The 121209-nt window shown below is 48.4% G+C and overlaps 1 protein-coding gene across 2 annotated transcripts; it reads right to left on the reverse strand.

Moving 5' to 3' along the window:
* Positions 1–2589: 2589 nt before the first annotated feature.
* On the reverse strand, positions 2590–112427 carry PRICKLE2 (prickle planar cell polarity protein 2). Of its 2 annotated transcripts, XM_074836206.1 has the most exons (9): positions 112386–112427; positions 111941–112026; positions 35588–35771; positions 23759–23872; positions 21872–22009; positions 21344–21547; positions 19409–19595; positions 16242–17105; positions 2590–5383 (listed from the first exon to the last, which is right to left on the reverse strand). In XM_074836206.1, exons 1-9 carry the CDS (start codon positions 112425–112427, stop codon positions 4515–4517), a joined length of 2688 nt encoding a protein of 895 aa, XP_074692307.1. In that variant the 3' UTR covers positions 2590–4514. The 2 variants fall into 2 exon arrangements, with proteins under 2 accessions (XP_074692307.1, XP_074692308.1); XM_074836207.1 differs by lacking the exons at positions 111941–112026; positions 112386–112427 and adding an exon at positions 45567–45729.
* Between the last annotated feature and the right edge of the window lie 8782 nt (positions 112428–121209).

Consider the following 121209-nt stretch of genomic DNA (forward strand, 5'->3'; position numbering starts at 1 on the left):
TCCAGGAGAATGAGGACAGCCTAGATTTCAAGAATAGCATAATTGTATGTAAATTCAAGGAACAGGGATTTTTTTTTTTTTTTTTTTTTTTCCTGAAAGAGCAAAGTTCATCAGATAACATGGCAGCTCCCAGCCCAGGAGCCCAGATCAGCTTACAGGGGAGTGGGGGCAGCAGTGGCAGAGCAGTGCCAGGTTTGGTGCTGCCAGCTCCATGCTGCATGGGCAGGTCTTTGTTGGGGTATTAAATTGTGACACTAAATGCATGCCCATTTATCAGCAGCCCTCAGCCTTCATCTAACTGCTCTCATTAATTAAACTGCCACCTGCTGCTGCTGTCTTTAAGCTGCACGTTGGTACCTCTTCATGAGCAACTGGGTTTTCAAAGCCACCAGGCTCTCTGGGCTTGTGCACATGCCGGCAGCGCAGCTCCTGCGAGCTTGGTGGTGGTTGTGTAACCAGAGCCACTTGGGCCACTGGCAAATATGGGATTATCTTTATATAACAATTTCCAGATCAGGGTGCTTCTGATTATTTCTAACCTCGTACTTCCTATCTCTGTGTCTTTCCACAGAGGCTCCGCTCATCTGAATATAATTTATCTGCACGGGTTCAAGGCCGAGTGGCTTTTTGCTATCTGAAAAACAAGCCTCAATGTGCTGGAAGCTTCCCTGCATAGCTCCAGTGGCTTTTGGCCCAACACGTTGTCCATGCTGGAGCATTTTGGGTGTTGCAGGGACCTTAGTGAGCCCCCCAGCCTGCTGGGGAGAGTGGACATAAAGGATGCTGCGCTCCCACTGCTGCCCGGACTGTGGCCAAGTGTGCATGCGGCCGTTGGCTTTGCAGTGGAGGTAACAGCTGCTGAAGGGTTGTGTGTCTGCGTGCTCAGGACCAGCTTGCAGGAAGTGATGTATGCTCTGAGCCTGATTGCTAAAGGCAGCCTAATCCCCTGCGCCTTGCAAAGCCATAGTCAGGGTACCGCTGAAGCCGGCCTATCCCCTGGGGCCACACTGGGTGGGCCTTGCCAAGGACTTTTTTGGTAAAAAAGGGAAAAAAAAAAGATTTTTTATGGAAGAAAATTGTGGCAGTAGTAGACCTGATCAGATTTTATTATCTTTTAAGCAACATTGACAACGTGCCAGGCTGACTCTGGCAACACAGCTGTCTGAGGCCCCAGCAAACAGCCTCCCACTCCCTTGGCCAACCAGCGACCCCAGCACTGCGCCAGGTACCCCCACCCCTGGGAAACTGCACCCACTGACACTTGTCCTGAGCTTCAAGTGGTGTCATCTTTACTCAGTTCTTGGAGACATGAAAGAAAATGGCCTGTACGTGTCCCCCACTCCCACGAGGCACTGGCACCCGCACGCAGTGTGCACAGAGAGGCAAACCAGCGGGGACAGATGGCGACGGAGCAAAATTTTACAGGCTTCTAGCTCCATTCCTCAAGCTCACTGGGTTTGTCAGAAATGGTTAATCATATTCCAAATGGGCTAAGAAAAGGAAAAAAAAAGCATTCTTTTTCTTTTTTTTTAACCATGTGTCTCAAAGTGTATAGGACTTCTGGAGCCCGTATGAAAAAATAAAAAAGGTTTGGAAGCTGTGCTTGCACTTTTGTTGCTGAAATTTGTACCAACCCAGTATTTGCCAGCACTGTCTTTCTTACAAAATGTGATCTGAGGCCTTTCTGTTGTGCTGGTGAAGGGCCCAGTGGAGGGGAGCATCACCCAAGATACTCTTATTGCTCCGATTTGTTGCCCATCTGTTCTGATTCCAGCGTTGCATTCAAGCTGGGTTGCACATCAGTGGTCTGCAGGGATGCAAAGATGCTCTCTGGCGAGAACTGGATTTTGAAGAGCTGCTTCCAGCAGTGAGATCATGCCGTGCATGGGGGCAGCGGGCCCTGGATTTTGGTAAAAATTGCATGGGAAAAGGTGCTGCAATGAGTCTTTAAAGCTTGTTATGTTACCCCTGGGGAGAGGCAGCAAGCAGTTAAAGGGGAAAGGCTGGGGATTATTCTTTTACCATTTGCTGAGCAATTCAGGCTCCCCCTGTACAAAGAGCAGCTCAGCTGTACGGGAGCTGACAGACAACATTCATTGTGCTTTTAATCACTGACAATGAATTAATTTGTACATATTAAATGTCAATTATGTAATAACCTGTAGTTATAGTGTCATACTTGTTGCTCAAAGCAATACCCCTACCCAACTTACCAGCTCTGTTTTGGAAAACATGGAAATATCTGTGATCCTTCTAAGAAAAAGGCTGTTATTTATAAATTACAGCTTGAAGTCTCCCCCAGCGTAAGCTGGAGACCCACCAGAGATTTTGGCTGAGCTGTGCTGACTTACACCAGGTGAAGACTTGGCTTTTTTAACACCAAAAAATGGGTTCGAGTCACCAAACCTGAGGAAGGCACATGGTGTGCAGGAGATGCTCCTCTGTCAGCTTTCCCTGCCCACTGAAACCATGTCAGGGATGGGGCTGAGCTGGCTCTTGTACAAGACCAACTGAATGAAAATCAAGTTTTCTACTCACAACTAACCAACGCTCCTTAAGAGCAAAAAAGATACACATGAGACTCTTCCCTTTGGATGAATACTTCCATTTATTCCAACTGGAAAAAACATTTTTTTTAAATATACTTAAGTGTCATTTCTTTTTTTGTTTGCTTTTCTTTTTAAAGGAATAATAATTATCACATTGTCCTTTACAAACAACAAAAAAATTCCTAGCAATAGTTTGTGGTATGGAGACATCCATCTTCAAGAATTTTCTGCATCTGCTGCTTTGAGTAGGCAATGGGGCATCCCCACACATGCCCAGGGGTGCCAGCACCGGCCCTGCAGCGGGACCCTCCTCCCCGGAGTGCAGGGCAGGGGCTGGCTCGGTGGAGATGCAGGGGCACCCCGAGATGCCTGCAGCGCGTGGGGCGAGGGCGATGCAGCCGGTTAAGCCTCCCAGCCCTCCTGTGGCTCAAAGCCCAGCTTTATCTTAACACCCTCAGGCACTAACCCGCATCTTTGGGTGCCAAGAGCCCCTTTTGTAAACCTGCTCCTTCTCGGGAAGCACCGGGACAACCAGCACTGGCTTGCAATCCTTCGGCGCATCCACCAGGACGTGCCGTGATGGCAATACCTCAATGGTTTAAAGCATACAGAGAACAAACTCACATCCACCATAATACAATACAGCTGAGCCCTATTTATAGAACACTCTGCCATGGTGAGGCTGCTGTGGGGCTGTCCTAGCTCCGCAGGTGGGGGCTGAGCCCACCCAGGACATGAACCCCCCGGCCACAAGTGGCCTTGGAGGGGCGAGGGCTTCTTGCCAGGGCAGGGTCAGGCCCGTGGGGAGCAGTTTGCAGTCGTTCTCTTATGTGTTAGGCAGTAGGCAATATTGAGACTTCCACTTGGTAATGAACAGCAGTTAACATAACCCAGGAGACTAGAGCACCATAAGACAAGTCTATATTCAAAACAACGTCATGCTGACATCACACAATTGCACCATTTACACTTTTATTTACTCCAAATAATAGTTCAACGTTGAGTAACTTCAGCGTTCTCTACAGAGGTGTAAAATTCCTTCTCTGGCTTTGGTCATTTACAACGTTGCAGACATTTGGTAGTTCTGTTCTTTCCTATTTAATAATAATAATAATAAAAAAAAAAAGTCCCTTTTGCAGCTGTCAGGATTCCTGTATCTGACTGATGGAGCGTACCTGCACATCACAGGCGTGAGCCGACTTCAAAATGCCACCGAGGCCTCTTCAAGATTTAATGAATCACAAAATGTTCTCTTTACTTAGCAGGATCAAAACAAAAGAACAGAAAAAAGGTTTAAAAAAAAACCAACCCTCAAAACAAATGACAACTCAAACTCTCACTGATATACTTAAGAAATCTGATGATGAAATGGAAAGGGGGGTCCAAAGTACTGTTGGGTTAGCTCTGGCTGAAAACAATTCTGAATGTGCATGCATTTTCCCAGTGACTCCTAAGATATAGAAATTCCTCTGATATTACAAAATACAAAAATATTTTCTCCAAACTCTCATTTACATTGCATTTACAACAATCATGGAAATAACTTAGGCTCCCACACTGTCCGAGAGACAAATTACCTACCAACATGGCTAATGGGAAACAAAAACGTGATAGAAAGCAAAAGCTACCGGCAAACTGATGCTGAGAGTCAACAGTGGTAACCAAAACGTATGGACAAACAGAACTCAAAAGGGTGGCAATATTTGGGAGAAAGAGGAAAAACTACTGGGTAAATATTACAGGCTAAAGTGAACTTTTTCTTTTTTTTTGCCTCCAAAGTAAGATGTGCAAAATATATTCATGGTGCCCAGGATTATGACTATTTATAGAAGCCAGTCTACAACCTCCTTACAAATCCCTACTCTTCGGGTCTTTTTTGTTACAATAAAAGCGCTTACATGATCTAAAACAGTGCAAGTTTGTGAGTTAATTTACATTCTGCCAAGGTGCCTGGCAAGGATGCCATTAGGATATGATACAGTTTTTGCTCTTCTGTCTTTTCCGGCTGTGCAACTGTCCCCTGCCACCCAGCGTGGAAGACTTGGGCATGCTGTATGAGCCATACTTGTGCAGGAGCTCCTCACTGGTTACGTACCGGAGGCGGGCGGGTTGGGGAATTGGCTCCCCGAGGAAATAGCCCTCGTTGTCAGACTCAGAAGAGGAGGAGCAGGTCGAGCACCAGTCGTATTCGGCGAAGTAGGGCCCCCATCTCTCGCCCAAGTGGTTCTGCAAGGCGAGATCCGACACCGTCCGGGGACAGTGACCGTAGACGTCCCTGCGGGGACCCTGCTCCACCGTCTCTCTGCAGCTCCTCTGGTGCATGAACTGGTCGTAGTCTTCCCTGGCTCGGAGCGAGGGTCTCTCCTTCAGCCGGCAGCACTGCTCGCTGGCCAGGTGCAGGGCATTATCTGACCGGGAACGTCGAGACCGCCGGGGCCGGTGTGGGCGGTAATGCCGATCATCATCCCGGAGGTTAGTTCGCCGGCGCGTGCGCTCGCTCATGGGGGCATGCCTTGAGCCCTCCTGTGCCCCCAACTTACCCCCGGACACCCCGCTACCATAATCGAAGCTCTGGTGCATCCGCCCATGCGACGGCCGCTCTCGGTACCCGAGGGGGCTGGCGAGGCTGTGCAGGTTCGGCTCCATGTCCTGGTACTGCTGCACCGACAGCAGGCTGCGGACGGACTCGGCGCTTCGAAACTGCATGGAGGAGTTCAGGGTCCCCATGTTGCTCATCTTCTCCGAGACATTCATGCCTGAGTCTTTGCTCAGGTCAGGCATCGAGAACCTGGAGAGATGCTCCTGGCGCTTGGCTCCACCATCTGCAGAGAGGCCTTTGCAGGGAAAGGGGAAAGGAAGAAAAAAAAAAAAAAGAGTTAAGAAGGAAAATTTTCTATCAGCAGAGATGCGGGGAGAATTCTGGGTTTGGCCCAAGACTTTTGCTTTAAAAAATAACTCAGTGGTTTAGATGCTGTCCTGAAGAGCCCTTCAAGAGGATGATTTTTAAAATTTTTTTTTTTTTTAAGAGCAGGCAGTTCCTCCTTTGGGGAAATCACACCAATTATAGGTGTTTTGAGTTGAACTCCAAGTTGCTTTTCACGACTTACTTCCCCATATGTCTATGCTGTCTGCAACTTGATAGGAATAACTAGTGATGCCAGTGAGAAATCATGCGTCAGAGGTAACCTGAGGCCTCCTGCACGCTGAGATAACTAGGGTGCCATGATCCGGCACCCACACCTTGTGCAATGATGACATGTTTTGAAGGACTGAACAACGTCTGGGGCAGCTGAAAACGGGGCCACTGACTTATTCAGGCTTGTCACCATGCTGCACCGCACAGATCCCCTGAATGACACCCGTGGGAAGACCGAAGGTGCAGCCTTGGCCATGTGCATGCAGTTGGGTTTCCCAGGAGGTGAGGAAACACCTGAGCCCGAGGGGGTCTGCTGGAGCTCCCTGTAAGCAGCAGGAGGGTCAGACTATCCCTGCAGATATCCAGAGAGCTGCATATGGGCACAAAGCCAGGAACAGCAGCTCCACCTTGACGGGCTGCCCTGCTCAGAAAGGTGACCCACTGGGTCTCTCCCATGTGCCAGCCAGCTCTGAGCTCCTGCAAGGCGCTTTCCTCCAGCCCACAGCTCCTGCAAGGTGCTTTCTTCCAGCCCAGAAAGCCTTCACCCGGCAGCAGAGAAGTGTGGTGTCTGCTCAGCGTGTGCCCATCAATGAGAAACTCAACACACCCCACGTCACCCTAGTCCTTGGCCTGTTTTCTGGGTGTTTTCTATCTATTTTCTGACTATCTCCATGTTGGCTTGACAACTGGCAGCACTCAGTGCTTGCATTGCAAGCTCAGGACAACACGTTTCGCAAGCTATTTGAAAGGAAATCCATTTCATCCCAAATCAAATGCAGAGTGTTTGCTTTGGCGCTTTTCTCGCCATCCCTCTCCGACAACCTCCCCATGCAGACCAAACGCGGAGAGCCGTGCACCATCAGCAGGATTTTCAACATGACGCACAGCCCTTATGCAATCACCGAGAATTTACGACTTTGCAAATTAATTAAAAAAAACAACAACCCAGCCCTCAATTCAAGAATAAACTTCTTTTTCCCTTAACAAAAGCTGCTTACATTTCATCGAGAGCTCAGCTCCTTCAGCATTAGCTGCTGCCTGCCAAACCTGAACAAGAACAAGGGCTGCTGTCACTAACCCCGCTCATGAGCTGCTTCAGGGTTTCTTTGGACTCAGCCTTAAAAAGATCAACAGATCCTGCAAAGATGGGCAAGGTTTTCCAAATCCTCCCCTCGATGGCACCAGGGAGAGCTTTAGCACTCGAGCACAAGCCGCCACTGGGTCTCACATGATTTGGCTTTGCTCCCTGAGTCCCAGCCGCCACAGCCATTTCTCTCTGCTCCTTTGCTTTTCTGCTGTTAATGGGGATGTTTCTGGAGTTTATGATTACAGAGGAAGGTAAAGCGAAGGCGATTCCTGAACACCACAGAAAAAGGGAGAGGCTGAGTTAAAAAAAAAGTTAAAGCCATGTTTTGTTTCTAAAAGGACACTCTTTTCAAGCCAGCTTCATGCTTTTTTCCCTAAGCTGCACTGATCTCAAGTGAGCTGACCCAACCCTGCTGACCACCCTTTGGAAACAGTCCTGGCTGGGCTCCCCGTCCCCTCTGAGGACCTGTCCGCCTGCGCTCCCCGCTCCCATCACGGGAGCGAGTGATTCCCAGCACACACCACCTCCCTGCTGGAGCCATGATCTTCTGCCTTTGATCCCAGTGATGCTGTTTGTCACATCAGGCACTGCTCCCCATGGGCCTCCTATGCCACCACAGAGGAGTCCAGCAGCCCCCCCGGAGAGAAAAGCAACTCTGGAACACGCGCAAAGACCTCCCAAAAAGCCAGAATAACAGTGGGGTTGCCGACGGATCTGATCCGAACGTGAATCATGGCCGCTGACAGCTGAATGTGGCCTTAATCAGATCTGTCAGACAATAGCTGACGCCAAAGAAAATGAGCCCTTGGTGACATTTATGCAACCCTTCGTTAAGAGAACTGGCGCAGCTCCGCAATAAGAACGCGTAACGGCAGCGCTGTGCAGGAATACAGATCCAAACACTGCAGGATGCTTCTGCAGCGTCAGCAAATTGATTTTGGCAGCATCTTTTGAAAGGGGCCAACCTCATCCCGCCTCGCAGGGGCACGGGGCGAGCCGGTGCTTCGCAGCCAGCCACATCAGATGGTACCCACGGGTCACCTCTCTCCTCTGGTCCTGCATCCAGCGACAATAAAAACAAGCATCTGGGGAGAGGCTCCGGAAACATGGGAAGAATGAGACAGTATTTTCAAATTAAGCAAGACATATCTGTGTCCTTCATATCACCAGCAGGAGCATTGCACGTAACCATGGAGGCCAAGCGAGACGACCTGCAGTGAAACCTGTATTTCTTTTTGCCAGGAGCAAAGCAAGCCACGATAAGTGGGGGGCTCTGGCTCCGGGAAAGACAGAGCCAGTGCTTCACAGGTTTAGTTTATGCAGGATGGGGGTCTCAAGCCCCCTGCACACCCCTCTAGCAGACACCATGAATGCTTTTGTCTTTTCCCCTTCACAGTGCTGGTCAGCACTGGGGGCAGCAATTTCAGACAAGGAGCCTGTGATACACGTACAGCTCATGCTTGGAGTGCAAGGTTTAATCAGTGATTATTAGGTCCAGGGGATGTTTCTGGCTGTTCATCCAGACAGCCTGATTATAATTAAGCACATATATTTTAAGATCTTGAATCACTGGGAAAATGTCGATTATAAGAGGAATCCAGTACAGAGCACGTACACCACCGTTGCCAGCACACGAAGCTCAGGGCACGATGGAGCCCGTGCTCGGGAGGCTGCAGCAAAGCCACCCTGAGAACAGCTTCATTCCTCCATACGACAGAGTGGGAAATACTCCTTGCTGGGGGCCAAATGCATCTTCCCAGGCAGATCTGGCAGGCTGCATGTGCACAAGCCTTTTTTTCCAGAGCCACACTAGCAAGTGACCCAGCAAGCAGCACGGCCAGGAGCCATGGAAATTTTGTTTTATCTGCTCACAGTAGCAGCAAAGGAGTTCTTCCACTCACTCAGGAGCAAAGCTGTGCTTTTACAGCATCACTGAAGGCACCCAGAGCTCTGCATGGCTCTTACAGTGCCCAGAGCAGGTCGAGGTCAAGTACCAGGTCGAGGATGAAACTTCTAACCCATGCAAAACACAAAGGTGCCTCCAGGCTTAATTTTACATTTACACCAATGCAAGGTGTAAATGAGTGGGGGTTAGGCCCAGCTTAGTCTTTCAAAGCTCCCTAAATGATCCTGCCCCTCTCCAAGGAGCTGCAAAACCTCATCAAGGCATAGCAGGAGCAAGCCAGGAGCGCTCCAGTTTGACTGCAGTGAGTTCAGAGAACAGCAATAACCATTTATCTGAAAAATTTCATCTAGAAAATATAACCTAGGAATAAAGTTTGAAAGAGCAGGGGTTGTTTAGTCTAGAGAATAGAAGGCTGAAGGGGATATTAATAGCATCCTTCAAATGTGAAAAAAAATGCTTGCAAAGAGGAGAGAAATACATTTTTCTCCAGGCCTGGAGAAACTGCAACTCCTTCAAGGAAAATTTAAGCTTAGAAAGAAGAAAACTCCTTCTGTGCAACCACAGCAGAAGATGGCCAGGGCAGGCTCCGGCACTAGGGTTTCCCAGGCACTTGAAGGCGGCGGGTGCCCGGGCACAGGAAGAGCAGCTTTGGATCTCCGGTCCTGCACTGCCCTGGGCAGGCAAAGGTGGCATCGACCCTCCTCTCCTGCGGTCATTTGCCATTTCAGAGCTACACCAGTGCATTGAGGCCCAATCTTCTTGAATTACCAGTATTTATTTACAGCTGCTGCAGCTCCCTCTTAATGAAGTGTTTCATCTGGGAACACAGCTAATAACCTGAGCGAGCCCTAACCTGGAAGAAAGAGCACACGAGGGGAGACCCCACCACGAAGCAGTGATTTTTTTCTAACAAGGAAACCTGAGAATCTGTTTCCCGAGGCCATCCAGGGGAGCAGGAGCCCTGCTCTGGTCCACGGCGCAGGATGGTTGTTACCACATCACCAAGCCCTTTCCAGGGGTGCAAACCCAGGGGTGATGTGCTGACCCTGCCAGACTTTCCTTCTGCAAAATGATGCTCTGAGACACCGAACACATCCTTCGGCGCCTACCCTGGAGGCTCTTCCACTGGAAGAGGAAATGTGGCATCTGCTGTCACCAGCGTGGTGCGTTGGCTGGTGGCTGTCCTGCGGGCAGATTGGAGCCAGCACTGCGGCGCACGTGGACACAGCAGGTTATTTTGCTGCCGTTCTCCGCTGCATGGGGCTGCCACGCTCAATATTTCACCCCGGAGCCATGGAAACACACGCCTTTCGGATGAGCACAAGTGAAAGCTGTAGCTCGTCTGCGGGTGTTTGATATAAAACTCGAGCTGGCTATGGTGCCGGGAACACAAAGCAGGCTTCTGGTTAACATTAAGGTTTGCTAAGAACATGCTGTACAATCCCCTCTGAAATCCTTCCCCACCCCTATTAAGAACCATGTTTATCCCATAAAACACTGCCAAGGGAAATAACAACTGAATAAGCAAAGCGACGGCACAAAGATATTCCTCATGAGCATCACCTCTACAACCTTGCCACAACAAAGCACTCGGAGGCGCTTAAATCTCACTGTCTGCTTTGCTAAACCGGGGCTGCAAGTTGCATTAATTATGAATTATTAAACCACTTGGCAAATGCCAGCAGAGGGGCCGCAGAGAGCACGTACGCTGGGTGTGAGGCTGGGAATGAAGCCCCCCCATGAGGGGAATCAGGTCCCAGGCCCCATTAAATTAAACTCCCCGTGAAGCTGGGCTGACACAGGGTGAGGCCCTGCCGCAGCCAGCATCCCACTGCAGAGATAGCATCATCTGCTTCACCCTGGTGGGGGAATGCAAAACATCCTGACTTAGGATATTGCAAACAAACAGGGCTATGCTGATGCTTGCTTCTTGCCTTTACGTTTATCATAGCGTATTTGTACACCTGTGCATCGCAGCCCTCACCACCTGATACCCATATAGGTGCCTGCCTGCACCAAAACCCTGCGCCCAGGCCAGCCAGGCAGAGTTTAAGTGCAGCTATAGAGGCACAGGAAGGGACGGTATGGCATCTCTCATGTCCAGCCCCCCTTGTCAGAGCCTTCTCCCTTCCACAGCACCAGGCAGATGCATCCTCACCACCCCTGAAGCAGGGTTTATTTCAAGTTCAACCCCAAGGACTAAAAAGGAACTTAAGGAGAAACAGCCTGCCCAGGGCTTTGTTTATAGCTCAGCCTCGTCTCACTTCTGAGCGACCTCGGGGCGTGCAGAAATAAAGCAGAACCCTTATGTAAGTGGAAATTGTGGAAAGTAAACAATTTGGGGGAAAACAGAGTGCTCGGCCAAGCAGGTCACGGTCCCGCCAGCCTCCCACAGTGTGCCCCTGCGTGCCACCCCAAGGGTGTGAGGGTGTATCTCCCACTCGATCAGTCCCTCTGTCCGGCTCACTGAAAGAAGTCCCTGCATGGGTGCTGCCTGGGAAAGGGGTTGGATTTTAACCTAGAAGCACCCCTGAAACCCCCTTCATCACCACCACCAGCTCCTACGCTCTCCCCAGACAAGGCAGGATAGCCAGCAGGCCAGGATGGGGATGATGTGCTATTGCTTCCCCTGACAACATCTTCCACAAGTTCCTTTCAGCTCTCCCTCTGGTTTGGTTGTTACCCCATGTGCTTCGGCACGTCCGTGTGTGACACTGAAAGGGTGAAGGCGTGCACGTGGCTGGCCCCCACGGTAAGCACGCCAAACCTCCCACTGCTGAGAGGCAAAAGGCGGGCGAGGGGGAGAAGAAATGTTCGCAGAATCACAGAATCATCTCGGTTGGAAAAGACCTTGAAGATCACCTAGTCCAACCATTAACCTAACACTGACAGTTCCCAACTACACCATATCCCTGGCAGTTTCAGCATTGGCCCTTTGGGATGGAAAACCTCTGTCTTCACATGTTGGGTTTCAAAATGACTCAGCTTGGTTTGGGGAATGTTATACTTGGGTCTCAAAATTCCAAGAAATCCCCCCAAGGATCCTATGTTCTGACTCAGAAGCAGTTTTACGCTGCCCGTGTCTAGGGGAAAGAGGGTGGTAGGAGCGTGCTGGAGAGCTGGGAGCCTCCTTTTTCTTAGAAAAAGTCAGGAACAGCCAATGTGTCATTTTCTGGCTCGCATAACTCAGCTGAAGTGCCCAGGGCAGCCGCCCTCTCCAGCCAGGGGAGGAGAGAAGCACCCATGGGATGCAGTGCCACAGAAGACATGGGGATGGGGACCAGCCCCCAGACCCCGAGCCCCTCACTGCCATCCCTGAGGGTGTTCAGGAGCTGCTCCCAAGCCCCCCGTGCAGGAGAGGCTGGGCCATTGAACCCTTCTCTGGAAAATAAACCCCTGAGAAACAGGGATTTTTTTCTTTCCCCCCCTGCCCCCCCAGCTCCTCCTCAGGCAGAGGAAGAAGAGGGGACTGGAGACAGATGATGCCGTCAGGTCACTCTGCAACTCAAATCTGCAGGGATCAGTGCCAACCCATGTGCGTATTCATACTTTTTTTTCTCTCTGCTTTTTGGGTATATCACAGTTGTTGTTTAGTCCTGGAAAAACAAGCTATTTGGGGCCTCTGGGCATCTCACAACACAGATGACAGAAGAAATGTGTGCCATACATGTGAAATCACATTCCACCCTGTCACGGCACCAGTGTAACATCTTTTTTCCCTGGATTTATGCCTGAGACAGATGAAGCTATTACCTTCACCCAAACTCATTTTCTCAAGGAATACTTAAAATCCATTTCTCCTTCTGCATAGAACAGTGTCACTGTTCAACACAACTTCTACCTCCAAAGCACTCCTGCTCTCTGCAAGCTGCACACAGAGACTCTTCCCAGAGACATTTAGCCCGCAGGTACTTTCTTAAGTGGGCTATTTGACCAGCTGGCATTTTGTGGAAATGACTCCTTGGAATCAGCAGAGATCAGCTCTTGATTTCTAATTCAGCTGCTAGGCACATACAGCGCCTGCAAAACATTTTTAGAGGGCAAATCAAGCACAAGCAGAGCAAGGCAGAGTGCAAGCACTGGGAGCAGGGCTGTGATGGACCAAGTATCTTCTGGGAAGTGATTAACCTCTGGTCAGATCAGGCTCTTCCTCATGAGAAAAGGTTCCTGGACAACTCCATCTTAGCATCGTCCTGATTGCTTAATAAAGGGAGTTATAGGGTAAACATTGCTACAGCATCCACTGTTTTGTATTGTTGCTAATGCCATTACGAAAAAGAAAAAAAGCAAAAGCAGCCAAAGGAAATAAAACATAACAGATAATACAAAATCAGCAAAAATGGGCTGTTTCTTGGAAAATGTACTGGGAAATATTTTTGCTCTCTGTCTCTTCATCTAATGTCCATGTTGGGCAGGAGGAGGACCCAGTCTCCAAGAAGCTGTAGCGGGTTGGAGTCTGTCGTAGCCTTCAGTTGATGGCAGAAAAGGGATTTTCAAACAGAAAAGTGGGAGGAAAGGAGAGATGCCCTCCACCAGCAGGAAACTCTGCCCTTTGCCAGTGGATGTGTTTAAATCACATCAGCATTTGTGGCAATTACACAAGCGCAAAACAGGACAGCAGAGACACTCCCATCTAATTCAAACCCTGAAACAGAGCACAAGGAGGGTCACAGCTACCTCTGCAGCTCGGGTGTCTGCTGGTGCACTACTGCCCACCGTGAGACAGCAGAGCACGACTGAGCACTTGAAGGGCAAGTGCCCAGGATTAACATGGTGTCACACCTCTTTACAAACCCATGAGGAGCTGGCTTTAAAGAGATTAAGTAGAGCCTGGTTGGTAAGGTGAAAACTTGGGGTCCCACAGGAAACTTGGGGTCACGCAGATCCTGAACGACCCACCCCATGGGTGACCCCCGGTCTGGCACTGAACGCTATTGCAAATATTATAGGGACAGCATCTGTTCACAGGAGGCAGCCTTCTGGCCAGCGGACAGGAACTACCGCTGCACACCCCGAGAGTTATCTGCTTTTACTTATGTCTGCTTTTACGGATGTCTCCGGCTAATTAGTAGTTAAGTTGGAATAGAAACATCACAGCAAAATCTGCTGCTAGGGAGGGACCAGCTTTTAACGTGTGCTCTGCAGGTCAGGGACTGTTTGCCCTTCAGCTCCCTATAAAAAAAAAAAAGTGTTTTCAGCAATGCCATAAAAAGTTAGATGGATGCGGTGTTAATTATTTCACTTTATAAGGTGGAGCAACTGTGCAGCATCAGTAGCTTGAAGGGACCTTGTATGTGGATGTCTGGGAGTTTCCTGCAAAGCAGAGCTGGGACATGCAGGGTGGAGGGCATGGGGCAAGCCAGACCCTTGGGCTGTGTTGGGGGGAGTTTTGTGGGGGTGCTCGGTGGGCAGCTTGCTTGGCCGTGGCAGGGAGTGTGGGATGGGAAAAGCCAGGCAGCGGGGTGCTGTGCCCTGACACCCCCCTGCCCAAAAACCTACTCTCCTGCAGACCTTGGCCAGGTCACTGAATCTCCCTGTCCTCAGAACACTGCCAATTAAATGGGATGATAATTGTGTCCTCCATAACTGCACAGATGACCCTGGGGGAGCTGCCTGTTACTGCTGCAGTGTCCCCCAGCTCGCGCTGAGCCAGGTCCCAGAGCAAGGAAAATTATTAGAATCTTACACATTAATAAAAATGTTATCACCTCACTCACAGAGGAACTGCTTAAATTTGTTGCAAGCCTCATCATGCTGAGCATCTGCTCCAGAAAGCAGGAAAGAACTGAGTCGTTAAGGCAGGCACTGCCCGTAAGGAAATTCATACTTTGGCTACACATGGAGGATGATGCCTTTGGAAGGTGTCCCTCCCAGCATTTAAAAAAGAGGTTTCTAAAATGAAGGACAGCATGATTTTCACTCTAATATGAAGGTCTTGCTATGTTTCCTGTCTCTTGACCTGTATCCCCAATAACCTGTTACACTTCAGCTCCAAAGCATGCAACCACCCCTTCAATACTCAGGGATTGCTCATCTGAACTTGGTGTTGCTCAAGACTCTTTGTACTGATGGGGTTTACACAACACGAGTTTTCAGGAACGCAAGTAGCTTTGGAAACGTGGAGCTCTGCTTAGGGAAACCCTGTTTTGGCGAGCAATTCCCAACTCCCTTGCCATTTCACATCTATTTTGCCTCCGTGTATATCCAAGGCTGTTTGAGCAAAACCCTCTCCCACTCATTAGCTTCTCCTCTCCCCCCTGCTTTATCACTTGACAGTTAGGGAGATCCTGGCTGAACACAGAGATCATTTCACATCTTGGCACAGGGCTGGCAACTTCCCTAAACAAACACACCAAAACCCAGGAGCGAGGCGAGGAGGCACGGGCGTAGCAGAGCAAACCTGTCCGTCCAGGCGGGGCAGAGCCCAGAGCTCGGGTTCAGCGGTGCTCAGCTCTCGGGGGGCCGGGCGACGCTCGCTGGCACATCCCCACCACCCAGTGCCAGCGTCCCACAGGGGGACCCTTGGGACCGGGTCCCAAAAACCCTGCAGTGTGCTCACTGCCCACGACAGCAAGACGGACAGGCTCTATTTTGCAGGGAGCAGGTGCAGGGCCTGCCCGAATACAAGCAACGCATGGCTGGAACAGAGGAAAGCCGGGAGAGCAGCAAAGAAAAAGCAAGGCAGTATATCTTTGGCGAGCAAACTAGGCTCGGTATTTTCTTTTCTGCGAAGTTTTCTGCTGAGGGACTCGGAAGCAAGCAATAGCTGTGCCAGACAAGTGCAGCCATCTGATAATACAAACTACAGCAGGCTGCAGGACGGCGCACGCAGGGGGCTGAGCCGCCCCAGCGCCGAGCTGCGGACCAGAGCCCCAACACAGACACGTCCGTGCACGTACACCCATCCCCGCAGCCGCAACATGAAACCCAAACACGTTTGGGGTCAAAGGACTGAGAAAAATTACCCTGGGATGCGCTCATGAGAAAGGGGCGCAGCCTGACAGGACAAGCATCGCGCCTGGCTTTTCCATGCAGTTTCTACCAGGGGATTGGGGAAGAGGAGAAGAAGAGCTGTGCATAGAGGGGAAGGAATTTTTTAACTAGTCACGTGCTCAAGGACTGTGTAAACATGCAAAAGGGGTTAACTGGGCCTATTTCAAAGCATTTAAAAATATTTTTAGCCCACAAGGGCAGCTGACAGCAGTCCTTCAAGCGCTGAAGGCTGGAATCTGCCTCTGCATTAGCAGCTGGCCTTGATTTTTCCCCCCTCTTCACAAAAGGGAGGATTAAAGAGCTTAAAACATTTGTTTTGAGCTACACAGAAAGGCCAGCCATCTATAAAGCTCTGCATTTGGTAAACAAGCAAGCAAAGCAAGAGGAGGCTGCCAGGCATACCAGGGCTGGGCAGGCAAGCCCATGGCACCAAGCCATGGTCCCCAAGCTGCCGGTCACCCCTGTAACAGGAAGACACCTGCCGTGGCACTGACCTGGAGCACAGGGGACCCCATTGCACAAAGGAGGTCCTGGGGTGGCCGCAGGGTGACAAGAGCAGGGGTGACATACCTGTTGTGTTGGAGAGGGCGAGGGACTCCATGGAGCCGCGGGGAGTCTGCTCGGTGGGCGTCAGGTCCTCTGAGAACTTGAGGGCATTGATGGGGTGCCGGGTGCGGCACTGCGGTGTCGGCATCCCGCCTTCCTCTTCCTCTTCGTACTTGGGGACTTTAAGATTTCCTCTGGTCTCAGGGAAGCTCTGGTTGGACATGTCACTGTAGCTCTCTTGTGAGCGAAGCCTCCCTGAGTAGTAGTCCTCTCTGCAGTCCTGGATGAAGCTGCCGCCGTGGCTCTTCATCGCCAGCGAGGAGCTCCTCTTTGGGTTGCTGAAATGTTTCGCCCATAATTCCGGCTGCGAGCCTGGGACCTGGCTGGGGTTATAGGAGGTCCTTATGTTGCACTGGCTCAGAAGCTGCAAAGGGCTTTGGGACTGACTTTGCTCCATTTTGCTCCCATAGTGATAGAGCTCGTCCCGGCTCCTCCACAAGTGCTCCCTGTTGAGGCTCGGCGTCTGGCTGGCCAGGCTCAGCAAATCCATCTGCAGGGACAGCGGGTCCACGTCGGTGGAGAGGCGGTTGGAGGTGACCTGCAGCTGGTTGCATGGGCTGCGCGCCCCCTCCTCACCTTTCCCCTTGTTCTTGCCGATCTTGGCACTGCGGCGGGACTCCTTGGCTCGCGCGCTCTGGAAAGCCGAGTCGGAGGAGTCGGAGCCGTTGGGGTCGTCGCCAACGCTGCAGGCCCTGGAGCAGAAGATCTGCCCCTGCTTGGGCAGGAAGGGCCGTCCCAGCAGGGACTTCTTGCACTGCGCACAGCAGAAGCAGGTCTCGGTGGCGTGCCAGTGCTGGCCGTCGTACGTCATCTGGCCCTGGTCGATACCTTGAGGGTGAAGATGCACAGCGTCAGTCAGCCTGCGTACATCACTTCACACTGCACTTAACATGTGCATCCCCTACAAGCGACATGCACCCGAGTTCACTCTCCAAAACCCTTCAGCAGGGTTTCTCCGACGCATGAAATTAAGCCCATTTCTAATTCCTTGCAGTCTGCAGGACTTTGCTTGGGAGTTACTCAATGTTGGGAAAGGCAGCAGAACCAAGCCTCCAGCTATTTCATATTAAATGGGGATATTTCCGATCATAAAGCAAAGGAATGCAAGAAGTTCTCCATAAAGTCCTTGAAGTCAAAGCAATAATATGCTCCCTATTTAAAAAAAACAAAAAGCCTCCAACTGAACCATAATGAGGAATTTGTGCTGCCTTGGCTAAGTATGTAACAGAGCAGATGACATCCCTGTCCCTCGCTGCTACTGCGGCCCCATCCTAACTTTATTTTGGCTACCCCTTCTCCAAAAGGGAGCGCAAAGAGCCGGCTCCAAGGATCTGAGCACACACCCTTGCCTTGCACCCAGCCAAATTTCCCAGGTTGCCCCCACCAGCCCCCCTTGGGTTAAGTAAAGGAATTGATGCAGTGAGTCTGTCCCCTACCAGCAAAACCCTGAGGAGCACATGCCTGCTGCACGCGCATCGCTCTTGCTCAGAGCTGTGAGAAAAGCTCCTGGGCTTTCAATTATAACGTTTATTCACTTGTTTAAGCTGCTGTTCATGGCAAAAGCCCCCATTACCTGAGAAACTGCCGCGCACGGCACGGGCTGGGTGGCACGGCGGGGTGCTGCACCGCACGGGTGCAACAGCATGTGCTTGCACACCCGCCACAGCCGTGTCGCTGGGGGCGGGGGGGGCGAATGCTGCTGGGTGTTTTACAAATGAACAGTACATTAATGGTCTGTTTTGTTCCAAGCTAGATTTGGTTTAGTGTAATTGGGTTTTTTTCTTCCCTTATAATGAGCGAAATGCTTTTATATAACTGGAGTGCCACACTTGCGGACAAGACAGTGGGTGGGATTTTATCAGCTCCTTTTCCAATGCCCTGAAGCCATCTCGCAGAGGAAGGAGCACAGCCTCCTCACTCTGTCCTCGGCTACCCAGCCCAAGCCTTACAAGTCTTAAGCACGTGCTTACCTCTGATTTGTGTGGCTCTTAAGCACAACACTCAGTGACTACTATGAGCAACTTGCAGCAAAATGGCTGCAGTCCCTCCTTTGCTAGAAATGTGCAGATATGCACCAAAACAGGCATTTTGCCCCGAAACCTGACAGTCAGCAGGCTCCAGCTGGCTGGACTGAGGGGAGGACAGCAGATGGGGGAAGCACGAGAGAAGGAAGCGTTCGAGAAGCATTAACAGCTGCTTCTTCACCGCTCCACAGCTGAGCTTTCGGGAAGGATGTGCTGCAGGTCACAGCAAATGTGTCCTCCAAGTGCTTCGCTGAAGCCCTGAGTCTTCCTCCCTGTGCCATCTGGCTGCTGCACAAGAGCAAAATGGTTGTTTTTTCTTCTTTCCCAGCAGCCTATGAGTTATTCGAACACGTGAGCTCACCTCCACGGACAAAGAAAGGGCTGCCCGCCCACCCGCGAGCAAATGCTCAGCCAAATGGCAAACAGGATCGGGAGAGCAGAGAGGTGGCTTCCCAGCCCACCCGGCTTACTACCCTCCGAGTGCTGGGGGGACAGCTAACCCCCAGAATAAAGTACATTTTCAATCACTGTTCTAGAAACATAAATTGACTCTGATGAGGTTTTTTTTTCTGTCTGAGAACATCTATCTGTGTGTTGATTAAAAAAAGCAAACAGAAACAATAATGATGAATGAACAAGCATCTTTCCTGTCAGTAGCTCATTAACTCATGCAAGTGAGTTTGGCAAGCTCGGCTGGGAAAAATCTGAGAGTCGAAGAGCCAGGCTGTTTACAGGAAAATGAGATTTAAAGGGGAAAAAAACGTGCATTATATTAGGCTAGAGAAAGTTTTCACTAGTTGTAACAGCTCCTGAGGTTGTTCTCTCTGATAGTCCTCCCCTCTCTGACCATAAAAAGGGATAAACAGCGGTTTAACCAAACAAATTACTGTGCTAACTCCTTGGTGGGATGCGAGAGGGGCACAAACCTCTTCAGATGCCGCAGGGCTGGAGCAAATCCCAGCTGCAGGCAGTTCTGCCTGCAGCCCCAGGTCATTGTCAAAGACTTAACACCACAGCTCTTGTTGCCAGGAACAACCTTCCAAGCAGCAGTTTGCCCCACTCCCTCCCGCCCCGCGCTGGCCCTGGAGCCGAGGCAGCAGCACGTACCGATGTGCTGGGCGCAGGTGTCACAGTACTCGGCGTAGAGGGACTCGAAGCAGCTGCAGCAGTAGGGCCTGCCGTCCTTCATGATGTACCGCTGCCCCCCCAGCACCGTCTCGCATTCAAAGCAGCAGAAGTGCTTCATGTGCCAGTGCCGCCCTTCGGCCTCGGTGCATTCATCGGCAAAAATGATCTGTGGGGGGAAACACAAACGTGGAACAGAGTCGGTCAGAAAGGGGACCTGGGATACGGGTGCCAACCTTCGCGTCTCCTGCCTGTGCAGAGCAGCTGTGCTCCTTTGCTCATACAACCTCCAAATTTTATAGCCAACCCCCCCGTCCTGCATGGGAAACTCCCATGTGGCTTGCAGCAGGGGCACCCATCACTTCTTAAGGAAATCCATTAAAATGCAAATAGCTCAGGACTGCATTAGTGCACGGACTACAAAGCGCAGCTCGCAGTAACATTCTCTAAGCACATCCATCAGCAGAAAGGGTTGATCAGGGTAATAAACACGCTTATATACAACCTATCGATCTGGTGGACTTCTGAAGAACAGAGCAGCTGCTTACTAAAACACATTTACCCATCTCTGAAACAGAGACCCTAGTACAAGGATGAGTGAAAACACAAGGAGAAGTGGCAGCTCTCTGGAGGGGAGAGAAGACAGAGCTACCTGCCTCCTTACCAGTGTCTCTACCCCGCCCGTATATTCATAACAATGATTAGCAGTCATTATACCAGCGGGGAAACGGAGGCACGGAGCACTGTTAAGAGTGGGTTGGTGAAACAGCCATCTGAAATGGTTCCACCAGATGCTTTTTTTGCTGTCTCTATTTCTCATCCCCACCCCATCTCCACTCCCAAAGCTGCAAGGAGCAAGCAGCAGCCCAGCTCTGCTCCCTGGCTCTCTGTCCCAGCACAGGTCACACCGAGAGCTTTTCCCCTGCAGTTCCTCTTACCCCTGAGTTACTCTTTCTCACAATTAGTGCTGGATGTTTCAGGGGAAGAAGTGTGTGTTAAAGAAGGAGCTGAATGAAAGACTGGTATGAGAATTTGCAAGGATAAAAAATACATGAGAAAAAGTTACCCAGCCTAAGCCACAAGGAAATAGGGCCAGTCAAATGGTTAGGAGTTGTTTTTTTACTGTTAACATTACAAATTTAATTGGATACATACGTCAACGTTCTTTATATCTGAAGTGCATATAGCCTTGGATTTTTACTATTACATGCTTGCATAGATGGAACACGGTATTTTACAGTACACATGGTTTTCCACACTATGGTTTTCATAACTTTAAAAGCCAGAACAATTTCCTTCACCAGCCTTTTAAACAGAGATTGACACTTGAGAAATGCTCAAGAGGCGACTTTGTACGGTTTTCTATATTCATTTTGTATTCCATTTGTTCAGCTTCCTATAGCCCGTTAATCGCCTCTCTTAAAGCCTATTTCAGCTCAGCGTGTACTCAAACACTACTGTCTTGTAAGAAACACAGCACTCATCCCACCAGAATCTTCTTCTGGGGAGACGGAGGAGAAGGAAGGACCACGACACTCAGCTGAGCTAAAATCACAAGGCACGGAGGATGTGCTGTTACTGGAAATCCTCATGGAAAGCCTCCCCGGATCCTGCATTTAGATGAGGACCTCTCTCAGAACAACAACAGGCAAACTGCAACTAAAAATCCCCAAGATGCTCACCTGAAACCCCAGGAAAAGCTTGTATGAACCCCTGGAAAAGCCAAACTGTCATATTTCGTGTGCACACCTCCATACAGAGGCTCCCTGTGCTAACGGACCCACCGCTGCCAGGATGGATGGAGGGGAAATACCCTCCAGTTGGCAAGGGGAACCCTCTCATGCCATCCCCATGGGTAGCACCCATAGCAGGATATATCTTTTAAGTGGACAGAAGTCGGGGTGAGCTGGCTCTTACCTCGTCGCACGCCGCACAGCGGGGCTTGAGGCACTCGGCGTGGTGCCTGCCGCAGTAGATCTTCCCATCTTGGTAGAAGTAGATCAGGTCGACCAGCAGCTCGTTGCAGACACTGCAGATGAAGCAGGGAGGGTGCCAGCAAACGCCGTGCCCTGCTCGCGAGGCGAAGACGGCCATATCCCCTCCGTTGATCTGGCCACCGCACTGTCAGAAAAGCTGGGGTTTAATGGGGGGTGGGCGAATGCGATACCGCCCACCGCCAACCAGCTGCTTTCACAACCACGGCAGAAAAAGGTGTTAATTTCCGGTACCTCTTAATCTCTTTTCATCCCCATTTTGTGGCCAGGATATCAACAGCCTGCCCCCTGCACAAAGCCAGGAGCTGAAGCGACTGCTCCACATCAAATCCTGGTGATGGACGCCAGTGCTCGTAGCTCGTGGGGGGCAGGTGCTGCTCCTGCGAGCTTCACTTAACTTTGGTGATTCAAAGGCTGCCCCGCTTGCGCCAGTTCGTCAGCTGCTACCCACCTGCTCGCAGATCGCTCCCGTCATGGTTACAGGGAATGGCCGGACATTGCCTCTCCCTAAATTTTCCCTCTTCCTTTGGTTGCTGAAGAGTTTGAGTTCCCTCTTCTCCTCCTCATCCAATGAATTGCAATAGCGGACCTAAAAAACACAAGTGATGCTCAGTGTTATGGGTGTCCCTGGCTAGCAAGCCACAGTCCCATGGGCTTGCAAACCTCTGCACAGAGGTCACAAACTCTGTCCTGGGCTTAGGGGAGGCTGGAGAAACACTGCAATATGGGCTTCAGTCATCCCAGGGTTCAGCCAAAATTTCAAGAGGTAGAGATGAGAAGAAAGGGGAGAAAGAAGGTTGCTCTTTGGGTGCTAGGTTTTTAGGAATGTCTTAAAAGTCGGATCCTCTGAGTCCCACCCAGACCCAGCAATCAGACTTTTCCTGCTTTCTCCTTATGGCAGAGGTCTTAGAGAAGCTTTAAAATATTTTGTTGGCATTTCAAGAGCACAGCCTGTTTTCCCTGTGTAAATGATGGAGTTCCCGCTATTTGGGAACTCCAACTGTTCTTCCAGCATAGGGTCAAGTTTGCACATATGCAAAACCTCTGCGTTGGAAGGTAATAAGGAAATAAGTAAAATAAAAGGATACAAACAATGAGCGATGCAATTTCCCTGAAGCTTACAAAACTCTGAGGTTTTCCTGGCTATTTTCATCCTGCAGGCTTAGGCTCTTGGCTGATTGCATCTCAACAGAGAATACGACTGAAGAGCCAAGGTAGCCACGTGTAGCATCAAGTGCCCAATCTAGGCTCTGTTACTTTGGAGAGCAGGCTCATGGAGCCGAGCAGGATTATTCACATGAGCAACCAACACACCTTGAATTTTTTGAAGAAGCAAAACTGAGCATGAGGGGAAAGTGGATGCAAAATCTGCCAATTTGCAGAAAATACATGTAGGGTCGTTCCTCCAGCTTGCAGCAGCACGGGCTGCAGCAGCAGCATTCATGTGCATTATTCCTACGTTCTTCAGCTGTCGGAGGCTCTGGGTTTTCAGCGGCTGCCAGGGATGGCAGGCGGGCAGGTTGGGGCCCGAGGGTGTATGGGAAGAAGCCCCTGCCTGGTGCCTGGAGCTCCCCCAGCGCTGGCAGCGCTGTGCTGTGCCCGTGGCACCCAGCCACGCGCAGGCAAACTCGTTAAAATCTGACCTAGATCAAACAAGTTACCTGCATGTATTTTCCAGAGCGGCTTCTTCAGAAAGCAGCAGGAAAATAATTTTTTTTTGTTTACACAGGGAAATTTTGTGGGCTACCAGAAGCCAATGTTCTCACTGGTGAGAACAGGATGTCAAAGACTGGACCCTTTTTGCTGCCTCACATCTTTCTTGTGAGATGTAAGAAGGTTTATTTGCTCTGACTGGTCTTGACTCAACCTCTGGCTTGCCAGGCTCCCCCAGCTCCCAGCTCACGAGGCTCAGCCTGAGTGAAACCCCTCCTCAGCACAGGCACTCCCACTCCCAAGGTGAGTTGGAAGCAGCACTTGGGAAAAGGCTTCTGAAACATCTGACTCCAGCTGATCTTAACAGCACTTCAAGCCACTTTTAACACAGCTTTGGCCTCTGAGACCTGAGAAAATGCTTTTATTTCTGAGAACTGCAGAAAGATGATTTAAAAAGTTTTAACTTTACAAACAATGCCCTCCCAACCTCCAACACAATCCAAGCAGGGAGCAAACACGGCACTTAAATAGCAACATGATGAAACTCCAAATTAACCCCCCTGAAAAGCAGAAAGGGCTGTGAAAGGACCAGCCACACTTCCAACAAGAACAACCCCAGAAGATGCGTCTCCCCTCCCCACCTGCAGCCCTGATAGAAGTCTGAGGACACTTTTTGGTTACTAACCTCATTGTCGTGCGGTGGCAGCTGGTGCAAAAGCTGCTTTATGCGAGATTTTTCTCCCGGGCTGTTGACGTAGGGGACCTTGTCCTCGGGCAGGCAGCTGTAGTACTGGTGCACCTATGGAGCAAGAGAGGGGACTGCAGTGGGGCTCCCCAGCCGAGCCCGTGCACCCATGCCCAGCCACCAGCCACCCCCTGAGCCAACGGGCACTGGGTCTTCCCGATGATTTCGAGTGGGGAAAGGCAGCCACGCGCTGCTTTGGTTTTATTGCCTTTTCTCCACTGAGAAAGAGGGGTGCAGCCCCGGTGAGGCAGCGGAGCTCGTTACCGTTTGCTCTGTCAGCCTCCATAGCGTTAGCATGTTTCGCCGGCTGCGGGGATGTGTCGGCACCTGCCTCGGCAGAGGAGGTTAAAAAGGCTGCGCCCCGGCAGCCTCCGTGTTGCCGGCTATCTCAGCCTCCACCTCCATCAAAACCCTCTGGGCTTTTTTCTGCAGTAATTTGTGGAAATAAACAGCAGATAAAATCTGTTGGAAGGTTTGGGTTTTCTCCTTCGTCTCAGAGCGTATAATTAAAATCAGCTATTAAAAAGGCAGCGTGGTGGGGCACGGCATGCCCCGGCGCTGGAGGAGCCCAGTGGCAGCCCGGAGAGGAAGCACACCCTGAACCCCAGCGTCTCTCCTCCGACTGCCACACCTGGGACGTGTACTCAAGGGCCGGGCCAGGCACCGGGATGGGACTCACTGGCCGAGGATCAGCTCCAAAATGGCCACGGTGACGTTGAATGGCTTAGGAAGAACCAGGAGAAGGCAAAGGTAAGGGAAAGCTCAGCTGGGATCGGGAGTCTCTGCAGCCTCGGATGCCTCCGGATGCTCAGGCAGGAGCCAGGGGCTGGATGGCTTCCTTAAACCTGCACTTGGCTAGACACATGCAAACTGTTCTCCCGGTGCATACAGCTTTCTGCCTTTGCCGTGGTGGGAGTAACCCCGAGATGCTCCCTCGGCTCTCAGACACTGCAGCAATTCATTTCAGAGTGGCTGCACTGCCTGCAGCTTTCGCAGGGCTCTTCCCAATCGATGCTTGCTTTGCAGTGGCTTCTGATCAGCTTTTTCCCCTCACTGTACGTTTTGAGCTTTGGCCTAGAAAGCACCACCTGTGCTGGCTCTTCCCAGAGAAGCCCTCTCTGCCTGCACAACCCCACAGCATCTGTGGGATGTCAAGCTACCGTGGGTCACCGGGAGGGATGGGGACACAGAGGCAGGTCACACAGGGCTGGCTGGCAGGGGAGCTCGCCCACGGGCTTGCAGGCTGCTGGGGGCGGCTCATACAGGGAATTACCTTCAACAGGAAGAAATCACTTATTATTCCAGAATAAATATTCAAACCTGGCATTATTCAGGAATAATTACTCTGCATTCAGCTCACTCCGCTGTCTCATTCAGAGCTACCTGCGAGCAGAGCTGCTCCAGTGCTTGCAATCGCTTTTCTCAATTTATGGTTCCTCCCCAAACCGACCGTAACATCCATCTTTCCCCATCATCAGGTTTTGCAGAAAGGGAGATTTTTAGCAGATTTCCACCCGTAACTCTGCCGTGCTGATGACAAGGGAACTGCTCGGGTCATGAAGCTGAGGAACACACTGAGCATATGCCACTGCAAAACCCTAAATTTGTTTTACACAGCAGAAACAGACCCACCAGCTATGGAAACTGTCAAAGAAAGAAAGGCTGCTAAGTATTTTGTTATGTTAAAAAGAAAACAAACTATGTACATTAGAATACTTACTTTGCATTTATAGAGCATCCTTCATCCAGAGACATCAAAGCACATTAAAAACACTTAAATTCTTATGACATGCTACATGAGGTAGCAAATATACGCACTGGAAAGGACTATTTGCAGCATAATGACGTTAAATGAGCTCCCTGAGTTCATGAAGCTCGTCTGAGGCAGAGCTTGCAGCTGAAAATCTCCCGGCGATGCCCCGGCTGCCAGGCTACCACACTGCCATGCTGCGCCTTCCCGGCTGGTGCAGGCGCCTGATGACTTCTCTCAGCCAAATTCCCCACATGTGGACGGGCTGCTTGCTTTGCCCTGCGCTCAGGTTGGTTAGTTTGTGTTTTTATTTCTTGCAATGAAGTTTTTTTGTCCACTGAGTCCTTGAAGTTGGTGGCGACCAGGAATTACTTTTTTTTTTTTGAAGAGCTGCCAAATTCCATCAGGCTGCTCTGGTCCCTAGAGCAATGAGCTATGTAAGACGCTCACCCTGGGCAAAAAGCAGGGATGTGATCTCGTCCTTCGGCAGCCTGGGTGCTGCCTCCCTGGAGCCCGATGCGGCGGGATGTACGTGCCCAGCTCTGCTCCTGCTTCCACTGGGAAGTTTTCCATTTAGTCTCAGCAGGTCCGCAGGAACTGGCTCCCATCACAGCAGCAACATAGCTCGGCAGGGATGGGCAATTTGGTTTGAAAAGCAAAACAAAATAAATACAACAGGCTCCAACCTGTGTTCTGCTGCCTGAAATAACCTGAAAGGGTTTGCTTTGGATCTGCATCAGCCAAAGGGACCTTGTGCAGGGGTGCTCACGGAGGATATGGAGCGGAGGCAGCTGCCGGTCCTTGTCCAGTACCCGCGGGACATCTCGTGGGGAGAAAACCCTTTCCTTAGGTCTGCCGATGGCTTCCTCTGCTGTTGCCTTTGCACCCACCATCCCTCCTGGGGACAAACCTGAATGAGAGGGATGCACATATCCTTTCACCTGCGGCATCGCTCCTATCCTGAGAAGTCCAGCTAGAGTGCAGATGAAGAGCAGAAGGACATCCCTTGTCTGAGCTGATGTTAACCGAGGCTCGTGCAAATGCACTCTCTCATCCATCACCCATTCCCCATGGGATGCACCCAGCTCCCTGGATGGGAGAGCCAAGCCCAGGAGGGGCACAGGGTCGCAGGCTGCCAACATCCCCTGCCTCTGGGCTCAGCTGGCTGCCGATGGCATTTCCGACCCTGCATGTGAGCGGCTGGCAGGCGGGCTGGCATAGCCCAGTCGTGATGCTCAAGAATAAGGAAAAATAAAGAAGGAAAGGGGAGGGAGTCTCAGGTCAATCTGGCTTTTCAGGGAAAAGGCCTGCAGAAAATGTTAACTTGCTGAAAAACTAAAGCTGCTCAGTCTGCACTTTGCTTTTGTACAAAAGGTCACTGTCTTCCGTTAAAATAACTCCTCCTCTGTCCAGCTCTGTTTTGAAGCACGCACAAGCCTTTGCAGCTCGTAAGCCTTGCAGGGCCACTGCGGCCACAGGGCCTGATCCAGACCCCCCAAGCACTGGTGGACGGCTCCTCGCTGACCTTACAGGCTCTGCAACATGAGCTGAACCCAGATAAGGAAAACAGTGTGGGGCAACGACCCAGGATGGATAACATTTCCCTTTTAAATCATGCAGTATCTTTAACTGTTTTATTATTAAATACCTCTGCCATACAACACAGCAGCTCCACAATCTGCTACTTCCCCTCACAACAGATCTGCTCTGGCCATGATTATCCTAACAAGCATCATTATCACACAGGAGCCATGTGTGGGGTCGGGCTCGGTTTCATTCTCAGCTTCCCCACTTGCCCCTCTTCACTTTGACCTCTGCACACATCTGGATGGGAGAAACCCTGGAGGAAGCTGGAAACCATCAGACTGCGTTAAAGTAAGGCTTCAGACAATGTCACGAGGCCCCGATGCCACGGGGCCGGGCTGGCCAGCACAGTGGAAGTCAGGCTGGCTGCGGGTGCTGGGTGCCGTGGCACGCCGGGCGGGCGGGCAAGCCCCATCCTGCCCCGGGGAGGTCTCCCAGGCGCTCGGACGGGCTCTGTGCTGCGAGAAACCGAGAAACCGGCGCAGCAGATATCCATCTTCCCAGGGTGTTATTCTCACCTTCAAAAGGAAAATGTCCAAATGCCAAGGTTTGCTAACAAAAACTGATACACATTTTGGAAATTAACAGCTGCTTGGAGCTAAAAGGGGAGGGCACAGGGGGGAAGATAGAAATTAAAAAGGAAAGAAACCAGGAGAAAGGAAAGAACGTAATGTAAAACAAGGGTAGGAAAAAGCCTTTAAAGTGGAGCCAACTTTATTCAAAGGCACTGAGGAAAGTAATTACATTAGTTTACAAATGCCTTTGTGTTCTGTAGTCTTCCTAGGTTTGGGCTGTGTTTCCAGTTTAACTTTGACAGTTTACAAACCTACCCCAGCCCTGCTAAATAAAGGCAGGACTGCAGCTTTACTGGCAGTCCCAGGGGTGACCAAAGACAAAACCCACACCAGCACCTTTGTGGGCAAAGTCTTACACCTTGTCCTAGAATGAAAAGTTTGCAAACAACCTGTGAACTTAAGCCATTGATGAAGGATCTCTTTGATCAATGAATTAAAGGAGGCGGAGGGGAAATAGCATGTTTCTTATGCCATGAATTGCTGTTGGGAGGTAGCATTTGGTTGTACTCACCCTGAGTACAACACCCCTACCGAAAGCACCCACCAAACCGGGCTGTTTGGGATGACTGTACCACCGGGATGGACTACAAAGGAGCACGCAGTGTCCTGGCGCGGCTCAGCTGATGGGTGCCGACTTGCTCAGCCATAACAGCACATCCAGCTGGGCAATCCCGCCTGGCTTTCATGAAACCAAACAAACTGCAAAACCAGCTGCAAGGCTTTTGCAAAGAGCTCTGTGAGGGTAGTATGTGCTGGCCTGTGTGCAGCAGAGTGCCTGAACACAGATGTCCCCAAAAAGGGGACCTCGGTGGGTCAGCCACCACTCAGGCACAGCACAGTAAATCATCACTTGCAGTGGAGTTTGTTCAAAATCCAGGCGTGCCGACATTCTCCAACATCCCCTCGTGCCCAGGACAGCACCATTTCCCCTGGGACCATGCCAGGGTCCCACAGCCCCAGCAGCACACCCCACACCACTCAGGGACATACCACACCGGCGTGGGGAGCTGCTGGTGCAGTGTCTGTGGGTGCCTGTGTGCATGCACTCACTCGTGGCCCCTTCCCCTGGCTCGCTGTGCATGAGCTCCCACGAGCTCTGGCTGCAGTGGGAGGAAGGCGGCCGGTGGCTCTGACAAGCCTGTGCCAGCCCGGGCGAGTGGGGCTGCTCCTGCGGCTCGCCTGCTCCTCTCCAGTGCTGGCTTTTAACTGCATGTCAGGCATTAAATGATCTTTTACACCGAGCGCTTAAAACTGACAGAAATGAATCTGGTGTCTTCAGTATTTCTCTTGTCCCTGCTGGCCTCCCTTGGAAAAACAAAGGGGAAAAACAAAACCAAACAAGCCACACGCACATAACCCTCCCAACGTTTCTGCAAAACATTGCAAGTGCTTGTACACGTAGGCTCACACACAAGCTCCACAGATGATAGCACGTGTGAAACTGGAAAACGGGTTCAGTGTGCTTTGGCCCAAGTCTGGCACGTCCTCCTTTTCCCTGGCCATCAGGATACAAAGCACTTACTTATTTCTTGAAGGAAAACAATCCTTGCAGCAAGGCCAGATGCTCCAAAATGGAGAGTAGGAACTGCTGGACGGGTCTGCTGAGCACGGCAATGCAGCCAGGCACACACCTCAGGAGGGAGCTGGGGTCCCCGCTGAGACCCCGCATCCCCATCTGGGAGATTGCTATCACCCCCAGATCCATGAATGTGCCTGTGGCCTGGCACGTGGCGGCAGGAGAAGGATGCAACCCCCGGCGCCGGGCGGTCCGGCGCCCCGCAACGCTGGGTTTGCTCTCGGAAACCCGCTCCCGAGTCACAGGGACAAAGGCAGGGAACAAAGGAAAAATAATTTTCCTAAGTGCTATTTGTTCTGGCATGCTCTGCAGCTCTCTGCGCACTTCTCTCCCACAGCTAACGGCAGCCGAGCCGTTTGAGTGTTGCTGCTCACCAGTTGAGAACGACCTCCATTCCTGCCAAGTCTTTGGAGCAGTTCTTGGTCTGTAAGAGATCCCGCGGAAACATTGTTTCCTGCTGGCATCAAAGAAGAACATTTGAATGAGGGCTGTACATCCACAAGTTTTAGACTTGTGACAGTGCATGCCATGATTTTTCTAAGCAGAAATCTAATTTGGATTAAAAGGAGCCAGAAACAGTCCTTTCAAAAGCATCCGAGAGTGGTCTTTGTGCTGTGAGGTACTGACCGGCAGAGCTGCTCTTTGCACCACTCAGAGACCCCTGGAGCAGCAGCAATTATAATGATCATCTGCTGCATTGATCATAGTTGATAATTCCCCTGGGTGTGCCACTTAAAATAATCTTGTACTTATAAGTCATGGGGTAGCATACTAGAATAACGCCGCAACAAGGAAAAGCTGTAATTGTACACTGGAATAAAGCTCCAGGACAAGTTTATATTGTATAGTCCAGGGTTTTTCTGTTTTCTTTTCCACTCCCTGCTCTTCCTTTGCCCCTTACCTCTGCTGACCACCACACAGCTACTTCAAATTTAAGAACCAAGCAAACCATGTCAGGTGAGTGGTTTTGTTTCTGCAGTCCACCAAAAGAAGCCAATTCCCTCCCTGATAATAAGATTGTTCAAGGATTAAATACTTTTAACAGCTTGCATCATCTTACCACGACCAGGAAAACACCCCAGGATACAGAAACAAAGCAAAAGCCCAGACACATGGTTTTACAATGATGGGGTTTTTTTCAGCATGTGATGCACTCACACCTCCTTCATCCGCTCTGCTCCAAGGCAGAGGGAATAGCTCCAGGATCCCCTAACCTGCCCCAGCTGCCCCCAAGTCACGCAGCTCTGGCATCACACACGGAAAAAGCATTTTGTATGCGGGACTGCTGCTCGGTCCAGCTGGGAAGCATTCGGCACGGTCCGATGCCTGGAGGCTGGATTTAGACAGCTCCAGCCTTGAAATAAGAGCTGCTAACTGCCAGGCTATTTAGATATAGAAAGAGTTCACTGGGGAGGTGATGGACTTACCACTACCTCAAAGTGAAATTGGAGAGCTTTTAAAAATGTGCTGAAATACAGCTTTTGGATAAAATAGTACAGTGTGCACGTCGTGTGCAAGGGGGCAGAGTGAGAGGCGGCTCTGGCTTCTGGCACCAGCGTACATGAGTTACAGCTCCTCTTCAGCATCCTCAGCTTCCCAGACTACCATGCTCTGCTCTCAGGATCAGGATCTACCAAGGAAGATAGAGCTCTTTATGGGGCTTTTGTCTTTCCTTTACCTGGCCATAAATTAGCTTATCCATTCCCCATTACTATGCAGGCTTGGGGCACAGGGTTGCTTTGGCCTGTCTTGTTCCTTCCTTGCTGCATGCAAGACTTCAGTCTCTTGAGGAGTGAAACAGTCTGCTGAACTTACAGGGCTCAAGAAAGGACAAGAGGTAAAATGCACTTGACCGTGACACATAGGCACAAGTGAGGCACACATTCCCCAGAGATGACTGGCCCAGATAACGTACTTTCTACCACACCAAGGTTGTGAAAGTGGGTATCTTTAGGTAAGGTGCAAATGCATGTTCAGTGTAGGTTCATCTCCACTCTCCTTTCCTCAGTCTGTGACCTGAACAGCAACTGATGAAGCTTGGAGGTTTTATAACTCAAGCCCTTGCTATAGGTCTTGCAAAAGACCCAGAATGGGAATCACACGTATGTTAGCTCCTGAATAAATTCCCCATGACAGCTACAAGTTTCACACCACACCGCAAAGATCTCAAGGTCCAAGCTCTAATGGCTCACTTAGAGGAAAATGGTGCCCTGACCCTTCATACTACTAATTTTAGCTCAGATGAGATTTTCATAACTTTTTCAGGGACTCAATCAGAGCAACTGTGCTGACAGCAAGAGGGAATGAAGTTCTTATGGCACATACAAGGGTCTTGAACGTTGGCATGCTGGAGCCATACAGAAAGCCGCACCGCAGCTGAAGTAGAGCCCCATCTTTTGTTTAATTGGAAATCTGTGCCCATAACCAGCTGCTCCTATTATTGAGACACAATAAAGACAGAAATCCTCAAAAATCCCTTGTATTCAGAAACTCAAGCTGGCATGTTATAACTCCTTTGGATTTCTCCAAACCACAGGCTCAAGGAATTCAAGTCTGTTCATTCACATGTATTTACACATGCCTTGCCTAAAAATGTGAAAAACACATCATAAAAGTACTTATTTTTAAGCATCTGCCCTCAAACTTATGTCAGTGCAAGGAGGATCAGCTGTAGGACTGCCAGCCCCAGCAGACAAACTGGCTCCCGAAATTGCCTTCCCCCGTCTTTGCAGCCAGACCTGGTCTGGGATTTTGCTTTGCTGAGGACACGTTTCTATTGGTGTCTGCCCATTTCAAGACTTTCACACTTGTTTCTTTATCCGACCATTGAATGGCAGGCAGGAAAAAGAGTATTTCTCAAAGCCCACATCCCAAGCTTCTGCCTCGCCTCCTGTACAGCCACCTCTCCCATTCCCATCTGCATCCATATCTTCCTGAAGAGAAGTCCCTCTCCTGCCATAAGACAACTTCTCATTGAGGTCCGATCCAAACGGGATTAGAGCCCACAGGAGACTCTTGGCCATCCTGTGTAACCGACTGCTATTACAAGAAACCACATTTTCTAATCATGTTGTAATTTATGGAGCTCAGTCTTGGGTTTTTACCCGTCGCTCTCCCTGTTGGCAGGTTGCCGCTGAGCCTTACACCTCTGATGGTTTGAAACCTCTTCCAATTTCCTGCCTGAATGCATTTGGAGCCAGTTTATATCTATGTTCTTGTGCCAAAGTTGGAGCTTGAGTAACTGCTCTTCCTCTTCTAATGCATAGGGAGTGATCATAACCCTTCGATTTGCTAGGCTGAACAAAACAAGCTCTTCTAGGCTCCTCAATGAAAAAACATTTCCGGTCTCCTTCCAGTTTATACCACTTTTTCTTGAGCAGAGATGTCATAAATTTTAGCCAGTTTTCTAGATTAATTGTAACCATACCTTATGCAGTGGTATTATAACATTTTTTTATATTACTATCTTCATCCCTGTGTTACAAACCTATTTAGAAATATATATTTATGGCTGTTGCATAAAGCACTTTGTAGTCCTGCACACTAATGAGCCGTAATATAAGGGATGACTTTCAGCTCCACTCTTCAGTGCAGCGTCTGGATCATTACCTGTGAACACCAGACCAATACTTTTTTTCTCTTCAGTAGTGGGCATTAAGTAACCAACATGATTATTACATAGTTGACATGTACCACAGACCAGCTAATGCCTGAGTTAGCATCCAGAATCAAGCAAGATCTTGTAGGTTTGAGCTGATTCTCCTTTAGATTATATTTAACAATTTAAGCTATGGATTGAAGGGACTCTCCAAATTCTGAAATGACCTGTAGAAACTGCCAAAAAATGATGTCATGTTTGTTGGCCAAATTCCCCCCCTGAAATCCTGTAAATTGCTGCGTTGAGTGAGACGTGAACACTGTCTCCCAAGAACAGCGAGGTAGGAAGGCTGTTGTCCAAGTATAATAAGAAAATTGCATTAGTCTTTCAGGGGACCACTTACCTCCCCAGCTTGTACGCTGCGTAGAGATTTTAATAAAGTAGAATATTGCAGGAAAAGTTGTTTCATTTCATCTGTTTCATGTCAAAGAAATATGACAGAGAAACAGCGGAAGGCAGAGAAAAATTCACTGCCTGAAAATCTGTATTTTCAGCCCAGCCTGACAGCAGTGTCCTCAGCCAGGGCCACCAGATGCTCCACGGCAGACATCAGCCTTCCAGAGGCTCCATATCACGTATGCACACCTGACTCATCGACCAGAAAGTCTGTCCGCAGGCTTGCACCGCTCCAGCAAGTTGCTGCAGAGGTATCTCCTACCCCCGTGGGAGGCAAACAGCACCCTCCTGCACCCTGGGGCACCTCCCAGGCATGCAGGTAACTTCCAGAGAAATTCAGGGTGTTGCTCTTCACCAGGGGACAATCCCCAGCCCTGCATTATGGCTCTTTCTCAGCCCAGAGAAGTCACACCTTGCTTTTGTCTCCTTAGTGGCTCATCTGATGTGTGAAAAGTCCCAAAAGGGCTGGTGGATGAGCTGTGCTGGAAGGATTTCAGTGCCTGTCTTTGGCTCTGCTTAAGGCTGCTCTTCATCTCCATGGTGATTAGAGACAGGTCTGAAGTGGCAAATCTGCTAAAAGGACCAGCATCGCAGACAGAGGAGAATAATTAGAAAGCGGGTGTTTGTATTGAGGAACACCATGACCTCTGCAAGAAACACATGTTGGAAGAACCTAAAAATACATTAACCTGGGTAATGCATGAGATGTCAGTACCTACTGCTAGAGCTAATGTACTTTTATTTTCTCCTGAGCATCCCAAACTCCCTGATGGCACACTATTTCTTAAAAAGCACCAGAGGGATCAAAGAAAGATCCAGGTCTTCTGGAATACGCCACCACCATGCCGGAAGTGGGTTTCAGTCACTGTCCATGCCATGCTGTACTCATCAGAGACCATGTCTACCCAGTCAAGTGCCACCTGTCACTAAATATCTGTATTTCCACCCAAAGCTACAGGAACATGGGCCAGCTTGGGCTCCAGAAGCCACTGACACGCCTGGACAGAAGGCAGTGCTGAGAGCAGGTGGCACCACTCGGGTACGATCTTCAACGGGACTCCAGAAACCCAACTGGTTCATGTCCCTGCAGCATGAAGGACCAGCAGAGCTACTTCAGGACCATCTGCATCTCTCCATACACCGTGTCTTGTATCTCCTGGGAGGCACAAAGGGAGTCTCTGACATAAGGAAGGTGACAGAGAACAAGGCTGCTGCCTGATTTGCATGGTTGGATGGCACCAAATGAAACATGGTGCTGCGGAGTTTCAAACAAGACCTGAGCAAGGCTTGTAAAGACAAGAAGAAGAAAAAAACCACACCAAACAACTGGATTTTCTCTAATCAGACAGATAATATTTACAGCCTACGGGTGGTACCAAAATATTTCAGGAAATGCCTAAGCCCTTCTGAATAAAAGCTCAGGAAAACACAATATTTAAGGACAGAAACTACAACAGTCAGAATGAAAGCTTTCCACCCTCTCCCAGCCTCCTTACACAGTTTAAAATGATTGCCATAGCAATTATCAACACTAAGCTCATTTTGCAATCTCCTCTGCAAATTAAGTTCTGAGTTGAACACATAAAAGATCAGCATAAAAACCAAACGTAACATGTAAACTGCAAGGAACAGAAATCAATGCGTGCTCCGCACAGACAGCATGTTGAGGTCTAATCCACCCCAATGAATTCCTGTACTGAGAGACCTGAACTTCATTTCAGCAATTCCTCCCAGTAAGGCACAAACATCATGCTTGAAAAACCTAACCTCAAAGACTTTGGCCTGTTTTTCAGTCATCTACCAGCTTTGACTGTCTGCCCTGGACATACGATAGAGCACAGTGGTCCAGGAGGGCAGAACATGAGCACTGACTCCCCAGCGAGCACTGAATCCCACCACTTTTTTTCCCATGAAACAGCAGTAGGTACATCTGTATCTGTCCCCTTGCACAACCACAACAAACCCCATCCTGGAAGTATTTTGTTTCCGCCCTCTCAATTACCAATTACATCTACAGATGCAGAAAACCACAAGTCCCTTAAGGATGGCACCTCTATTTTGTTTCATTTCTGCATTCAGACCAGACCTGACTCTGCAAGTCTCTGTAGTGCACCCAGAAACAGCCACATGCAATGAGTGCTCACACCCCTGGAAGGAAAATCAGGGCAACTATTTCCAAAAAGCATATTAAACCTATTTATTTCTGGTAATTGGGTGGTGTCATCGTTACCTGCTCAGGCTTCAGGCCGGGGGGGACCCACGCGTACTCTTCCAAGGCACAGCCTGAGTCGTCGTCAGAAGTTGAATTCCTCTGGAAGTCAAACATGAGCTTCGTGACAGTCTTCTCCATCTCCAGAGGCATAACTGTTACGATGTGCTCTTCCTGGGAGCACTTACAGTGAAGGCAAATCTTCCTGCAAGATGAAGAGAGAGGAAGAAAAGAGGAGGTGCTCCAGTGAGTTGCACTTCAAATAAGAAAGCAAAGCAATTTCTGCCAGTTGCTGGCCTGCAGATACTAAACTCAACCCTTATTTATGCTCATGCATTTTCTAGTCTCTCTTACAAGGAGGAAATAAAAGTCCGTATTTGCTGTAACAACACTTGGCAATCAAGCTGAGTCAGACTGCCCAATATTTGGGGATATGTAATTGCTTGTCCCTTTACTGCACTGTGAGGCGTATTTCTAGGGGCCAGCACAGGCAAGGGCCATGCGCCCGCCTGGTGCGGATCAACATGCCAGCCAGTAATTGCAGAGCAGTTACCGAATTTAGGACAGCTGAGCACTTGGCTAATACAGAAAATGGTGGATTGACGGGGAAGCTGACAAGTCCCTTTAGCATGCTGATAGCATAAATTTGCTTATTAAAGTAGCATAAAAATTGATTATAGTCTGAACATATAAAGCTAAATTAAATTAAGGGAGGCTACAAAAACCACAGTCACACTACAATGGCATCTTAAGCACCTGGCTCAATGGCACACGCTGTGGCTCAGCAGCACGCTGGCTCGCATGCTGCCCGAGAGCTGGACAGGGGGCAAAGCACAAGAAGAACTGAAAGAACAGCCCACAGGTTGCAATTTAACAGCCATTAGCTTAATTCACTGCGAATATCACTTCTTAGCATTTCTTTTAAAGGTCTGATCCTGCAGCTGGTGGTCTCTGGGAGATTTTCTTCATGGGCTCGAAACTGAGCATTTCTCTGCAGGGCTGCTAGGACATTGCACCCCTTCACCAGGTGCAACAGTGAAGGACTAACCTGGCTGAAAACATCCTCCAACCTCCTAAAAAGAGATTAAAGGGAATGCTGATAAATTGGTTTCTATTTTTGCAAATTCAATGCTCTTCCACAATATGGGTCAATGGCATCTATTTTAAAGTAACCATGCAGAATTCTGAATTAGTTTGCGTTAATGAAACACCAGACTTCTGAGGAATGAGATATGGTTTCACTTGGGTAGCAAAAGGGAGACATTTAAGAAATAGTAAGGTACCACACAAAAAGCAAGGGGAAAGTTACTGTTGCCATTGCAGGTTTCTCTGCTATAAGGTAAAGCAAAGAAATTTAGAGAGCAGCAACAATTAAACACTGGGGGCTGTAATTTTCAAACACCTTCCCCTCTTTTTCACCACTGCGTACAAGCCAGTGAAGCATACCGGTGCACAGATCCAGATCCGAGTCTAAATTTCCATTTGGCCATTACAGCACAAAAAATGCACTCTAGCAAAAGTCAAGAGGCTCCGTTAAGTCAAGCCAGGGAGATTTGCCAGATTTTCCCATTTCCTGCCTTTCATCAGATCTAAACCACACAGCAACCCCCACACACCCCCGGCGTCTGGTTTGCGTCCAGTCAGAGAGTCTCGGCATCGCCTCCGGTTGTTACCTTAAAAAATAATCAAGGCACCATTTCATGTGAATACTTTAATTAATCAGCTACTGTGGAAGGGCCCTCTGCCTCAGCAAAGCCGCTGGTTTCTTTGCCATTTCCATCTCATTTCACGATATGATTAAAAGCAGCTCAATATGCAACAAGATGCTAAGAATAATTAACAGCTGCAGAGCCCCAGGTTCGGCATTGGAGATAGTTATTCTAACGGAGTTTGGGACTTCTTAGCCAAATTTTAATTCTCAGGATATCAATCACAAGCTTCAAAAGGAGACAAACTCAACAGTCCACACTCGCATAGCAGCAACACCGGGAGCACAAGCGCTGCGACAGGGAAAAAGCCAGCCTGAATGTTTCTGCCCTCCTCCCCGCTCTAGACACATCCCCTCCAGGAGATGGAGGATGGCAGGAGAGCATCAGAGGTCTTGGCTTTTAATAACTGAGATAAATCAGGTTACTGTGTGGACTTTAAATAATGGTGTCGAAGAGTTAATAAACGAGATGTATGATCAATTAGACCCCACAGGTCACTCCATACAACCGCCATCCCACAGCTCACACCACATACAGCCAGGAGTGCGAGGATGGGGTCAGGAAGCTGATTTACCCTCACCTTCACTCCTGCCCTGCTCCAGGCAAGTGGGCACTGCCGGCGGGTTGCTTCTCCTGGTCAGAAAACCAAAGGATGAAAAGGACACAGGTAGCCTGTCTACTCATCAGTGATGTCCCCAGGCCAGGACAATGGGCTCCGTAAAAACTTTGCACCATTAAAAACTGAGCATCTCCAGGCATGGGGTTTCCGCCACCTCCCTGGGCAAACTGTACAAACGTCAAGATCTTGCCCCTGAGATACTCCGTTCTCTTCCTTTCTCCTCATTAAAAGCAGAAGATTAACAGCTTTAATTACAATTATTTTCTTTACATTAGGATATGCTGTTTCATGGGAACAATACTCAGTGTCCTAGGAGTGTCTTTCCACTCCTATGATATGGTTTCCATGACTTCTTCACAGAGGTCTCACTTACTCAACTTTATTTTATCGTCTTCCAGCTCGCTATAATTAAAAATAATTCCCCGTAGTAAAAAGTTAATATAAAAATGTACATTTCAAATGTGAGATGAAATTGAAAAAGCAGTATCCCCCCACCACACTCAAAGCAGAGCAGCACGAAGTGAGACGATGCACGTGCCAGTGCTCGACTGTGCACACGATGACCGGAGCGACAATGTTCTGCGGGTGCCCATGCTATGGCCGAGAGCTGGTGGGTGGTGGAGAGGAGAAGGGCCATGGCCGGCAGCCTGCCCGGCTGTTCCTGCCAGCAACAGCTCGTTAGTCATTAACGAAGGAAGAGCAGCAGAGCCTGGAGATGCTCAGCGCATCGGCGTGCTGCATATCTTACCATATAAAGGGTGGCGCAGCCCAGGTGGAGCGGCACGTCCTGCAAAGGGAAACCCATTACCTTGGCTCTGGCCAGACACAAGCCTCACCTAACCACCACCAAAGCTTCATCAACAACTTCTGCTGCCTCCGCAGCCAAGAAGCCCCACACGACTTGAGAAGAGCATAGACAGGTGGTTTCTTTTAAGCAAGAAGAAACTAACACCAATCACTCTGGAAATCCCGTCTTCATTCCTGAGCCTTTCCATCTTGCTCTCATCCCAGAGAAGGGTCTGCAAGCTCGTCTCAGGGCAGTACCTGCCCTGGTGATTAAGAGAGGTCCCTAGCATTGGGGAGGACACAGGGTTGGAGATATTTTGGGGCTGTTGCTAAAAGCTGGGGATATTGTGGAGCACCACTTCACTACAGAAACTGAGGGCTGGCGACGAGAAACCCAGTGATGTTGTGTTTCCCAACAAAGCAAGGAGAGCTGACAGCACGACCAGCTTCAGGCACAGAGGGTAAATAAAGGAGCTGTTAAGCAGCTGTAGCTTATGGACTGGGAGGAAAGAAGAGAGGGAGCCGGCCAGCAGCCATGCTGCTGCGGGAGGCACGGGCTGGGGAGGACCCGACATGGCTGCTCGGCACGGAGCTGCACGGAGCTGCCCTGCCGCGGGGCCAGGGTGGCGGGAAGCAAATGGAGAGAAAAAGAACATTTCCTGGTGTCAGATTTAGCTGGAAAGGAGCCTGCCTTGAATTGACTTCACATGGTACAAAGCAGCAACGGCTCAAAAACAGATTGAAAAATTTGTTCTACTCAAGGCCAGCGCTTCATGTGATGAAGTTACAAGATGGATGTATTTTATTTTGCAACGGCTGCTTTTACGTGGTGCTCTTGGCACAGCGGCCGGTCCTCTCCTCAGAGGAGGCTCTAACCCTCATCCCTGGTTACATCCCCACCCATCCGCTAGAGGAGGGGGAACAGTGCAAACTGGATCCACCACTCCAGGCAGCCCTCAGCAGAGTGAGCCACGCCAGCCCTCTTCTCTCTTCGGATGAAAACAGGCACACAAGGGGAATCAAGCGAACAGGGCCCAACACACCAAGTGGAGAACCTGGCTCCTGAGTCCCTCTTGCTTGGGATGCAAAAGCACGCTTCCAGCCCAGGTCCACCTACGTACATGAGCCCAATTGACCTGTGAGGTCTCTGGGATGAGGCAGTCTCTTGTACTGTTAGCAAAGAACACCCTCTGCCATCGCTGGAGCCTCCCACAGCCCTTTCATCATAGCAACGGCTCCAACAATAAGTTAAACTATGCTGAAAACACTAGTGCCGTGCAAGAGGCTCTGGAGAGAGCTGCGAGCATGCCCTCAGCTTTCTGAAGAGAGATGCAGTCTCACTGCTGTGAAAAATCAGCGACTCCAAATGAGGAAAGCACAAGCAGAGCTAAAAAGACAGACCGGGGGCAGCCTGAAGCCAAGGCAAAGTGGGTCCTTGCAAATGGTCTATAGCTCCAGCAAAGGAGCCGGCCAAGCTGGCCTCTCCCAGCCTGGGTGTGCTGGGGTCTGGGGTGGCACAGGCAGGACTGGACTCTGCTGGGGTGGCGAGGGCCGCACACTTCTGCCTGCAGGAGAAGCTCCTGGCCGCAGGGATCTTCTCTCCCAGCCATGGCTGCCGGCTTGGTTGGGTGGGCACGCAGGACATAGCACAAAACACCACCAAAGCAAAGCCTGCCCAGGTGGGCACGGCAGGTATGTCGAGAAAGGACAGTGCAAGAGCCCAACCCCTCCTGGCAACAGCAAGAATGAAGGCGAGGTTTAAAATCGTGGCAGAAATGTTAAATTCCTCTGGAACAAAGAAGGAACTCGGCAAACAGCCCTTATCACCCCCTCCAGCGCTGCTTATCTCTGCTTCTCACTTGTTTCTTCTGGGATGGAAATAAATGGGCTGTATCAGGGAGCAGCTCCATCTCCAGACAATGTGAGGAGCAGGAATGCCACAGCCTGCGCCAGGCCATGCGATGCCTCTGCTGCGCTCCGTCATAATGGATTTGCATGCATTTGTGCACACATTAACATGCAAGATTTGGAATCCCTCAAAAAGCAATTGTCGGCTCAGCCTGGATGGGGTGTGTAAATGCAAAGGGGCAATTCCCTTCCTGCTTGTCTTAAGATATATATGGCCACCTGATTTTTTCCCAGCATCATGCCATCATTCTGACTGCAGTGAGGCTTTTGGGTCAGTTATCAGTCAGTAAATCACAAGACTTCTCGGAAATGGGAAAGGCTGAGGATTTGGGGCACCTCATATGACCCCTGAGTCTCTTAACAAGGGCGTCTTAATATCCCTGCCTATTATCTCCTTCCCTCATTTGAGAGCTAATGAGGCATCTTCCCACCCTAAGCAAGCTCCAGCTACACAGACCCATTTCTCCAGACCCCACAGACAAGGCAAACATTTATCTAAACTGAAAAATTAACATAGTCCTTTTACTGCCATAGTGAGAGCCCAGCAGCTCTTCTCCAGTACAGGCACTGCTCTCCTATTTCACAGATGGGGAAACCAAGGTGCAGGAGTATCCACAGGCAGCACCCAGCCGTGGCTTCCCCACCGACTACCTGAACTTCATCAGAGGAACCCCAAGCTTTTGTGATCAAAACAGACAGTTGGAGCGGAAGCTCAGCCTTCTTCTCCAACTTCTCTAACACTGAACCAAACACTCCCAGTAGCCCCAGCCAGCCACTGCCCATGGCCCCAGGTCCCATGGACCTCAGTGACAAAGTAGCATCTCTCTGGACAAAACATTTCTGTGACTTCACAGCTCTTCTAGTCACTTCAGCTGGAAAAAAAAAAAAACCCACCACCAAAACTATCAGTGGGAATGAATTGCAAAGACTTTGTGCCACCTGGGTTGAAAAGGAAGCTTTTAATCTGTCCAACTGGGGTGCAGGAGGCTAAAGGAGGTGAATTAGACACGGGCGTTTACAATAGCAGCAGTTCAAAGTCTGAGGACAAGATGCCCTTGGTGGGCTGCAAGGACAGCCAAAGGAGGGCAATGCTCATTTGACCCAAGATGCTGTAGGAACAGTGGGTTTAAAAGACCAACATCAGGTGGCTAGCAACAGAGCAGGTAGGACAGTAATGCCAGGAAACCAAGGAAGAGAGAAATAATCCAGCAACCAAACTACTCCCATAGATGCAACTCCCCCAGATCTCAGTGGCCACAGGGGAACACGTGTAGCCACACATCTCCGGAAAAGTCTGCAGTAGGTGGGGAAACACTGAGAGGATGGAAGAGCTGCAAGTCAGGCTCTTCTCCATCTTCCCCATCCATCTTCTCTTCTATAGCCACTTGACTTGCTTGAGGCGAGTCAGGTTTTCAGTGTTCCTGTATTTTTAATCCCCTCTGACCTCCACAGTGCCAACAACAGCAATTGCGAAGGTATCCAGGGTGGCGTTGAAGCTTTTATTACAAACCCCATTTCCACTCCTGGAAAAGTTCTCCTTTCTGGCTGAAGTTGTCCATGCTCGGTCTCAGGCTGGAGACTAATTTTATTTTTAAGACTCTGTAAAAATCCTTTACCATTGCAAAAGTTATTCTTGCTTAATTAAGAAAAAGGAGGGGAAAAAAGAAGAGAACTATCCCTATTATTGCCAGTGGCAGCCAAATATGAGCAAGAACAGTCTCCGTGGATTTTCCAGTTGGTCTGCCTTCATGGTGAATCAGGACCATCAATTCAAGAAGCGGGTGGAACATCTGCCTGTGGGTCCCCACCGCCCTGTCCCCAAACCACTGCAGCATGGCCTGAGGCAGCCTCCAGGCTGCTTCCAATTTTGCTGTCTGTGGTCTTAGGCACCACGTGGCAGACAACAACCGTCAGTGCACAAGGCTGTGCTCCTCCCATATGACACCAAGAAATTAGGACAAAACACGACACAATGTACAAAACCCCAAATCCCTCATCTGGGCTCTCTTGGTGCCCTCTTAGGCAAACAAGGAACCAGGACCACAGCCCAAAACCGTGGCCAGACCTCTCAGCACCACTGCAGGATGAATTAAAACATGACCAACCTGGGCCTAAAACACAGCAGGGGAGCTGGGATGCATCATGGGTCATTTTGGGGAGCCCAGGTGCATCCCAGAGCTCTGCAGTGAACACAGGTCCCTACTCAGGCTCCAGTTTCTCCTCGTGACCCAAGTAAGAGCCCCAGGGGCACCCTCCTGACCTGAACCACACTGCCGGGCTGCTCCCCTGAGCTGCAACCCCTGACATGAACCATGAAAATTCTGATGCATAAAGATGAGATGTTTAAATTAAGGGATATTAATAACTCTGCAGATCTCAGAAGAACTCTCTGTTTGGAGCTCTCAAGATGTTTTTCAGAAGATGCATTTTTTTTTTTGTAATAGAGGTTAGACAGAGGTGGGCAAAGTATTATACCCATGTGGGCTGCAGATCAAGCAAGGGAGAGAGAGAGAAGAGGAAAAACAAGGTGCTGTGAGCCCCAGCCTGTTGCCCAGCCACGCTACCAGGAGAAAAGGTGTCCAACAGGCTGCTCTGTCACGTCCAAGACGACGGCGGCAGCCTGCCAGCTCACAGGCTTACCGCTCTTCTCAACACACTTATGTTAGGAGTTCTTTTTCCCCCCTTAAAGGTCCAGCTCTTAGCATACAGAAATGATAACGACCACATATTTTTTCTCCGGTCATGGAGAAGAAATGCAAATCCCTAGTTTCCAAGCTGAAGAGAAAAACAGACTCAATAACAACCCCGAAGCTGGTGGGCAAACAATGCTGAAGCCATTCTCATGATTTTGGAAGGCAGAGGGAGCCACAGGACGGGCAGACCCAGGAGCTGTGGACACCTGAGAGGGGTTTGGTGTCCCCTGTGTCACAGAATCACAGAATCATCTAGGTTGGAAAAGACCTTGAAGATCATCTAGTCCAACTATTAAAGGACAACCTCAAGCCCCCAAGAGCCCAGTGGGGTCCCTGGCCAGCAAGGGTGGAGCAGGGGAGGCAGTGGAGGGAGCAGGCAGCAGCAGGACTCTTGCCAAACTCTCCCTCTGCGCTGAGTTCAGCAGCTCTCCCCGCCCAAGAGCCAACGTACGTTTGTGCTGCAGAGCCCCTGGCTGTAGAGCTGTCCTACCCCACGGATTATCATGTCAGATTTTAATTATACCATTCGGTGGCTTTTCCGCCTAACAAGACGCAGAGCTGTATCACAGGGGGTTTCTTTCTGCTGCTTAACTGAAAGAAGAAAATTGCCTCCAAGCCTGGGGTTCTAGCAAGGTTAGGCTTTCCCTCTGGATCTAAAACCAGCTCTCCACAAAGAAGCCTGTCTCTGTTCAGCATGTGGGTCCTCACTGTCTTCTCAAGTTTGCATAACCCTTATCTCTTCACAGGCAGTGTTTATCTTCCTGCCCCTCTCCATCCCCCATCCAGTTCCAGGCTTGCAGTCCATCTCTCCAACACCAGTCTCAGAAAGATGGGCCAAGCTAAGCAGGTCCCTGGTCATCTGCCCCAGGGTTGTAACTGCTATATTAAGGGACTTCACCAGTTTGCATTTACAGCATGACAAGCAGAAACCATGGGAAGCAGTAAATATGCTGCAATTAGAGCATCTCCCAGGCTGTATGTCCTAAAGGAAAAAACCTGGCTCATAGGCCAAACGCTCAGAAGCAGGATGAGCTAGGCTGAAAACTAATTATTTCAAAAGTTAAGGCTTAGACAGTGTCTGCTGAGCCAGGCAATACAGACCTGCTTGTGAAAGCAATCACTGCCAGCCTGATCTGTGTATGTGCTGGCTAAGCCTGAGCAAGTCTGCCAACAGCAAGTGTGCAAGGCTGGGTCATTTTGTTAAACTGAATCTGGCTGGTAGAAAGCACACAACGGGAGAAGATTAGAATACGAAGCAAAATATAATCTTGTTAGCTGCAGATAGTTTTACTTTACAAATCTTTATCACAAGCTCAAGCCGGCACCCTTATAAATACAACGCAGTGATGTGAGACATGTAAGCGCTCCCGCAGTAGGTGAAATAATCACTGAATAAAAATAAGTCAGATAAGTTACACGATAAGAGAGCTAAAACTGAAAGGATGACACTGCATCTGGTGTGAATAATTATTTTGGCATTATTCTGTCCAGCGCTAATCCTCAACAGCTCGAAAAGATTCAATCAGTGTTTAGCACCGCCAAGGAATCATGACTACAAAACAAAGAGTAACTGGATTAAAATCTTTTTACGGTCACAGGTCACGTCTGTGTCACATCTGCTTAAAATGTTCCTTCAAGGAACAAGAAAAAAAGGGAATTTGACCTGAAAAGATTGCACTGAAAAACATAACCCCCAGGTTGCAGTTCTGGGTTGGTTTATAGTTAGGAATTCTGGCATGAAAAAGAAGGACGTAGAAAGATTATTACTTTAAAACTCTCTATCCTCAGGAAGGCAAACCACCACAATAAACATCTGAACAGTAATGTCCTCATTCACAACACCAGCCTGCACGCAGTCTGCTCAGAAAATGCCCAGAGAATCCAGGCTTCCAGAAGCTGCATTTACCAGAGCAATAAAATTAACACTGAGGGATGAGGATTTTTTAATACTTATTCCTGTTTCGAGCCAGCTGAGCCTTCCTGATTATTCTTAAAATGAAAAATCCATTACAGTGGCATCAGCGTTTCTCCCCGACTTCCTGCAGCTGCAGAAACGCAATTTAACAATTAACCTTTTACATCCATAAACGAGAACAGCAAAGGCTGGGAAAAAAGCGCAGCCCCCTCGTAGATCCCCACCAACAGCACATTGAGCAAAGTTAGCACGCAGCTACATGCATCCACAGAACGCTGCTTATTCCTCCTCCTCCTCCTCTCTTCTACTTTCCAGCCCTCCTAAAAATCCGCGACAACTTTGAAGTTGCTGGCAAAAGGCAGTTTCTTACCTGTTCCTGCCGACAGCGACAGCGCGGGAGGAAACAATCCAGCGGGTTGCTCAGCCGTCCTAGTTGGACCAGTTGCCTTTTGGCTGACGGGCTGCTCCCAGGACCAGCCCAAGCACCGCAGTGCCATAAAGCATCCCGCACCCTCCCAGCGCAGCCCACCGCCCCGCCGGGCTGCCGCCACACTGGCTTTTGTCGGAGCCTTCTCAGAGGAGGCACGCACCGACCGCGGCGCATCTCCGAAGGAAACCCGCCGTGGAAAAACGTGCCATTCCTGCCCCGCGTCTTAAGCTTTCGCTTCAATTGCCTCGCTCTGAAATCCAGCTCCGGAGGGTGCCCCCGCTCTCTGCTCTCAATCCAAATGAATCCAGCAGCTCCCCCCTCAACCTGCCTTTCACTAAATGACCCTTGGAAGTGGCAAGAGGATGTCCAATTTGCTCTCCGAGCGCAAGGCATTAACGAGGAGAGATGCAGCCCGTGGAGAATAATTGCCAGCGCGGGAGCAGCGCGGGGCTCTGCTGTTGCATTGCTCTCCTCTCCTGCATGCTAATGAGCAATGATGTCAGCAAGCCAAAGTCACCGCATCCAGACCGCGCGCCGCGGCCCGGCCACCCTCCCATTTATTTACATGAAATCAGCCCGCTCTTAAAAATCAATAAATCCTGCAGGCTGCTTAGGGAAAGGGAGAGAAAAAACCATCCTTCTCCCTGGCTCACGTGTATGCGTTTCAAAGAGTTGGCTCTGCACCAGCAGCCCAAATTGAATGGTGTGAAGACACTAATTATCCTTCCCCAACTATCATCTTATTTGATGCTGACCGAATCTCAACTTGCTGTCAAACTTAAGGCACCGCTTCTTAGGTACGCAGGCTATTAAAGCAATGATCCACTGGCTCTGAGCAACGTATCATTTTTCTCCTGTCTTTCAATGCCCTCTTAATTATTTTCTGCAGTCATTTGCTATGATTCCCCACTGGTTTTTAGATGCAGCATGTTTGTGCACCAGCAGGGCTAAATATTCTGGGGAATACAAGATATTAGCGTGGCATTTTGGTTACCGCATATTTTAATACATTTTCTTTCATATGGCCCCAAGAGACACATGATTCGCACCCTTCATGTGTATCTCAGGTAAGTACTGCGAGTCCCAGGAATATGCCACCCCAACAGCGATGCCGAAGCCTCCTTCCCCCATGTTAACCTCCCCTTGGGAAAGAAAAGTAAACGCAGAGAAGGAGCGATGCTGCCAAATCTCTTCTGTTGCTCTTAAAGCCCATTGCTTGGAAATTGGGTGGTCAGAAATGAATCTCTGCTTCAAGTCAACTGGAGAAGAGCATTCTGTATTTGCAAAAAGTGAGTGAAATTCAACAACCTAGTTTCTGTAGGCTCAGAAAAATACAGAAAGCAAGTAAAAGTTCCCAACATGCAGCGTTTTTAGCGTGCTCCTGACTTTTGTGGCCTGGCTCCAGATTTCAGAGCCCTTGATTTTGGCAATATTAGCTATGTTTACAGAACACAGAAGGATGCAGAAACTACATCTGCGAGTCTTGCTTCAGTCTCAAATGCCTTGAATTATTATTATTAAGGCTCATAAATTAGGTTTCATTATTATGGAATCCCACTCAAAATCTCAAAGGCGAGATCTTCAACCAGCCCAGCTCCCCCTCGGAGCTGCCCCAACTTACCCCAGCCGAGCGGGATGGACTAAGAACGTGCAGAGACCTCATCCGGCTCAGACAACTTCAGACAAAAGAAGGTATTCAGGGCCATTGATGAAATATTTGGGCATTTACAGTTCCTTTTTTTAAAAAAAAAGTGTTTCCTCTCTTTTTTTTTTGTAATTAAATCTGTAGCTGCAAGTCCAAGAGTTGAGCGCTGACCCTGTTACCGCATCCAGCCGGGATGGACCTTCCTTTGGCTGGGGATGGCCACAGTGCTGAGGAGGGTCCCCTCCAACTCCTCCAGCTACACAGAGCAACAGAACTTGTAGGAAAAAACTCCCCTGACCCTTCAGCTTCCTAATCTGGCACATTTTGCCCCTTCCAGTTTACAGTGGCATTGCGGGCAGGCTGTCAGCTCGCCTCTCTATTGTTAACATGCCATGACCCCAAGATGATGTATTTTTCCACTTAAATTTAGAACATGTTAATTACAACAGAAAGGAAGTGAGACAAAACTGAATTGGGCAAAAGCAAATAAAGAAGTCTGCTTATACATGGTAATATTGAGCAGAAATGCTGTAAAGCAGAAATTACCTGTGTTTACTGTAACAATCTTCCCTGGAAATTTATTGCTAAAAGCACGCAGCAGTGACTAGAGGCTACAACTGGCACAAAGAATATGTACTGCTCCATACGGCAGGTCCTGTAGGCGCTAATTTTCACTGAACACATGAGTAAAATGCCTGACTTTATCTGCATTAACTTCCAAGGAGCAAAGGCCCTTTAGCTATAAACACTTGGGAGCAAAGTGTCTATTAGTGCTCCAAGTGCCACTTGAGCTGGACCGCCAGCCAGCCCTGCGCTCGGGGGAAAGGTTGGCAGCGCGTGAACCCAAGTGTCTAACCCCATTTCTTGTAGGATATGCTCTGTGTAACTTCATCTACAGCAGCTTCAACCACCCAGCACCAGCATCCTACAGCAAAGGTGAGTTCTGCCTGGCTGTCTTGGCCAACCAGATTATCCCCAAGAAAGGGATCACACCAGAAATTGTAAACTTTTCAGTGTAAGTTGATCCACAGAGATAAAATGGGAGTGAGAATCATGAGCTGATGCAAAAGATCATTAAGACCAACGCTTATAATATCTCAGCTGCATGGCTAACTATGAGCAGAAGAGCTTTGTGTCTCCAAACAGCACGTATAATAGTCATCGCTCCTGGCAGACTTCTTGTTCCAATACTTGCAAACCTAAACATCCACAAAATCCAATCAACAGGCTCTTCTGAGACAAGAAATCAGATTAGAAGCTGCCACATTTGGACACACAACTGTCTTAGGAAAGTGGAAATGAGCCTTCCTGCTTTGAAAGCTTCCAGTTCGTTGGCAATTACTCCATATTACCATTACCTACTGCAAGGCTTGTGAAAAGGTCATGTGTTGGAATAACTCCAGAAGGCACACAAGATTTCTTGACGGATTCTGCAAATTACACAGGTGAAATGGGTGTTTCATTAAGCAGCAAGGAGAATACTGAGCCAGCAGAGCACATTATTAAAGGTCACGTGAAGGACTTGCACCATTACAAGGATGGATGCTGACAACTGCCAGCAATGAAGCAAACGACCAGAAGCAAAATCTTAGCTACTGAAATAAAGAAAGATCAAGAGCAGGGAGCCCCTGCTTGGGTGCAGAGGTGCGAGATAGACAATTCTGCTTGTAAACGTAGCCACATCTTTCTGCCCTTTGCTGCTAGTTTTAAAAACAAAGACCCAAACCCGTCAACTTTAAACTTTCTGTCCTTTGCACAAACTCATCCCCATGGCTAATGTAACAAATCACTGTAAGAGCCCACGTTTCATAAATGCTGTATTTTATCGCCTTGGTGTATTGATCAGCTGTCAATCAATAGGGCCTCACAGGACACTGCTGACTCTCCCGACTACAACGAGCTGCACGGCACGGCCACACACAGCGACAGCAGACTGGCGTCCTCAAGGTCACAGGGCTGCTAACCTGATGAATGTCAGATCAAGTTGCCTTTCTGAATTATTTAGTGAGCATCCTCCGCTGCAGCGTGCCAGGGCAGTGCACAGCACTGCTACCTTGGGATGTCACAGAGGGTCCAGCCTCCTCTGCCCCAAAATGCTGCCCTTGGGGATGAAGACTGTCCCTTGTGCTGCACACACCACGAGCCTGTCTGGGATCAGAGGGACGGCAGGTCCCCCCCATCACTGAGCCTGTCCTGGCTCACAGCAACAGACACAATAACACATTACTTTCCCACCGCTCTTTCTACCCACAGAAATGCAGAATTGGATACTCACAGTGGGTTTTTTTCCCCTCCATTCCCACGCTCACCCCTGTAATTTGCGGCGAAATCTCCGCTTGCCGAGCCAGCACTCCTGCCCCAGTGCCAGGACAGGCTGTACCCAGCACCATCCCCAGGCTGGGGGACAGCTGGAGCCCGAGCTGGGCAGGGACATCGGCAGGGCCATCCTCTCACGGCCATGGGGCAGCGATAACCAGCAGAGCAAGAGGCTGCAAACACCCACGGGGAAGGCAAGATGATTGTAAAAAGCTGTTAGCAATGAGCAGGGAAGGGAGAAGACCCTACGTGGCAGGGTCCTGCCCCACTCCTCCTGACCAAATGCTTGGCTCTTCAGGAGGCACATAGGGATGTGCCCAAGGTATGGGGAAGGCTCCTTGGAGAATCCAAGTCATGAAATACAAGTCAGGACCTTGAATTAGGTTGAGCCCACTTCCTTCTTCTTTTTTTCCTTTTTTCTTTATTCTTTTTAAGGAAGGCAGCAAACCCTCCCCATACTTCTCAATGCCAGAAGCAAGAATATCTTATCTCAAAGAAAAACTGGGTGGAGAGAGGTACAGAGAGACCACCATCAGAGGCAGACCGTTAATCCCAAAAACTCGGCCTCCTCCGCCTTTCCTCAGGGCTGCCATTTGTACCTTCACGCGGCTGCTGCCTAAGACCGCGTGAGACAGACCCGCTCCTCCCGCTGTCATCGCTGCTGTGTTCCACTCATTTTCGGCAGAGCAATGGGTAAGGATCTGTGCTGCTGGTCTGCAAGGAGGAATTTAGTTTTGGAAACACCATGGAGCGCAGCAGCAGCTGACACAGAAGGGGAGGTACAGCCCATACGCACTGCGGTTGATTTCAGAAACAATTTTCTGTATTTCCTACCAATTCACCCAGCGAGACAGGCCTGACCCTCGCCGGCATCCTCTGGTGCACAGGCAGAGCCAGGCGCCGAGGCAGTGACTACGAGCACAGAATCACAGAATCATCTAGGTTGGAAAAGACCTTGAAGATCATTCAGTCCAACCATTAACCTAACACTGACAGTTCCCAACTCCACCATATCCCTCAGCGCTATGTCAACCCGTATGTCACACCCTGTGCTGTCCATGTCCTCTGGCAGCACCGAACCACGCAAACGCAGGCTGATGCTGTGGGAGGACCCGGCACACCACGCTGGTTCTCCTGAGCGTTGCTGCCCTGCACCCCATCCTCCCCACCACAAGGCACCCCAAAAGGACCCTCACCCACGACTATCCCCACCCCACCACACACCCCCAGCTCACAGAACAGCACTGCGTGCACTGGTGCGACACACGGAGCACGCCACAGACGGCGTTTCGATCAATCACTGTATCTATTTCTCCTCCCCCCCCCTTCTTTTTTTAAATCACCTTAATGCAAGAAGCTTTAGGGAGCTTAACAACAATAAGGGTTTTCATAGCCTCTGGCTTTAACTCAGCACTACTATGTTTTTTACTTTTTTATTTTGAAATCAAATTTGTAAGCAAATGTGAACAACAAACTGGATGCTCACATGGTTTTCTCCCCTTTGCTAGCCTGATAGAATCCTTATCTGAAGACTTTTTAATAGTGTCCTTTAATGATGTCTACAAAAGCCTCATTAAAGCACTGTATTGTAATTTAAGCTAAATAAACTCAACGCAGTTATTTTTTTAATGACATATTTTTTCTTGGGGCCTTTCCACGAACAATAAAGCATTCATTGAAAATATGTTACGAAGGAAACACATAAATCTTCAGCTTATCTGGTGGTATGTTTTCCAAAGATTTAAACCTTTGATCAACAACAAATTAATTTTCCATTTACACAAAACAGAAGATGCATTTCCAGGATAACGACTAACCCTGCAAGTCTGCATTTTAACATGTGCCTTGGCAGCAGCACAGGACTCCCTCGCTGCCGCCCTTCTCACTGCCTGACACTGTCAGGGTTGCTGTCACATTAGATGATTTTTATTTTACTTTTTGGCTTCAAACCTGTCTAATAGGGTGTTTCGGGTCAGTGGTTATGCCCTGAGGATTTCTTGCCTTTGCTCATTGAGCTCCCCTCTGCACTACGTGGTCCCTCCCCAAAAGATGTGCATCCCCCAGGACCAGGGCATGGTGCTCGACCATCTCTGTGCTCAGAGGTGAGTCTCAAGCCAGCCCAGAGGCCTGGCCAAGCGACACAAGTCTGTTTTTTACCTCCTTAAACCACACCATATACACCTTCTCTGGCTGCCAGCAGGATTTGGGTGCTTCCTTTGTCCTGGCCAGGCGCCACATGCAGGTTCTGTGGCCGCACAAAACTCAGACTCCTCAGAAACCACCTATGGTTTAAGATGGCCATGTTTCTGCTCCCACCCAGGAAAGACATGGCTGACTGCTCTTTGCCAGCTAAGAAAAAAGACCTATTCACTGCTTGCTCCCAAACTGTATTAAATTCACAGGGAGATGGTAAATCCAGCGCATTTTGGATCCACCTGATGCTCCCATAACAAGTCTGGGAGGAAATCACGCACATTGAGTCATGAACAGAAATGGGCTTTCATGATGCCTTCAAGTCTTAAATTTCCCAGTGTATTTGCAAATGCAGGGAGATTGGCCGTGGAGAGGAATGCACCTGGCTCCTCACCTCCTACCTGCTCAGTGGGAAGAAAGGTGCCAAAATAGGTTTTTATTTCCTACCTGAGAGCATGAAGTAGACCTGGATGATATAAAACCAGCTAATGAGAGCATATGGACTGGGACGTGCTGTTTTAGTCCACCCCAAACTCCACACATTACAAGAATTCTACAATCCAGCTAACCTTGATTTTAAATAAAAAAACCCAAACCCAACCAAATTATGAAAAGTGGCACTTTGATTTAACTCTGGGTGGTTTCCTGGCCCCAGCCCTCCTAGGACCACGGCCCCATGCCCTGCCTGGAGTGCACCGAGCAGGTCAACGTGCCTTAGGCGATGGCGAGGTTTGCAGCCTGGCTGTCCCACTGCCTGAAGCTGGATGGAGCTCCAGTGTCCCAGAGACAGCCTAGCACTGCACACAAATGACAAGAGATGTTTGCTATTCTTCCCTTTGTTTTAATTAGTAATAACAATTTGTTATCGTGGCTTGACATTTGTTCATATTTAGGAATAAATTGCTTCCTTGGATGATATGCTGAGATTAAAACGGGCTTTCTGTGTTTGTGTTGGTTTTAGTAGCTCATAACAAACCATGAAATTCATTACTCTTGCCACAAGCACCCATGAGATGTGCCAACCAGGGTGTGATTTATACACAGTTCAACTCATGGAAATTAAAAGGTTTTAATGTTGCCTGCAAGAAGTCAAGGGTTTGAAATTTTATACAGCTGAATTAAAAAAGAATAATCCCAGACGCAAGCTACTGCATTGTTTTATCTGCCTAAGGAGCCTGAACATTAAAGTCAGGGTAAAAATAATTCACTAAATATTAATTAATTTAAGTATATAATTTGAACAGCCTTTTTAGTGATAAGCCTTCAGGCCTGCAAATTACTTCATTCGCATCTTTTTTTAACTGCTTGGAAGCCATATAAAGGAAGATATTTAACAGCAAAACTTCCCTGCTACAATATAATTCAGCAAAACATTCCCACTGAAAGAAATCACTGGAAAACAGCCTGTGCCTCACCACCCTTAATGGGAAAGGGCTGTCAGTCATACCCCAGTCCCATTTCTCCATGCCGTGTCAAGCCTTGTACATCAAACCCAATATACAAATCGCCAGCCCCATCAAGATCATTAGAGCCGCTCAGCCCGCCAGGGAAAGGTCAGCGCGTCGCCGGCTGATGGCTGCCTGCTCCAAAGGCAGCATCAATCACAGCCCTCATCAAAGGCGGCCGCGGCGGCGAGAGCATGCAGCTGGAAACCTGCATCCCTTCCTCGTATAACCTGTCATCCTCTAAACCTGCTTCCCTTATTGTAAAACATGGCCACGCTTTTATCTTATCATGATCTGTAGAGAAATGCAACTAAACCGTCTGCCACAGGAACAGAGGGGATCAGGACCCGTGAGGAGGGATTAAGACTGTATCAGGAGAGGGTCAGCCAGAAGCATGGCCCCTGACCCCAGCCCTGGCACCTACCTCCGCAGGGTCCCAGCCCATCCCCACTCTCCTGGATGGGTTCCGTGCAGGCGGTGTCATGGGAGCATCCCTGCTGCAGCCTCGTGTGCCTGGTAAGTCTCTAGCGAAGGGTCAAAGCCACCCTGCGAGGAGATGCTGAGGAGATGCTGGTGGCTGCCGCCACAGCGAGGTGTGGCTCGCAGATGTCCCCAGACTTCAGGGGTGCCCCGCACTCGCGGAGACACCAGCATCACCATGCCAGGCTGCTGCTGGCCCCCAATAGCCTGAGAGTCAGGCATGGTGCTCCCAGCTTGTACGAGCCCACGAGGGCATCCTGCCCACAGCTCGAGCCCCAGGAGGGGTGGAGAAACCCAACTGCTCACAATTAACGGGGGGACACCAGCAATGTCAAACACTATTGCTCCCGTCAGCCATTGCTTGTTAAACACGCTGAAAACCACAGGCCATTTCTTCCTCTTTTTTCCCTTCCATGCTGTGCTGCACGCAGCATTATCTTCAAAGGGTGAAGCAAACATGTTTGCTAAACATGAGCAGACTAAATACATCAGCCTTTTAGAAGCAATTATTGCTGCTAGAGATTTAGTGAGTCCCATTGTTTCGTGGTTCAGAAAGCATTTTGCTGGCTGCTTTGGAGTGGGCTGTTCTTCACAGTGAGTGCCCTATGACAACGAGTAACCCTTTCCCAGAGAAATAAAAACCAGGTGGGCATCTAAAGGAGCGGTGCTTTCTTTTTGCTGAGCATTTAACTTACAGCATCTCCCTGCAACAAAAGAAGAGCAGTTTGGGGGTCAGCTGAGCTGCTGCCAGTGGTGGTACTGAAGGCAGGGTTGGCCAGGCTCCCACAGCTGAGGGGTAAGGACATTTCTGGAAAAGAGTAGCTGTTCTTTGTGTTAGAGCTGGGAACCTTCCTGCAGCATGATGAGACTGGAGGGGATTGCTTTGACCAGTATTTAGCCTGGTTGTACTAGCACAGGGCAAAAACCAAAATATAGAGGAAAAGGACAATGAACAAAGTGCTGGACATCATCCCCTTCCCTCCATCCCACACTGGCTGGGATGCTCCAGACCAGGGTGGCTCCCCTGGCTGATATCCTTGAAAATGTGCAGTTGCAGAGCCAGGGCAACACCTCACCTTTCCGTGGTCTTATTTCAGGGCAAACAGCTCAATCCTAAAAATTCCTTCTCTGTACAAACCATGATTATTTCCTTGTACCAGCATGGGGAATCAGAGGGGGAGCACAGTCGGGATCCCTGTGGTACTAAGCACTTCAAACACGTATCTCAAAAAGATGAGCAACCATGGATGGCCAAACAGACAGATGGGGGAAGGAGAAGGGAAGCTCATGATACCGGCGAGACTATTGTAATTAGTGTAATAAGCAGCAATCACAGCTCAACAGCTGCCTTCCCCTCCCTGAGCGTCTGCTATGCGCACCAGCACAAACCCACGGCCAAGGAGGATTTTGACATTTGCTGTACTCTGAACAGCTCTGCTTTGAGAAAAGTTTTGACTTTGGTAAAGTTTTCATTCCATGTAAGATGCAGAGGAGAGCACCTTCCTGCTCTTCCAGCCTCTCCACCTTCACCTCAGCAAGTGGCACCCTGTGTTTACAGAAGTGTCATGAAACTGGGTTTAGTTCTGATGACAACTGTGATTTTGCATGTGGCTCTGAACAAAACCCTGTCACCTGTAAGTTGAAACAAACCTGCCATACTCAACTTTCTAAAGTTGCTGGAGCCTCAGAGATGAGCCATTCTACAGAAAATGGCAAAACATGACAAAAATAATTTACCATGGCTATATATCCATCCTCCTCTGAAGGGCACATGTCCAGCATCCTTGTCTGAAGCATCTCTAAGATAAATTCCTTTGAAACACACTTGTCCTTGTCCATGCCAGGTTTGTAGACAGTTGGCAGTGCACATATAGCACAGAAAAATTGCTCTACAGCTCACCAAAATCCAAAGCAGCTCTGGCTTACATGAGAGGACTTTTTGATAGGAGAATATTTTAAAGGATTGGAAGGCAGATACAGTGACGTAACTGGAGTGCACTGATTTTTTATACCAACGGTTAATTGCTTTGGAAACACATTTAAAATGGCAGAGCATCACAGAATCATTCAGGTTGGAAAAGACCCCTGGGATCATCGAGTCCAACCCTCAGCCCAACTCTACAAAGTTCTCCCCTACACCATATCCCCCAGCATCTCATCCAAACGACCCTTAAACACACCCAGGGATGGTGACTCCACCCCCTCCCTGGGCAGCCTATTCCACTGTCTGACCACTCTTTCTGTGAAAATTTTTTTCCTAATGTCCAGTCTGAACCTCCCCTGTTGCAGTTTAAAGCCGTTCCCTCTTGTTCTGTCACTAATTACCTGTGAGAAGAGACCAGCACCAACCTCTCTACAATGTCCTTTCAGGTAGTTGTAAAGAGTGATGAGGAGTTACAGGGTAGATGCTCATTCGAGATCAGTTGGGGATTGAGGTGAAAATGCCATTTGCCAACGGCTCACCAGTGAGGCCCATGCCACCTGCCTGGGAGCCTGGTACCAGGCATGTCACCGTGCCGCGGTGCCACCCCGTGTTGCTCCTGGTTGTGGCCACAGCTCAGAACAGCCAACATCAGGTGTGCTTGCTGCTCTGCTTCAGATTTGTGCCATGTGCTACGAAATTCAAGTGAGCCTTCTCCAAATTTTGGGGGGCTGAGGACTAAGCTCTCCAAAAAACCCTCTGGTACCTCGAACAACTGCTTGCTGCTGCTTTTTTCATTTTAGGGAGCCCACTGCAAGGGAAAAGAGTGACCCGTTTTACCCGTGTTGCTCCACTACCCTCACCCCTAACCACCAGTTTTAGGGGTTGAATCATCATCCGCAGCCAGCGCAGGGGTTGTAAAGTTGCTTACGTGACAGGCTCTGAGCCCTAAATTGCAAAATAGATTGTGGCTTAGACTCAGACTAATTCTGAATCATTTCTGGTGCTTGCACTCCAGGAGGGATTGCTCTTCTCGCTTCCTTTCTGCCAGCCCTTGCTCGAACAGAGGTGGTCAAGGGAAGCAGTCAAGATGCTCAGGATATCTGGATATTTTGGCAGTAGTTAGGGATCCAGCTCCCACTGATTTTTAGCGGGTGTTAGACACTGAGAAAGTGTCTAACATGAGACGTTTGGAGGTGTGAGCTCTAAGCTCTTCAAGCAAGAGACCGTTTCCTACAGTGCTTAAGAAAATGAGAGCATGGAAACAACAAATAACAACAAGCTTGGAAAGCAGAAAATGCTTACATCGAGGAAATTTAACCCCTTGGTGAAAGAAGCCCCAGTCAGGCTGGGCAGGAGAGCTCAGGAGTAACTGCAAACAAGGTGGTGACCTACTGGCACCAGGATGTCAACAAACACCGCACCAAAGGGTTAAAAAACATGACACATGACACCAGAACAAAGATTTATTTAATTTCCTACTGCAAAGAAATACATTTGTACTTCCCTGACAAGTGGCACGTCAAAGCAAAAGGAGCAAGAGCCGTTTGCTGTGACTCTGATCCTCCCCAGCTCCCTGGCCAGGACCCAGCTCACCACGTGGACCAGCCGTGGGAGCTCCCACGCAGCCCCCTTCCCCGTCAGCTCACCTTAACGACCAGTTACACAGCCGAAAGGTAAGCAGCAAGTTAATCAAAGCCATCTACGTGGGGTGCTACAAAGAATCACTTTATGCGAAGTGACAAAACATGACACGCCAGAGGCTGAGGCGCAGCGAGACGCGCTCCGTGCTGTGAGCTTGGCACCAGCCACGCGACTCTCCTGACTGTCACCGGGAGCGGCAGGGCTCCTTTCTCATGCAAGGGAGGGAAAAAGCTCTCAGAAAGCAAAGAGCATGGGTACGGTCGAGCCTTTCACCTGCCGCTCTGCTGTAAGGCACCAGTGGAAATTAATGGGGCTTTCAAGTACATAAATGGATTGCAGAGACATCCGCAGTGAGTCTATTAGCTAATTAGTCAAGATTAGCATTTATTTTATCCAACAGGCATTCAGGTGAAGGAGGTAGTTCTCTTATATCCGTATATGTTCCTTTTATACTTGCTAAAAAATAGGACAAAGCGCTCTCCCAGCAACACTAATACCAAGACAAACTTTCTCTCCCGCAAGGGAGGTGCCCGCGGCCTGAGCTGGGCACATCACTTACTGTGGCTAATGGCATGGGACAGGGACAGCATCATGGACACAAACCTTTGGCTCCAAAGCCCCAAACTGGCAGACATGTGCAACCAGTACAGCCTTTGGCATGAGCCCAGAGGCTGTCTTGGGCTCACACTACTGATCTAGAGCAAGGTATCCTAAAATCTGACACATGACCCTGTCTCATCTCAAAGGAATATTTAATCCATCAAGTTTATACTACTTCAGACCTTCCACTTATGCTGTGGGAAGTCTAACGTCCTTTGCCGCGATCCTGTATCTGAGGATGCAGTGGCTGGCAAATAAACATATTTCAACCATTTAAGTAGCTTCACTTAACAAACATAAGACACACTTTAAATTTATAGCACCAGAGTATTTTGATACCTTCTATGCTGTTAACAAAGCAAGCACTGATATTAATACCATCTTATCATCAGTTCTAATCCTCCTGGCATCATTTCACGTCCACGGATAACTCACTCCATAACCTGGTACCTACAGCGCATGTTGGACAAGGCCCCCAGCTGCAGCTGATTTCCAGTGCCCTGAGAACTCAATCTCTGCTAATCCCAGCCCTTTCCAGCAACTCAGGCTTGAGCAATCTAAAAAGGACACACATGAAGTCACTTAGGCTTATCTCTCTAATTGCCTGCCCATGAATCAGGACTTTGGTGTCAGCCACTTGCACTCACATAAGACATGGCAGTCAGAAAAATCAGACCTAAAATATTTACCTTGAGCATTTTCAGAACTGTAAGTGAAACTATTGAAATCCTGCTTACTACTGCAATTCCAAATGCAATGCTAGCTATGAGGAATACATCGGGGTAACAAAGCAAGCGTTCATGCCTTTCCTCCACTGAGGCTCCTTCCAGGTCTACGGCTGTGTAACACAGACTCCAATTCTCTTGACAGCTTTCCTGCACTGCCCAGTGCCAACACAGAGAAAATGTTAATGAATACCATCCCATAAATATTTAATGCACATTTTTTTGCAAGTCCTGCTGTGATTAAATAGCCACCTCATTACCCAGGCCCATCTTTCATTTTTATCTTTGCACAGAATACCAAGAGTTAGAACTATACCCATGCGATCAAACTGCTGGAAATATCACTGCATTAACCAACAGGGCAAAATCCAAACACAAACTTCCAAGGAATGTGAAGAGAAATCTAACCCCGTCAGAGCAAATATTTCATCTCGGCTACCTCCTCCCAGGATCTGCAGAGAAAGAAAAGCAGAGTGGACAAGCCAGCAATACACTTTCTTTTTGAGTGCAGTTACTTGTCTGGTTTTACCAGCTTTTTCATGGTCTTTGGAGATCTCAGCCACAATGGGCTCCACTGCACATACCGTCTGGATACGGGCATCCCTGGGTACCATCTGGGGCTGGCTCTGCTCTGGCACCAACTCCTGAACATCTGCAACAGCAGCTCTACTGCTCTCCCCTGAGACTTGGAGGGTGTCCATGAGTTGTCTGAGGTTACGCAAGCAACCCAGGACAGACGTGGAAGGGAACACGGATCACCCAGAGGCCTCATCATTGCTGTTCTGGCATTGCTACATCTGTGACACTCATCTGTGGTGTCCAAAGCACAGCTGACCACAAGATCCACCACGCTTGCATTTGCAACATCATAATAATGTAGGAATCATGTTATAGAAATACTAGAATATTGTTTTCTGGGCCATTAGAATTGATATATTCAAGTCCTTCCCAGCAACCCTCAGCTCTGAAGCTATTTTGCAATGCCAAACCGAACGCTGCAATCCTCCTGGGATCACCCGAGACCACAAGAGTAACGCCAAGTGCCCAGAGTCAGGCAACGCAGGCAGCAGGGCTGGCAGCACCGGGTACAGGGTTTGCATGCTGCCAAACCCGACACCTGGGATTCTGAGAGCTGCCATCCAAGCACGTCCCAGCCGGAGTGAGTACTGGTGCTGGAGACATCTTTGTGCCACTCCCCGTGGCTCTGCATCGCAGGGCAATGCTCTGGCTTTTGCACAGGCCATGGGGAAGGTTTCTTCTGAGAGGGGAAAGTCGTACAGTTCAAATTCTTGCCAAACTGCTAAAAATATAAGACTGAAAGGAATAAAGCTTGTGTATGTCAGAACTCTTGCTAATTTCACCCAAATACATAATTTTTTGGCGCAGATGCTAAAATGTAACTGGAGGGCAAGCATTTAACTCTGTTTTAGCTGGGAGAGTCCCAACTTCTGTCTCTCCAATTTATATATGGAAGCGGGCTCATTACGCAATACGTGTTTCAGCGAGTTCTGCATCAGGAAGGGTGTGAAGCCAAGGCTAACGAGGGGAATATCATGAAGAGTAATAAACAGTACAAAAGCATGAACAAATAGGCTTGTCTGAAGCACCAGCTGATGTTACATGTATCACAAGGAGCCTCCAAAGCAAAAAATTTCAGTCTCTCTACTCTGAGATACAGGAGAGAGGGCAACAGATGCTGGTGAGTGAGCAATACTGGTGAAGAACTGGTGTCAACTGGTGAGGTTGCTTTTGTAGTGCTGTGCAGAGACACTGGGTGGTCACTGCAGTGCCATATGCTAATACACGGGAAATTTAAAGGCCACTGGAGATTAAAAGATGCAGTTTCTCCTCCAGAACTGGCCCTGAGACACTACCCCATCCCCAGCCCAGTTAATACACACAGAGCATTCAGAAGACCACTTCAACATGTTTTGTTTCTCTGCATAACACTGATGTCAGGAATACATGTACATCTATCCTGTCTCATTTAAAATTCACTGCCACCAGCAGAGCCAGCCCCCAGGAAGCCCCAGCGCCCACCTCTCGGCATCACCTCCGCAAACGCTGGCACATTTCCACAGCCAGCCTGAAACAGCGGGTAGGATTTGCAGGTCAGCACCTCTATGAATAAAATGATGGTGCTGTTTTGCTCAGGCTCTGGAAGCAGCTCACTTCCAGCCTCACCAAGGCATCTCTGCTGGGGAGGGACCCAGTGGTGGCACGTAGGATGCTCCAGCACTGCTGGCATGGTCCCCCTGTCACCACGCTAACACCATGAGCGTCCCACAGACCCCCAGTGTGGCAGCACTAGGGAAGCCGGCTCACCTAAGCTCCCTTATGGACCTAAGGTGACAGCTGCCTTTTGGAGAGGAAAAAAACCTTTTAAAAGGGAAAAAAAAACAGGAGCTTTTTTTTCTCCTCCTCTGGGTGAACAAATAGACTCATTTAAGGTGTAAGTAGATCAAGTAGCTAATTAAGGAAATAACCGATAACTTAATCAAGATCATTAGAGGAATCAGCATGTTGCTGCCATTATTTAAATGGTAGCTGAGCAAAAATATGCTTGTGCAACCGAAGCCTTCAAAACCTCCGGGCAGCCCGATCTACGTGCAGGGAAGCTCTCATGTCACCCCACTGCTGGTGCCACAGCCACTGAGGAAAATACTCAAATCTCCTGGTAATTTCCTGCAGACAGAACATTTAATCATCTCCCAGCTGCCACCGCAAAAGTCCTGAGTGAATGATTTGCACGTTGAAATTCGCCGTAAGAAGCAACATGGTCTTCTGCGGCCTCTGTCCGTTTACAGCAGGGGGGAGAACAACCCCTTTGCAGAAATAAAGTCAGACACACTGGGCCATATGCATTTTGCTTTTGGCATCTTGTGCTGACTTTGCTCCTCAGCCAGCTGCTCCTGGGACGGACTCTGTGATTTCTCTACCCACCCCCCCCAAGGGGGTGTTTGCACACCAGCACCATGTCTCTCTCTCCCTAATTACTTCACCAGTTGCACAGATAAAACATCTGCTGGAAGAGCAAAGGAATCCTAAAGCACACAAATAATTTGCACTGTCTAAACAAAGGCAAACAGAGGATGCTGTTAAACACCCCCGCCCAGCAAGCAGCCCCAGGACCTCTGCCCAGAGCGCGTGTCCGGTGGCTGTGTGCTTCTCTGCCTTCTCCAGGAATGAACCCCTTTTTTCCAACCAAACATGTTGTTTGTCACTAACACAGCCTCCTATCTGCTTAATTTCCAAAGTATCCCAAAGCAAGTGAATTCAGCAAGTCCGATTAAGTGCTTAAAAGTCCTTGCTTCACTTAAAAGAAGCCTTTGTTTTGCCTCAAAGAAAACTGGGTATTTTCTCCTGAATTCATGTTAACAAAGTCAAAAAAAAATCCAACATCCCAAAGTTAAAAATAACCCTTTATCTTGCATTAAACACAGCTGCCGAAGGTACAAAATTCGCATTTTTTCATTCCGCACAAATCCTTGCAACAGCTGAGAAGACACACAGCACGTTTGGAAACCCGGAGCTAAGATAAGCTCCAGCCTCCCGCAGGGTTCTACTCTTCAGGGATTTTTCAACAGAGTAAAAAAGCAGGAGCAGCTCAGGGCTGGAGAGAGAAGTCACGTTTGCATCAAGGAAAAGTTTTACTGTGTCCACTGAGTCAGAAATTAGCAGGGGATATGGCACATCCCTGCTCGGGGGAGGCAGCCCCTGACTGCTCTGCCTGCAAGTGAGAACCAGCGCTTGCAAAGGCAGGCAGGAATCAGAGCTGAAAAAGAAAATCATTTCACAATGCAAACATTTGTACAGCATTAAAGCCGCTTATACTTTCACATGCTATAAATTGGGCGCGATTACTTACCCAGGCTAAACAGGCATTCACTTCACGCGCTGGAAAACCCCCATTAAGGGGACAGAGGGGCAGAGGGAAGGCTGGGCAGAGGGAAGGCTGGGCAGAGGGAAGGTGAACGTCTTCGGTGCCGGGGACCGTGGCACATCGTCCGATGGTGGCCGCGGTGCCCGGGCCGGGAGGCTGCCTGCGCGCTGGCTGCGGTCATCTGGGGAGGGAAGGCTCCCCGGCTGCTGCCACAGCTGGCGGAGTAACGCCCACCGCAGTTTTAGCTTATTGGTGAAAATCATAAGCCCTAATCCAATCCTGTCTCTTTACCCAAATTTAGCTCTCCACGGAGCCAACATCCCTTCCAGTTTTGACTAGCGGTATGAAAGCAAAGTTACCTTGCCAATACATAAATCATGTAAAGAGAAGCAATAAAAAAAAAACCATGCTCAATTTGCTTCACCTCTTTCTCCAGAAAGTTTCTTATCTACCTACTTCGAGGGGACCGCAGCCTTGCGAGTGCACTGAAGAAAGCCAGCAACTCCCAGCGTTATTACCAGATCAAAATTCAATAAGATAAATATCAGGATGCCAATAAACCCAGTACTTATCAGAATGCCTAACGGTACCACTGACACATGGGTCAGGACTGTATCACATAAGGAAGAGGTTTATAGAAATGGTTAGCACATGGTTCCTGAAGTTATACCAAGTTTCACAAAGGTAACTACTGAATCGTAAAGCGCTGCTGGCAAACAGCTTGGCTGGCTGACACATATGGTTTTTCTTTTTTTGCATCCTGGCACAGACATCAGCCGTAGAGCCACGTCTTTCTCCGCTGCACACAAATCTAGATGCTTGACCACGGCGTTCACTTCTGACACTCAGGCTAAGGTGGGGGCTGTTGGCAGCCGCTCAGGAACCACAGAGCTCCACCGCGGGCAGCTTCTTACTGCAGGCAGTGACCTAGAAACCCTGCCTTCATTTGCAAACAACCTATGGCCGGGGATAAAAGCCTCTCGTGCAACTGCACATTTCTGCACTCGGTTACAGATGTGCAACCCTGGAGCGACTCCAGAACGTGGGCCAGAGTTTGGGTGAGCAATGAATGTGCAGACACAGCTACCTCCGAGCGAGGGGGCCGGAGCGAGCCGTATGCGCTCCAGGTGTCCCGGCGGACAGGCGGCAGGATCCAGATGTGGGCAAGCTGCTCCAGCCTTCGCAGAGGCTAGCGATTCAATGAGGTCTATTCATGGAGGAGCGAGCAGGGCTTCCAGGAACCGAGAGGAAGTATTTCTGAGGGGTATTCCCATTATAAGTCCAATAAGTCCCTTTGCATTTTATCCTCCCCCCACCGCTGCAAGCTTTAAGTATAATCAAAACTTACATTAAAAGAAGAATTTATTTTGAACTTGGAAGTGTTGATATAAGAACCATCTCAATTGGGAGTGGGGCTTGAAGAGCCCAGGCAACCTTGGGGAAAGCTGAGCCGGGTTCTCTGGGAACAAAAGCAGCTTACAGACCAGGTTCACCATGTGAGAGCCTAATTAGAGACCGAGGCCCACACAGCAAACAGACAGACTACAGAGGAAATTGGAGTCTAATTTACATGGAGAATGATTACTTACTGCAACCAATTAGTGTCAAGCTGACTGACAGACTACCCAAAATACATTCTCCCTACCTTTCCCTCCAAGTCTGAGCTTTCCTTGCTGCTTTATTTTCCCTGGGTTGTTTGGTAGGTGAGCAGTAGCACCTTACCACTGGACACTGGACAGCCAACAGAGATCTTCTGGGCTTCCCCATAGCAAATGTGGAGCTAGAGCCACCCACATACCACCCGGTGCGAGCCTCAGCCAAGCCAGAGATAGCAACATTGGAGAGCAACACGATGTACTTTCCCTCCTGGTCTTAAATCCTTAAATGATATCCTGAGGGTCCCAACAATAAATTAATCATTTATGAGAGGTGCTCCTCCTTTCCTGGACATGTATTCTGCACGGGGGCTTTCTCCTCCTGGTTTGCAATCACGTAGGAGACCTGCAGGTGAGGGCTGTGTCCATGTCGCAATAGCCTTTGCAACATGCTCAGGCAGCAGGTTTAGGGTCCTCTGCCACGAAGGAAAGCACCAGCCCCCAGCATCACTGCAGCTGCAGGGCAGTGCTGCCAGCCAGGATGCCCAGCTTCAGGTACCTGCTCAGCTGCTGGCAAAACAGCCCTTTCTTTGCAAACGGACCCCCTCCTTTGGTTGTGCTGTTGCCCACACGCTTGTGGGCCGATGCAGACAGAAAAACTCCTCCTTGGCTGGCATGACACAGGGGTGCCCACGGTCCCACCAGTGCCCATGCTGGGGAAGGACATCACCTTCACTCAGGGCTTTCCTCTCCAGCTGCTCTGGAAGAGGACGACTTCATCATGTTTCCCAAAGTACAAACCAGCTGCTAATTCTGCAGAAAACCTGTCCCTCCTCCATACCGGATTAGTCTCAAAACTGGTAAACAGACTTTAAAAACTCCTGAAGGGCACACATGGAACTGACCAAAAGCCATTTATCTTCCTTTTATTGTTAAAGAAGAAATGACTCATTCTATCATCATTCTCCCCTTCCCAGCAACATGCACCTTATTAACAGGACTAATTGCTTTCCTCCAAACAGACTGCACATGCATTTTGAATGTACAAATGACAACAGCATTTCAATGCAACTTGCTGTGTTATTCTTTACAAACTTCTAAGGAGAGCCTCTCTGCTCTTGTGTATGCGTGTTCAGGCACACAGGAACAGATTTTGGATATTTAAGACCAGACAACCAACCCTTTCTTTGAGAGCACCAATATAAAGCGTATTTAAGGACTTTATGAGTCTTCTGTACGGATGAGATAAGCTATTCTTTTAATCTCTGCAGGCTACATGGATATATGGCATTTTAAAAGGAAACTTATCCTATAAAGAAAACTTGGAGGAAATGCTTTGTGAAGTATCTAATGGCTGTTTGGTAATACCTGGAGACAGCAGGACCTCAGGTGGCGTAAAGCATCAGCAGGGATCCTTTGGTTTTAGTTCATTTCAAGTCCATGGTGCTAAACCAATTTACACCGCAGGAGCACCATCAAGAGAGGTGATGCAGGACCACCTCATCTGGGTCTCCTTTGGGTACAGCCACCAGGAAAGCTGCAAATCCTGGTGACCCTGGTCTCCCTCTGCTCCCTCCTGGTTAAATTAAAAGTCTCCATTAATTACCAAGTGGATGCAATGAAAACACACATGTGCTCACGCTCCTCAGAATTAGGCTGTTAATCTGGTGTTTATACTCCTGGAGTTTATCTCCTCCACACCCACCTTGTCCCCAGGGAACCGACTCGCTGCCACTTTATCTGCAGCTCTAAGGGCAACACACACTGCTTTGTTTTTAAATTCCCTTCCAGTGCTACGTCCTGAACCAGCTCTTCAGAGAGGGGCCTCCGCCAGCTGTAATTCCCATTAATTCCTCTTACGATTAACAGGTCAGCTCACACCACCCTGATGACAGTGGGCTTCGGAAGTGCGACTCTATCAAAATTATCTATGCATAAAAGATGATCATTATAGAAGCAAGCGCCTCACTGAGACTTTTATCAGCTGCACGCTTGCTGCTCGCTTTTGTGCTGCTAAGGACTTTGCAGAGAGAGGGGAAGGCTTCAGCCTTCGCTCTGCGGTGTCTCCAGGCAGAGGAACCTCTCCTCTGCGGTGGGCGAGATGTTGATTATAAAGCTGTGGAGGCAATCACTCCTGGAGGGGGGTAGGGGCAGGCAGGAACATGGGGAAATGAGAGAAACCTTCTCTGAGTGCATCCTATTAGGGCTGGCGGCAATTACGTGTGCTGATCAAGTAGGTGGGCTTCCCAGAGCCCCCTCTGAAATTACTGGGCAGGGAGGGAAGGTCAGAAAAAGAAGGAAAAAGGAAAAAAGCAGAGAAAAGGCAAAATAAGCCTCCGCAACAGCGGCATACATCACTCTGGCTGCCTGGAAGCAGGGCACAGGCAGGGCACAGAGCAGTAGCCTCCTCCTCACGGGCATCCCCTTGCTGGTGGTCACTCAGGGGAGACCCATAGAGATAAAAGGTAGTAAGACCAGTTATAAAATACTTGCAAAAAAATGCTAATGGTCTCGGGTCCTTTTAAGCCACCTCGAGCACTGCTAAATCACTTCTTTTATTTGCTTTCTGGTTTGCTTAGGTTTGAGCTCACCATGTTTACGCCATACACTGCGCATCCTGGTGCTCAGATCAAAGCCCGCGTGGACCCACCAGCTGACCCACGATGCAGCTACCACTGCCAAGCCATGCAGACCATCCTTCCCCTCACCCTTCCACTTTCTTCACTAGTTCCATGGGAAGAAAAGAAGAAACCAACTTAACATCTCCCTTTCAATATGCACTAATAGGAGCTATTGTAATAATAAAAACCAGAAGGAAAGGCAAGAACTTTGGTTGCAAGCACCGTGCAGCCTTGCAGTCCTGACCCTGAAACTCCTGACAAGGTGACATGTTATTAAGAAATATCCATATTAATCCCAACTGTAAAGCACTATGTTCAGCCAATTAAACTGCCTGAGCAGCTGAGCGCTCCCAGAGACCTTTGTACTCTCTTTTTTTTTTTTTTTAAATGCCCTCTTAGGGAAAGGAATGGCTTCTGCAGAGATGAACCGCCCAGCTCCTTCCAGCCTCGCCGTGTGTGTGTATAAAATGTTCTTGGCTGCTTTTAAACACTGCACATTAATCTGCGCAATGGAGCCTGTCTCCTTCAGCGTTCGGATGATTTCTCTTTGAGGCGAGTAAGACAGAGCTGTTCCACTTGGCATCACATCCCCTCCCTGCCCCCTTCCAAGCCTTTTATTTCTTTTTTTTTTTTTGGTATTGCCAGAATAGCTCATAAGACATCACCCCAGGCATGTGCAAACCTGGAGCAGAATATACTGCTGTAGGAGCCCACAGATATATGAGACAGCCAGGATGCTCAGAAACAGACCTGGAAGATTACGGTTTTAATGCATCAAATTATGAAAAATACCACCGCTCCCTTCCTTCAGCTTAGGACACATCACTTATTTCTCCCTCAGCCATTTCTTTGCCTGTGGCTGAACCCAGAGTGACATAAACTGCTTCTTGAATTAAGGGATGCAGAAAAGAAAACCCCAGAGAGGTCTATGGGTGGCGATTGCTGGGATTTGTTCCCGAGCAATGTGAGCCCCATCGTCCTACCTTGATGAGCCCCATGCACCAATAAATCAGAGCATCCCCACCACGCAAAGGGCTGTCCGGTACAAAGCCAGGCATTTTTATTAACAACACGCTCGGGGCTTGGATTTTCGTGCCTGTCTGCCCCAAATTTATGCAAGCGAGGATCCCCGTTGCTCAGGATACTGCCAGCCAGGCACCGCGCTGGCTGCCTTCCACATGCGACTGTGGCAGTGGCTGAAGCACGCTCTAAACCATCCACGTGCCACCGAGGCCCAGATTGGTGAATCATGACATTTCTTCAAGTCTTCATTAAAATGTTCTGTAGTTGCAGTCAACAGGCTTCCCCACAGCAGCAACTTCAGCTGCGGCTTTGCCCGCTGGGAAGCGTACCCTCGGCTGCGCCCCGTGCAACAGAGAGATGCTCATCGCTGGACCGAGTGGTCCCTTGCCATGAGTTATGGTGGGCATTTCCCTTCTTCACCCCACTGTCATTGGGCACTGCACTCCACAGAAACGCCCAGAGCCTGAGGAATGGAGTATCAGAGCAGAGAGGAATCACAGACCTCCTCCACGCCTGGTCCCAGCAACTGCTTAATCACACCCCGTTCACCACGAAAGGGATGAGCACCTCTTGCCTCCACCATGGATGGGGCTTCTCAGGAGGAAGGATAGATGGGAAGAATAAAAGCTGTCTAAGGATGTATGAGCACCCTAAACCCTGCCAGTTGCTGGAAACCCAGCAGTCTCAGGCTTCTGCAGCACATCTCGCGTTTTGGAAGCTGCAATGGGAATGCTGTGCACTTTCCCTTATATCCAAGCATCCCCAAGTCCCCGCCTCCTGGCATCTCTACAATGAGTCTCAACACTGAAACCCCATAAAACAAAAATCCACATGGGGACTGCTCCCACAAACCAGCCAATACCTGCCAGCAGCCATAATCTTGGTGCCATCAGATCTGCACAATAAACTAATCCATTTTACCAGAGTGGGGTTTTTCTACAACTAAAATGGACACAAAATTTGGCTTGTGAGGATGAACAATGCCTGTGATAGTTTTTTTGCTGCACTTGATTAAATACAGCACACAACAAACCCATTTTTTCCTCCTTGAACGATAAACTCAATAGTCTAAAATTAAGCCCAGCAGGGTAAGTAAGATCCTGTATAGATTTCAAAAGATACTGCGATTTTTTTGGAAAGCCTGACTACACTGTATACACACTTTGCAAAATCGCTCGAGTACCTCTGGCACCAAATATAAACACAGGGAAAACTAAAAATCATGTAGTGTTTTTATCTCGATACAGCCTATACCACAGAGTACAGCCATGGTTTGACATTTCATGATAAACCAACTCCCCGCTTTTGATCATTTTAGTGTGTAACCGTGGATGTGAATGTACAATAGTATCATAAAAAGAGAAAATGGGAAGAAAAAGCCCAATCAAAGAAGTACACCAACCTGATCCACATGCTTTCCAACTAAAGGGTATTTGTAGATACCAGAATTACCATTTCTCTTCAAGACAACTGATCCTTTTCATGAAAATCTAAGAAGCCCTAGAGAAATTCTGGTGATCGTTATTAAACGAACAGGCCTCATGCATTTTTTTTTTTTCCAGGAAAATGACTGAAGCTTGGCTTTAGCATAATCCTGAAGATTATTTACATCTTTTGCAGTTTTTTCCACTGCTGCTGAATAATCAGGGCTCCTTAGAAAACCACTGCCAGAGAAACCTAAGTCCTTTTTTTTTTTTTTTTTCCTCCTTTGCTCTCTCTTTTACCTGTTTTTAAACATTCTTCCTTGCACAGGAGCGGTAAGGAGGCTAAAAATACTTGAGGCAAGTGGACACGAGATCAGCCCCCGGTGGCGGCCGAGAAGGGTCAGCACTCGACACCGCGGCAGCACTGCCCGCTCGGCAGCAGGGCTGCTGGGGCAGTTCTCTTACCTCTCCTCCATCCCCAGCTTCCAGAATCATCTGATGAAACTGGAGCTTCGGCTGCCTTTCAAATACTTTTTTTTTATTATTATTATTTTCAAGAGAAAGGCCTAAAAGAGGAAAAAATTGGATCTTCTCAGAAGGCAATGGGAGGAGGAGGCACCTCTCCTCTTTGGAGGAAAGGGCTCCAAAACACTGCAGGTTTCTTGAGTAGTGGGATGCTTTGAGGAGGGAATCTTACAGGGATGCTTCAAGACAAGCACTTTGCTTTCTACTTCAGTGTCCTTATTGCTTCCAGTCACACAAACTCCCTTCCTCTTCTGCTTTTGCCCTATCCACTAAAATGGCTGTGCACAGGGAACAAAAACAATTAAATACTCTTAAACAGGCAGGGCTGCAATTGGCATGGTAATGAAGTCGTTATGCTTCTTAATGCGCTTTCTAAAAATAAAATTACATCCAGGTATACAGATCTCTTGGCTGCACTGTGCCCAGGGAATCGTCTTAATGCAAATTCCCCAGCAGCCTCATGTGGCTTTGTTGTTTCAAGGCAAATGTGGCCCCATCAGGACAACAACAAGGGCTTGACTGATGTGCAGGGTCCCAATGGTCAGGTCAAGGGGAAGCCAAGAGACCTGGTACTCTGCATGGCCCGACCCTGCATTAGAGCCAAGTGTCACTTCTCAACGCACCAGGGCACAGCCAGGCTAAGGGTCCTCTGCTCCACAACCAGGTGCCGTCAGAGGTCAGGACCAACGTCTCGTCCCGCTTGTGTGATGTGCTCCCTGTCATCATTGTGGGGACAGACATCGCCAAGGTCTAGCCTGGGAGGGATTCCATCTGGTGAGCAGCATTGGTTTGAATTACACAGCAGTCTGTGCTGCAGAAGGCTCATTTGCAGTAATTAGAAGCATCATGTGGGCACACAGGAAGACTTCAAAGGATGCCGGTAGCCTCAACAGCACAAGTCTCTTTTTTAGTGGTCAAGAGGCAAAAACTCCCCTGTGCCCTTCAGCATCTCTTAATAAACCAAAATTATACCGAATTCTTTCTGAGGGGTGAACCAGACAGGTTAGTGCAAAACCCACTCCAGGGAAAGTTAAAGGTCACATTTTTAATGTATCTTTTAACATGTGCAATTCACATACGCACATGTCCCCCACCCAGATGCACAGCCATACTGCTTTGCTTCCGCCAGTCTCCCAAACGGAATACAAACAAGGGTTCATGTATATCGAAATCTGTAGGAAGCTTAACATTTACTTGGCTTTTGTGTAAACACTTACGTGAATTACACAAGTTTCAGCCAAGAGGCTCGGCACCCTGCCGTGCCGAGCCATATAATTCATTACAATTAAAAGCAGAGAGCAAGGCAATCAGGCTCACCCGACACTGTGCTGGTATGGATTTGCTCTTCCAAATAGTTTGCAATTTGTCTTCGCAGCAGCTCAGCCCCTCCGGGAGAAACCCCGCCAGCGCTTGCCCTGTGCTGGATGGCGATGCTGCTCCTGCACGCCCAGGACAGCCCGCGCTCGTGGGCTTTGCCAGCTGACTTGTACCCACGCCGCTGAGAAACCCGTGGTGAGAAACTGGCTTTGCCGAAGCCAGGGCACAGGGGTGGTCCCCAACCCCAGCCAAGCTGCAGGCAGCATGGACCCGGGACACATACGTGTCCCATCCACAGCCCCACCACGCCAAACGCCACATCCCACCACGCCGGGACATTTTGGACCATGTGTTTGCTTGTAGCATCAGGGTGAGGCCAGCACTCACTGCAACTCACCTTGCAGGCAGGTGAGCACTGCCCTGGGTGCAAGTTTTGTACGTACAGAGCATCACATCCTGACAAAAGCACTTTAATAATGATAATAATCACCAAAAGAACCCCCCACATAGGCACATGCATCACCCCAAACTGCAAGGCAGCGTCTTTTCCCCAAGTCTCTGCCTTTCTTATTCAGTATTCATAATATGCTAAGCTATTAAAATATCCTATGGAAAGTGCTGCGGCTTACAGTGCTGCAGACAAGTGGTGTTATCATTTGGTATTTCTTCTTTTGTTATTACAGTGAATCTTCCTACATCTCTGAAAATAATCCAATTATTGCTTACCACTGGTAAGGTCACTGTTGCTTTGAACAGAGATTTGGGATAATACTCTGATTACTCTTAAGCAAATATTGCTGAGACTGGGGCAGAAATTTCAGAGAGATTGAAAATCCATTTCACTGGAAACCACAGATGGAAAAATATTCACACTCTAGAGGATATAAACAACAAAAAAGGTAGCATTTCTCCACCTTATTAGAAAAATATTGGTTTATCTGAAATCAACAGCATAGATATATTCAGCTATTAAAACAATATATAATTTCTCATACTATATAACCTTCAAAATATGGCAATCATCAAGCCTTTATTAAATGTTCCCATACAGGCTCCAAAAGGTATTGAACTACTTAAGTGCAATATATGGAAAACAGCAGAAGGTTTGTATCACTTCTGGGAATAAAAGAGCTCCCAGAGAAAAGCAGATATCAAAGATCAATCTGTAATAAGGAAAAGGAAGTTAACATTCCTTACAGTGGCCTCAGAGATAATTTTTCTGCATTGAACCAACGAGATAACAGCAAAATCACACAAAATACAGATGATGCCAAGAAAAGGTGTCTATTATATTTCTTTTGGTGTAATTAATCACGGGTTCTTTACTGTCAGACCATCTTTAGGTAATGGCAAAAAAAAGGGAAAAAGATACCCAACCTTTTTTTTTTTCCCTTAAGAAGGAATAAATCATATTGTCACTGAAAGATGGTTTTTTCTGACATCACTTTTCTTGTACTGGCCAACTAATATTAAAACCAAAACACTGCCAGGGCTTGCTGTCCTTCTGCTGAAAGAGTGGAAGGATGCTCAGAATTAACCCCCGAGTGTCCTGCCAGCTGGGGACAGGCCCATCTCAGTGATACCACCAGAAAACCCAAACTGGTGTCTCTGGACCGGGGGAAGGATGACAAGCGCCAACAGCTCTGGGGGTGGCCAGGGCTGCCTGACCCACGGATTGCTTCTCCTCTTCCTCTCCTCCCTGCAGCCGCATCACTTGCTGGAGACTTTCCTCACAACACCCCCACCATACATCTTTATCCCACGGCTGGGATCTGTACCAGGGTCCCAGCTGAACCCCTGCTCAGCCTCGGTGGGTTTGGTCCAGCGACACCCCTATATGCCCCTTTCACAGCTGCTTTTCCCCCCACTCTCCCAGGGTCATGAGGCCTCCAGTGCCACGGGCACATAACTCCAGGGCGGGATGTCACGGTGCTGCGCCAGCCGGCCCCGCTGGCCAGCTGAGACAGCCGGTGACATGCCACTGGGGACAGGGACAGGCGAGCGTGCAACAGCACTGCGCCGTCTCTCTCCTAGGAAACCTGCTCCGCCTGCCTCAGACACGCCAAAATCCCAAGGGGATAGGGAAGAGTGGAAATCGCATCAAAAAAACCTATTTAAAGTGATACCCCATTACCATGCAGCAAAGGCAAAATGTGAGTGTGGCTCTTCCCGATGACTCTGTTCACTCCAGCGAGCTGCCTGCCAGAGCAGGGCATGCTGCGGGGATGGGGGAGATGCCCAGCACCAGCGACATGGCAGCACCATCGCAAAGCCTAACCCTGCCTTTGCCCTGCCTGTCTTTGACTCCTGCCTTCCCATCTTGGACCAAGCAGGGGACCAAGAAGGCTTGGAGTGGAGGGGACCACTGCTAGGGCAGCCTCTGTTCTAGAAACGATGCCCAGGGGACGAAGATGCCCAGGGGACGAAGATGCCCAGGGGACGAAGATGCCCAGGGGACGAGTGAGACCCCAGATGAGGCTCGTTCCCTGCTGTTGGCTAACGAGCACTGTGGAGTGCCCAACACACCTCCCAGCACTGGCCTGCACCTCTCTCCCCCCAGCCAGGAGGCAGCGAGCAGCCGCATGGGGCCTCAGGCACGTTTGGCAGCGGGAGGCGACCCTCTCATCCATACACTTAAGATGTTTGCTAGTTTGAACCTCAGCCCTGGTGCCTTTCTCCTGTTTGCTTCTTAATGCTTTACTCATTAATGCCCACAACCCACTCTGCAACACGGACACCTGCACGCTTTTAATTGCTCCTGGATTGCCTTGATTAGATGGCTTTCAGGGACCTTTGACTTTTCTCTCAAGAGGTATCCAAGAGACGGGCCATAAACTGACAGTGCCAATCCAGATTGCTGGGCTTTATTTCTTCTTGTATATACACAACAGCCAGGCTTGGGCTCTGTTTAGACCTTCCCCAGGCATCTACTATGAAATCAGAGTGCAAAGGGTACAAAATACTGTCTAACAGCAACTGCACTTCCACTTGGCTAAAGACTCGTGCCCTGTGTGCTTATTCTTACAAAAACGTAAGTTGCCAACTAATCCTCTCTTTCATAAGTAATAACTATATCTGCATTTTTTTTCAGCACAAGACCCATATTCTAGAGAAAAAGCAGCAGCCTGAAAAACTGAAAACTAAATATTTAACAAATAAATTGTATTTGTGCCTTAGGAAGAACATTGGCTATTTTAAGCATATTAGATTGTTAGATTAAATATGGGGAAACACAGAAAGAAAAATACACACAGTTTTGTGCTCCCCGTTAATGGTACTAAAGCCCAGCACAAAGGAAAGCCCGCAGGACAGGATTTTTTAAACCCTTCTGCAAGCTGCAGAATAACCTCCAGGTTAAAAGTGCATTAAGATAATTATAATCAAAACATCCCTGTCACCTGGCAGTGTCTTGTACAGCGAGTGCCGGCATGAAAGGTGTCTGCCTTCCCAAATCCACATCCAGGGATGGGTTTAGCTCCCCAGTAAGCAAACAAAACCAAGCTGTGTCATCATTTTGCTGCCAGCTGCAGGAACAAGTTATCCCGGCTGCCTAGCCAGGGGCAGCTCTGGCACAGGGACCCAGGACCTGCTGCTGCGGGACACAGGATGCAGGCGCTGCGCAGGGAGCCCAGCACACCAAAATGCTCCTTGCAGCATCCCCCTTCCAAAAACTAGCCTGGGCGAGACAGGCTGAGACCTAAGTAGTCATGGACGGGTCTGAGATAAATGAACAGATGCACCATCCGAGGAGAGGCAGGGCAAAACAGAGCCAGGTAGCAAGCCGTGCCTGTGATTATGCTGGCACAGCATGGCCTTGATGCTGGCAGGATTTTCAAGGAAAAAAATAAAAAGTAATAATAAAAGAAACCCCAAACTCAGCTGGCAGACCCCCTTCTAAAAAGGTTTGCATGGATGCTGGAGGAATATCAAAAGTATAGTTGTGTTTAATACTGCCAGTTTACAAACAGCATTCGATAGTGCTGACTGGGTACACCACCTCCCAAATAAACTTCAGAATCAGGAGGACCAAGAGAGGATCATTACGCTCGCATCTGCACTGCTGCTTTTAACCAGGGCTGCTTAAATGAGAGGAGCCTGGGGAGGCTGGTAGCACGAAAAGAAAACAGTACGGGAAGATTTAATGCCGAAACCCAAGATGGCTCATTAGCACAGAAGCCAGCGTTGTTGAAGAGCTCACGTCTGCACCAAAGCACCAACCCGGTGTAAGTGAGCCCAACTATTTAACTGAGAGTGAATGAGACTTTTTCCACATGGCGGTGAGACAAGAGCCTCATGCAAACCCTGTTCTGCAGGTACCCCAAGGAGGGGACGGTGGCCCTGCCCACACTTGCAGCGCAGGGTGATACCATGCTGCCATGTAGACTTTATGCAGCCTGAAACAGCCAGCAAACATCACATATGGTGGTTTTTCACAAATCTAGTCAAATAACCGGTTGCATAGAGCAAATGCACATTGAAGTAACGTCACTCGCACTATCGAGGTTCTCATCAGGGACGAGTATGTCATGAATCACTGCTGAAGCCAACATTAAAATGATATTGATGTTAAGAATCCCAGGCGCCCCATTTGGTGCTCATATAACATATGGCACATGTGAATTTTATAGCTTTTGTATTAATCTGCACAGAATGCCATCACTTTGCAAGATTTCATGAAATATTAAAATTACTGAGGATAATTTATTTTACAACTCTAGGCAAAGGCCCTGGGAATGATGAGAACCTCCCCATTAAATTCACACAGGTCTGTGACTCGCAGCCCTAATATCTCGCATCTGTTTGCTGAGTGAGAGAAAGACGCAATGTCTTTCAACTCGGTTATTTGATGGATCTGCCTGAATTTGCTTATTAAGGTTTCTACAATCCATTATCACTGCAGGAAACACAGAGGGAGGGATGATAGACTAAGCATGTTTATCAAATCATGTGAAATCCAGAGACACACTCAAAACAAATCTCTACAGCCACTGCAGGAAAGTGCTGGGCATCTTTATCGACAGCCCAACTGTGAATTGCACAGTTGGCTTTTAAAAACCCAACAGAAGGCTATGACATATAAGGACAGTATAGAAAAAGACTGAATTTTCACGTTTTATGATTAATATAGCACTGCTAGAAGCATTTGGAAAGGACTCTGCTCACCTGTGTGCAAAACAGCATTTGAGGTATCAGCAGGTGGCCGAAACGCTCGTGCACCAACGCACAAACCCAAGCAGTAATGGATGGAGTTAGAAAGCAGCCAGGGCCAAGATATTCCCTGCTATAATGATTACTGTAGAAGAGAGTGATTTCTGCAATATGTATTAGGAAGATTCAAAGCCAACATCTGCTGGGAACTTTGAATAACCACAGAATTCAACAGTAAATCTCCAGTGAATGGTTAACACCTTGCAAATCTCTTTTCAAGAACAGGGAATGGTATAAAACTAGTAGCCTGTTACGAAACTACGTGCACACAAGATATAAAGTCAATATTTCAATCAACTAATAACAAAAAAGGAAGGGTTCATGCAAGGTGCCTTAGTCCAGCCTCGTGCCCCAAGGGGTAGGTGCATTGACTGTGTGGGTAATCACACACATCTCGGACCTTGGCTACGTCCGTGCACTCAGGAAGAGGCAGCAGAAGAAATCAGCTGCAGCATCACATTGTCATGCACCGGTGTGTAACAGCCTGGGTTGTGCTGATGTCTGAAAAAACAGTCAGTAATTCCTGTACCTTAAACACAGCGCACACAAACTTCTGCAAAATTTATTATTCCCTTATTTCTTATTGCATATGGGGCTTATTGAAATCCTCCAAGCCTCGTGACCAAACAAATCACCCTATTAAACACAAACCGAAGGGAATGGGTGGAGATGCATCTGCTTAAATGAGCATACAATTGGTAGTTACTGAGCATGCAATTATGAAAACTTGAGTCTGTATCTACAGAGATGTTTCCCATTAAAAAACATCTTGGTAATACCAAATACTCTTGGACCACTTCTCCACAATCTAAAAAATCATGTGCAAAAGTACGTTCTACTTCCAAGATGCCATAAACATGAACAACAGAAAAACAATATTATGAAAAAGGAAATTCAAAGTTCGTGTTATTGCTCCAAAGGGCCGCACTGCAACCAAATGCGCAAACAGCACCACCCACAAAATGGCCATCATCTGCCCAACAGCAGCCCGCAGTCAAAATCACAAATGATAAGGACAACGATGATGATAAATGAAGTTGGACTGACAACGGCTGCGCTCTGAATTACATTTTGATTCTATTATTTCCAGCTCCCGCAGCACACATGCTAAATATATTGAAAACGTATCATGGTGACATGTGGATTTGTGCATCGATTTCAAAGGTATGTGGGTTCACATAAACAGAATGCAAGTGTGAGCTCACTCCAGCCAAGACACTCGTTTATTCTTCATGTGCATTTACGGGTGGGAACGGGCTCGTCAGCATTGCTGCTCAGTTCATCTGTAATTAACATCTGGACGCCAAAAGAGAACAAAAGCTGACACAAGGCCTGAGTCTTCCAAAACTTTGAGAGCTCTCTGGATCCTTGAAAACTAAACACTGAATTAAACAAGGTACCTCTTGACCTGAAAAGGAGAATTTTCATTTCCAGTTTAAACATGTGCCTAATTGTACAGACACGTTGGTCCAGGGTGTTGACCCAATGTCTCAGCTGATGAGGGATGACCTAGCAGACGGACTGATCACACACCACTGCAGAAACAAGGAGAGGTTTTGCTTCAACAACTCTTTTCTGGGAAATAATCAAGTGGAAGCAGTCCCATTAAATTAAGGAGGGCTGGAGAATAACAACACAGGGGAAAAAAAACCTTTCACGCACCACCAAAACATGACAAGGATGCAAATGGCCATTGCAGTTCAGTCTGCCCACGTGGGATGCTCATTGGAGAAACATCCCCTGAGGGATAAATCAAGCCCTTGTTCTTCATCACACCCCAACCTGGGGCCCTGCTCTCTCCTCAGGGTGGTCACAGTGCTCAACTGGCTGGGATGCAAAATTTTAACTGGAATCAAAGAATCCTGAATTGGTTTCACAATTTTGTTTCTGGAAACCTCAGAGCAGCTCTGTCCTTCCTTGTTAGACAGCCCCATGCTGCTTGTGTATGGTTTCATTGAGTCTCCCTGCTTTTACAGGTCCATCAGACATGACTAAAAGCAGGAAATGGACAAATGCACCTGGGAAAAGTCACTGAAAACTTGCAACGTTCCCTTAAACATTCATTGTTGTGCTTTATTGGAGGACACCGCATGCTCTCTGCATGCTATGCTCTGTGGAAAAGGAAATAATCCTGGTTGTTCCACGCTTTAACCCACAGCAAATTGACCTGGATCACCATGTTATACCCATCCTCAGAAATGAGGCATTTCTCCAGGGTGCTACCCTCTCCTCTGCTCAGTTCCTCTGGGAAGCCTCTCAGCAGGGCTGGCTATCCCCAGGCACAAGAAAAACCCCATTACCCATCCCTTCTGGAGGCTTTCTTCAAGTCTTTGGCACCAGAGGTCCGGCCACTGTGATTTACTCCAGACAGGGCTCCCTCTTCACAGCACTGCTTCTTCACTGCACCTCCACTAGCAGCGTATTATACCACCATGACTATGCTTACAACGCTCCCAAATCACAGTTTTTTTCAGAGTTCCTGACTAGAGTTTAAAGGTTTATTGACCCAATGTCAAAGCCTCAGCCATCACCTTCACAGTGCACGGGCTCTCAAACCCATGTTATGCACCAGTGAGGTGCAATTATCCGTTGGTATAACCAAGAAGCGAGCAGACATGATCCCTGCTAACACCTTGGGGAGATGCGAGGCTGAAGCTTTTGCTTTTGAGTAGCTGTTGGAGATGGAGGTGAAATAGTCATGAAGTGGTGGCAGGCGTGACCAGCAGTGCTGCAGTAACTGCAAGGTGAGAAGGAAGGCAGACACCTCCCCTGCGAGTCCACAGCCATGCTTTTACACCAAGCAATTAGGGACAGACTCCATCTACCATAAACATACTTTTTGTTTGCAAACTAAAATAATGCCACAGCAGAATCTGTTTTCACTGATGCTTCTTAAAACCAAGGCTGGAAGAGCATTTCAGCTTACCCTGAGCGGATTTGAGATTTCTGTGCTAGTCAGAATGTCAACACAGGTCTTTGAGATACATTTTCTCCCCCTCCAAAAAGAAGATTAACCATAGCACTTTTGGCAACTTAGATTTCAATTAATAAGACTACCACCCTATGAACAAACCCAATTATCACCCACCAAAATCCCAAGTTTCCTACAAGGGAGGTTTCAACAAATGGGGAAAGTGTAGCCTCGCCTGCCATTAACAGAAGGATGCTCTGTCTTTACCTTTCCAGATGCTGTGGACATCTGGCATCACAACCACAATGCAGTAAGTTAATATACATATTATCTATATTAAATTTTTATATATATCTATACACATATTTTTTAATATATATATATGTATATCTCAATGCTCTGGGTCTCCAAAGGGACAGGACTATAGACCATTCATCAACAGCAAAGCTTATACGTGCTATTTTCCACGCAGCTCATGCTTTCATTCTGCCTAGCATAACTGTCTCGGGTGATTTAAATTAGAACTGAAAATCTTCCCACAAGACTGAAGCAGCACCATCGGATTTGTAAATACCTCGGGCTCCACGGAAGGCTGTTAATGTTAATACAGGGAATCTGTTTGATGCAAATGAAAAAAGAAAAAATACTCATTACAGAGTTTCTTGTAATGACAGTGCTCAAATATAACCACAACAGTCTGCTTTTGATTAGAGCAAGCCATTTAGTGCTGCTGTTATTATTTGTTGTTTCTATGGTTCCTTGGGTGCGCATCACTCTTCCCAGACAAACACTGAGAAAGGCTCAAACACTTCTTTACTGAAGTAACAAATCCTGCTGGATTTCAGCAAGGTCGAGCCCAACGCACCCATTCACTCTCCTCCTGGCTCCAATACAGCTTTCCGTATGGGTTTAGTTTCTTTTTGGAGCAGGAGTGGGGTTCCCTTACACATCCTCTTTGGGAGCTTCCCATGTTCTCCTATGCATTTCCAGAGGAAAATGTTCCCATTTTTATCATGTTTGAAAAAAAGTCATTCCCACCTTAAGGAGAATTGTTGGGGTTCATTTAAATCAGGTCAGTGCCATGGACACCAAAAAAAAGGCCCAGATGAGCACCTCAGATTACACACAGGATCCCCATCCAGCTGCCTCCAAACTACATCATCTACACGGATGGCACAGAGTGATGCTGCAGGCTGGCAAAGCCACCTTCAGCCATCACAGAAGGATACTTCCCTTCAGACTTCTCAACCTGAGGCTTAGTTTGATTTTTTTTTTTTAAAAGAAAAAAACCCAACAACACAAAAACCCTCCAGCAATCTGCCAGGTCAGAGGGTTAGAAAATGGGAGTCCAACTTTAATTAGCCGATGGTGGTTAGCGGCCCCATAAGCATGTTGCATGCCCAGATTTGTGACCTCAGTTCCTTGGCACACGCTTTTGCTTGGCTGGAAGAGATGACACCAACGACACAAAAGCGGCTGCACAGCTACAGGGTCAGTTTGTGCAGTATTAATGAAGCAATATAGATGATAAGAAATACATCCAGTGTCTGGATATACTGTATGCTCGGGGGAACTGGAGACTCATATTAAACTGCAAAATAGTGATCTATTGTGTAGGATGCGCATCTGAAAGAATCATTTCCAGATGGGACCATACCACTTGTAAACAGAGATTGTGAAAAGCTCTCTTTTTAAATAAAATAGAATAAAAAGAATAGTATATCTACATATAGTATATCTATACTACGCATATATATTGCTTACATTTTTCCAAGGAAACTTTATCAGAGCTCCCCTTTAAATTGTGCCTCTTTTGTACCTAGATTCCTTTCTGAGTATAAGGTGTTTTATGGACACAGAATGGGTCTTTCTACCTTAGAAGAGGAGAATTTAAATGAGAATTGCCACACCTTGCTTTTGCCCTGCCAAATTCTTCTCCCACCTCTGGATGGCTGGGATGGATTGCAAGCCTGGAGCTCAGACAGCAAGGAAAACAAATGTAAAGTTGTTTTAATTTTTATAGTATTTCCATGTGTAGTACATAAACCCCTATTCAGAGTAAACAAACCCATTGTGGAGCTGGAGGGGGTGATAATCAGAGTACATAGATCTCAATAAATACGTCAAACCATCAAACTGTCAGACTTGGCTCTTTCCTTTGCTATTTGAAAGGGACCAAACAAACGCTTGGAATTAATAAAAAATCATTTAGGAAGGCCATATAATAATGAGGCCAGTAATAAATCACATTAGCGAAGCATCCCAGTACAAAATGGCACTTGTGTGTTGGAGGAACTGATCTTGGGAGAAAAATGCTGTTCTCCACCCCTCTGTAAACATTATTAAAAACTTGTTTAGTTGCCATTGACATATTGTTCCCAAAGCTGTTGAAAAATTTCCTGCTCGTCAGTGATTTAAAGAAATGTTCACCATGGTGTGAAATTCCCCCAGCAGCCCCCTCAGGTTCCCATGGGGCAGGTCACTGAGGCCCCGCTCCTCCCGTCCCTGGATGCCAGACCAGAGGCAGAGGGGAACCAGGACACCAAACAGCCTGAAAACTATTTTACTTATTATTACTTCAACTCCAGGATTTGACTTCTACTCCACTTCTCGCATCTGTTTGCCAAATCCAGCTATTTGCTTATCCGTTTCATTTAAATATTATTTTCCTCTTTGATATAAACAGTTTATCGCTGGAGAGCTACTCTACACCAAATGAGGGCTGTAAGCAATATTCCACCCTCTTACTTATGTAAATACCATTTCTTAACAGCAAGCACAAAGTGCAATGCCTGAACCAAGGCCTGTTAAGCTTTGCACCCACATTTTGGCAGAAAATCTGAGAAATGTGGGAAGGTTTGAGGGGGGTATAAATCAGAGGGAACCCCAGCCTGCTATCAAGGAGCTGCCGGAGCTCTACACATCTTGCCACGCCAGCCAAGGCTCACTGTGCAGCACAAGCCACCCAAAAATGCAAAGCCATTTTTCGCAAGTCCCAACCATTCTAAAAAGGCACGTTTTTCTGAGTGGAAATGTTACATTGTGGCAAAGTTGGGACAGCTTTTTGCTTTGTGTCACCATTTTATCCCAGAGTCAGATGGAGCTTTGCAAGAGGAGTTGACAGCTAAACTACTATGGCAACCGATTTGTACCATGGATCAGCTGCTGAGGTGATGAAAAAGAATATTCCCCAGTAAAATGGTATTCCCTGAATGACTGACCGGGCAACTGATACAAGTTTGGTACCAAAAAAAAAAAGGAAAATCCATAGGAAAAAATTATTTCAAATCCTGTGTAATTCACTAATGACTCCAAACTCCTTCACTATTCATCTGTGCTATTACTTCTGTTTATCAAGTAGTTCAATAAAGAGCTTTTTTCTTTTTGTTTTTCCTGTTTATTTCTATTTCCTATTTTGAGATTTCAGACTTCAGCTTTGAACGTCAGTTTCACTTCGCTGCTTTTCATCTTCCATGCAAGCAGACTTGCAGCCGATGGCAATAAGATAACCTCTCCTCTGCCTGTCTCTGGGCAGAGCCCAAAGTAAGGTGCAGCTCTCTGGATAAACACCCTGTGAGTCACTTCATTACTGAAGCTGGGTGCAAGCTAATTAATTGACTTATCTGTTCCTCTGTATCATATTTATTCAATGCAGTCTCCCCAGAAAGGCTGGCTGCCTCACAGTTACAACATTCAGATGTTATAAGTTCATGAGCCAGAATCAGTAAACATGATGCAATTATAAAAATAAGTTGATGTGGAAAATCAACTTAAAGGGTCCTCGAGAGAAAAACCACTTCTAGATAAAATGCCTCATAAAAATGCACGTAATGGCATCCTGGCTGCAGCACAACCAACAACCCGGGATCACATTTTATTTTGTACTGGGTGAATTACACCCTGAGACATCTCATTCTGCCTTTCCCATCACAACTGTGCATCAGAGGTTCACAGCCCTGGACCTGCTCCCACTTCCCCAGCTGCTCTGACTAGACCTGACCAAGCACACAGCCCTTAGGATGATGGACAGGATGGGTCTTCTCCTGTTGTGCTGCTTACTGTTTCCCAGGGTTTCTTTTTGATTTTACTGCCATGTTAATTCTGCTAAAATCCTACGATAATCACCCTTAATCCAGCTGCCAGGATCCCAGCATTTTTTACCTTGCCATTTAAGTAAGGTGTGAAGCTTCTTTATCCCACCAGAGTCACAGAAAGATGAGTTTCTAATTGCAGAACCATTCCCAGGTTCCTTGTTTCTACTTGCAAACCATTTTCCACGTGGGAGACAAGAAAGCCTTTGCACAAATCCTGCACTTTCACACGGTCAGCACATTTTATTGGCTCTCCTGGCATCTCACAAAGCCACTGACCACCAGGTTTACTGCCCGCCTGCAGGAACGGACAAGAGAGGACAGGTCTGTTCATCAGTGGCTTCTTCCTTTTCGGAGGTCTCAAGAAATTCAAGTGGGTAAACCTCTAATCTCATCTCAGGGGTCCTGTGAATCACGGCCTCTCACTCACAGTCTGAGGTCACCAAGACGTGTTTTTGGTTGCAAGACCATCACTTCAGGATGCTCTGCCCTATATCTCCAACACTTGGTGCACAGGTTGAAGGCAGCTTAGGAGAGAGCCCAGCTGCAAAGCAGGCACCATACAAACATGTGCCCAGGGTCATCCCTCTATCCTTAGGACTTTGTAATCCTCTTTAGGAGAGAACAAGTTGATCATAGAATCATTTAGGTTGGAAAAGACCTTTAAGATCATCAAGTCTGACTGTAAACTGAACACTGTCAAGTCCACCACTAAACCATGTCCCTAAGTGCCATGTCTACACGTCTTTTAAATACCTCCAGGGATGGTGACTCAACTACTTCCCAAGGCAGCCTGTTCCAATGCTTGATAACCCTTTTGGTGAAAAAATTCTTCCTAAAATCCAATCTAAACCTCTGCTGGCGCAACTTGAGGCCATTTCCTCTTGTTCTATCGCTTGTTATTTGGGAAAAGAGACTGACACCCACCTCACTACAACCTGTCAGGTAGAGAGTGATAAGGTCTCCCCTCGGCCTCCTTTTCTCCAGACTAAACAACCCCAGTTCCCTCAGCTGCCTCTCGTAAGACTTGTGCTCTAGACCCTTCACCAGCACAAACCCAAAAAGCAAAAGTAGTTAGGAGCACTCCTCCCTTTCACTTCTACCACCATCTTCTAAAAGGTACCTGCGAGCATCATGAGAAGCCTTACCTGGCTGGAGCCAGGATTATGCCCTCCTCACCCACAATTCACCCTCAGGAAGAGCTGGCAGAGTGCGTGCAGGGAGACATGCTGATATGATGATTATCTGAGCACTGGTACAGCCACATCAGTTGGGTTGAAGTGTGACCCTGGGGGGGGGGCCCTGGGGCAGGTGCTGCAGCAGAGCAGAAGCTCCAGGGTCTCCTGGTGAAGAATCGTCCCTGTTCCCCCTCCCTAAGCTCCTCACCCTCCTCAACTCCCAGCGCTCTACTCCTCCTCACGCTGAGGAGCCGCCAAGGACTCGGGACGTCTCCTTTCTCCTGGCTCCAAGCGATGAAACAAACTGGCTGAGCATTTGGGCAGTTAACCCAGCGCTCATGCCAACGTGTGCCAGGCACCATGGCAACTGGTGCACTGAGCTAATTACGTCCAGCCACAATGCTTAATAACAAGGCATTGTATCGCCTCATTAGAAAGCTTTTGCCTGGCTCCATCCCCACTCCCCATGTTGCCTGCAAGGGAAGGGACCGCTCCAGCCATCGCTCTATGGGGCCCTTCCCACACCTTCCTTCCAGCAAAAAGGGCTTTTTTGGTGACAGACACCCCATTGGGGTGATGGAGCTGGGCCTGGCAAACTCCCCACTGCTCTTCTAGGAAAAACTCTGTCCCACAAGAAAAATAGAGATGGGTGAGATGGAGGGGCGATGCTTCTCCTTGCATCCAGCATGGCACCTTTGCCTCTCCCCACCTCGTGCTTTGGGCAGCTCAGCAAAGCATCCTGGACCGGGTGCCAGCTCCCACCCGCCGGCATCCACGCAGGACCCCGCTCGGCTGGCCCGGCCAGCACCATTGCTGCGGGTCTCTGTGTGTGGTCCCTGTTTAAGCACCATCTGTCTCGAGTTTAGCACAACAACGCTGCAGCCCCACCAATTAAAACAGGCTGCCAGAGTTAAATCCTGAATAAATGCAAAGTTCAGTAAATGATCAGCAGTGAAGATAAATAGCATGGGGACGGGGGTGGGAGCCGGAGGGGCTGGGGCACCATGGGAGGCAAGGGCAGGCACCCCAAACTGACCCCAGGTAGAGCCAGTCCCCTTCCCGGCCCTTAGACTGGTGACAGTGACATCAGGACATGGCTCACTGTCTGTCTTTAATGCAGACTTAGCTCTTCATTGACTGCTGTGTTACACCTCGCTACACTAGTATCATGGCAGGGAGAAAGCAGCAGAACATTACAGGTGAAAATGCAATTTACAGCAGATTCCCAATCAGGGGAAAAGCACTGTCAAAATGCAAATCCCTGTTTTTTCAAGGGTAGGACAAGTTGAAAGACTGAAACGCCAGATCCAAGGGGTATCCCCTGCACATTCTTCTCTCTTCACCACTCACTAACAAGAAAAGCCAGCAGCGACACAAGGCAATTTAAAAACAACATAAACACACTTGGCCACAAGTACAGCCCTGGCCTTCACCATGTTAGCAGAAGTGACCAGAATGATACAACATGAAATGATGCCCTCAGAACATAAATAGCAAGTGGACCATCTGCATTGGGTTGGGAGATGAACTTCCCAGCATTCATCATCACATTCGTGTTACCATTTGATGTGGTTTCCAGAAACCCTTAATAAAATCCAATGTGCAGCTGACCTCGATTATTTTCTCCTGCTTAAAGAAAAAAAAAATAAAATCCAGAAACAACAGTTTCATCCACAGCTCTGTGAAGTCTTGAACAGAAAAGTAAGACATTAAAACAAGCAAAGGGTGGCTTGGGCTTACAGAGCCAGAGATAAACAGAGCATGTAAAGCAGTGATTACAAAGTGCTGGGCCCCAGGCTGACCTGCCAGCACCCCACTGCCACCCAACCCCTGCAAATTAAGTGTCATCTGAAAAATATCAACTGCCATGTGCTAAAAAGTCTGCAGAAGAGCACACTGTAGTCCCTGTACCAGAGAGTCCTAAGGCTGCTGGCTCCCTGGCTAATTCTCTGTGCTCTCAACCCACACTTGCAAGCGTCAAGAAAACTTCAGTGCACTGCGGGGTGCTTAGGCATGCCAGGACACACATACACACATGGGCACACAATGGTAAATATTGCACAAACATGCTAAAGCATGGATTTCCCATAGACATCAAGACCCTGAGCCACTCAGTGCTTGGAAACCTGTTTCCAGTAACAGGAATGATCTCCATGAGGAACCAGCAGTGGTGAAACAGCATCAGGAAGCAACACATTTGCCAAACTACCATGGGACCTATTCCCGGCTGCTGTAATTGAAGCAAGAAGGAGATGAACCTGATGGTCTTTACTTAAGCGAGGCTCCTTCAGCAGATGGCAAGATGTTCTTGTGCTGAACAGCGGGGACGGTGGGGAATGCTGAGCCAGCCCCTCTCGTGCCCGCAGGCATTACAGCACATTGGGGCCATCAGACTGGTCAGAGGATGAACTGGATCTGGTTTGGGGTTTGCTGGGAGTGTGTGGAAAGTGAATTAGCCTTCATCTTCCTTGTCCTCTCATTATCCCACCACCACCCACTGCCAGGTCCTACCACGTGAAGGTCCTGTGGTCCCCACCACCCATGCCACAAAGCTGTGTGCACTTGGATGGGAATACTTTCCTTGGCTGTCTCCACCAGTACAAGCTCTGGATGTCATACCAGCGAGTAGAAAAAGTCCTAAAGCACCCAGCCTGCCTGGCATCCTCCCCATGCCAACCCTGAGCCATGTCGTACTGGAGAACAGGGTCGGATGCTCCCAGTGCCTGTATCGAGCCCTGGCTGCATGTGACAGCCTGTTTCATGCACTGAGCCCTGCAGGTCCCACCTGCTCTCCCAGTACCACATCTACCAAGGATTTTAGGAGACGCAGGAGTTCTACAGAGGAGCAGCCCCGCACCTCACTCCCAGTGCGCCAGCTGCCCAGCTCACCCCACAGTCCATCCATGGACGTGCACCCTTTCAGCAGCACAGCCCACCGACCCCACTGGAGATGTCCTTCTGGCTCCGGTGGGAACAGGACCACGTCCTAACACAGGGGATGCAGGTGGAAGCTGCTCAGTGGGGATGGTTTAGATAAACATCATGTAAAATAACTGAATTCCGATTCCTGTGCAGAAATATATCTGTTTGTATTTACCACCCACATACTATTTTATTAAGACATAATCTCAAACAAGAATTGTTGCCATTGCTGAAGTTTATTTTAACATATGGCTATCTGAGCCTAAGAAAAACATGTAAAATACATTTTAACGTGCTATTCTTGCCTAATGGTTTTTATAATTTTTTTAATGCCCAATATATATTTATACATTCCAAACATTGGGGGGGGGTGTATGTTAAAAAATTATATCAGTCACATGGTGACTGCTAAATGAAGAAAGTACTGTGGTTCCTTTGTATTAGTCCAAAACCACTAGCACTGTTTTAATTTTCAATAGGCAAAAGGTAATTTGTGGTTTCATAAATTCTGTTCAAGACATCGTAATTCTTACCTGGTCACAGCTGTCAGATGTTGATACGCTATACCATGGTGACGGGTTTTTAAAACCAGAGATGGATGTCTTGTAAAAATCCCAAGGCATTTAAAAGGCAGAAAAACTCTTTCAGCCCAGAAAAAGCCCAGCTGAAGTCCTGGCTGGGGTTAGCTGCTTTTGCTACAGTTCAACAAGGTACTTAAACACATGCCTAATATTAAGCACAGGAGTAGGCTCTGCTGCCTTTGATAAACCATCCGTGTATGCAACTTTAAGCATACGATTTGCCACATAATCACAGATATCAGGACACCATTAACTGGAAACCATTTTCAGAATGAACGTCACCAAATCCTCCAGCTCCCTCATCCCATTTGCACGCACGCAAAGCGCGGGCGCCCATGCCACTCCTGCAAATGGGAATGCCACTGGCTTCTCCGCTCCCAAATTATTCCCCCAGGCCTTAGAAGAGTGTCTGATGATGCTTGATCATCCCTGCAAAAGCGAAGTGCAATTACACATCACACTGACCGCCCTTGGGCTGGCGCAGATGGAAAAGCTTTTCCACACAAAAGCAGCCCCTCTGCCCGGGTTGTTCAGAGCCACTCGCCCCACCAGAGGAGCATCCTGATGAGGGACCGGTGTGTCCCACCCAGCCTTGATGGTGTGCAGCCCACAGAGAGAGACCGCAGAGCAGCCCAGGCTTCCCCTGCTGAAGCAGCTGGGCTGCTGTGGCCCTCCAACCCATCATGGCTTGGTTTCTCATCACAGAGTCACAGAATCATTCAGGTTGGAAACGACCCTTGGGATCATCGAGTCCAACCCTCAGCCCTACTCTACAAAGTTCTCCCCTACACCATATCCCCCAGCATCTCATCCAAACGACCCTTAAACACACCCAGGGATGGTGACTCCACCCCCTCCCTGGGCAGCCTATTCCACTGTCTGACCACTCTTTCTGTGAAAAATTTTTTCCTAATGTCCAGTCTGAACCTCCCCTGTTGCAGTTTAAAGCCGTTCCCTCTTGTTCTATCGCTAATTACCTGCGAGAAGAGACCAGCACCAACCTCTCTACAATGTCCTTTCAGGTAGGTGTAGAGAGTGACGAGGTCTCCCCTCAGCCTTCTCTTCCTCAAACTAAACAGTCCCAGCTCCTTCAGTCGCTACATCCATACAATGCAGATACTGACCCAATCATGGGCGGCAGTCATAGAATCATTTAGGTTGGAAAACACCCTTAAGATCACCAAGCGCAACTGTAACCCTAACACACTGAGTCTTGCTCCTTCCACAAAGCCATGCAAGAACATGCCAGTCCTTCCCAGGTGGAAGACGAGCTCCCGACTCATGAGCAACCACACCCAGGGCCCTTGTCACAAGCGTGGATGAAGTTACACCAAAACACCCCCTCAACAGTCCCTGCTTTTCATGCTCAGATGGACATGGCCCTAAATGTATTTATCCTCATGTGAAAGCCCACTCTGCAGAATTTAATTGGATATATTCTAAAATATCAGCTTTGTTTCTTTACCAATAAACCAGAAAGCCACTCTCTCACATGTTTATTTGAAATAGGGATTTAGCAAGTATTAAACGCTCTCCTCTTAGCTATGGTTCCAGGCCAGGATTTAAGTATCTGTGTTACAAGACGAATTTGAGTTTTAACAGCAGTAAGCACATTCTAAAAATGGAATAAAATAATCAATTCCATGTGCAAATCTCTGCCCACTCGGTAACCCTCCTGACCCAAATACAACCGATGCTGACCTGCACGGGATGGTCCCCTCGCCATCTGCTTAAAGAAAAAGAAGCCAGAAAGCCAAGAAACACTCCCTAATTTTTGCAGTTTTCAGCTGATTTCCCTCAAAGGACAAACCGATGGGGAGGATGAACTCTGAGACCACTTGCAAAGGGCACTTTGCACACACAGAGCATTCTTCATACAGTATTTACATATCGACTCGCATCCTGTTTTGATGTAAACCGTAATGCTACTTCACCGCTGTCTGCAAAACGAGCAAATTCCAGCAGATCTGGCAAAACACTTAAGCCACCACTTAACTTCCAGCCCAGCAGCTGCTCAATGGGGCTATTCATGGGCCCTGCACAGACTTTAGCCCTTCCCGCACTGAGCGGTGCTGAGCTCTTTTCCTGGCTGCAATCTGGAGTTCCCGACAGGAGATATTTTCACTTCTGCCCTCTGGCTTTATCTTCTCTCTTCGTGCTGCACATGATGAAATGGCAAAAAAAAAAAAAAAAAAAGAACAACAAGGAAAATCATACAGAATGCAACGATTTTGATTTGCTTTCAGTGTTGGCCTGAAAGCAGCCATGGTTCAGCACAAGTAATGGGCAGCAAAGGATGGTATTGCTGAGCCCAGCCTGGCTCACCATTACAGACGTAGTAGTACTAGTATTTTGTATTTTCCCGGGACACCATTCATACAGAAAACATTCAAGATTAACCTTGCGTCAGGTACGGGGTTATCATTTTATGATATGTCTTTTTTATTCCTAGTTTTGTAAGAGAGAAAGAAGAAATACAGCTTTTTACATCCAATGAATCAAACTCCTTATAATTAGGGTTGCTGGTTTCCACGGTAACGAGGATCCAACTCTGTTTTATGTGAAATAAAAAAAAAAAGAATAGCTCCACTCCAGCTGTCGGTGTGGTCTGGGCACTGCAAGCCAGCGAAGGGATGGTGCTGCAGACGTGGTGGAGCTTGGCAGTGCTCGGGGCAGATTCACTCTGCTCCTGGTGCCACTGTGCTGGAGGAGGGATGCACATCCATCTCTGTCTGGCCAAAATCATGGACATGGGCAAGAGGTAAACAGGGACTTCTCCAGCCTTCCCGCTGGCGCCCACGTCCCCTTGCCCCGGGACACCATCACCATTGCTCTTTCTGCAAGAGCAGCATCGCCCACACCCTTCCCCAAGGGTTACAGCCTCCTCTGTGATGACTTCACCTCTAATAATAACTTCCAGGGCCCTGTGGACTCCAGAGGAAAATAAACCCAAGTTATTTTTTCCTTTTACAGTGCTCTTATTTTAAGAATTTGATGTGGGTGTAAAAGAAAAAAGACACACCTATCGTAGCTGGAATAAAGCGCTGTGGGTATGATGTGACTCTGGCAAGCATGAAAGTGAATCACACGGGTATCTGAGCCGACTTTCTAAAGCAGTAATTTGCCTGGGCCAGGCTTCCATAACAGATGTTGCCGTTTATATATGTAATTTTGTGTTGCTTCTTCAAACATACGAGAAAAAAAACCCAGCAATATAATAAGCCTCATCGGCACGCCAGCACTGCTCTGCACATACACGTCTGTAATACTGAAGATGAACACATGCAAAAAATAAAATGCACAATGAATGCCTGCCGGCGTGGAGAGGCAGGCGCTCAGCAGCATTGCTGCCTGTGGGCAGCTGCCCATCTGCCAAGGATGCAGGTCCCCACAGCCCCAGCATTGCTGCAGACCTCATTTTGGGGAAAAGAAGGAGGATTTTACCAAAAGCAGGTGATAACCAACCATGCAGATACAGTCTTGGTGTCACACCACTTGCAGGCTGCCATGAACTCCACGAAAGCCATGTGCAGCAGGAAATCGGTCGGCATCGACTTTCTCCATCAGCTTGTGGCAGATAACGACGACGTCGCCCGAGCCCAATTTGATTTCACAAATCAATACTGAGTGCTTAAGAAGGGAGCTGGCTGGAAAAGGCTTTGTGCGTGGATTTCCATGGGGAAAAAAGGGAATTTTCTGTTATAATTTCAACACTGACATTTCGAACAAACAAGCCCTTTTCTTTTGTCCTCCTTCCCTGGAGATGTTTTGCCACCCACATGGGACGTGGGGCTCAAGGCTTCCCCAGGCCAGGCACTGGGGGGGCAGCATCTCCCACAGAGCAGCTATGTGTCCCCAGGGGCTGAGTCCTTTGCAGAGGAACCGGGTAGAAGAATAAAAATAGAAGCTCATTACAAAAAGCCACCACTTTTGAACCAAGACCTGGCCACCTAGAAAGCCGAGATGACTGAAAGCTCACAAGTCACTTCTGTAAAATGTGGAACTGGTTATTTTATGGGTGGCTTCTCCCTCTCCTCCTGCTTCTGGCAACCCAGTGCCAGAGCCTGTCTAGATAGCAGCTCAGGGGACAGTAGCCAATGGGATGGCACTTCTCGCCTACAGCTGGACTTTGTGCACTGGAGGAAGCTCCTGGCCTCCATCTGTCACCAAAGTTTGTGAGATCATTTCCAATCAAAGCACCATGGACTCGTGGTTGTGCTCCAGTGTCGTATGTCAGGACAGAATTGTTTGTGCAGTCAAAAGGCCTGGTTATATCCACAATCCATCCATGCTACCAGGATGTCTCTTAAAAAAAACTAAAACAATTATTTGCAACGTTGGGTAGGGGGTTGTTCACTTCTGCTGAAGAATGCCTACATTTTTTAAATGATTTCTAAGAAAAACCTTTTCCTTTTTTCACTTTACCTTCAATCAAAAAGCTTTTTCCCTATCAACTAGAATCTTAATTACAGATAAACTGATGAGAGAACCAGTTTGGCTGTAGTAAATCTGCTACTGCTGCTGTACTAGAAGCCACAGGGAAAACAGATATGACTTGCTCGAACTTCCATGTGATGCTTTGAGAAGAAACGTGGCCATCAGTGCTGCTCCGGGGCTGGCACGGACCTGTCAGCAGCCTGGGAAGGTCTTTCCCTCTCACTCCTCGGTTTCCCCACCTGCGGTCTGAGGATGGTGTGACCTCACCGAAGGAAGCTAAGCAGGTTCAAAGCAACCTAAGCGATGTGGTCCCCCACGCAGGGGCACCGAGCCCTGGCAAGTGATGCTGCAGATGCCAAAATTTCGTGTGGGTTCAAAGGGAGAACGGACACAATTCACAGGACAGAAAGACACCCAGGGCCATGGAATACCTAGAAATCATGCTTGGCTTAGAGAGTCCCCAAGCTGAAAATACTTCGGGTGTGGGAGAGATTTGGAGAGATGTTCATACTGTTCTCCTCTTCCCAGTGCTGCCACAAACTGTCCCGTTTACCTGACTCACCGCCTTCTCTCCAGTCTCAGGTTGGAACGCGAAGCTGAGCACAAGATCCAGAGCATCTCGTAAACCACCAAATTACTGTTTGCCTGTCTGGTTTTTAGTAGAAAGAATAGAAACACTATGTTTAAGGAGTCATCCCTTTTGCTTCCAGACACTCGTCAGACCTGTTTTTTCCCCCCAAGCTTTAGCAGGTTACGAGCACCAAGGAAGTTTTACCAAGGAAGTTTTTCAACCCAAGCCTAACATTAAATAAAGCTCACATTCACGGGACACTCTACATCAACCCAGCAGGGACATAATGCGGCATGAGGCATTTGCAAAATCCACTTTGGAAACCCACAGAGGTGCTTACAAAGATATCTACCCTGATCAAAGTGATTTATATTTTTCACAAGTGAGCAATTCGCTTACTAGGAAAGAGACAAATTTAATTTTTAATTTGATCTCCATCAAAACAATATTTTCTTGTTGCTATGACAGCTGAAAGGAAAACCTCTTACCTCGGTGACAGCCAGCTAACGGCATTGCCACACGTCCCCCAGCAGCAGTAGCTCAGGGAGGGAACGTAGCCATGTGCATCATTTTTGGCTCTCGGCCTCTCTGATTTGATGGGGATTTTTAAAAGGACATATCAAAGCTAAGGACTAGAAAGCCTCTTTGGAGAGGCTATGGGGAAATAGCTACAAAACACGGGAGCCTCATAACGCTCGTGGGACCAGGGACCCACCAAAGCCCCGCAGATCCTTCTAGGGACTCCCCGGGTTTCACATCAGGCTCTGGGGACCAGCTGCCCTGCACCATAACCCGAGCTGCACCTCTAATCCGAGATGCACAATGCGGGGAGGGGAAAAAAGGACATCTGCTGACCATCAGTAGATATGGCACGAGTCCAACAACAATAACAGAAAGGGCTTAAATACATAACCGTTTCTTTTCCTTACACTCCTCCTCCATGGCTACCAGCCTCACGGTACTGAAGAAGTGCCCTGATGAATAAATATCTTCTTTCCCTTAGCAACAGTTAGCAACAGAGTCAAGTTTTTTTTTTTTTCCTTGCTCAAAAGAAACACATCTCAAGCTAACACAGACGATTTAAACGGCAATAAATATAGGACGTGGGTGTAATCAAAAATCGCTGAAACGCAAATCGCACTTTTTAGCCTGGGTTATTTTAATGCACAAGCAGAGCTGCCAATGATCTGTAGAAAGAGAGGAGAGAGGGCTAGAGGGGAAAGGAAAAACATAGCAAGATTTTGGGGGAGGACAGAAAGATACTGTCCATTCCTCCTGAGCAAAGCCCAGGCCAGGAACAGTGATGATACCCTGACGTTTGCCTTCAACCTTTAGTACTATTTGAGTTTCTGCAGCAGATTTCTCTGTCTACAAACTGCAAAGGTCACATATAGTCAAAAAATCTGTTAAATGCATAACCCCAACGCACAGCAAACGTATTCTTTTCACAGCTCTATTCCTTTAACAGTTCATTTAAGACGTCTGCCTTGCATTTTTCCATTTGGTGTTGGGAAAATGTTTTCTTTCACCTGGCGTAGAGCCCGATTCAACAGAAAAAGAAAGCCCTCCTCGTTTCCATGGGGCCCTGCAGTATAAGACACGGGACTAATTTTACCCTTAACTGGGCACCTTTTGGCTCTGTCACCAGGTATTTCATCCCGTTCCCTTTTACCCAGGCTCTTTTCCTCCTCTTGGCATTTAGAGGATGAGTTAATCTTTTGCTGGTTCGTGTTGCCCTTTCCCTGATGCTACCGGCAAGGGCAATCCCCTGCCACCACCTCTGCTCCTCCAAGTGTCACCAAACCCCACCCCCGGTGCCCATGCAAGCCTTCTCCCCGCAGTCCTTCCCCATCCCACCTCTCCCAGCCTTAGTCCCAAAGAAAGCAAACGTCTGCTGTCACCATCCCAGCAAAGAAAGCGTTGTGAGACGCAGGTCTGGCTGGGGTTTTCGGTGCCACCTTGATGCTCTTTTTCCATGAAGAGAAATATTCCCAATTTCCATACAAATCACAATGCCTTAAACAACAGGAATCGCAGCTAGACCACAGAATGCAGGCTGCTTTCTACCCAAAACTGAAAAAAGCCAAATATCACTAATTGCAAAACAAAACCGTGGCATGGTCCTGCTGATAAGGCACTGCTGGAGGGCAGCAGGAGGGCCCAGGGGTTCCTTGGGGAAAACTGGCTCTTCTGGACACCTGGCTCCAGGGATACTGGGGGAGGATGGCGGGGAGACGGTGATGGAGCCAGGCAGCCCCAAGGCGCCCAGATTTTATTTCTCTAGAGACCCAGAGAGATAACAGTGTTTGGTTCCTGCTGTCTGAGTTTTTCAGGATAAAGGATTGTTTCAATGTTATTTATTTTTTTAAAATTGAAGCTGGAGGTGGCAGAAAGCAGCTCTGTAGCCGAGGAAGCCCAGCTCCCCAGCTAATATTGCATAACACCACATCCCCTTCCTCACCCTGTTCTATTCCAATAATGGAAACCTATCAGCTGCTTTTCTCTAAATAGCTATTGACTTCAGAGAAGAAGTCCTCTACCTGGTGATGAACTGAGAGCTGATTCCCATCTTATCCACCGTCAGGACAAGACACCGTGCTGTAACGCACATCACAAGGCCATCCTGTACGGATTTGTAGCTAAAATGATTCGGTAGAATGATGCCAGCTGAGAACTGGGCTGCTTCATGTTTATCTATAATATGTAGATATTTAAATCCCTAAGCCTGAAGTAAAATAATTTAGAAGCTCCAGCTATAAAAGATATTCTCCCAAATCCTCATCACTTTTCAATCCTAGTCTCAACACATTATATTCTTTCTGCATTTAATGTGCCCTTAAGGTGGGGATTAGGTAGGCATTTGATTATGTCTTTTATGTTTATAGCAATTCATTTCCAAACCTTTACAAACTTTAATTAAATGCTACATTTTGACTGCCTCATCCTGAATTGAGAGAGAGCAGCAGAGAAAAATCTGTCCTCAAACAAAATTTACATTTCTAAAGCACCTTCTTCTGTGCAAGCACCTTGGGGCTACTGCATAAAATCATCCTGAGCTGCCTTAAGATGTATCAGTGCAGACATCAAAGCAGCTCTAATACTGAGCCTCATGCAGACCCGCAGACAGCTGAGATCACTACATTCACAAGCAAGAAATAAAACAGCTCCTGCCAAAACCAACCATCGATCCCCTCAAAAGGTGGCCATGGGGAAAGCGAGAGCGGCAGCCAAACTCCAGCAGTAAAAACCAACCTTTTCCTTGGAGAAAACTTGGAGGAAGGGACCCGGTAGCCAAAAGCATGGTGGTCGGCACAGTGTTTCATTCAGCCTCACAGCCAGTTTTTTTGAGCATCGCTATCCAGGAGAGGAGACACCATTATGCCTCAGTGAAGCCAAAGGGGAGCTGAGCATCCCCAGTGAGGAGAGCTTAGCACAGCCAGCTCCCTGGAGCTGGGGGTGACCAAGCCATCTCCAAAGTTAACCCCCCTTGACCATAAAGACTTCCAGAGACTGGGAAATGTAATGCCATTTCTTTAAAATCTGGATCCTTCTCTTAAGAGTTGGTTGCAGTCGGGGTTACCCCATCCCTGGCTCAGTGAAAGGCCATGCTCCAGCATGCATCATCTCTGCGGTCATTTCACAGAGGGTACAAAGTCCAAAATCTGTCTCTGTTCAGTATTTAGGAGCCGAGAGATGGGATTTGAAACCAAATTTTAACTGCAGGTTGGAAACTGGGAATTTGCCCCATTTTAAAGTCTGGGTGCAGCATAAACCATCCTCAGGAACTGTCAGATCAAAAAGACAGGGATGTCATAAGATTAGCTGAGCTCTGCAGCTTTGCCCTTTGGGGCCAAGATAGAAGAATGATATCAAATTTTTATCAGCTCAGAAATTCAGGCTTAGCTTGAACACCACCACATCTCTGCACTCCATCGGAATAAATTCAAACCGCACAAGGAGAATACTAAAAAGATTTAGTTAAAAATCTCACAGGTTGGGTAGCATTGAGGTCGAAGCTGCAGACACTCCTGTGCACAGACGTATTAAATGTTGAATTGGTAGCAAGATCTCCATTTTCTGCTTTCCTGCAACTCCCTGCCTGTCCCTTCAATGATAGGAATGGGTTCAGTCTCCAAGGATGCTGTGCCTCGTTTGCTGCCTCCCCATCCTACAGGCTTCAAGGTAGCATGTGGAGATGAGATTCCTGCAGCATGAAATCCACCCGAGCTGGCAGGGCACTCGAGCTCCCTGTGCCACAGCCCACTTCAAGCCCTTTTCAACAGCTTGGGGGGTATTTGAATCATTGATCAGCCTTGCGCCTGCCCGCTGTGCCGGGCTGAAATTTCACTCGTTGGGTTACCATGGTTTGAACCACCGCGCGTGCATGCACCGTCCCGCTCCTGCAAACTCATCCATCGCTCGCATCCAGACAGCTTAACTCTTCCTGGATTGCACAAAGGCATTTCCCAGCGAGAACTATGGTCAGGCCAAATTTGGGGTTTCTAGCTGCAGTTGTTGCCATCAAAGAGCATTAAGAAGATGTAAAGCTGTATTTTACCTTGCCTAAAATGCCTCGCAAAAGCCAGACAGTTTTTATTCAAAGGCTGTCATCACAGGTCTCGCACTGAGGATCACTCTCCAGGTCCCTGAGATATTCATGGCCTGTCTCCCAATGACTTCCCCAGGGCCAGGATTTCACCCCAAACCTGGAGGAGCTCAGGCCAAAAAGAAAGTTTAGATAGTTACTGTGTGCGCTCAAAGCGAGCGGCTGGAGCAGAAAGCCAGTGTTTAACAGCACTAGCAGCCCTGCAAAATTTTACAAGACACAACCCTCACGTTAGAGGATCCATTTCTTTCTTCATAAAATATATTGGGCCTTTCCACAAACTCCTTTTATTGGTCCATTTGGCTACTCACTCCTTTTATGAACTACTCAAGTTCCCGGATCATCTGGAAAAGCCCAGGAAAACGGCCGATCTGAACCATAACGATGTGTTAGCCATCGGTAAAAACCTTCACTGCTACCATGGCTTGGGCACCGTGCGTGAAAGCACGGAAGAGAAAAGCCAGCAGACTGGGCAGCTGGATTTCATCACCTGAAAGGAAGCACGCAGCATCTTTTTAACCCATTTCTTCTTACTGCCTACAAGGTTTTGGAGTCACAAATAGAAATACCCTAAACCCAGGTGCCTTTCACCTCAGCCCAAAATCCACTTGGCAGCAAACAAGAGGTTAAGACTGGGAATTTTTTTTACCAGCATCCTACATCTCTTCCATGGGGGGTCCTTTAATGGATACAGTTAAAGAGCAATCTTGCACGGAGGTCCACATGCTAACATAACAACATATTTTAACTGTGTATTTAAGTAGTTTAATTTCTATTGACATTGGCTAAGGTGAGTCCTAAGGCTCGTCGGTCTCCAGCACACGGCTGGGCTGCCCACAAGCGCAGCCTTTCGAGCTACACATTGCCAAATCTCCTTTAACGACAACAAGCTCCTGCAAAACATTTCATAACCATCATTTCCCAAGGAGCCCGGTGCCTGAAGCATTCGGTGTGCTAAGTCCAGTGCTTTGCAGCATGGTCAGCGCTGAAAAAAGACCAGTGAAGCCTTACAAGAGAGGAAGAGCCAAGCAGTATGAGCAGAAATGTGTCTGGCTCTGCACATCTGCTCCTGGCCAAAACCCTGGAGCCGGTGGGGCAGAACCAGGGTCCTGCAGTCCAGGCTGTGGTGTTGCAACTTGCTTTTGCTTTTGGCCCCAATCCCAGAGCTGCAAGAGTTCATTCCCAGTAGTGTTCCCCCAGTACCTCCCAACCCACCAGCCCAGGCAGGAGCATCTAACTGGTGGTGGCAGCATCAGGCTGTTCTCACAGCTCCAAAATGTGCAATGCAGGAATCACCTTAATGGGACAAAACACCCCTTCCCCAAGCCCAGCGTCAGCGAGACCGCCAGAAAAGCAATTATCCAGGCACATCAATATAACAGCATTTTTACCCCAGTGAGAAGGTGCTTTACAGCATGCAGGCCAGCTTGTTCACTTAAAATTAGTCACATATTTCATGTCTTAGCTGTACCAAGCTCTTGTGAAACAATCAGGCAAAGGTGAACGCTGCTTGCGATAATCCTGTGGGGAGGCTGTTTTAAGCCCTCTAGCAAGGAGCACTGCTGCCCTCCCAAATAGCAGGGGCTATTTTAAAAATCCATACTATTGTGATCTTGGATTGCTCCCTACCACCCAAATCCATTTCATCTTAATTAGCACCCATAATTGTAAGGCCCCTCCAACATTTCCACGTTTCTCTGATCATTACAGCCCACAGATACCCAGTAGCAATATTCACCCAGCTGTGTATTTTGCATAAACTGGTTATCTTGAACCACATGCCCTCTCACTCTTGTTCCTGGCCCCATATTTTATACAACAGTGTTGACACTTCCAGCCCCTTGCGGGAGTATTGCTTTGAGAGATTTAGATGAAGCCCAATCCAAGCAGCTTGCTGGAGGAGACAGGAAATACGAATTCCTCTCAAATTAGTGACTAATATCTGAAAATTCAGCACGGCATCTTACAGTTTCATCAGGAAACACATTGCCCAAAGTGTGGCACAAAATCCAGCTGCCCTGAATATTTTAACAGTGCCACAGCAAAGCCAAAAGCTGAGCACAGACACTGGGGTTCTTTATGCCCTCTTAAAAGAAATACAAGGTGCATTAAGAGTTCAATGAGAAACATGTCTTGGTAGCATCTGTGCAATAAGCTACAGGGAAAAAAAAGAAAAAAAAAAAAAAGAAAGAAGTCCATCTCTGTTGGAAAAACCTTATTACACGAGGTGAGGCCCAAATCTCTAGGCCTGGCTGTGGATAATGAAGCGCATATCTCCGTACCTGCAGGATGGGGTCCCTCACTAGCAAGCAGGCATGTCATCTTCCAACCAACCATGCTCCAGCCAACATCCAGCCCTGCCACCTCGCCCCTGGCGTCAGGGCTGCTCCCTGCTCCATCCACCAAACTATTTCAAGTTTCCTTAAACAGCCGATAACTTCTAAAGGAGGGGATGAGAATCATCTCAAGGACTTTCCGAAGAGCCCTGCAACTCCACCAGCCTTGGTGCTGCCTGGACTGAGACCACAGCACTGCAAACTCCAGCACAGAACCCCCCAGCCCTCAGATGTGCCGCTTCTTTTCTAGGAGGAAGGACTCATAATTCCACATACCCTGATATTATCCATCTTTCAAGACCTTTCCTTGGCTTGGGGTAGTTCCCAACATCGCAAGATGTCTCCAGACTCTGTGTCTTTGCAAGGAAGATAAAGATTGCAACCCTTCGCTAGTCAGGGCCTCTTCATTTTCCCCTCTCAGCACGCTGCAATCCCCTCCGAAGCTTAGCGTAACACCAGGCTGAGCATTAATCAACACAACATGCGCTCCATCCAACTTCAGCAACCACTACGAATATTTAAGTTTTATATTATGTGCTGGGATTATTTTTATATATATGCCACCCTGTGTCTTTTTATATACACACTCGCATACACATATAAGCAAACACACACACAGAGGATTTCATTTCTACAAAACATCATTTAAACACAGGGATTTTTTTCCCTTCAGGCAGCCCTGAGCACCAGCCTCCCAGCACAGCGATGGCGAGTGCCCTCTGCTGTACACGGATACAAATGCTTCTTTGTTTAAAAAGAAGATTTATTTATTTATTTTTAAAATACTTATAACTTTACTTTAGACAAAATATTTACTGAAATTACGTTTTAACATTTTGAGCGCAACATGCAATCCTAACGCCACATGATTTCTTCTGTCAGACTGAAAGATTCATGTCTTCTATAGGTTGCATCAACAGAAAGTAAGTAGGCTGGGCTGGAACTACATGGGGTACAGTATGAAAATGTTTTATTTATACGTTTGAAAATAGCAAAGGGAAATCAGAACAAACAATATAGCTTTATTACTCAGGCATTTATCAGATAGCCTTCACACTTCAGCAAATTGCACATCTATTAGAGGTACAAGCTGAAAACTATCACATGGCAGCATGAAATCATTTTTCTTTTGTAAAGCAGCATTGTTCCTGCTACTGGAAGGAAAGATAATATTAAAACATATTCAAATATATGTATTTGAAACCGCTACATCTTGTAATAAATTATGCACTTGATATTAAAAATCCAAGCTACACTTCACAAACCCGACTTAAGAATATTAACTTTTATTGTCTTCTCACGTCCTAGCTCTCCTCAAATCTGACATTTAAAGGAGCTGCTCTTCCATCAAGTAGCCTTTATGGCACTGAATGCAGATTTAATATGGCATAGGCACAGCTCCACGATGAGCTTTCCCATTTGTTTGACATGCGAGAAGAGAAAGGGAATCAGCCTTGTCCTGGCCCCACTGCCACTTCTTCAAATGTTGCATAATCTTAAGCAAAAGCCTGACTCTGTAGTGTTGGAGGTTTTGCAAAAAACAGGGATTAAATCGTCCGCAAAGAGCCAGGGCAGGTTGCAAGGCAACAAGCCCAATAGCATCTCTGAAAAAGGGCCCACCTCCACCCAAGGCACATGGGTCAAAGACCAGCCAGGTCTTCCCCCATGGAGCAAACCCTGCCACGATGAGCACCTGAAGGCCTGGGGAGGAGGGAGCAGTGCCGCGTGGTACGCAAACATCAAAATCCCAGTTATTGGCATCATAATGTATTTTTTCCCCTCTGTTTCACGCTCCTGCAGAAGGAGACGTCTTTTTTTAACCTGTCTCTGTGCAACACCTTGGCTCCACAAGCGGGGCCCATCTGCTCCACAAAGGTAGGTGGGTACACCTCCACACGGCCCTCGGAGGGTGGGAGGGGGTCGGCGGGGTCAGAGCACCCATGGGCGCACTCTCCAGCGATGCCCAGGCCCCCAGGTGCTCCCATGCAGCCACCCTGTCCCCGTCAGTTGATGACCAGTTTGTTTGTCAATGACAATGATTGTCAGTTGCCAACCAGCACAGCCACACCGGCACAACTGGTTTCCCCATCCCTTCCAGTGACTCACTGCAAAAACCTCTTCATTTCAGCATTTGTATTCACTTCACAGCTTGGATTTCCTAGAGGCGGCAGTACCCAGGAAAATAAGCCTCCTCTTACGCCCTCCTGTAAATGTGTCCACATGAAGCTGATCAAAAATATTCCAGTTTATTTTTTTAAATGAAATCTTTTACCGGGATTTTTTTCCAACGAAATGTTGGTATTTTTTATATCTTTTCATCTTGCTATTCTTAGGGATTCTTGTCCTAGATTCCCCATCTTGGTTGAAGGCCAAGCATCACTAACAGAGCCAGAGGGAATATAAAAGCATCTTTCTAAGACGCTATAGAAAAGAAGAAGAATTGGACCCTGGGAGTCAATTCACTTTCATGCCTTGGGTATTTAAGGATCAAACATGCATTTGTGAGCTGACACAAGGTAAAAAGGTGGCTTTGAGACTTTAAGGCGTCTAAAGCAGCCTCTGAAAGCATCTTTTCACCAACTAGAGTGCAAGAGAAAACCAGGAGCAGCAAAGCATCCCGGAGTGCGGCTGCCAAGGCCCTGGGGACAGCCAGCGGAGGGGACAGCCCGGCTCACCGGCCACTCCTGATGGCACCATGGACACGGAGCACTTGCAACTGCTGCTCCACTTGCAAAGCAAACAGCTGAAGGCAAGGAAACAGGAACCACCCAAGACACGCTGGGGAGGTTTCCTATGGTTACTGCTGCCATGGAAATATTTTTTTGTTGGCTTGATCTAAATAATATCTGGCTCCATGGCTGCAGTACACTTCCTGCAAGGTTGGGTTGGATCCTTAGACCTGCACCCCGCTACCGGGGTGCAACCACATCGAGCACTGGGTGCCCTCCGAGCTGGCCCAGGAGCATCTCAGACCCAAGCTGCTCGGGGCCTTCCTTCTGGCTCCCCCAGGGCCCATGGCTTGGTTTCAAGGAGAAGAGGAGGAGAAAAAGTGGAAGGGGGGGACTGAGGGGGGGAAAAAAAAAGACAATTTTTTACTAATTGCTCACAGCTGTGTCCAAGCAGCTCCCATTTCAGCTGCCAGGAGCTGCAGCCGGCAGGGAGTGCACTGGGACGAGTGGTTCTGCTCTCCCTGATGGGCTCCGGAGCAAGAGAAACCCCTTGCAGGGAGAGGGACTCTCCTCCATCCATCCACAGGCTCTGCCTAGGGATTTCAATAATTATATTTATATACTCCCCTTATCAGCAAGAGCAGCCATTATGTCTTTTATCACCACGGCAGCAGCATCTGCACGAGGGCTATTGATAGGGGATGAAATATTTGCTGCGATGGCTGAGTACAAAGTGCCTCCCTCCGCGGTAAGAATAATAATTGTAATACTTAGCTCTTGAAGTGTTAAGCTCTGGCATCAGGGCCCTGCAGAGAGCAAAGAGCCACACACAGGGGAAGAAACGGCCTCTCCAGCAGCAGAGAGGAGCACCCTGAATTTTATATATGCCTCTTGGCTCTAGCATCGGTGAACCCGAGAAAGGCTCTGGCCATCAGCTGCCTCAGGGCTGCACTGATGCATGCCTGGAGCCTGCGAGGACATGACAGCTCACGACAAAAAGGCTCTTTACAGCCATGCTTGTGAGGCTTACCCTGAAATTAGTTTTCCTCGCATCAGACGATTCTGCTAATGTTACAAATTCCTCTGACATTAGATAGTGACCGCAGAGATGCTGCGCGTGCGGGTAAGAGTCCCCAGCCCGGCTTTCCCTGGCCATGGCTGGGGGATTATTCATTGGAGAAAAAAGCAAATATCCAAATGAGCATCACGAATTGCAAAACCATCTGCCAAAGGTCTCAGCTGATACTATCGGCTGTACTTAAGCTCGGTGATAGACTTACAAGCCAGACAATGAAAACGCAATTGATTATTTGAAGAGTGACTCACTGGTGTAATAAGGATGGATTACTTGGGGCGGGGCGGGGGGGGGGGGGGGGGGGGGGGAGAATGTCTTTGAAAAAAAAAATAAAAGACTACAGATTGACTTTTTCAAGGCAAACAGAAAGGGAACAAAACCTAAGAAAAACTCCTGAAAGCACTGAACAGCCCTCAACAGAGAGAAGGGCAGTGCTCGGTGGGTGTCAGCCAAAGAGCTGCGCCTCAGCCCCCTCCAGCTGAGGATCTCGGGTACCAGCCTTCATCCATCCAATTCAGATTTCTTTCCAAATTGGTGGCCGGGGAACTTTTTCTTTCACATCGCACTCTGCTTGTGACAAAGGCCTGTTGCAAACCCTCTATTAAAGGAGTAGGAGTTTTCCCTCCCTGCTGAACACGTGCCGCACGCAGCACTGCCAGGGCTCTGTGCTCGCCGGGGGGTCAGTGGGACGCATCCTGCGGGGAGAGCGGACTCTGTACACTCCTGTGGAGCCAGCAAGGAGGACTAAGGAAGCTGAGGCAAGGCAGCAAAACTCAGTAAGCGGATGGGGATGCCAAGGGCAGGGATGACAGCCCGGCTTTGTGTGCCATGGGACCGAAGTGGCCCTTCATCTCCCACCTCCTTCCTCTCACCACTTCAGCAAAGGCTTCAGTGACCGATTTACCCCACTACCCTGGGTTTGGGGGGATGCACAGGGAGCGCAGGACCTTCTGCATCCAGCAGCACTGAGCTGTTAAATCAGTTCACCATCACCCACTAAATCACACCCTACACAGCACTCAAATCCATAACCTCAGCCTCCAGCACTGACAGCTGTCTGCTTGAAGGAGATCCCCACTGCAAGTCAATCCATCCCGCTTCTGAGTTTCACAGGTCTGTCTTGGGCAATTCCATCCCAAAAGGCTCCATGAGGGAGCTGAGCTTTGCCGGTGGCTGGCAGCACAGTCCCACTGCCGAGGCATGGGGAAAGCGCTTGCCTGCCGCCGGTTTGCCTTCGGGATGGCAAACCCGACTCACTCGTACCAGGCAGATAACATTTCACTCTTTACATACCAAGAAACAGCTGTAGTCATTTTCCAAAAACTTAGCGCAAAAAAACCCACCAACTTATAAAAAGATTTGTTTAGTCTACGAGTAAAATATCAGGTAAAGTCAGAATTCAGTGGTTGTCTGCTCTGCCCCCTTCATCATCAGTGTCGTTCACAATTACTCCAGAAACAGAGTAAACCCCCCCCAACCAGCCCAAAACCCGCAACAGCTTATTAGTGGTTTTTCACCCCATTCATAAAACTAAAATTGCACAAGGCTGCTTCGAAACAGACAGAAAACATACCCACACTGGCCTTTCTCTAGGAGAAATTCTGCTTTTTCGGCTTTTGCCGGCAGCTCAGCTGCGATGGAGCGGGGCAGAGCCTGGCTGCAGAGCAACTCCAGTTACAGCAGCTGCAGACTAGGGCTCTGTGTTTAACTGAAATTTAATCAAGAAGTGTCTCAAACTCCTTTGAGTTCTTGCAACACAATCCTGAGTGGCTTGTAAAGGACTTCAAACAGGCTCCCTGGGCTTGCCCGGAAACAAGTACATACCTCACCTGCTCTTTTGTACATCGCATACAAAAAATTAAAGAATTTATTTTAGGCTTTTCGCCAGGGACAACACTGCCTCCAATATTGTAATGCTCTGTTAAAGTGGATATAGTGTCTCCCAGCCAACACAAACAGGATACCTTATCAGTCTCGGCTGTTTCCAGTGCTGTTTCAGCAGCCGGGCACGAAGACGTGGAAGGGACAGGCCAAAAATTTGGTCGGGAGTTCCTTAAAAGCAACTGTGTGCTCGACATTTATGAAAAGATAGATTGTCCCGGGGCAGGACAAAGCTGATCCCTACAGTACAACCCACCCAAACTTCCATCCTGATGGCCCGGCTGCCCCTTAGCAGAGACGCTGTGGGAACCATGGCAGCAGCACAAGTCACCACTAGTTTCCCTACTCTTTCCTTACTGCCACAGGGGTTGAAAACTCAAGAAAAAGTAGACCCTGATTTTTCAAACACTTACACAAGTGCTTAATCTTGCAGGTGTGAGTAAATAGAGCAGCTGAAGTCACTTATGCCAAGCAAAGTGCATGCTCCAGCATCCTCCCGAGCTGAGCTTCAGTGCGCACAGCAGCCGCCCATCCCCAAATCACCCTGGGCACAGAGGCTGAAGGACACTGACTTTGTCAATGAGTAACCTGGCAGAGAATGACTTCTCCCTTCTGAAGGGTGTTTCTTCTTGTCACAATCACAACTAAACAAAAAGCCAAGCTAACGATACCAACCCTGTTGTGAAAGGCTTTAAAAATCAGCAGAGAAAACCCACCTCCGACTGGTTTTTTTGCATCCCCTCCACCAGGATGACAGCATCCTCAGGAGACCAGTCACTGCCCACCCCCTGGGGACAGGCACAGGTCCCCTGGGGACAGGCACAGGTCCCCTGGGGACAGGCACAGGTCCCCTGGGGACAGCAGTCCTCTTGGCCTCTCTGCAGTCTCTCAGGGACTCACCTCCAGAGCACGGGGATGGACAGCACTGGGATGGACTGCACTGGCTGAGTTTTACCTGTTTCAGGAGGTTTCCCATTGCAAAATGAAAAACTTGATAAGACCCACTGGGCCCGGCACAGTTCGCCACGGCAGCGATGCGAGCATAAGCCCATTCAAGATAAGGTATTGCTATTCTCACATCTCCAAAGCCTATCAAATAAACATGCAAGGAAGCGTGGAATATCTGAATCCTAAAGGAGAGAGAGGCACAAAGCATGTTATTCATGAAAGGGAAAAGCTGGGAGCGTGTGTGTGAAAGATACATAACCTATGAAAAATGCTGAAAACATATGGAAGCAATAATCTGTGCTTTTTTTTTTTTTTGGAAAGTAGAAACAAATGCTTCAGAATTCAGTGTTATTCGTTCACGTGCTGCATTACAAATATTATTGTTTCTGCTCTCTGGATGAGGCACTAGGCATCAAACTGGAGACCCAAACGCGCCCCCAAGATGCGTACACGAGCCTGCTGGGATGTCCCTCCTGTGGGTAGGGCCAGCACCAGGGGAATGCAGATTGACACTGCAAACACACAGAGAGTTTCTCATTGCTCACCACACATGAGCAGATAATGTCCAGAGCACTGGGCACTGGACAAACACACAAAAACAAACATCCACTGCCACTAGCAACTCCCTGCCTACAGTCAACAAGGCAGAGACGGGAGTTGCAAAGCGACCTATCTATGATCACCCAGCAACCTCACACATCTCTGGGCTTCTGGTCAAGCACCCCATTTACCAGATCACCATCTCATGACACACATCTCTATTTATCCTTGTCCATAGGTTTTTGTGATCCAGTGGTCAATCACAACTCTTTGGGCACCAGATGCTGTATCATCTGGGATCTCCAGGTGGTCTCTCCTGAGAAGCTGAAAAGTTTCTCATTGCAGATGCTCCCAAATGCGACGAGGTCAGATGAGATTGGATTTATGTAGAACTGGCCGCAGTAGATTACAGTGAGATACCGAGTTATGGAAACAAATAAATGCTCGAAACAATTGCGTGCACCGAAACTTCACTTGTTAATATGGAATATTACTGATTAAGTCAACAAACACATAAATTTGCCTTGGAAGGCAAGGGCCAGGCACTATGTGCTGTACAAACACACGCCACTGATATTAAGACCATGATGTGTGACAGCAGTGCATGAAGAAAAACAGCTCTTTTCCCCACAAAAACGTGATTTCAAGGGACAAAGATTACATGGCACATGCAAGAAAAAATGTAAAACAATCTCACACTGAAACTAAAACCCCACTAAACCAGTCTTTGTCCTTATGTCATGTTTATTACTGTTATTTAAATGCTTCTGCAAACTAGAAGAATAACTATGGCAACAAAGACTTCTCCAAAGGTTTTCAGACACTATTTTTAAAATTATCTTATCTGCCACAGCATCTGAATGCCTTCCCTCTGAAATCAGCCGCACTCCACTGCCTCTGCAGGCTTTGCAAACCAGGTGGTACATCCCCCCTCCTCAAACCAGAGCTCAAATACTGTCTTGAGATTTAGGTGTCCTGCATCTATGGTTTTAGCTGGTGTTTTTGGAAGAGAAGGTAGAGAGCAGGGAACAGCAAGGTCTGTTGAATTGCAAGAGTATCGTTTTTTGCAAGCCTTTCTCAAGGAGCAAACAAACCATGCCTCTGTGTGCTAAACACATGCCAATCTCCCAACACGAAGGATCCGCTATTTTAAATACAGTACTAAGGCTGTAATTTTACTTCGCCCAGAGTAAATCCAAAATTAGTTCTTCACAGTAGGCTTAACAGCAGCAAAAGCCACTCACTCCCTTCCTGGAGCTGCCAACCATTTGTCACCTTTAAGGTTTGCATATTCACACTAATTGCACCAGGACCAGGTTATAAATTCCCTTCCCTTCCCTCCTCCCGGACCACCTCCCTCGAAGGCTTTTCTCTGCAAGACATTATGCAAAAGACACCGCTAATGGCTATTCATTCACCAAACTCCAGTGACAGCTTTATTTAATGCCAAAGCTTGTTAACAAGCTGAATGGCACACAGTTTAATGTAATGCAGATCTGATTAGAAAACAGCAACGGGGCTCCTAAGGAGTTGGGAGATTTTTATTGAATTTGATTTCACTTTTTCCACACAAAGCCACCTTTCAAGTATCGACCTGTATTAATGAGGATTTGGTTATGTACACCCAATTTCCATCCTCCAGATCGCAGCCCACACAGATGAACTTTTCAGTCCTTACGTACTTTACTGACAACCTACCATAAAAGAAAGCGATGCGATTAGAGAAGGAGTCATTTTGCTGTTCAAGCCATGAGAAATTGGGGGTGATACCGGTTATAGTTTGACAGCCGCGTCCTTGCAGACTTCACGCCCAAGGATGATGGAATTCAATCTTCAGACTTTTCAGACAAACCACCTACTTTCTCCTCTTTGGGGCTAAATGATTTAAAACTGAAAATTGAATTTCTGCCTTACAAGAGGTCTGTGGCACGCAGGAGGTCTGAGAACTTCAAGGGGGTAAGACGCAGGCAGTGGGCTCCGGTTTAACTGTGTATAACATGAGGTGTTTTCAATTCCTTGCTTCCATCAAAATAGTATTAAATACACCAACACTTTTACAGGTTAATTCACCCACTACCTTGAATTTGAGATTATAATTTCAGAGTAAAATTAAGAAGATTCAAAAACAAACTCTAAAACCAGGGACATTTTTTAATTACTTCGCAATCCCCTTTCATCTTTTTGCACATGACCTACAGTACAGAGACTGGTTTTATTCTGAAAAGAAAACAGTTCTGCAGAATACAATTTATTTTCAAGTGGTTTCCCTGGCTCAGGAAGTATGCATGTGCTTCCAGGAATGATAAATTCAACCAACACTCAAAGCCATCTCCCCATCTGAGAGAAGTGGCTTTTAAGGGAAGGTACAGGCACAGAAATCTTCGTCGTCTAACAAAGCAATCTGCCTGCTTGATGGAGTAGCTGCACAGATCATACCTAAAATCACAGGTAACTAGAAAATACAGTCCTGCATAATTGCATATCTGACAATGCCTGTATCAGCAATGGTTTCAGTGCCTGCAAGTGTATACATTTTTTTTCCTTCTCCCTAAAGCGCATCACCAGTTCCCATCTCTGAAGCAAAAAAAAAAGTCTAATTTACATTTATCAGCAAAACTCTGCTATTAAAGGATTACAAAAAGTCTTACAAATCTCTAGTGGCTAATTGATCTGGGTTTGTATCCTTAATCTGCGGATCTCCTTGCAAACCCTTGTTTTCTTCCAATCTCATTCTGCACGTTAAGGTGTTGGTGAGCATCCCCAGCAGGAGCTGGCTACACTGCCTCCTGCGCATCGGGCACAGGTTCCTGAGCATGTTTTTGACCTACAAAACTACTATTAATTTGCCTGCTTACATGTCCCTGGCATCAATAGACCACTGGCTAATAAAAAATGAATGTGCTTCCCTCTATTGTGTTCTGGCAAATAGGCTGCCTTTATTTGTTTTAATTGCCTAATTACTCTTATATTAAGGCAATTAAATGTGAATTTGTGCAGGAGGGCTCTTGGCTTGTCCAGTCCCTGGTGTAAGGTCTAACTCGGCATTGTAGCACACAAGCTGCAATGCCTCTGGGGGCTGATCCCACCCGTACCCAAAGGGCCCCCATCCTTCTCCTGCCCCGGTGGAGGTAACCCCTTCCTTCCTGAGAAAAGGCTGCTGGAACAGTCCACGCGGTTTTAGCCAAAATCCTTGCCCGTGTCTGGAGTCCCTCAGAAAAGGGAAGCCAGGACACAGCTATGGGTGATCCTGGCAGGCTGGAGCCTCCTGCTCCACCTCGTCCTGCACGTGGGGTTTTGCAGGACCTGGCACAAGAGGCACAGCGTGCCGGTGCAGAGGGCACAACCTGAGCAGAGCCACAACACCGCTCTCATCTGACACTCCCCAAGTAGCTGAGTGTCTCTTCTGCTGGGCCATTTGGCCTTTGGTGGGATGCTATCAAAATCCACTTAATTCTTCAAAAGCCACTGGATGGTTGCACCCTCTGACATAACGAAACACAAACCACAGGACCTCAGAAGTCCTTGGAGCAGCGGAGAAATTTGGTGACCATGGCTTTTCTTCTTATCCTACATTTGAAAGTTCGCCTTGACTCTTTTTAAGCATTATAAAGCAGCTCTGCAATAACATGAAGAAACCTGGGACAGCTCGGGGAAGCATTTATAAGCCCTGAAAAGAAGACAACTCAGGGGTGACCTTATAAATCTATTAATGCACACGTGGTAGATTCAGATCATTGGGAGGGTGTCAGGAGACCACAGCTCCGGCAGCCCGGGAGGAAGGGACACCTTCACCTTCTGAAGGTCTGAAGCAGGACATGGTGCACTTGCTTGTGCCACCAGCGCCCGTGGAGCTGGAGGACCACAGCCAGCCCCACCTGCCACGGCGCATCCCTTGGGGCAGACCTCAGCCCACAGACCGGTCCCACTGCACCCTGGAGCGAATGCCACTGGGAATGATGGTTTGCAAAGCTGAAGCTTAAGATACAACTCAATGGGAATAAATCAATCCCCCTCCTCACTCTGAACCAGCACTTTAATCTGCTGAGATGCAGCTCTGAGAAGTAGGGCAGAAGCCAGGAGGAGCGCCGAGCGTGGCAGATGCTGGAGAAAAGGGTATACCCTATAAAATAAGGTTAAAAGGTTGCCAAGAGCTCCCTGGCCTACTAAATCCATGCACCAGAGCCCACAGCCCAGATTTAATATCGCCAAGTCCCAGATCGCCCATGAGCAAGAACTCGTTTCCAGGCAGCACAACGTGGGGAGGGGAGAAGGGGCTGATCCAGCACGAGGTCAGGGCTCGCCTTGCCTCATAGGCACCAGCACTGTCGGTTTTGTAAAGAGATGCAACACAAATAGCCAAAAATACTTGTTCATTCCTACACACCCCCCAACCTTTTCAATAGCTACATCTCTGCTTGGCATCACTGAGAGAGGATAAACCCTACCAATGGGGTCACAGGGGGAGGCAGGAGTTTCACACAGCAGTTTGGTGCAAACCACCTAGAACCCCTTCAGCCCTGATCCCCGCTTCCCAGCCCAGCCCCGCCTGCCCAGGCTGTCCCCGCCAGGCAAGGGCGGCTTCAGCCCCCGGCACAACCCGGGGCAGCAAGACGAGCCCCTGACCGCAACGGGGAGCGGACGGGCTGCGAGGTGGTAATTAGCAAACCAGTTACCCCAGTCCCGGGTCTGGATCGGGCTGTGCCCCACACCAGTGGCAGGCACGGGCACACCGGCGTGCTGCTCGGCGGGGCTGACGAACCCACCCGTGTCTTGAGAACCACCAGCCAGAGTGGGAAACGTGTTTAAGACGAACACAAGCGCTCCCCGAAAAGCCACGTTTGCACCCCTGCTGCGCACGGACTTGGGAGGGAGCCACAAAACCCTGCGAAGGGAGAACCAGAGGGAGACCCACCGGGGTCCTACTGCCCTCGGGAGGTAGAGGGGGGGGTCGGGGCGATGGGGGACGAGGCGGTGGGGGGACAGGGGGTCTCGCCGGGCCTTACCTCCACTTGTGCAGGGCGAAGCCGGGACACTGGTCCCCGCAGGTGGTGCAGGGCTGGCCCCGCTCCGGCTCCCCCGACGCCGTCAGCTGCAACAAATCGCAAAAATCAGCCCCGGCCCCCCCAGCTGCGGGACATGGGGGGGTGCCTGGGGGGCAGGGGACACCCACCTAGAGGCTGGGGGGGACGCCCGAGGGAAAGGGGGTACTTGTAGGAAAAGGGCACCCGAACGGCTGGGAGAAGGGGCACGGCGGGGATGGAGGGGGGACACGCCCGGAGAAAGGGGCGCGGGGGGGGACGGGACACAGACACGCACCGCACCGGGGGCGCAGCCGGAGCGAGCGGCGGGACGGAGCCACAGGTTGGAGAGGGGCGGGGGCGCGCACCCCGCGGGACGGGACAGGGCGGGGGGCGAAGGGATAACCCCCCCCCCCCTCCCGGCACTCACCGACCGGCCGGAGAGCCGCTTGCGGGAGCCGCGGCCGAACATGGCAGCGCCGCGCCGCGCTCCGCGGAGCCGAGCGCAGCCCAGCCCGAGTGCGCGGCAGCCCCGGCCCGCCCCCCCCCGGCGGCCGCCCCTCCGCCGCGCCGCGCTCCCGCCCCTTCACCCCGCCCCTCGGCCCGGCAGGCACCGCCCCGGGAGAGCCCGGACACCCCCCCGCCCCGGCTCGCCCCGGGCCGGCGGCTCCTACCGCCCCGCTGCAGCGCAGCGCCTGCCGTCATCACTCCGCTTCAGAGTTAACAACCCTCCCCGGGCCCTTCCTGGCACTGGCGTTGTCCCGCCGCACTCGGGAGCACAGCGCTCGGCCAGCTGTGCCCGGCGAATGCAGGGCGCTGGTTATGCTCCAGAGCACGGGTGTTAATAAAAAACCTGAGGTCCTGAAGAGCAGGGATGGGATTCTGCAGCACTGGAGTTACAGCTCTGAGCACGTTGCCACCCGTGCTGTGGGGGGGGGGGCTTTTGCTGGCACAGGCAAAGGCAGGGAGCAAACAGCCGTGTTCCTGCTGGGCTTCTGTTCCCCTCCTCATGGAGAACAGATATAGTCCACAAACACGAGCAGCGTGCAGGAGAAACCCACTCATGTGAAGTGTGTTTGCAGCCCGAGGTACCAGGCTGGGACACAAAGCACCTGCTACACCCCCGGAGCTCACCCTCCTCCCAGAGCTACACATGGGCCAGCAGGGCCGGTAGCCGTGGGGCTGGGAGCCGTGGGGCAGCCCACACATCAGTCTGCTCTCGTCATGCATACAATGCGCTACAGAGGGATCCCCAACAACCAGCCCGTACCCCTGGGGGTTTGCAATCAAACAGCACATCTGGCGCAAGGCAGAGCAAAACGAAACACGGGGAGAAGGGGGAGCGGCAAACATGCTTCGCGGAGCACAGGGGTCCTCAGAAACTTGTCCCCAGTGGGGATGGAGCAGCTTTGCCATTAGCATTTCACAGCATCCCCTGGTTGTGGTTGTTCGCAGATCCTGCCATCTCCTTCCCCTCCTTCCCTGGCTCTTTGTTCCTTTGCCTTACTGCCTCACAGCTGGTCAAAACCGTAACGCTTTGATAATTTTTTTTTCATTTAATCAGTTCTCATTTTTGTCAATTTTTCACTTGTATCTTCCTCTCTAGGAGACTTAAATGAGGCTGGGAGCTCTGTGGTTGCCTTTTGAAGAGTCTCAGGAAAAAAGTTTCAGGGAGATTTTCACTCTTTCCTCCCATAAATTCTGGGCTTTCTTAAAAAATAAAACCAAATCAAAACCAAACAACAAGCAAACAAAACCAGGGAATTTTATTGTGGAGAAAATTTTCTTTTTCACAGGCTTTCTTCATGTCAATGGGAAAATATCGACATCCCTCCCTGGTGTGTTTTACTGTGATTACTATTTTTACTTTTCCAAAACACTCCAGCTTCCCTCCATTGCTCCCTCTGCTAAATTTCCTCATCGTTTTCCTTCTCAGTTTCTCTCCCAGTTTCCAGCTCATACAGTGGTGCACGAATATGTTATAAACTCTCGAGGGAGGAGGCGATCTCTTAAAATACACACACATTTCATCACATGGTGGGCAACCGGTTGCAGGATGGAGTTTGACCTCATATTAAAACATCCCTACCTATAAGCAGTATCTAATGTTGGATACAGAAATATCAGGGGTGCTGAGTTACTGTTACCTCTACTGAAGGTCAAAGGGATTTCAGGGAAGGAGCTTTGTGCAAGAGAGGGCCTGAAAATCTCCAGCACTTTGGGTGTCTTGCATAAGATTCAGAATATTTAAAACTCCAATTAAAAACTGCCGAAATAAAAGCATTATTGGATACAGGACTTATAACAAGATTCAACGTGCTGTGGGAAATGCTTTAAAGGTGACCTGCAAATCCTTTTTAATTGCTTTGCTGTTGCAAGAGATGCTGTGTGCCCTCAATAACAGGGCTGGTGAGGACATCTGCTATAAGTTTAAAACAGCAAAAGTAAGTCAAAGTTGGAGGGCAAATTCCTTGGAGGTGTGGCTGTGCTGAATCACGGCTCCAGTCTTCTAATGAAGAGGCAGGTCCTAAATCGCTTTTTAAAACAAGGCAGATTGGTCCCCTCCCTCTATCCCAAGCTGTCCGTGGGGCCACTGAACTCGCCTGCCATCCTGTATCCTCCAGCCTCATCTCAGTAGATACTGCGGACGCTGGTGGGCGACTCCTCGGTACACAGGCAAAAGTCAGGGAAGGCTCTGAGCATCGAGGCTTGCGCCAGCGTGTTCGAAAGGAGAGGGAAGATGAGGGCTGAGCCTGGGAGTGCGGAAGATGAAGATAAGAGGGGTGCTCACTGCTTCTGCCCTGGCATGCCTGGAGGGGAATCTGGGGAAATCACGTACACCCAGAGCTATAAAAATATTCAGGTACCAAAGACTCCAACGGAGTCAGGTCCTTAGTGACTCCTAGGCATCTGAATATCTCATGGGGACAGCAGTTTCCCTCTGGCCCAAGACATCCAGGACAAATGAAGGGCTAGTCAGGAAGAGTCAATCCACATTTTAGGGATGCTCAGATTCTGCATCTACATAAGGAAACAGCCAAGCCAGAACATCATCTCTGGGATGTATTTGGAAAAGGGAGGGGAGACATTATCTCACTGGCTCTTCTCTTTCCTCCCCCAGAAAAGCTGCCAAGAGTAAAGATCTCTCAGGAAATAAACTCCCACTCCCTTGTTCTCACTATGTTCAAAGGGGATGATGCATCCTGGCATGGCTGGGCAGGCAGGGGACAGCAACACAGCTCCAGCCCTACCTGTGCTACCACGAGAGGTACTTTTGAAAGGGGTTTTCGCATTTTTGTTTTTATAAACATGTAGATCTTTCTCCTGAGAGAAGACAGACTCAGCTTGGAGGTGGGGGGTGTCAGATACTGCTGTCAAATAGGCTCAGAAACAGAGACACATGGGTAATATATGCCAGACAGTTTGTCTGACAAATTATTGTTTCTACTGTCACTTAAATTGTTCCATACGTCATCTTCCCCTCCCATTTCTGTTTCAACCAAACCTGTCTAGAGATGACACTTCTTCCAGCCCTTCTCATGACTAAACCAGTTTAAATCCCGGTTTGCTCCATTCATGCCCTGTGAGATGGACCCCTTTCCCTTTTGAAGTTATGGGTGGCTGAGACGAGGGAAGTGACAGGGATGCTCTTCTTTTCCTGCTCCCTGTTGTACCTGTTACTGCAGAAGTAATTATGATTAAAATCAAAGAGCTGAGGGAAAGGTAAAATGCAGCTCCTGTGTTAGCTTTCAATCAGCGGGTGGGTGGTGCAGGGGCTGAGGAGGCATCCGTGCAGGAAAGCAGCCCTGGATGCAGGGCAGGTGCTGCAGTGGTCGCAGTGTACCCAGACTGCGTTAGCCCTTGGGGCTCAGCAGGTCTGGTCACAAGCCCTGCAGAGCATTAGTCTGACGTGCATGTTGTGCTATGCTTCCTGGTCAGATAAATGCACCACTTCAACCAAATTCATCCTCTGGCAGCAGAAGGTGGAAAGAAGAAACCCATATTGCCTCAGAGCTGTTCTGCTTGCCCAGTCCCAGGGTACGTGCCTGTCCTCACAGTTCTGCTGAGTGTCACCTTGTAGCACGCCCCACAGCTGCACGGGGAGGAAAGGAGATGCCATTAGGGCTCTGCTCTCCCGGTGACCTCTGTCCCCTTTGGGACACCAACTTGAGCAATAAGCTGTGAAGTCACTTGTGTCCAAGCCCAGCGGGCAGTTCTTACCACCCAGGAAGAGGAGCTGTAGGTCCATAGCAATAGCTGCAACCAGGGGATGGGAAATATGAGGACAACTTGTGCCACCATGGAGCCTCTGCCTCCATCTCTGACCCGGCACTTCTGGATGGGAGTTTGCTGGCAGACACATCACTTCTGTGTATGGAGCCAGGAAAGTTTGCTAGTCTTTCCAGGAAAGTGCCCCCAGCTCTTCTCTTCCTCTGCAAACTGTGCCTCGTGTTGGGAAATCACCTCCATAATACTTGCAGAAAACTCTTAGCATCCCTCCATCATCTCTGACACCCCTGAGCCTCCTACAGTCCAGCCCTGACCATCAGCAGCGGGGCAGCAGTATCACCGACAGAAAATGCTGGAGTAAGGCAGAAAGCAGCTCTTATTTTGTCTGCTGGACACCTACATGTCTCCCCTCTGCAATGTCAAGGTGAATTTGTCTGTTATGAACCAAGTCAGTCCCCTTGTGGTTCCTCCTGCCAGCAGCCTGTGCAGGTGAATTACAACTCCACATGAATCCTGTTGCCATCTAGTACCCTGAAGGTAATAAATGTCTGTCTGTTATTAGGCAGTTATTGTCTGAAGCCTTTTAACAACAAAAGAAAAGCTTTAAAAATGCCTCCAAGTGACACAGCTGCTGAAGGAGTGTGCTAGGGACCAGGCATTTATTTTACTGCATATCTCTAACACCAAGCCTCCTCCTTCCTGGGTAAACGTGACCCCATGAGGGTGTTTTAGGAGGGAAACAATTCAGTGTTTCCGCTCATTCTGGCTTCAAGATTTGCAATTACTGCAGGCAGAAAAGGCTGTGGATAAACCCCAGTTTGAGGTGGGGATATGGAATTTCAATCTGTGCTGTGCATAACAGGAACCCAGGCCGGGATGAATCATGCAATGTTACTTCAGTTTTAAATTTTTTTTGCACTGCGTAGGTTTTTCTAGGGCATATTCCATCAGGCACATACCGGTCAAATTCACTTTGAACATTCATTACACTGTTAGTCTGCAGTACGCACACTTCAGATGTCAGAACCAGTAACAAAGTCGGCTTAGCAACTTAACAAAACCCTTCCATCGTTTCTGCAGATCGCCATACATTTTCTGAGTGCTCTTTATCACAGCTATTTGACTACTATTTTTTTGTTAGATTTGTCAGTTCTGAGGTATTTTGATTAAAACTGCACTGAGTAATTTCACCTTTTTTCCTTCATCAATATAGTAATTTGTAAATATCCCAAGAAATTTTTTTTTGTTCTCCCACCCAGGAATGCAAATGGCCATTATGTGCTCCCCAAGGTATCTCCAAATAACCCTTCTCCTTTTAACCTTAGGATTTTATTGTGTTAGTTGCTAGGTAACTGAGTAAGATTTATAGCCATCTATTGTTAATTTTGAAGGCAGTCTTCAATTTTCCCGTAAATAGCATTTGGGAGTTGGAGTCCACACCAATAAAAACTTGCAGCGCAGTCCCACTCCGTGGAGAGGAGCACCTGCTATGAAACGCAGAGCCAAGTGGATACATAAAGCTTTTCCCCCCTCTCCAAAAAAGGGTCTAGACCCTCTCAAACTGCTGGGGTGCTGGAGGGACCCTGGGCTCCCCCAGCTGCCGCCCCGCTCCCCTCCCTCTTGCTCCTGTTCCAGCCCCCTCCTCGTCCTTGCAGGCTGCTACTCCCTGAAATGACAGTGCTGCAGCTTTTCCCAGAACTGGATTTCTTTGCTGTCAAACTCAAGATTCCCCAGGTGCAGCAATACCTTGCCTCTCTTTGAGAAGAGGTGGGTGGCAGATGACCCTGGTTCGTGCTGTTCCTTAAAGCTTCTCAATTTGAGGCTAAACAAAGCAATCAAGTGGGGCTCTGCCAATTTGCACAAAACCTCCTTGCGCTATAGCAACAAGTAATTTTCTGTTATCCCCAACCCCCCCATCCCTGGCTCCCTTGAGCTCTCTTGAAATCCAGCAGAATTATTTGCTTTGCGCTGTGAATTCACACTCCTTCCATGCTACTTTTACTTTTCAGGACCATTCCTGAAGATGAGAAAAAACAAACTTTTTTGGGATAACTCTCAGAGAGGCAAGCGTCAGCAGCCAAGGCAGGAGGTGAGCTGCCGGGAGTGAAGCCATCCTGCCCTTTGCTTGCAATGGCACTGGAAGCATCACAGATGTTGTTCAGTCCCACACATTAATCATGCATTTGCCATCCCATAGGTAGAAAGGTCCTTTTATTTGTTTTGGTTTGCTTTTTTTTTTTTTTTTAAAGCTGATTTATTGTCTCTTCTCATTGGGGGAAAAGAAAACAGCCTTTTTCTTACCATTTCACAAGACTGAAACCCGCTGATAAGTAGGGGAGTGAGATACCTGTCAAAACCAGACTGCCAGTGGTTGTGGTGGGGTGGTAGCTCAAATTAGGCTGAAGTTAGGTAGCTGCTCTAAGGGAAAATTCAGAAAACTATGTCTATAGTCCCTGAGATGCCAGAAAGGGTTTTTTCTTCTGGCTATCAATGTTGTCAGGTTTTACATTTGTGCTATTTTTACCTGCTGGAGATACTGGTTCTTTGGCCAAGGCAAACAGCCCAGGACCTACCTGCTGTCTGAAAGCTTCCAATACTCCCAGGTTAAATGCTTCTGTACATTTAGGCTCTTGAAAGGCCCAGGCCACTAGGAATGATCAAATGGGAAAATGCCACTAGTGAAATCTCAAAGCAAGTCATATCTGGAAAACTTCACATACCACTTGCACAGCGTGGAGGAAAGCTGATGAAGAGAAGGATATAATCAGATGATCTCGGGCACCTAAGGAACACAGCCTCTCCCGCGACGGGCGTGCAGCTCTCATGGGTTATTCCAGGTGAGCCACGCACGGGCACAAAGGCACACCCGCTGCCTTTTCCACATAGAGCAGGATGAAGCTGTAGATGTTGACAAGAGCTGTTGGAAGGACTTTAGGGCGCCCCACTTTGTGCAATTCAGTCAGTAGAATTTAGGAATAGCTCTAAAAACTGTGTCTGAAGGGCATCACCTCTCCATTTGCTCCAGCTGGAAGGGGACAGCAGCTCAAGCGAGAGTCAGCAGCGCGGTCTGCTGCAGTGCCCTTGGCTGAGGTTTCCTTAGATCATCTGTGCCACCGATCCGGGTGGATTGTCCCCCAAGACACCTGGGTTTGAAGAGACCTGGTATGCTCAGGGATCCCCTGGGGAGAGAGCAGTGAAGGAGACAGGAAGACAGCAAAGTCTTTCAGCAGCTGAGCCCCAGCGCAGACGGGAAGAAAGGCCACTCACTGGCTTCTGCTCTCACAGGCAAGGCTTAGACTCACCGTGTTATTCCCTGCTGCTGCCAGGAAGAAAACCTCCGTGGCAACTGCTGAACTACGCCTCCTTTCAGCAGCTTGGCCCGCGCCATATGCGGTTTATTATTTCAGAGCTCAGTTATTTGCCGGTTCAGCTAATGCGGGTACGTTTTATCTGTAGCTGCATTTTCCCAAGCAGGGCTAGATTGCCACCAGTGGGTATGTGTTTGTTCTAGCTGGGCTCCGGCAAGGTGCCAGCCTCAGGGGCAAGTGCACAGTTGCATGCTCCTAACACCGCAAATCTGGCCCCTGCTCCAAAGGGCTGGGCAAACCTGAGACCTGCAGCTGAGACAACTTCATGTGGGGAGCCCAAGCCATGCATGAAGCCAGAGCTCCAGCCCCTGGCAGCATCTGGTACCTGCTCATATCCTTTGCTGCACTCACGCCTGCCAGAGGATTAGAGAGGCATGGAAGCAAATAAACCCCCACTTGTATTTGCCAGTCACAGCGGCACGTTTGTTCTTGCCAGTCGGTTTGCAGGGAACCATCCCCGCTTCCCTGCTACCGTGAGCGGGAGCAATTAAAGCATTTCACAGCAAATACTCCTTTCTGCGTGGGGATGGGGGAAGGCAGGCAGTAAGCAGTGAATAGCTTCAAAGAGAAAGGTCAGCAAGCCAGAGAGGATGGATTAGTAAAGGACAATGCAGTGAAGACCTGATTAATTTAATTGCTCATCTGAAATGTAGTCACAGATTAAAGAGGGATGAAGAAATTATAAGCATATGAATGGAGCCAAGTAATGATTTTAAAGGAGAAAATACACAGAGCCCTGCCTTCACCCGTACCCTCTGCCCTGCATACAAAGGGGTTTATATTGAGGGATTACTCCAGACTTCTAGCTCTTCTCCTCACACTGTCTCCTCAGAGATGGAGACACTGACTACCAACAAATGTTTAAGTAGCTGCAGCCTGATATTGCTGCTGGCAGCTCAGATTGAGCAGGAGCATTAAAGCTAGGCATGTGCCCAAACCTGCGAGGAGATGTAACGTGGAAACCACTTGGGCTCTTACTCTCCCAGCAGAACTGAGGTTTTCCTGGTGGAAATGGATTGATGTGCATGGCCTCAGCCACTGCACTTCTTATCTAGCCACTGTCTTGAAGGACCTGAATCATCTTCACGAAGGAGAAATGTATTTCTACCTTCCCTTGGCTTAAAATGGTACCTTCATTAGATCTCCCTGTACTTACAGTCAACAGATCATGTCTCCAAACACTTCAGAAGTAATATTTATAACTAGAGAGAGGCAGAAATCATTTCATGGAAAATTTCATAGGTTTGTTGTTGTTTTTTTTTTAAATTGGAACAAACAAACCAAAACCCCCCCAGGAAATAAAGAATAAAAAGCATATGGGTTAGGTCAAAACACTATTCTCTTCTGATTTTGATTTTTCAAAAACTGTGCCTTATGTTTGGTAATATAAAATAGCTGAAAAATTAAGCCAACTTTGAAGTGGAAGCTCAGACTCTTCTGTGAAGGCCAAAAATAACTTCTTAGCATTCTTCATCTCGCTATTGCAAAGAGAGGTCAGAAACTTGTCAACTAAATCTGCTTCTGGAAAGCTACAATTCCGATTGCCTGGATTACTCCAGCACAGGAAAAAAACTTGGAAAATACTGGAGCGAGACTGACAGGCACCACTTTTGGCCATTGGCTCCTTCGTCCTGCACAATGCAAGCTGGAGAGCTG

Source organism: Strix aluco, chromosome 11 (assembly GCF_031877795.1).
Source record: "Strix aluco isolate bStrAlu1 chromosome 11, bStrAlu1.hap1, whole genome shotgun sequence".
Classification (NCBI taxonomy): Eukaryota; Metazoa; Chordata; class Aves; order Strigiformes; family Strigidae; genus Strix; species Strix aluco.

Excerpts from the sequence above, each read along its gene's own strand:
- PRICKLE2 (XM_074836206.1), bottom strand. The coding sequence starts at position 112,427 with ATGTTCGGCCGCGGCTCCCGCAAGCGGCTCTCCGGCCGGTCG. Across the intron at positions 112,027-112,385 it reads AGCGGCTCTCCGGCCGGTCG|CTGACGGCGTCGGGGGAGCC; the intron begins GTGAGTGCCGGG and ends GATTTGTTGCAG. Across the intron at positions 22,010-23,758 it reads TGCCACCGCACGACAATGAG|GTCCGCTATTGCAATTCATT; the intron begins GTTAGTAACCAA and ends TGTGTTTTTTAG.